Here is a 144,179-nt window from a genome sequence, read left to right on the forward strand (position 1 = left end):
TATTTTTGTAACTAAATTCCGAATTCTTGGAATTCTTCCAATTAAAATTAGAATATCAATTATTTTTTCATACCGGATGATGGCATCTTTTCCAGATAGGAGCCATACAGCAACAAAGCAAATAACATCATCATACCACCGGAAGATGACTTCCTTTTTTCCATAATTCCTGGAATCAATTACAATCAATTCTGAATCACGTTTTTCTTATCAAGTTCCAACAACCAAGCAACTTAAGCCCCCACCCCACCAATCAACTTAAGTTCCAATCACCCCCTATTTTCAACGCCCAAATTCAAACTCCAAGTGACTGCAGCGCCAATCATAACACCCTATCTCAACACTACAACAAAATTCATGATGTCATTTTAGCTGAGGTCACAACCAATATATCCAATATCAAATCTAGAAGCTTGGGCCAGGAGCGGCCTGACTATATTACTGCAAAAGAATTTCAACATTTTTTTTCTTGTATATTTGAAATTGATATCAAGGTATACTAATTATAGTCCCAAGTTTGTAATGCTTAGAAATATTAATGATACGAACAGTGGTGGATTTACACTAGGGGCAGTCGGGGCTAGTGCCCAGGGCGGCAAATTTTCTAGGGCGGCAAGATTTGGAAAGTGAAAAAATATTTTCAATACAATATATAATTAACTAATTCTTTTAAATAAACATTTTATTTTTCAAGAAATATAATTTATGCATTATGTATCAAATCAAAATTTTGTATATTATAATATAGGAAATTTAAGTGAAAACTATTAAAATAGTTTAATTAATTTATTTCCATAAAGGTTTGCAAAAATAAAATTTGATATTTTTATTTTCTGGAATTGATAAATTCCAGAAATATAGTTTTTTTGAAGAATTAAAAATATTTTCAAATTATCTATGTCTTTTTGATAACAGAAACTTTAATTGATCAATGAATTTTCCTAAAATTGGGGAATTATCCAATAACACTAATAAATTTAAATTTAAAAGAACAGTAATAAATAATATGTAATACATAATAAATTTTCTGCAATTAATTAGTTATTCTAATTCTTTTAAATAAGATATCAAAACTATTAAAATAAAATTTCAGTCATAGGGCGGCATTTTCTTCAGCGCCCCAGGGCGGCAGAAATTTAAATCCGGCCCTGGATACGAACATAATTTTGGTATATGTTTTCATAAAATCACCCATTTCCGGCTGTCCGCCCTTCCGTCTATCGACACAATAACTCAAAAACGAAAAGACATATCCAGCTGAAATAAAGCGTGATTGGGACGTAAAAAGTACCTTGGTTCAAATAACGAAGCCACAGTCATTTTATTGAAATCGTTTGTATATATTAAACAATAAAGTAAAAGCCTGCAATAGAAAAATAAAATCTAAAAATTATTTATGCAAATAAATTAGCATTTACAATGATATTTAATTTGTTTATATTCGAAATGTATAAAAATAAATAAAACAAAATATAATATAGCATTTTTCAAATGCAAAAAACAGGTAGCAGCTACTACTTATTCGTTGCGTTGGTTCGACTTCATTGACTTCATCACTTTTAAATTTAATGTTTATGGTCTCTATTAGTTTTTAATATACTGAGTGGGGCAGAGAAGTGTGAGATTTTTAAAACGTTGTAATTAAAAATCCATCAATCCAAATTATTTTTGTACTTTAAAAAAAATTAATACAAATAAGCATTACTTTTCTTCGATTAAATTCAATAATAACGTATTTTTAAGTAACATTTCCTCCGAAAGCTAACGATTTTCGAAAAAATGGTTTAGATAAACTTTCTAATGTAAAGTGTTATTCTATCTCTTGCCATTTAGGATCTAAATAGGCTATTAAAGAAAGCCGAAGAACTAGGTCCAATCTGATTTTAGAACATGATGTTCCCCATCTAACTCTGCAACTTTTGTTCAAGTTACTTTGGATTGATTAACTACAAAACGAACTAATAGACATTATAGATTAAAATGACCCATCCCGTGTACAAATCCACATTCTCTATTATGTCTTGTCATTTTGTTTGGAAATATCTATGCAACGATTTTGAAATCGCACACCTCGCTGCCACACCCTGTACATTTGTTCATTTATTTATTTATTTTTTATATTTTTACATATACAATACATGCATGTGTATACTTTGTCGGCCTTTAAATATATTAACTACATGTCTTTACGCTTATACGCTACGTGTCATTACTAAGCATTTACAATTAATGCTATTTTGACCGGTTGATATAGACGCTATCCTCCAGAAAAGAATCGAGAAAAGAAAAAGTGTTTAATCTTCGTTTATTCATTTTGCGAATTAAAGAACGTAGAATTTGAAAACGTAAAGAATATAGATATAATGTTCTTAGTTTCTTATTTTACAGACTTCTACATAAAGTGTATCTCAGATTTTGTTGAAATTTGGCAAATAGCTTTATATTAATTTGTCGTATTGGATATCGTATTGGTACCAACGCGAAGCCCAGAACAAATCTTTATTCGCCTAGTCTCTTACATTTTACAAGAAAATTCATTGGAAAATATAACTTTTTAACATTTTGGTGGATTTAGGAGAAATTTGAATCTTTTAATGGTTTCAAGTCGATTTTTTTATAATTACAATATGATTCTTGAAATGTTTTGAAGCTTGTCTTCACAAGTAAAATTTTTATAAATTTCTCTGGGGAAAAAATTGGGTTAGTGTATCCAGTCCTGTGACAAAGTTGCCAGATTGAAAAATTGTTGTTTTTGATTTTTTAATTACAATATTATCCACAGTTGTCCTAAAATAATTTTGAAACGACAATGCCCAGGTGACTTGACGTCGAATGAGATTTTGTCTATAGAATGGGAACTTTTGATTTGTTGTATTTCTTTAAATATAATTTATAAATCCATTAAAGTTGTGAGAATCAACATAATTCCTTCCAAAGAAAAGATCTATTTAACCCTGGAACGCTAAACATATTTTGTCTATATGGAATACTGATGCTTTTAGCTTCTCTATCTGTCTAAAATCAGGATTCTTACATTATATATCACATAATTTTTATTTAGTAATATTTTTTAGATTAGCATTTTTGAATAGTCCAGATATCAACTTTTACAGTATCTTATAATTTTTTTTTAAACCCGAATAATATTTTTAATACCCGCTCAGATTTTATGTAGTCTTTAAGTGTCATTAATTCGGTTTTAGAACAGTTATCGGTTGGTTGAATTTTCGTGTCTAAATGTTTATAAACACCGTATTATTCTATTAAGGATTATTTTTATGAAAAATTATTCCTTCGTACCTACTGAAAGCTGTATTACTTCCAAAATTTTATATTTGGGGCCGTAAATAACACCATACACTAAAAGATGTGGAGGAGGTCAACGAAATGTGAAAAAAAATGTACGAGAAGGAGGTTCAATCGCTTTGGGACGTTACATGTTAAAACCTAAACCTTTACGACTCAATGATAATACAAAAAATTTGTAAATTAAAAAAAGTTTGAAACTCTTGTTTTAATTTAATTATTTCTAAACATAAACTAGAAAAATATATGAATTCACGCCAGTGGGGAGTGGGTTTTAGAAATGTGACCATCTCAATAATAATAATTTTGGTATGACGTAATTTATTAATTTATGTATAGCTCTCATTCTGCAATCTAAGTTTGGTTTACCATAAATTCCACTTAGATACTCAGCCACGGACCTGTCATATTTGACGCGAACAATCGAAAAAGGGATACTCCATGCATCCATCCATAATCATACGTACTCTGAAGTAAGTTGAGCTAGCTTTGCTTGAATTTATTTTGATATATCACATTTTGAGTGAACTATATACAGTGTGTCTTGTTTCGAGTGAAATTATCCTCGAATTTAGTTAGGTTAGTCTTTATACTACTTAAATAGTATTCAATCATATCTTAAAAAATTATTTAAGAACCGTTTTTTTCATGAAGACTGACTTTTTCTTCGTTTCCCCTCTTGTATGACCATTTTGTCAAAAACATTTTTGATCAAAAGTTATTTTGTCGATTTAACTTAAACACACTGTATTTTAATAGCATTTACAATAAACAGTTCACATGAATTTACGATTAAAGAGATAAAGCTAAATCACATTTTAGAATGAAGAAGAAGGTTATGGGGAGTCATTGTGCCTTTTATACCTTTCAATATACAAAGTAAGCAAAGCAAATGGCACTTTGTGAAGTGAATGTTATTTTTATATTGATCTTTCTACGTTACTTGAATAAATTATATGAACTCTCTATATTTGTTTCAATCCATAAAATAAATCTAAGCCTATTTTACTAAAATATACCACCCGCAAGTTGTAAGAATGCATGTATGGGAAATTAAAAATCTTATAGCTTCGAGGAAATTTAAGAATACTCTATAACTGTATAATTGTAAAAGAAAACTTCAGCATGAAAAGAAATCTTATCTTAATTTAACTACTGCACTATTATACTATCTACTTTTAAATAATTAGTTCCTAGATATTAAAGATTTATATTTTTTAATAATTCTGCTTTAAAATAAATTTATTTTCAAAAATCACTACTCCAAACATGACAGGAGAAGTCTCTGAGAGTAGAATTATAGATCTTTAAAAGTAGAAATATTTAAAAGTATAAATCTTTGAGAACAGAGTGGAAAAATATTAGAGCATGTTTTTTGTTAAGTACTATATAACTTAGGAATATATTGTAATTAAAGTACAATTCCCAAAAAAGTAGAAATAAATTAAAATAGGAATGCTTTATCGTACAAATATTTTAAAGTTTCATTTATGAAGAAAAATTTTTCATTAGAAATATTTACATAGGAAAAATAAAAAGTAAAATTCTTACTTTTCTACTAAAATACTAACTTTCTTGACAAATTGTTATTTAATTTCCAAGATTGTATTTACATTGCTAAAAAGGGAAAGATAATTTTACATGGAGTCTAAAAATGAATTCAGAAATTCTATAAAAAAAAGTCAGCTACTATATTTTTTAAATAGGAATTTGAATATTTTAGAATAAAACTTTAGTACCTTTAATTTAAGTTTAATTTAGCACCTAGGTTAAAGTTTATTTCACACTTTATTCTCGGCGGACATAAATATTTTTGTTAGCTTTGTTAGTTTTAAAGGAAAAATGTGATCTGTACAACACATCACCTACTTGTGCCTTTATAAATTGGTTAAAATAATTTCAAGGATAATCAAAAAGGGTATTTCTTGAAATTAAAAATATTCTGAATAGTTTCGTGTAAGGAAATTTAAAAGGGAAGTAGTCCTAAATCTATAATTTTTTGATTCATAGCTAATAATTTTTATGCTCTGTGAGATTTAAAATTCGATTGAGGTAAAAAAATTTCCTAAAACACCAGATTTCATTTTTTTCATTACTGTTTTGACGATTTTTAGTCAGATTTTGCTAGTAATATAACGCCTGGAACTCTATTTATGAATTTTTGACTGTATAACTGTTTTTTACCACCTCGTTTAAGCACTTCTAGCAGCCATTTTTAGTATAAATAAGCGGGAAGGTTTTACGCGTCTCTACAGCCCCACCAAATTTATTTAAAGGGTTGAAATATGTTGAAAACTTATTGTGTCTTTAAGTGCCTTTTGGGATGCCAACTTTTTAGCCTTCTTGCCTTGTTTTATGCCGTAATATTATTTTTTTCGCAGATTTTAAAGTTTTGTACCTATATCTCCATAATCCCACCAAATTAGGTTAAAGGTTAAAAATTTTGCGTGTGAAGTGAGTAAATGTTAAGTAAGTGCCTTTTGGAAGTATTTCTTCGGCCTCCTTTTCTGGCTTATGTAAATATTTCAAGTGGATTGATTTTCGGAATTACTGAATCACATTATTCATTTTAACATATTAATAATTGATGGAATCTAAACCATAGACCTAAACATATTACAGGTACAACCATATCATCAAATATTTTAACAATAAACAAATGAACGGATATGTTTTTAAGGAATTACAAGGAACAACAAAGGGCCACTAAATATATTGTCGGGATTATTTCAAATAACTATTGTCTTTGTCTAATAAAATAAATAAAAATAATAATAATACACTATTATCAGATTTTATCTTTTATTATTATTAATTTTTTTATGATTTTATGTGATAAGCATTTTTTTAAAAATATTATCAATGTTATTTATTTTCATTTCCACAAAATATTTTATTTCTATATATTATTTGATCGTTTACCGAAAATAACATGAACGTTTATGGCATAGATTTCTTTACATAATATACCGCTTACCACTTTTATACTTAAATAGTGTGTCGTATAGGATTTCCGGTTTTTAATGAAAGATGAAGCGTGAGCCATTCAAATTGTAGAAATTTAAACTTCAAAACACCGTATAAACATAAACCATGTTCTAAATATTTGATGGGTTATTGTTCAAACGAAAGACGAAACTGAATCTGATTTAAGCCCGAAATTTTTTTACATACGTTTATGGCCACCTAAGAGGAATCAAGCGGCTGAAAAGTAATTGTATCTGCCCACATGAACTTCAGAATTGAGTCCAGGAAGAAATGAAGTATTCTATGCTAATCCAGACTATAAACTATAGATGTGCCTAGTTCCTTTCCAATTCAACATGTCAAATAAACCAAATTTTAATATAGACTTTGTTCAGCTAAATGCAAAATGTATATAAGCGCGTATGATCAAGTAATTTTAGGTAGCCAAATAAAAAAATAATATATTTTCAATTTTGATAGTGAATTATGTTATAACTTGACGATATAAGATAAAATTTTTCGATATCGGATATTTACAAAATATTGAAAATTTAAGTCAGATAATAAAATTAAGAAGTTATAATGAAATTCAACATCAATGTTAAATCTACCCTGCTGGTACATTCCATATATCGATGGAGACCCATGGTTTTTTCCTTTCTATAACATTGCTAATATGTTTACTATCTATTGAAAAGTTTTTTTTTTTTTTTTTTAATTTGTTTTAATTTGTTCCAATGAAAATTATCAAAAACTTTCAAAATATTTGAGATTTCTCCATAAGAGCGAGTAATGCAATTTATATCGATTTTCAATGATTTTTTTCTTGAAAGTTTGCATAGATACCAAAGATGAAATTTTAACCGCATATTATTTGAGTAAAAGTCTTCTTTTAAACAATTTTAAGCCTTGAAATCAAACATTGTTGCCAATTCTCATACATTCTTAAACTGCTATTTATTATTATTATAGAATGTTATCTGCGCTTCCACCATCAAATTTTTTTTAGTTAATCGTTAATTCCACAGATCTTAATCAGGATAATCGAACAAACTTTTAAAATTATTATATTGTTATCGGTCCTTGATAAGTGTGCCAAGTTTCAATTCAATCCGCCGTTTAGGAGTGGGTGAAAATCACGTTTGAAGAATCCGTTTCAAGCAGATATAATAATAACAAGCCTTGATCCCAGTAAATGGGCAACGGCCTCTCCTTTCACAAATGTGAATGTAATCACAATAAGGATAGAATGTCTAATGCGTTTCTCCACGTTTCTGAACTCATAAGAGACATACAAGTTAATGAAAACGTGTTAAAAAGAGAGACTGATGTGCTACCTAGGATGCTTCAGGAGTCTCTAAATCCACATATGTTTTAATTTCAAATTTTTTTGTTCTTTAACAAAGTAAGCCCTGTTTGCAATTGAATCCTGTTTTTGGTTTACTCCTCGAATAATTGTTGTATTATAAAATTGCCAAAAAAAATTAAAACATGACAGATTTTTCAAAAATTAAATTAAATAATAAAGAGTGATTGATAATGCGACATTTATAAATATCATAATTTATGTTTGATAAACATAAAAAATGAAACCAAAATAAATAACATCACATTTCTTTTTCTTTTTTTTTAAGATATAGATGATATATTCTTATATAGCAGGACGTTTATAAAATAGCTTTGAAGGAATCATATTTATTTATATAATTTATATAAAATGGTTGGGTGGAATTATATGTAAAGAAAAAACATATACAAATAATATATATTCACGTAGAAGATTTAAGAAGATGAAAAAGAATAAGAAGACGTGATGGATGCCCTGTCTAAGAGATCATCAAACTGTTGCACCAGCGTATTATATAAGTTTTATTTTTATTATTTGTAATTTATTTTTTTGAATTTATATATAACTTTTATAATATATATCACTCTCATCTAATTTATAATCTATTCAATTTAATTTATTTTTAGAATGTCAACAAAAAATAATTTTGAATATATTAATAAGTTGTCTTTGACATTCATATCTTTTATTAAATTACCTATTTAAAAATATTTGGTAAAGACTTGGTGTAAGTTTACTCGTGACAAAACAGAATTATCTTTCTAATCTATTTAAAATAATTTATTTAAAATGTGCGTTTACAATAAAGAAAAGAATCCATGAAAGATCTCAAAACAATTAAAAATAATAAAGATGTATCCCTGCAAGTATTGTGAATTTTTTACGAAACAAATAGCGAATAGCTAGGAAAGTATTGATTTTTCGAAGTATACTTTTACGACATTTTAGGGTGGCTAGAAGGGGTGGTTTTTACTCCTTGGGAGAAAAAGCACCACTAAGCATCATATAACTTTGGGTTTGGAGGGTGAGCAAACCTTAATTCCAAATTTTCAGGCCAATCGGTGCTATAATAAATAATTTAGAGGTTTAATAAGTTTCGCTAACTGAAGTATGTAAATAAGGTAACATCAACATCTAGATTGTTCCAAAATTTTGAGGACCACATCCCGATTTCATAATCAAGATTGACATTTTCTTTTTTTTTTGTGATATTTGGGGTTTAAAAAAATTAATATTTTCAAATGATCAGCACCATTAGTTTTCGATTAACAATAATTCACGACATATTAATCTAAGCTATAATAAAGTAAATAAAGCAAGTGAAAACAACAATTGACTGGATTAATTTTTGAAATACTATGTATAGACAATGTTGATTACACTGTTGTATTATTCGCTCCGAGCGTGAATTTCGTTTCCATGACAACGATACACTACTTTAATTATAGAATTAATGGATGCATATATAATTGTGTGGATTGCATTGAAAACTTACATTTAAAATTTAATATTCTTGTTTCACAAATTTAAATAAATAATTACGATAATTAACATTTGAAAAATAATATTTGTACAATTTGATTTCTTATTTTCACAATTTTTAATGCATTAAGTTTAATTAATTAGTGTTTTTCAATCATTTTAATTTGACAGTTTCTATATCATTAACATGTAAAGAATTGCAAATTAGTCATAACAGCCCACTTTATCTCCAAAATTTTTCACTTAAAGCGCTGGCATCGATTTTATTATCCCTACCATGACTACGCACACAACGAATACATACATACAAGTCACATATACATAACCGATATTCTCATATAATACCTACATATTATATAATTTGCGTCTAATTTGCGCCCTCACAGTTACATAGTGATGTTTACGAAAAAATGATTCAAACAAAAGTTGTTTATTTTATAATAAGGAACTTTTTATATTTGAACTTTTGTTCTATCTCTAACGGTTTACAAGATGGGCCTACGGACCCAAGACTCAATTGACTTATGTTCCTCATTTACGAACTCTTTACGCTCTGAGCACTCTATAAAAATTTCAGCTTGATATTTTCTTTCGTTTTTGAGTTATCGTGTTCACAGACATTCGGACGGACAGACAACCGGGAATGGACTAATTAGATGATTTTATGAACACCTATACCAAAAATTTGGTTGGTAGCATCAATAATTAATATCTGGATGACCGAGCTCCGAGCTTTGCTCGGTATTCTTAAAAAGACACAAATTTTATCACTAATAGAAGACCGTTTTAAATGTCTCCACACAAAGACCAATTTGAATGTCCCGGTAATGTATTTTATACACCAATAGATGTCAGGAAGAGTTATAATTAGCATTGTATTTCATTAACTACGATATACACCAATAGATGTCAGAAAGAGTCATATTTTGCGATGTATGTTTCAGTTTTTCATGAAAAAACGAATAAAACGACGTTTTTTTAAAATGAAACCTTGTTAGATCGACTTATCGCCCCAAAAAACCCGACATACTCATTTTCATGAAAATCGTTGGAGCCATTTCCAAGATCGTTGATATATATATATATATATATATATATATATATATACAAGAATTGCTCGTTTAAATATATAAGATAAGCGTTACAAACTTAGGACAAAACTTAGTATACCTTGACATATATTACATATATACATGGTATAAAAAGTAATGCATAAATATGTATACAATATTAATGAATATTGTAATAATATGTAAGTACATTTACAAGGTACTTACATTATATTTAAATGCACATTGCACATTTTACATTTTATATTTACAACAATAGTGAATAACAAACAATTGAATGCATAACGGCATTACAAATTCATTATTTATTTATATAATTTGTAAATAAATAATTATCGCATTAATTATTTATTATCTAGTACAATTATTTTGGATTTTCAACTTTAACTTTTAGCAATAAATATAAACTTTATCATCTTACTTTTTGCAAACAACTTAAAATTCTGATTGAATTGAACCAAATTTTTTTTGACAAAAATGGAAAGATCATATGTAAGTTTTATTAACTGTTATGTTTATGCAATAGACAAGCTGTATAGAAATTTTCAGCTTTAATAAATTCATTTAAATACCATGGAAATCATAAAGGAATATGATGTATTTATTGTTTATAAATAAGGACTGACTGACCAGCCCTGTTCGAGCACTTAACTGACTGACTGACAATTATAACTGTTATTTATATGCAATATACAATCTGTAAAACTTAACCATTTCGATAGCATATATCTGACTCCTGTTCAATCGTTCGCTTGACTGACTGCAGTATGTGTGTACACAACTACTATAACCAATCCTCAAATTATCAGCTTTAGTAAATTCAACGAATTTTTTTTGGCCTGGCTCTTAATGCATTAAATGCCAATGTACACATTCAAGATAAATACAATGGTTTTACTTATCATCAACTATTGTGCCATTCATTATTCATTTCAAATTTTTTATAAAAACTAAACTAATTTGCTTACTTCATGCATTGAATTAAAGATATTCAATCTAACACTATGCGACTTTAAAATTTCCTTCTGCAGAGTTCATGCGAGTGCACAGAAAGTGGCGTTTCGATTTTTTTTGTACAAAACTTCACCAACTGTTAAGGACTTCCCCAAAAAACTGAGTGTATGAAAATATTTGAGACTTAAGTTTCAAATTTTCATTGTGGATTCTGTTAAAACTTGGGATAATTAGACGAAAATTAAGAGTAAAATTTTCCGATATATACCATAGTTTTTGAAATATAGTTGCCTAAAAATTTAGAGAAAATCACCTATATAGAAGAAATAATACCCAAATGCATCCAATTTCATCACTTTAAATGTATTTTATGGAAAAACGATTGACGCTTGTTATAATTTTCTTTACAGGATATTATTATTCATGCTTTTCCAAATTAATCATAAGAAAATTGGCCTAATTGTGTACATAATAAAACATACTTTTAAAAACACTTCAATATACGATTTATATATGTTAAAAACGCTAAGTTTAACAGCTCAAATCTATAAATTTAACACTGTAAGAGGTATTAAAACATTTACCTACTTATAAAGGGCATTAATGGGAATGCATATACATATACGATTTAAAGCAGATCCTAAGAAAACGTGATTTGTTGGGATCCATAAAAGAAAAGAAACACAGAAAGCTTCGAAGGTTTTTAGTGTATATGCCTCTTAATTACTCTAAAGAAAAGCGTTGCAGTCACCACTTATTACAGCCACGACATTTTTCTCTACACCTCTTCTTAGTCTATTACTCCTCGAACATTCATATATAATATTTATTGTATTTACATAATACATTAGTCAAGTTACTTATATCCAAAAAGAATAAACGTATATTTATTTATTTAAATAAAATATTAACACATTTAAATTCAATATTCGTTTCAATTTGTTGCACTTTGTAAGTAAATATTTATATTTATTGTTATTATTTTTATTATTATTTATAAATTTTGGTTTATTATTAAATTAAACTAAAATAATTAATACTAAACCAACGTGGTCGAAAATAATTTTTAAAATATTTCTTTTTTTATATTAATTTTTTAACACCCGAACTTAAAAAATGGTGTGTTATAAGTTTGACCGCTATGTGTGTGTGTCTGTGTGTCTGCCTGTATGTGGCATCATAGCGCTTAAACGAGTGAACCGCTTTTAATTTTTTTGGTATCATTTGAAAGGTAATTTAACGCAGAGTGTTTCAAGTGCGAGCTTAGGGTTTCTTACCCGAAAAACTAAAACATTGGCGATGGTCTTCAAAATCGGTTCAGTTTGGAAAAGGCATGACATATAATTTTAACATATAAATAATTACTATGGAAATGAATGGTCAAATAAATCTGGCTTAATTCATTTCGAAAAGTGAAATGGTAAAGTTATTAAGTAATTCAAAAAAATGATTCAAAAGAACAAAGGCAACTCAAATATTTCAATTTCAATTAAAATATTTCCAAAAATTTGTCCCAAAAAATGATAGCTCTCTAAGTATCCTTTTCATTTCATCTGATGTCCTTGACCATCACTTTGATATTGGTTTAAGTTTAAAGTGTTCTCTGTGTGTCTCTCAGTGGCATCATAGCCCCTTAACGGTTGAACCGATTTTATTGAGAATATTTTATAGCTAAGTTTCCAATAATCGATTTACGATTTACAAGGAATAAATTGCATTTACCGGGGGTTTTTTTAAATTTTGTAAATTTCATATGTTGTACTACACATTTAACAATTTTTCAAAAACTATTCATTGAAAGTGAATGGAAATTTGTAGACAGCTTCAGAATTAATAATGATAAAAGAGTTTTCTGAATAATGATGACTTACTTAAATTATAAAAGATTAAATTAAAGAACCTTAAATTATCTACATCCAAAGAAAATATGTCGAATTTTTGACAGTAATCGAGTGTAGAAATAGAATCAAAAAGTTGCTAAAATTGTATATTGATACGAATTATGACACAAAATTTTAAAGTCTGAACTGATACATATAAAATGCTCTATCCTGAACTATTGACTGATTGACTGACTGACTGACAGATAAACGCCTTTAACGATGACCGTAGAGACCTGAAACTTAGAGGATGTGTTTTTTCTATGACGTAGGCCTCCGATAAAAAAGAATTTTCCAAAATTCTACCCCTAATGGGGTGAAAAATTTAGGAAATGTTTTCGGGTCTCTGCTAGTAGTAAATCTTTGTGGAATCCATTGCAGAACTTTTTTTTACAATACAAATTAAATAAAATTCAAATTATGTGTTGTCTGTCTATACGTACAACGCAACCTATGTACAAATTATTCTTGTATTGTATTCAATTAAGAGTTGTGTCTGGCACGACATGTTTATAATAAATTATATTATAAAATTTTATATGCGTAAGTTTTAATTTATTTTGGTATTAGCTGTGCTTGCAGCTTCGTTTTAGTATTCCCTATCCCATATTATGATAAGAAATCAACAAGACTTCTCCCGTTACCTTCCCTTTCCGATCCCTTCACCCAAGATTCTACTAGCTAGGAATAGTTATGAATTTTACTACAACAGTCTCTTAAAACAAATACACACATAGTGGCTGAGCTGATTTTCGTGGCCGATTGACTTAGTGGTTCTTTCGAAATATGGTGTAGTGGTTTTATAGGCAATTTAATTTAATTATTTATAAAGCTACCAAGCGTGCTAGGAAATGATTTTTAACTGTAAAAACGGATTATTATTCTCTAAAATTAACCCCTTGAAAGAATTTTTCAAAAATATTAATTAGAATACAAATTATTCAAAAATTTCCGGGGAAAACCGGGAAAATATACGTTTTTTAGTCATTTTCGCTTATATCTCGGGTTCTATTGAAGCTAAGAAACTCTACATTATCTCATTTTCAAACTAAGGATCTAAACATTGAATTTTGAAGTATCATGCAATAACCAAATTTTGTTAAAAAGGAAATCACGAATGATATAGAATTTTTAATGGTGGAGGTGCAAGGAAAATATATATTTGGCTAAAGCAAGATGGTAGCCGGTGGTCGTTAGTCTAAAATTTTAAATGTTGAGCGTCATTTAAACGATTTATACCATTAATGTGTTGTTAAAAGCTAACATTTTACGTTTGAAACAAGCGATAGTATCTCAATTTTCTAATTTACAGAGTTGCAAACATGTGAAATGGAAATTGGATCATCCTCTAGATATGTTATTTAAACAAAATAGATAAAAAATGACCGAAAAAGGTTTGATATGAACGCCACACTACTTCTATATACAGCGATTAATAGCTCGTTTTGAAGTTAACCAATCAAAAATAACTTAAACAAAAGTTTCAGAGTTTGATGTGGCACATCATGTTTTGACATCAGATTTGACCCAGTTTTTTTTTTAAAACAAGTTCTTAATTAGTTCGTATATAGAGGTATAATCTAAGAAACGCAGGTTTTATTGTTCAACCAATATACTTGAATATCGAACATAAATCTTTTTCATGCAAGACATATCTTAAATTAAAAAAATATACGTACTTATAAGAGTCTTAAGAGTTCTATATTTAGTCTCCTGTTCCTTTTAAGAGGATTTATTAAGTATTTTGTATTAAGTACTTAGTCAGAGTGGACCACTAAATATAAACACCTATAATATTACGGAAAAGGCTACTATATAGGAGAGTGGTGGAATTACGAACATCTAACACCCTTGTCTGTATTATAGCAAATGAAAATAAAATATTCTAATAGAAGTTTTTTCTCTGTTTTATTATTTGTACCGAATTAAAATTCGAAACATTTTCTATGGACTGAATTTTTGAAGACCACATTGTATAACTAAATTTTATACTTAAAATATTTTATTAATTTTATACTTAAAATATTTAGACGAATAAATAAATTGAAGTATTATGGAAGAGTTAAAAAAAGGTTGTGTGAAATGTTCAAGTGATTTCTACTCAGTAAGATCAAACTAAGACTATGGGACTTATATATAAGACAAACAAATAATTCAAAGATCTCTGATTTACGAGAATTTATTCAATTCAACGCTATGATGTACTTAACTATCTATATTCCGAAGCAAGGAATTCAAATTTATTACCTAATCAATCGTTATGTATTTGTATAAAGACAAATCGTGGCATATTTCGCAAAAGTGCCTAAATTATAAAATACTTTGTTTCAATTTCAAAAATTAAATAAAAAATGCACAAAATTAATTATTTTTTAAGCATAAGGTACATAATTTTTTAATAATTAATATTTTGTTAAAATAAAATTTTGAATTATACGGCGAGCATATGAGAGTGTATAAAAATATCGAATAGTATTATATTCGGTCATATAAGTTAAGATTATTTTCACTATTTCCCGACTTTCTGATTTATCTTTCAGAATTTTGAGGTGGCTGCCCTAGTAAATATTATACATTTACATACAATATACATTATAATTTTATATCTTCTATAAATTTATTCACTATTATCAATAATATAAAAATGAATCACTGAATGTGTTGCTGAGCGCAAATCTCGAAAGCAGCTGAACCGATAACGCTAATTCTTTTTTTATAATATTCCTTGAAGTACGAGGATGGTTCTTTAAGACAACACTTTTCTATATGCCCATACAGAAGATTCGTAATAATTCAATCAATTCAATCAGAGTCAATTTGGACTTTAATACCATACCATCATAAGTTTAAGTGTTAGTAGAGAGGTCCTGGAAGGGATTCAAAATATTCGGCTATTTAAAAAGATTCCGGTCGAAATTAAAAGAACTTACCGTCATGTATATTAACTTACCACCTCTTTAGTCAAATTTATATTATGTATTTTAATCGAAGATAAATGATTTTGTCATAAAAAATGAATCTTTTTACAGTAACGGGAAGAGAGAGATTAAAGCTCAGAATTTCTAATATAATAAAAAAAGAAATTTTGTTTAAAATTTTGTATCTAAAATAATATTAAAGATTTTCTAATTGATAGAAGGATTATTCATGCAGGCTTAAATTATTACATTTCAATAATTTTTATTCTTATTAAATTTTAATTTTAATAAAAATTGATTAAACTCTTTCTGGGAATGTATATATTATTAATTTTTTATCAATCAAAGGTCAAAGTTGCATTGATATTATTAAAATGTTATTACACGCATAGTTAGGTGATCTATCTATAAACCATATTTTTAAACGCAAACAAAAAATATTCTGAAAAATTATAAAATGTATTTATTTATATCATACATAAAATATATCATAATTGAACAATTTTTTGCTACACCATTTTTTTACTTGGATAGTATTAATGTTTCAAAAATAGATATTCCTTAGTCCGTACAAGCTTATCACCAACAGTAAATTATATGTCCGCAACGTAAACTCAAAAATTATTTTATAAAGCACTTAACGTACCTAAGGAGGTTGTATTTCAAAAAAACTAAGCCTGTTCTAAGCCTGAGCTAGGCCTAAACTATGTGACTCGCAATTTCCATGACTCTTTTTGTTTTTCATGTTCTTAGTGTACTCATTAAATGGAATCTAACAATTAGAATATTTGAACTGATGCGTTTTTCTCAACGCAAAGAATTTCAATATTTTAACTTAATTATAGTCATTTTAAAAAAAAGGGATATAAAACACAAAAGGAAATAAGTAAATAATAAAAATAGTATCATAGGTAGCGGCTTATTAATCCTTTATGTACATAAAATATCGTGAAACACTTTCCAAAATCAAGAATATTCTTGGACTTCTAACTATTTAAAAAAAAAAGAAAAGAAAATCGTCTCTTTCAAATCATATATGCATTAAAAGAACCAGCCAAAGGTTTGAAAGAGTCCAGTTCTTATTACAAGACTATAATCGTAAATTAACAAAAATACTTTTATATTAAATGTTTTATTAAGCAAAAACTCTGGATAAAGTAATTACTTAAATCTAAGAAACTTTCACAAAATTAGAAAAGCTTTAATGAAACATTCATCGTTCATTCATTTAGAAATATTTGGCAATCCAAGATCAGTTAACTCCTGGCTAACATCATGTCTTTATAATTTACCTGTGGGGAAACAAAAGTTGGCGATAAAAAACCACAAGCAGCATTAATGAAAAATAAAGTGGTCGATTTCTTTCGATTCTTTTTGCTCTTGAATTTAGGGGAATTAGTAACAGTACTACAGTCTGTGTCATCATAAATCTTGTATCTTGAATAAAAATCAGTAAGTTTTTCAAAGAACTTGTTTAAGGTCTTCTTATTGAAGGTTGTTGCTCTAGAAATTGAAGTAATTTCTGGATTCCTTAGGGGGCGTCCATAAATTACGTGAGATAATTAAGGGGGGGAGGGGGTCGAGTCAAATATCATCTAATCTCACGTTGGGGAGAGGGGGGGTCTCGACAAATATCACGCAATTTTTTTTTCTGATTGAAACAAAAAAATATTATACTATTTTGTTGAATTTAATCCAAATTGTATGTACATGTTTAAAATTTAATCTTTAGCGTTAACGTAATATGATTACGATTATTCACTAATTCGTTCGGAAAAAAATTATTTCATTCATACTTCGACGTTATATATCTACTGAATGTCGAACCACCATATTTATTTTATACTAAATAGCTCAATTTAGTCTGAATTCACGGTACAGTGTAGCCTGTCCTTTGTTTTCGCGCCACTATCAGCCGAACTTGCGACTCGATGAACGAGAGCGTACGAGCTGAGTGGCAGCGACACACGGACAGGCGTTTACGTAATAAACCCACATTCTGAAAAATCTCACGTGAGATTGGGGGACGGGGGAGGGGGTTGACTAAAACCTCACGACATCTCACCAAGGGGAGAGGGAGGGACAGAAAATTTAAAAAAACACCTCACGTAATTTATGGACGCCCCCTTACTGCTAATTCTTTTCATTTATTTGGACAAATGTAATTCTCTTCTGTATAGTAATTAAATGCAAGATTTTTGGGTTTGCTTTCTTGTAAGCACATTGAATATTTTTGACACAGTTTTCAAATAATCTGCTAGCAAACCCATCTTGTTCTATAGTAAAAAAATGCGCCTAATTTATGATTATGTTTGAAGGATAGATCATCAGACGATTTTACTTTTCTGATTGACCTAGGTAGGTAACTTCTGGAAATATAAAAGGGAAGGGTTTATAGACTGTTCTTTGTCGATAACTTCAGCTTCCTCTTTGTAGATGCTGGGCCGGGAATTTTGTTTTCTTTGATTTTTATACCATGTATATATGAAATATACATAGTATATTAAGTTTAGTCCCAAGTTTGTAACGCTTAAAAATAATGATGCTAGGAAAAAAATTTTGTCATAGGTGTTCGTCCGGCCGTCCGTCTGTGGACACGATAACTCAAAAACGAAAAAAGATATCGAGCTGAAATTGTTACAGCGTACTCAGGACGTAAAAAGTGAGGTCAAGTTCGTAAATGAGCATCATAGGTCAATTGGTTCTTGGGTCCGTAGGACCCATCTTGTAAACCGTTAGAGATAGAACAAAAGTTTAAATGTAAAAAATGTTTCTTATCAAAAATTAAACAACTTTTGTTTGAAACATTTTTTCGTAAACTTCACTGTTTACCCGTGAGGGCGCCAATTAGGCGGAAATTTTATAATATGTACTATAATTAATTATCAGTTATGTATGTGTCACATGTTTGTATGTGTAATGTGATAAAGAAATCAACACTGACTATGCATGGTATTTAAACAATTAACTCAGTCAATTGTTTGTTTTCACTTGTTTTGTTTTAGCTTCCATGATTATCTTAAGTAACTTTAATTTGAATTATTCAAATAAAAAACATGATATTTTTTAAAAATCTGGACATCACTATGAAATGCAAATCTTTACCTATTAGCTATTCAATAAGCGGATAAAAGTGAATATCGATAAATAATAAGCTATTCTTATTAGAAGTTGACGTATATGTGGCTTTAATAGCTTATTAAGACGGATAACATATATATTAATGGCGCATCCATATTAATACCACACAAGGACAAAGCTGCTTAGTAATTAACATAAGTACCTATACATTGGATGGTATATTTGATTATTTGCTTATTTTATATTAATCAATAGCACAATATCACATTTCTAAATAATTATGATAATTTTCTTAGTTGAATAAACTGTTTAAAAAATTATGTACGTTCCATAAATGAAAAAACAAATTATGAATTGAAATTTTATTAAAAGATAATAACATATACTTATCTTAGAATGAATCTCTAATTAATTATAATAATGTTAATAATAAAATTATAATTTGCCAAGACAAGAATGTACACAACAAAGGTACCCGTTCATATGAAAAACTAAAAAGGGTATGGAAAACGTTATGGTATATCACGTGCTGCATTATCAGTAAAATTGGGCAAGTTTTTCACATTAATAACTTCTGAAATCGAATATTCTTAAATATTTTGGAACATCTTAAAGCAATCTCAAACATTATACACTATTCTGGGAAAATCTGGCATCTTTATGAAATTTCAAGAGTATTTTGGATAATTCTCGAACAGTTCAAATTATTCTTTAAAAATCTGGACCGTTTTCGAATATACCAAAATATTTATCGAAAATTTATTAAACCAAATTAAGGGTAACAGAAAAGAACATCAAAAACCGACAATTTTCACCTAGATCACCTAGGAAACTAAAACTTTTTCAATAATCGATTCAACTTGCCATGAATTTTGAGAATATGTAAAAATACCATTAAAATTTGTCAATTTTGGTCAAAATTTTGTGTTTTTTCTTTAAAAAAAATGAGTTGTGAAAGGGAGTTATCAAAAGTTAAAGATAATAGAGAGAATTTAAAGTAAGTTAAATTTTATGTAATAATAAATATCCTGATCAAACCAAATATAAATAATAGTACCAAAAAAAATAGAATATATGTTGGCGTTCATAAAAAGATATGATTATCCAGTTTCCACAAAGCACGATAACTGAACTGAAAAAAGAGCAGGTTGATGACTTAAATTTTCAATAGAAGTAGAGCTAAAAAGTGATTTCCAGTCCTTGTATTAGTAAAAATATTTTTATCCAAAAAATAGAATCGACTCCAAAAACTCCAAAAAATACACAAACAAGTTTTAAAAGGCTTCAATCAATAATTTCCTTGTGAGCAATTACGCTTTTAAGTCGACGCTGACTTATTTTTTACTTTTCTGTGCATTTTTTTGTAGTTGGTTCCATTTTTTTTGCATTTTTACTAAGTGTAGGTCAACCTCTATGCGTAATAAACAAAGGCGCATATTACTCCATATATTAAAAACTATTGAAGTGATTTTGATGAAACAATTACATTAACCTTTTAAAAAAAAAATGTATACAGTCGAGCATAGAACCTCCTTCTTTTTTGCAGTCGATTAAGAAACAAAATCGATAACAAAAATCAATCTTATGAACAGTAATAGCAGAGAAAATGTTTGAAACTATTTTTTTGAACTCATTAAATTTTAATATTCAGAATATTAAAACTATTAACTGCGTTAATGATTATATTCTTGTTTCATACTGTGTGAGATAAATCAAATAATTATTAATTTCTCGCTTGTTTCAAACAATTTTTATTTCATTTCTATATATAAATTAGAATATGAAAGAGTTGTATCATTCATGTGAATTCAAAACAATAAAAAAAAATTTTAATTGAAATGTTCCACATGCATAGCGACACATTCATTTACAAACCAATCATTGTGAAGGTCATTTTAAAATAAAGACACAAATATAAACATAGTTTTATTTTGAATTCAATGATCGAAACATATTTTATTTTATTACTTTCAGAGTGTTTATATCAAAATCAATTTGATTTTAACATGGCTTACACACACGTTATTGAAAGATCAGTTTTTTTCAATAGGGTATTCCACTATTTTTGAAAAATACTTCAAAATGTTGATTTTGCTAATAAAAAGCCACCAAAAATTTATTTGAGAAAAATATACACGCTTTCTTGCCGAAAACTTAAATTAAATTTTAAACCTTTTTTAAACTGTCAAAAACGCGGACATCCAATTTGATGACGTAATATGGGTATCATCATACGAAATAACACAAATAAGTTTGACAGATATATTCATAGACATCTGATTATAACAAATATAAATACCTATTATCTATGTATACATTATACCCAGCTGTCTACACTGAACTAATTGACGGTCTATGACTCATACCGCTATGACATCACAGTAGAGCTTACCCCCGTTTTAAGTAACGTGATATACAGTTTAAAAATTACGATTTTTAATTTTAATAAAAGAAAAATGTGCTTCTATGACTCGAAATCAGAATATTTAAGTATATTTTTACATAAATTTTAACTTTTTAAAAATTTCATTATTTATTTTTGACTAACGATAATACCCTATTGAAATGAAAATTTATTCAAATAAGATAGACCTCTCCCTTCTGCCTTCATAAAATTAATTATATGGTGTACAAATTATGCAAAAATACATGTTTAGTGCAACCTCGATATAAAAAAATCGAAAGGGAACAAGTAAATATTCGTTATATCTAGTAATGCGTTAAACTGAGTTTTTTTATGATAAGTTAGGTTGGTCTAAAATTTGTTATAAAGAGGCAATTAATGATGTTTCGCTTTTCTGTGACTGATAAGGAACACCTTTTACGTTTCTGAGTCATTAACAATACTGACGAGCAGCAGTGTTTACATTACTTTTCATCAAACAACAATTATTGTTTTACGACAAAACTCGGACTCTGTCGCGACATGAATCACATACTATAAAATTAAGGATCACATATTGATGGGAGCGCTATCTAAGATTTTGGGTGGATAAAATTCGTTAATTAGAGGTATTTACAATTTTTTTTATAGTTGAAAATTTGTTATAAAGCGGCAAAAAATTGTTCGCAATGTAAAGATATTTTTACCTTGAATCATATGGACAATTCAAGGAGATAACGAAGAATTTGTTAAATCGAGAAAGTTGTTATATTGAGGTTCGTTATATTAAGGTTACAATGCTTTAATTTGCCAGCATAAGAAGTTGTTATAATGGAACAGATTTTCGAAATCGAAATTTTCAACATTTCTATACGGGGTCAATTGAAGCGATTAACGACAATATGATCCGAAAACTATATATCTGATGTTATGACTATTATACTGAGAAGTTATTCGTGTGGACCTCAAGGGTTCCACCAGACCTACCCCGGGGCTTGTTTTTCAAGTAATTGTTGAAAAAGTTCGCAGAAATACTTTATAAATCTATATTAGGGCGTTTTCCTTAAAAAAAAAAAGCGGTAACAGTCGTCAAATCAAATGAATATAAATATTATTTACTATTATCTTAAAATTTAAAATATATAAAATAATAATGAATAAATGTTATGTGAGAAGTATATTAAAAGTGAGAAAACAAAATCAATGCAGCATGAAATAAATTACATAAAAAAAATAAAAAATAAAAAATAAAATAAAAAAGTTATGGATAAAGTAAAATAAATTGTTTTTGACGGTTGTATATCTGTCATGTTCACATAAGTACAGGGTCAGATTTGATATTTGACAGTAATTTCTTTGCGCACATACAGCTGGATATTTCCTTGTAATGATGAGCTGAATCTTGGCCTGACACATAATTTGTTGGTTTTAAATTACCCCACATGCGAAAAAATGAAGCGAGCACAGGGTATATAACAAATTCTCTACCGGATCTGCTCTAACTACGGGGTGAGTGAGTGTGTTTTTTTTTAAAGTTTACGTAATTTTACTTGAGGGCTCCCAACGGTTGAACTCTTCGGCAAAATTTTGTCTTCTGCCTTCCACTTTGCTCAAATTTACTGCCCAGGCTACATGGCTAATCCCTCACTGAGATATTCAACTATGAAACTTTTCGTAGAGGAAAAGGGCAAAAACTTGTTAGACACAAATTTGCCTCCAAATCCCGCCATTCTGAAATGACTGTCAAATTACTTCGCATGGCTGTAGATCTAATTGCTATCCCTATTCCTATATATTATAAATGTGAAAGTAAGGATAATTGTTTGTTTGTTTGTGTCGCTCTTATGCAAAAACTACTAAAACATGAGTTTTTTAAATTTAGTCAGAAATTTCATTCCGCCATCTATAAGCGTAATTTTGAACCATAAAGATTTCTGGAAAAAATGGTAAACGTTAAAATGGTAAAAACCCAATTCATGGCCATTTGTTCTGATATACTCAATGAATTATGTAAAAAAAATTGAAAACTGTTGATATATTTTCTTGTGTAAGACAATTCATATCCCGATTTCGATTGTTATGGTAATAACACAGTGGTATTTACCACTCTTTACTTTTAAAGCGAAGCAAGCGAGTATCAAGCTAGTATTGTAATAAAAAAACCACAACACAAAAAAATTATTTATCAGTATCATAAAAATAAATAATCTATGAATATATGTAAAAAAAGAAAAAAAAAAAAAAAATTAACTAAAAACACAACTTTTGAGGTGTGTGGTGGATACATGTTGTTTTGTGTTTTTTGTTTAGAATACCATAAGTTTCTTTTTAAGGGTTTTTTGTTTTCAAAAATGACACAATTTAAAATAAATATTTATTGTCAAATATTTATTTTGCTCCATTGTGTAGACCATAAACTAAAACATCGTATTAAAATATTTGAATATGAAATACTATTATAGTACCAATAGGGTACTTTCGGTAGTGAAAAATAAATTATGAAATTTGAAAAAAGTTATAATTTATGTAAAAATATACTTAAATATTCTGATTTCGAACCATAAAAGCACATTTTTCTTTTATAATATTAAAATTAAAAATCGTAATTTTTAAACTGTATATCACGTGACCTAAAACGCGGGCAAACCCTGCTGTGATGTCATAGTGGTATGAGTCATAGACCATCAGTTAGTTCAGTGTAGACAGCTGGGTATAATATATGCTTAGATAATAAATATTTATATTTATTATAATAAGTTGTCTATGAATATATCTGTCAAACTTATCTTTGATATTTCGTATAATAATACCGATATTACGTCACCAAATTGAATGCCCGCGTTTTTGACAGTTTAAAAAAGGTTTAAAATTTAATTAAGTTCATGGGCAAGAAAGCGTGTGTATTTTTACGAAATAAATCTTGGTGGCTTTTTATTAGCAAAATCAACATTTTGAAGTACTTTTTTAAAAACAGTGGAATACCCTATTAGATTGCTTTGAGCCTCCACCATTTTTTCATGAACATATCTGTAGGGTAAGATATAGTGCTTGTAGTAAATTTATTTTGAATCATTGATCCTGTATCTGTAATTTATCGGCAGATATTGCAACTTACTGAACAGCATTATTCTGATTAAAACAGTTATCAGACATAAAGACTGCAGGAAATTGCAGCAAACTTACTTTTCTTTTAGTCGGAGACAACGCCTGTATTGTGTCAGGAGCTAAAATTAATATTTGCATTTAATTTGCATATTTGTTTAAAATATATTTATAATTGTTTATATCATTTATATTTTGTAATTAAAATGTGTATAATATATGTCTACTAACTTCGCCATAATATTTGTATACCCTGTATATATGTAATATATATCAAGGTATACTAAGTTTAGACCCAAGTTTGTAACGCTTAAAACTATTAATGCTACGAACAAAATTTTTGTATATGTATTCATAAAATCAAATAATTAGTCCATTTCCGGTTGTCCGTCCGTTGTCGGTCTGTCTGTGGACACGATTACTCAAAAACGAAATGAAATATCAAGCTTAAATTTTTAAAACGAGCTCAGAATGTAAAAAGTGAGGCTAAGTTCGCAAATGATCAACATAGGTCAAATGGATCTTGGATCCGTATAGGATATCTTCTAAACCGTTAGATATAGAACAAAAGTTTACATGTAAAAAATGTTTCTTATAAATAAATAATCAACTTATGTTTGACACAAATTTTCGTAAACGTCACTGTCTATCCGTAAGGGCTTAAATTATATGTAAAACTTGGTGTCCATTTTCTCCAAAACTATAAAAGACAGTTGAAAGAGAGAGAAAAAAGTTGAAAATTTGCAGTTTGTTTCAACTAATAGTCTTGTAAAACATTCCCGAAAAAAAAAAATTCTAGAAAATATTTACGAAAATTTTCGTTTTTTAAATTCTTCTAATTTATAAAAAAATAATGCAAGACTGATATCCAACACTTTCTACACATAATATTTCAAGTATTAACTCAGTCAATTGTTTGTTTTCACTTGTTTAATGCATACTTTTATACTAATTATATGTTAACAATTTATTAGCAACTTAAAGTCAGTGGCAGTGGCTAAGTAAAGTGACTGAGACACTTAATTATATAAACATTTGCATGCATTTAATAATTATTTAGTAAAATCATATTATATGCATATTAAAAATATATGAGAAAAAAAATTAATAGATGGAAATTTTTAAATAATGATTAATTATTTGCATGAACAGATTTTGGCTACTTCCACCATTAATAATTAATGTAAATAAAGTGTGTGAGAAATTTCGAACTTTTAGGTAATGAAAATTTGTCCAGCTAATTTACGCAGAAAAAATGGTTTACTTGGATCAAGAATATTTAAAGAAAAACGAAAATTTTCTTGAGACAGCTTCTTGTCACAAGTAAATTTCTTCTTGATCCAATAATTTTATTGACTTTCTCTTAAATTCTTAAATCTAAAGAAAATTTCTTTAGTTTAGAAATCCTTTTTTATGTAGGTATTGCAATTACATTTTTACCCATTTTTTTCGAAAAATTACTTAGAAAAATTAAAAAAAAAAATTTTTTAATTGATTTTTCATGTAAATTTACAATTGAAAATGGTTTTTCAACACCTAGGTTTCGTAACGCCAACACACGGAGAAATGATGAAATAACAAGAATAATAATGAATGGTTTGTCTTTCAGCGGGCTTCCACTATATTATGACGTAAATTTCCATAGAAACCAGTTGGCTCACCGTCTCAACGGAGGTTAGTATGTCACTACCGTTTTATTTATTTAAAAATTTAACTATTTTTATTAATAACTAACTGACCCGGCGAACTTCGTACCGCCTAACAGTCGATTCTTTATTTTTTATTTTTTAATACTTTTCAGATTTCTTATCTGTAAAGGGAAAAAGTATATGGGCTATAATAACTATGATTAATAAACATACAACTGCAAATACTATTACAAACCTTAAAAGTGGCATGAAATTTTCCCGAACTACTTTTGTTGCTCCAAACGAAGTCATTTGAAAGCAATCGTTGTATTATTTTGCTTTCCTGGAATCTCTCTACAAACACTTAAACTTTATGGTATGGTAAATTAAAGTTCAAATGGACTTTTAATTATTATGCGAATATAGAAAAGTGTTGTTTTTAGTCTTTTTCAGGAAATTTTTTTAATTTTTCTCTCAGTAAGAACCATCTTCGTACTTTTAAGGAATATTATAAAAAAAGAATTAGCAAAATCGGTTCAGCTGCTCTTAAGATTTGCGCTTAGAAACAAAGCGATTCATTTTTATATGATATTTAATAAAATTATGGATTTAATTTAAAAATAAATTACTTAAATATACTTTATTCTTTCATTTATTTATGAATTTGTGGCAAAAAAAAAAATTAATGCAACTTCTCTTTTGGAATTTATGGAAGTCTAATGACCATATAATTCGAATATGACGTGTTTGCATCAAGCATATTTATTTAAAATTTTCAACTTATTTTTTTTGTTCAATATTTATTTATTTACCAACTGACTGACCTTGGTAACAATTAAATTTTAATGAAGAAAAATTGCAGTTATAACAAAACACTAGGCAGTAACACAGTTTAATAGCCAGATTATTTATTTAGTTAGAGGTATCATAAAAACCACATTAATTTTTTTATTTTTTATTTTATATGTTTTATAAATGCATCCACTCAAATTTAAACTATGAAGTCATAGTTGTTTAATTTTTTACAATAATTTAACCTTGAATTATTATAATCATTAAATAGCCCAGACAATAATTTCATTTGCATAAAATTATTATCACATATTACCACAGAAAAATACATATCTACTTAATATTTATACCGGTTCGTTTTGGCAAATATTAAGAACACAATTTTCTGAATTTCTACACGTCAAAAAGCACCTGCACGCTGCTCTCTTAGGTACAGCTCCGAAATTTTTAACATAATTCGATATGATCAAATTTTTTTTCGATGGTAACGGATATTTGGTTCCTTTTTTACAAAATAGCTTCAAACAACGTTAATCCATAACAAAATTTATAAACAATAGAAATTAAACATTAATTGACTGTCGAAATATCATGACCGTATATTTTGATCACGTGTAGAGTCGAATAAAACCTTCCTCTGCTCGATCCTTTGCCAACTTGGGTATGGGAGCCCCATTTTTTTACAATGTGTCCTGCAGGCCCAGCTATAGCTCGAATTGAGTAAGTTTTATTCCGAAATACAAGCTCATGTCTCAATAGATGTATTTATTTTTTAAAATAAATCAATATTTTCAAAAAAAAGTCACCATACTTAGCTAAAGGGCCAATCGGAGGAGACTATATAGCCATTTCTACTGAAAACAGTTTGGTATCAAAAAACGTACAAAATCGCAAAACTATTTCTAAAAGTAAGAAGCATTTTGAAATCCTTTTTTTACTTATTTCTAATGAATATAATTTTTTTTTTAAATTTGGGTGAACAGACCCATTAACTAAATGCAACAATACATTTAAATTTTCATTAACCTATTTGATGTTATTCCATTTTGTTTGCCGGCCAGTGTAATTAATGTATATTATTCTTAATGCATTTGGTAACGGTTAATGGTCACTGAACATATATACAATTATGAATATAATAGAAAAGAAGTGAAAACAAACAATTGACTGAGTTAATTGTTGAAATATCCTGTATAGAAAGTGTTGAATTTCAGTGCAAGCATTATTACCTTTCTTCATTTTTCGAGATTTTTTCACAGTATCACTAGTTGAAGCTACCTCCTTATCTTTCATAGTTTTGGATAAAATGGACACCAAATCTTTGCTCTTATTTGCGTCCTCTCGGACAAACCATGATGCTTACGAAAAAATGTTCCAAGCAAAAATTGAAAATTTTTTTATAAGAAATATTTTTATTAAACTTTTGTTCTCTCTCTAATGGTTTACAAGATAGGTTCTACGGATTCAAGATCCAATTGACCCAAGTTGCTTATTTACGAACTCAAACTCACTTTTGGACGGACGGACGCTCAGATGGAAAAGCAAGCGGAAATAAACGAATTAGGTGATTTTATGAACAACTATATCAAAATTTTTTTGTATTATCAATATTATAGGGTATTCTACTAAATTTGAAAGAGTATACTTTAAAATGTTGATTTTGCTAATAAAAAGTCACCAAAAATTTATTTCGGAAAAATACACACCCTCTCTTGCCAAAAACTTAAATTAAATTTTAAACCTTTTTTAAACTGTCAAAAACACGGGCATCCAATTTGATGACGTAATATGGGTATCACTATACGAAATATCACAGATAAGTTTGACAGATATATTCATAGACAACTAATTATAATAAATATAAATATTTATTATTTATGGATATATTATACCCAGCTGTCTACACTGAACCAACTGATGGTCTATGGTTCGATATGACATCACATCAGGGCTTGTCCGAGTTTTAGGTCACATGATACACAGTTTAAAAATTATGATTTTTAATTTTAATATTATAAAAGAAAAATGTGCTTTTATGACTCGAAATCAGAATATTTAAGTATATTTTTACATAAATTTTAACTTTTTTTAAATTACATAATTTATTTTTCACTACCGAAAGTACCCTATTCAAAGCATTACAATTATGGGACTAAAATTAGTGTACCTTGATTTATATTTCTATATACATGGTATAAAAAGATAGAAATGAATAAATATAAAATCCAACATAATTCAATGACAATATAAATTGACAGCAATTGTTGTTAGTTGCTCTGTATTGTGATCGTGTCATTTGCATAACAATGTTTTTCATCATCGTCATGATAAAGTAAACTCCATTTGTATAAATAACTTAGAAATGCATTTGACTGATTTTGTTATATTATGGTATACTTGTAAACTTTTAAGTTCAATATGAGTTTGCAGATTTTATATGTAAAGTTTAATTTACAAAAATTGAACCAATCTAGGTTAGGCTAGGTTTAATTGGCTGTGTACGAAGGACACCTTTTCGTTTACCACCTTTTCGCTAATAATTTCATTAATCAGCTCCTCAATTTCAGAGGCTGAGTGCACCTCCTTCATGCATATACCATTTACTACACCAGCCCATCACAACTATTAATTAAATTCATTTTGTTGCGACGCCTTAACCAACTGAGCTAATAGGGCGACCAATCTAATAGTAACCGATTTTGAGAACACATATTTTATTCGACTATGTTTGAAAAAATGCTTCAAAATGTTAATGTTCCTAATAAAAATTCACAACAAAAATATAGTTCATAAAAATAAAATTAAAATTAAATTAAATTTTAGATCTTTTTTATTATCGCAAATACGCTGTCAGCTATTTTGGTGACGTAATATTGGTAAAAACAACAGTCGTGTATGTAATTATTATATGTATAAATAAAGTTGATATGGTAGCATAATTTACAATAACTATGAAAGCCATCAACAAATTAGTAATTATTGCATATTATTTTTACCTATATGATGTCACATCATGGTGGATTGTGTTTTGGGTCACGTGATATTTTGGTTAAAAATTACGATTTATTTCTAATATAATAAAACAATAAAATTAATGACTCAAAATCGTACTATTTTAGTATATTTCTACATAAATTTTAATTTTTGTCAAATTTCATAATTTATTTTACCTACAGAAAGTACCCCATTCTATCAATTATTCCAAATTATTCCTTCAGTCTCTTAAAACGCTGCTTTAAAAAAGTAAGTAAAGTTGTGACTGTACTGCGACATTTCCATTCAAGTCTTGCCTATATTTGTTGCTTTTTAAACACGCTTTTTTAGCTTCATATATGTTTGTTGATATACATGATTTTGACCCCCTACAAAACGTCGTATTTATTCGAAATTTGGCATACTTATCAAGGACCATTGACAATACAATAATTTAATAAGTTTAATTGATTATCAAGATTTTCAGGATTAACGATTTTCATATCTGAAAATTTATACATTTATTTGCGCTCCCACCATATTTATACTGAATTTTTGATAAATAAATAATAGTCTTAAAAACTAAAAACTATTATTAATTTTTATGTTTGCTTTCGTGTCTGACCGCAGCTTTACACTATAAATATTTGAATGGTGTAAAAATTCAATTATACTTGACAAAGTCTATTAAAAAAAGAAAACATTCACAATAGTACGTTAATTGACGAGTGCATTTTATGCTCGGTTTAATTTAAACCTGTGTAACTGTCTTCGTGAGAAACAAAAATAACAAAAAATGATTTGTTTTAAAATGATTATTGTGAATATTGTTTGTATTGTTGTGTATTTATTCTAAACACGATCAACTAATAATTTTCATGTTTGACTTTTTGACAGTTTTATTTTATTTAATTAAATTTTAATTTTTTTATTTGTTTGCTTGAGTTGTATTCATTTTGTCAGTTAAAATGTTTAATTTAATTTAACTACTCACTTGCTATCAAATGAAAGAAACTGATTATTATTATTATATTCAATTATTTATAATAAATTTTATACCATGTAATATATAGATCAGGGGTGGCCAAGACGTCGACCCCAGTCGCAAGCGGGCTGTCTATTACTTTAAGCATTCAAAGATTGTTCTCCCATCTCCCTTTCGCAAAACAAATTTTTATATGTATTTTTATACGTATATCTTTGGTGATATCGGACAATGACGGCACTAACCTGTATTATCTTCCTCTTTGTTTAATTAGGAATTTTAAACAATCATATTTTTCGTACTTCTAAAGATTTTCAAAAGCCAACTTTTCTGTCCGTGAGAACAATTCAGAATTCAGAATCACCTGAATTGATAAAAAAAATTTCTGCAGCAAGCCTATTTAATATTTGTTCCGGGGCATATATTCTAGGATATGGCACGTAAAAATATCCATAAACCCTAACTTTCTGTCGCGCTACCTAAATAAGCTCTTGAGTCGATGTGGAGCATATTCTCTCATAGGACATATATATGGTAAAAGTAAAAAGTAAAAATTGAAAAAAGTTTCTACTCCTTGCCAAGTTTCAAGTTTTATATGATATTTTATATCATTTTTTCAAGTTTTAATTTTGTAATTATTTAAGTATGCAGAGGAAGGTGGTCTAAAATGATCCTCCTAAGAAAAAATGTAATTTATAGCCAAACTATCGACATATGTACAACGTCGAAATATTTTCGAGTTCTTTATTCAAATGTTACAATATTGGTATACAAATTTCTTTTGATCTGTTCAAATTTTTAGAACTATTCAATATTTCTCAAAAGGGATCGTTTTGAACGAATTTGTAAGAACTGTAGGTAAAATCCCGTTGCATTTTTTATCAAACAGTTCACAAAAAATATTATCCATCCTTTTACATTGCTTCAACGATTAGTATAAAAACATAAATGACTGGTAAATTTATCTAAATCAACACATTTAAGACCCGTTACATGATGGGGGATCATTTTATCTATTATTTTTTTACACACAAAATTGGGCATTTTAGCCTATATAAAGGGGACCAATTTACTCCCAAAGAAACATTTGAATTGCGTCCTAAAAACTGGCCTTAAAATTTATTATACGCCTATGAAAATGTTTTTTAATATTATTAAAAGTCAATAAAAGCCAAGAGCAAAAACAGCCAGTCGGCAAAAGCTAATACAAAAAAAGAAATTTCACAATGAAATTTGCCTTACCATAAATCATGAGCAGTAAACTACAAGTCTTTGTTGCATAACTATAAGTCTTTGTTGAATGATTAATTTGGTCACGCAGAACCCATCTATCGATAAATATACTAGAAGGCTTTAATAGTTTACTTAAAACAACGAGGGATCATTTTACCCGGAGGGATCATTATAGACAATTTTCCCCTAATATATTTAACTTATATGAAACTTGAATGATTTGGGGATTTCTCTTTTTGTTTTTTGCATTCATTAATAAAACTGATACCATATAAATAAAATTGATTTATGATTGAGAAAAAGAATTAAAAAATGATAAGGTTAATGCTTGATTTACTCCTGGTATTATTAAAATATCGTTTCTATGTTTTTACCTGCTGATTTTATGTCAGATTCTTACACTCGATTTGACCCTCATAAAAGAATTATTTGATTTTATAATTGGCATGTAAAGTATTATACTCTATTGAAAGCTTTAATTTATAATGTCATAGATTATTTCATTATTTTGATAATTGATAATGCATAAAATATAATATGCATATTTTCAATACATTATTTATCTTCTATTACAATCAATATAATAATATTAAAGGTGGAGTACTTTTAAAATGATGTTACTTCCGTTTTTGATTTGGTTTTAGAAAGAAATTCTTCTATCACAAGGCTTCTCTTTATTTTTTGAATTATTATTCGTCTGATATAACCCTATAATCCTCTTTCTAGTACATAAACCGTATTTTATCCGTAAATTTGTATACCCAGTATTCATGAAATATATATCAAGGAATACTAATTTTAGTCCCAAATTTGCACGCGCTTAGAAATAATGGTGATATGATCAAAGTTTTGGTAAAGATGTTCATAAAATCACTTAATCGTTTTTTCCGTTCGCCTGTCCATCTGCCTGTCTGTCTGTCCATACACTAAATCCAAAACGAAAAAATATTTCAAGATTAAATTTTTATAGCGTCCTCAAGACGTAAAATGTGAGTTTAAAACGTAAATAAGCAACATTGATAAATCGCTCGCTCATGTACTGTAGTCGCTCATGGAAACTATAGTCGCTCGCTCATGTACTTTATGAGTTTCCTTCCGTACCATCAAATTTTTCTAAATGTTCGCACAGTCTCAGCAAAAAGACAGTCACCTTGGAAGTAAGCGTTCAATATGCCCCAGGTCTGATTTTTTCGAGTAAAATCGTCTTAAATCAATTCGATAGAGCATAAGGACTTAGCGCTCAGTTGTAAACAATTTTATCCCAACTATAACTTTACTAATTTCAATTCATACAAGCAATCTTTCAAGCATTTAAGTTCATCTGCTAATGCCATACTTTTCTGTTCATTTTTGCAGGGTCTCGGTAAGAAATTTTTTGTGAATATCACTATGTCAGTATCGGTGTGAACGCCATATTGTGAACTGTATTGAGGGAATAGTAGCATTAGCAATACTTGTGACGGGCGAGTCAATGCAGACTGGTTGGCGATACTCACAATACTTCAGATGAATAGCCCTATTTAGTACTGTAATATTACTTATGCGAACAAAGATACAATATTAAATGTCTCTATACCATACCAGCATTTTAGTAAACGCCATACATTTTCTACCGTGTTCTATCCCCTGTTAATTTTTCCGATTGAAACCTCAGACACCTTATTTAACAAACACACCAAATAATGGAAGTAAAGTTTTATTAAAATAAAACAATATTTAATTCAAAACAATTTGAAAAGTAAATATCAAAAAGTCAGTGTCAAAATAGGTATCGTACCTACATATAACAAGTATGTACATACAGTCATATTGTCTAAGTATTTATTATAAATATTATCATTGTCTGACATCAATAATTCTATTATTATTATGATTTTTTTTCTAAAAAATTGTTTTGTGTGTTATATTTAAGCAATCAGTCAGTTATAGTTATGAAAGATATGTTTCTTGCAAAATTAAACTGATATTAATCACAAATTATAATTTGCATATAAGATTCTTAATGAGACTGAATAAACACTGCATAATAAAATAAATAAAAGGAATTTTTTTTTATATACGTTATGAGCAAATCGGCTGTGAACAAAACCCTTAGAGATCAGATCAATCACTTTCTTCGGTAAATTATTGTATTCCTCCAGAAACTATTCAAATATCAAATTTCTATTGTCTCAATAATATAAATAATCATAATAACTCACCCTGTGGACCCTGTTAATCTGATTGCTCTTTTTGTAATTAGAGTTTTATAAGGGACATCATGTTCTAACATCAAATTGGACCTAGTTCCCCAGGTTGCTTTAATAGTCAATTAAGATTCTTTAAGGGTAAAAGATAGAATAACAGTTTAAATTAGAAAGTTGATCCTCGTAAAAAAACATTTTTATTTAAAACACTTTTTCGAAAATCGTTAGTTTTTGGAGGAAATATTACATAATAACATGTCATTATTGCATTTAATCGAACGAAAATACGCTCAAACTCTGCAACTTTTGTTTGGGTAATTTTTTTTTGATTGGTTAACTACAAAACGAGTTATTAGCCATAATAAATTAAAATGGTCCACGTTGTATATGTATGAAAATGTGTTATAATATTATTAAAAGTCAATATAAGAGAAAAATAACCCGAGGAAAATTTAAAAAACCCCCGACAAATGCGATTTATTCCTTGTAAAACGATTTTAGGAACCTTAGCTATAAAATGTTCTCAATCAAGTCGGTTCGACCGTTTAGGGGCTATGATTCCATTGAGAAATACACAAACGCACAGATAAACACTTTAAACTTATAACGCTCCTTCTTAAATCAATATCAAAGGGATGGTTAAGGACATCAGATGATATGAAAAGGACACTTAGAGATCTATCATTTTTTGGGACAAATTTTTGGAAATATTTTTATTGAAATTGAAATATTTGAATTGCCTTTTGAATTACCTAATTATTTTACCATTTCACTTTTCGAAATGAATAAATAAATTTTTCTCTGCTTATAACATGAATCAGCAAAATTATAAAAGCAAAAGTCACCGGCATTCCCTATTGTAGATACATATAGATATAATAAAGTTTGTGTGCCGTTTTCGGGGTAAAAGCAAAACCTTTCTATCAAAAAGTTAAAAATTATAATATAGGGTAGATTTTTATAATATTTAAAAGTTATGCTTTGATGAATATCTAAGATAAGAGATGTATTTACACATTGTTAACATTAATAACGGTCGTTTAATGATGTCCAAAACTCAAGTATAATTATTGTACCCGGGTGTATCTATAAGACCCCCGTAGTTTTTGTAGAAAGATTCGTTTTTTTTTTTAAATAATTAACTCATCAAGAAAACGGTTTGATTTTCACACGAATATGTTCAAGGATATTTTAAAATCTTTGATGTGAAACAGTGAAACTGAAATTATTTCCGATTCTCACGTCATGTCGTACAACTTTTTAATAATTTCGTGTTTCATTTGATAATTGTTAATTATCATTCTTACCTTTGCGATATAAATTTGATATGTTTGTAAAGAAAGTATATTTTTCGTATTTGTTTCATTTTTCATTCTTATTCTATAAAAGATTATTTAAGCACAAAATTATGTACGAAGATTTCTTTATAATGTAAAAAGCCTTTTTCTTTCAACGTAAAATAGTTTTGATTAAATTTTATAACATAATTAATATTGGCGAGTGATTTAACTTAATGTGTTTCGAAACCAAAACGAAATTGTTTAAAAAAAAACTGAAATTTTTTATGTCAATTAATGAGTATTTACTTAATACACCTTCTGTATAAACTTCAAGGCGATTCTTTGTACGTTTTACGAGAAATTAATTATTAAAAACTTATCTACTTTTATACATAGTGGTATATGAAGAAGTCGTAATAAACGATGGTTTTTTAGTCAATAAATGCTTTTAAAAATGTTACCATTTACACACAAAAAATTTTATCAATATTCATCAAGTTTTAAGCTTTAAACACATATTATATTAATACATATTAATATTAAAACACAAATTGTTTTAATATTAATATTCGACTTAATTATTGCAGGCTTCCTTATCCAACTCTTTAATTTAAAAAGGCCTAAAATGTATCTTCAGAATACAAACCTATACTAAACACTTCCTAACCGTATTGACTTTCTATTCCGAAGATTCAAGTATATAATCGTAGAGTTATTTACAAATTAGATAAATAATTTAGTAAACTCTTTTACTAAGTTGTGATAGCTTTATTATTTATTAATAAATAGTAAATTTACAAAGCTCATTAGTTTTTACCTACCAAAAGCATTTTTTTTTAATCCTTTAATCCACCATTTTTTAATCCTTTTGCACATTTTGAAACTTCTTTGCAATGTTTTTCAGGTATTGCGTTGCTTTCTTTTAACATGTATAGTATACAAAAAAAAAATCTCCGAAAACATGAAAATCAGACAACTCGATTTGCACAAATTCGACATTCGAATCACAACACTTACATTTACCAATTATCAAAAAGGCAGACAAAAAGAATAACCAAAATTTTGGCTTCATAAGTTAAATAAAAACGTGTAAAAACCATATTTCAAAGATTCTGTTGTATTTTGTTCGGATTATTAACACAGATAGATAGATATCTTCTACTAATTTCGAATATGGTTGTAATTGTAAATCAAGTTTCTTCTGTGAACAGTGATTTGTTCAGACTTCCTTTCATGTTGTTGATGAAGCGTGTATTTTATTTTTAGAAAGGACATAAAAACAGAATAATGTTAATTATTTCTGAAGTTAAAAAAATGTGTTTCCTTTTTGCAAATAAGTATACATAATGTATATAATAGGGGAGAGTTTTGTACCTTCAAAATTTACATTTATGTGTCATTTTCGGACAACCACAACTGGTGTCTTTAAATAGAATTACGATAAATTGCTTAAACTAGGTTTCAGCAACCATTGAAGAAGTAGTTTCTTCTACTATAGTAACTTACTAGAATACTGTTCAAGGAACTGTCTAAAACCCCCCACTCTTTTCTTGGTCTAGTCATGCATAGCCAATTGCTATTGCACTAGTGATTTTACAATGGCACCATTATTCCTATGAACTATATATTTTTTGAGAATTTTGATATTACATAGTTCACTGTATTTTTATATTTTATTAAAATACGATTCATGGTACAAGACCATAATATACCGTGAAACACAGCCTTATATGCTTTGGAATACCCCAAAGATTGTTCCTGAAGTTGCTAGCTCATTTTAACGTGTAGTTTTATAACTCACTCTATGGAACAGGATCAGAAACCTTACGTGACTTTCAAATTCTTAAAGTTTCTTGTAAATAGGCATTCCCTTCTCTGATCGTTTACAAACAGCTTAAACTGTTATTTTTATTTACTCCGGATAAATAGTGTTTTTTCCACTTGTACTACGCAAGTGACAGTAGGTATTGGACATAGCGTTGATACGTAATATGGTTTTGCTCCAAGGTACACGATGGAGTGTGCTTTCAAAATTTACTACCTCAACTTTTTATTTAAAATTGAAATTTTAAAGTTTCACTGATTTATATAAAATTTAATTTAAATTACAAGCAGGAGTAAACTAAATAAATAAATAGTAAAACAAAATTTGTTACCTTTTGTACCTAAAATCTTTATTTTAATTTGTCTCATTTGTTTGCATTCTGATAAGTAATCTACGCTTTCACGTGGATGTAGTGATATAAATGACCATTCCTGGCTTCGAAGAAATTGAACAGTGATTCATGGTACATTGTCTACAAGGTATAACACTGTATCTTCTGTATGTCTGTATTTCTGTAAGTATGTGTAAAGTCTAATAAATTGCTTTAGATTTATTTCCAACTGTATAATTACATTAAATCATACCTCGGTGTATGTACGGATGTATCATTTTTTTTTCATACCAGATAATTATTAATTTACAAATATAAAACTTGAAACTAGTTTTGTTATCAAGAGAGACGCCAGATATTTGCGTTGTTATAAATACACATCCTTAATTGTCGAGTGATTTCAGTAAGTGAGGATAATAGAGGTTGAATTGGAATTTTAAATACATATCAAATTTCTCGAGTTCGTCATTCCAAACTCGGCTCTGCTTATTTGCTAAAATCATTTGACAAAGAGGATGTGTATTTATACTACATAAAAACACACTGAGTCACGTTAACGAACAGAAAACTACGCAGAGCCCAAACTTCATATTGAAACTTCAGATAAATTTGAAAATTTCTTGAGATAATCGACATTGTACCTATAAAAACAATGTAGTTTCTGCTTAATTTGAACACTAAACGCTCGGTATTACGCAAGCTCTATGCAAGAAGGTGTTACTCACGCTTCGATTTAGCGATTTTCACCGCAACTGTTATCTGAAATAACTATCATTATTTTGTCCTAGAAATTTTGTCATTTTAGGCCAATTTTGATAGAAAAGTGTGTCAAATTTTATCACTTCCGTTGTACCTAATATTTAAAATAACTAGGTTACATAGTAAAATTCTTAAAACAAGTAATTGATAATAAATAATTTATTAAAAATATTTAAACTAATTAGCATTTGAAGCCTATGCAAAATTCGTAAAATAATTCTAAAAGTACTTTACTTTTAAAGGTACTTTCTAATATAAATTTTTTTCTAATATAAAAATTTCTTCAAATTCTAATTTGAGTAAATTAAGGATGTATTTTACGAGTATTTAAATAAATAAATGACTTCAAAAGTAGGCATATTTAACATTGGTTTTATAGGAAAACGGTAGATGGATAATATGTTTTCATACATTTCTCCAAAACTAATCGGTGGAAATTAAAAAAGAAATTTTAATTAAATTTAAAACCTTAATAAATTATTGAAAACAAAAGAAAATCATTGTGCGCGACTAATTAAAAGCGATGCGTTGAGTACATATATTATGGTAATCTTCCAGAGACAATTAACGTCTTGAAAGACGTAGTCAAAGTAATAAAATGAAGCTCAAACTTATTAAAAGATCAACTTTTAAAAATTTACTAAAAATTGGGTTATTAGAATGAACTACCACATTTCCAGGCAATCATTAGGATGAAATATTATTCCATTCTTAACCAAAAAGCTTGCTCTGGAAAGTAAATTACTAATCATTGGGGATTATTTGTTGCACTTGTACATGCTAAAAACAGAATAAAAAAGACGCTTTTATAATTATTATAATTAACAAAATAGTTCGTTAATGATTAAGTAAAATGTCTTCGATTTTGCTCGTTATAAAAATTTCAGTTTAAAATGTAAGTAGTAAAATCGAGAAATTTCAAAAGTTAGTTTTTCTGCTCTGTTCACCCCATTTTATATTCGCGCCAATTTTGGCCGTGAACGAACTTAGTTGTTTCTTAACTATAAATTTAAATCCCTTGAATGATGAAATGATTACAAAGTATTTTAAATGATACGCATTTAAAGTGATAAAAGTAAACACTTTATACATCCAGGTGGCTAAATAAAAAAATTATAGTCAAAGATTTGGTTATAAAAGAACATAAAATTATCTTTTTAAATTTCTACTCAAAAAGTTACTATTATATCCAAATTGATGTTAAGAAGACTTCATTCACCTATCTCGGAGAGCAGGTAAATAACGAAGGAAAAACTAGCACAGCGAAAAAAAAAAGACTCCAGAGAGGCAATCGAGCATACTTTGCAAGCGTGAAGCTCTTGAAAAGCAAGCTGATTACAAGAAGGACAAAGTTGAAAATATACAATTTGGTTCGACCAGTAATAACCTATGGGAGTGAAAACTGGACACTCACGGTAGAAGATTAGGAGAAGATAAGAAGGTTCGAACGGAAAATAATCAGAAGAATCTATGGAGCGGTACAAATCAATGAGACAGAATGGCGTATCCGGAACAACAGGGAGATATTAGAAATCCTGGACGGTGAAGATATTGTTCATCAAATCCCAAACACTCCGTTGGTTTGGGCACGTCCAGAGAATGGAAGACGCCAGGATCTATGCTACCAGGAAGACAGGAAGACCAAGGCTCAGGTGGATTTATCAGGTGCTTATGATTTGAGGACAATGCGAGTCACTGGATGGGGAACCAAGACCCAGGACGGCAACGTCTGGAGGCGCATTGTGGAGGAGGCCAAGGCCCACGTCGGGCTGTAGTGTAAAAATGGCTAGTTTACTTCCAGTTAGTGTATAATTAAAGTCCAGCCAGTAAAAGGATTACCTTAAATCAACTATAATTGCCAAAATCATTTCAGCGCTCTTGTTTAGTGTTGTTCGACCATCTTAGAACTGCATTAACACAAATTTTTGACTTAATAAATAATTTCGAAATTACGCTGGCTTTATACCTTAATATTAAATGATACAATTACGCAAAAGGTAAATTACGCGGGAAAATTTATTTAACAATAATTCTTTTCATTTTATATGAATCTTTGATATACACTATTTTTTTCTTAATAAAAAAAGAGCCAGGTGTGACCTACACGAGTTTCTTCAAGGACATATAATAATATTGTAACAGTTTATTAAAACTGCGGGTATTTGTGTAAATAGAAATTATAAATTCATATTCCTTTCCGGTCTGTTTAATAAGTATTAATAGAATAACAAACAACAGGTGAAAGAATTGATCAAATATTACTGATCTGTGTCAAAGGAAGTCAAAGTATTGATTTATAAATTGTTTTTTTATAGTCCAAGTATTTTTAACCCTTCACAAAAATAAGAGAGGCTATGTATAAGTCTAAAGACTATCTGTTGTGGTTTTAGTCCGTGGAATTTTTTTTTTCGAAAACTGATTTAATTTGTTAAGCCTTTGCGTGTTAACTATCTTCAATGAAAATCTGTTAAGCAACTAAGAAAAAATCCATTTTATCGTTAAAAATCGTGGGATGCTAGATAGGGCGCTTGACATGAATTAAAGAAGTCCGGGTTCGAGTCCTGATTCAAGTGTATTTTTTCAATTCTCTTTAATTAAAATGACTAGACAAGATATTTGTCCGAGGTCGAGTTCGTAAATGAGCAACAATTGGGTCTTGGATCCGTAGGACTCATCTTGTAAACCGTTAGAGATAGAACAAAAGTTTAAATATAAAAAATGTTCCTTATAAAAAAATAAACAACTTTTGTTTGAAACATTTTTTTGGAAACATCACTGTTTATCCGTGAGAGCGAAAATTATGCGCAAATTGTATAGTATGTATTATATGAGAATATCAGTTATGTATGTGTGTCATGTTTGTATGTGTAATGTAATAGAGTAATCAACACTGTCTATGGATGGTATTTCAACAATTAACTCAGTCAGTTGTTTGTTTTTACTTGTTTATTGTCTTTTCTCTGTGGCAGAGATATTTTTAAACATTTTTAGATCAAAATGTATATGTTTGATAGATTGAATTTTAACGATATTTATGCTTCCATTATCCCCTGTTCCATTGAAGGATTCTCAATATTTTCGAATTATATATAAATTACAGATTGTATATGCAAATTTTTTTGTTTCAAAATAAAATTTATTATTTGTATTTCATTCGTTTTGTGTCATATTGATGCGGGCTATTATATCACATATATATTAAAAAACCAGGTGTATTCATATATACCTACTTTTTTCACATTTCTCTTTCAAGTATACTTCTAAGTATACCTAGGCTATTTATAAATTATAATCAACAAATATAATATAATAAGCAGTTTGTATCTATATACATGTATAATACTTATGAATAAAAGGGCATATGTCAAACAATTAAACTTATTTGTTATAAATTTACATAATTGTTATGTATAAATGAAATTCAATTATTTAAACGTTTTCAAAAAAACAAAATTGGTGCAGGTAGGGCCATTACTACATATTGTACATTTCTTGTTTGTTCAAAGGTGTGAGGTACCGTGCTGAGTTCTGTTTCGTACGGACAAAGCGGCATTACATAATGAGTTTTTATTCTGAATAAATAAATTATTCACAAATAGTTTTTTTTACGATTTCTTTAACCTTCAGTAGCGTTTAATACTAAGAAAAACATGATACAACTAGGTAAATTATTTTGTGTCACTTTTAAGGAAATATACGAGCGCCAGGACAATTTTGGATAAAAGGCTTGATTTTTTTATATGAAGTTGGGCTAAATCTAAATTAATTCCGACAATTTTAGCTTTACTGCCCTATTATTTAAATAAATAAATGACTTCAAATGTGAAATATTTAAAATTGATCTTATGGGAAAACGGTAGATGGATGATATGTTTTCATAGATTTCTCCAAAACTGGTCGGTGAAAATAAAAAAAACTATTTAAATTCAAGTTAATCAGCTTAACAAATTATTGAAAACAAAAATAACCCGTTTTTCCGACTTATTAAGGATGTATAAGCACGATTGTGGAGACCCAAATTAAAAAAAAAAATACCTATATTTTATAATTTTGATGGTGAATTATGTTATAACTTGGCAATATAAGAATGTAAGAATACAATTTTTCGATATCTGGAGTAATTTGCAAAATATGAAAAGTTGAAAATTTTGTTTAATTATTTTTCATCTACATTCATGAAGTTATAACAAAATTCATCCTCAAAGTTGAGAATAAAGTACAAATATTTTCCACCCTAAATCTAAAATTTCCTTGGTGCTTGTACTATCTTAAGAAAACGACCTTTTCTGTTTCGTTTTCACTACCTCTTTGAAATTTAGGACGTGTTTTGTCTTATATATGTAATACAATTTTCGAAAACCAAGACTTTTTGGACGGAGTTACGGTGTATCACAGGTAAAATCTAAAAGGAAAATGGAAGAAAATATTAAGGTCAAGATTAAAAACATTAAGACCAAAAATTATTGAATAAAGCTCATATTTTTCGAAAAATTTCGTGAAAATTTAAAGAAAAATTCATTTGAAAATTTTAGGAGAAAACGCGACCTCATTCTAAATTAGAGACTTCAAGTATAAAAGTGCAAGTTTGGAAATACCATAAGTTTTCGCGAATAATTATTTGAAATTGAGCACTTTAATTTTGGCATGTTAACCGAGTATACCGTGTATATTAACCGAGGACCTATACGTTAACAAGTTAACCGAATATATTATTGACACACAATTAGATTTGATTTGAGTTTTTGATTTAGGTACAGTATTAAAAATACGCCGATAAAAACTACCGTACACTATATATAAGGGAAAGCAAATATTAGTATAAAAATCGATTTAGTATGTGAAAAATCCATTGTAAGATTTGAAGAAATAATAAAATATATACAGAATTAAAAACAAAGCGTTTTAAAAAAAATTGTTATCATTTTGAAAAAAAAAAAATACTTGTATTTGTACTATACAATTATTTTGTACTTCACGTAAAAAAAAAGTATATAATTATGTAAATTCATAACAAATAAGTTTAATTATGTGTGTGCCACAGGTAAAAAATTTAAAAAACATTAAATATAACTTGTTTTACATACACACGAATTTTTCTACTTTTTTTTTTGTTTTTAACTTTCTGATAGAAAGGTATTGTTGTCACCTCGAAAAATTAACCCCAAATGAGAAAAAAAACATTTAAAACAAATGAAAACAAACAATTGATTGAGTTAATTTTTGAAATACCATGTATAGACAGTGTTAATTATGGAACCGTTTGTTTTTTTCACGCCATGTAAGTAAAGAGAGATAGCCAGCTATACATACATGTCACACACACATGACTGATATTTCCATATAAAACATACCATAGGGATATCGAAAAGATTCAAAAAGTATTTTAAACGAAAAGAGAAGAAAAAGAATGGCTTCCAATTTCAATAGGAGAAAATAATTACATAGTGGTGTTACGGAATTTCGAATCTAATCGAAAAACGGAATTTTCCCTTTTTTAGGTAAAAATATTTCAAAAATCTCTTGTATTAGAAAAATTCTGAAGCCGAATTCGAATTTAGCAGCCCAAAAACTATACAAAATAATCTATCAGCATCATATGGTATAAAAAAATTAAATTTTGTAGAACCTATGTAATTTTTTCTATAATTGGCAAGTAAAAATAAAAAAAAGTAAATTGCATCCAAAATAAATTTTGAAACGTACAGTAGGGTATGTATATTTTAAAATAATGTCACTCACAAGAAGACTTTTTTTAACTATACGGCAAACTATACGGAAAAAAATTCAAAATTGGAAAATTTGAAGAAAAAAAAAGTCAAATGATCAAATCTCTAAAGAGTATACAATACTAATTTACAGAATCTGAAAGATATTGATGAGGTACCCAAAGACTAACGACTTTTTTTTTATATAATCTCAATTTTCAGTCTTTATGTAATATTTAATGAAATAAATTTAATTATATGTTCAATAACTTAGTTACAGTTTACAGTGCAGCCTCTTTAAAACAGCTTAAAATCTTTGTAGTCAAGGTTGAATAACTGATGTTGGGACAGCCAATAACAGTTATTCAGGTAATCTTTCTTTAAGAAATACCTCTAATGAATTTCTAACAAATATATGTATTTAATTAAAGCGTTATTTTCTTAGCGCTTTCACCAAATTTATATTTATATGGTACTCCTATGGATCTTTAAAAACAAAGACTACTGCGTTAAAGCCTTCATGCCCTCACTTATGCCCCCTTTTGTTCTCAATTTCATAGGTCTTAATTATTGATGTGAAACCCTTATTAAAAAATAAATAAAATAAAACTTATGTTATTCGTTGATAATGTAGCTTTATATTAGTAAAAGAATTCTTAAAATCGGTCCAGTGGTATTAGAGTGTATTCATTTCAAACATAAAACAAGGCGTGGGTCTGGTGCGATTCCTGAGATATAAAAAAATCTCGACGGGCTCGAAAAGACTCAAATCAAATTTTACGAAAATTATTTACGGATCATATTGCCATTAATACACTTCGATAAACACCTCAACGATGTTAATACCATTTTTTGTTCGATTTGAGAAAAATGACCCCGAACTTACGTATACTCAATGTCACAAAAAATGCTCGTTTTAAAACATTCTAAGTGTTACTATTATAAAATAACATATGATGAGTACGCTTAGAATGTTTTAACTGCGGCACTTTTTTTGACAGTGAGTGTACATATATAGGCACACACACACACACATAATTATTTTCAAAATTAATGTTAATGCCTTGTTCGAACCACGAAAAGTATACATATATTGAAAATTTCTATTTCCAAAATCGGATCCATTACCATAATTTCCTATCCTGGTAAGCTAAAAAAAAAACTTTACTCTTTATAATACATATTAGTGTAGTCTTAAGTACGACTTTAATACGGCTGAATTTCGAATGTTTTTTTTTTTCTTTATTGATCTTGATAAGTTCTATTGATCCTGATTGTTCTTAATTAGCTAAGAAAGCCAATTAATTTCTGGCTGGGTAATAAAAATTAAATTTTTTAATTATAAAACTAAACCATATAATAATTAAAGCGTCACTAAAATTAAAAACTATTTTTTAATTAACATTTAGCGCGGTGTTTGCAATACCAAAACTGTCTGGCAATTATAATTTATTTTGTAAAAAGGACATTAAAAATAATTTAAATAAAAGTTGTCTTGAAATGATAATAAATAAATTAGAGTTTCAACTAATAATCTACTCGATTTTATTTGTATAAAGCGATGCATGCTATAACCATTGTGTAAAATGAAGAAAAAACATCAAACGGTCATTGATTGCCAAGAATATTCACTTACCTCCTTTTTTACCCCAACGAAAGTAATAATATTTGATAATAATCATAAAGAAAATTATTTAAACACCATTGGTTATGACCATCGTATTATTTGACCGAACGAATCTTGGTATAAATTATTAAGATAACATCAAATTGTCATTGGTTACCGAAAAAATTGATTCATCCTCTTATTTTACTTAAACAATAGTCATTTGGTGTTCATCAGAAGGAAAACATCCAATCACAATTGCCGTGAAAATTTGAATCAATCTATTTACACTGTAAATTTACGTTTGACTGTGCGCAATTCTACATTAATATGGGCGTATAAAAGTGCATGCGCCGTAGTAAGAAAATGAGTATATGAAATACCGCATTTTCGAGAGCTTTCGTCAGTAAATAATGAATGTTTCAAGTACGTCCTATAGTATACGAATTTTAAATGTAATTAAGAGATGTGGTAATTAATGAAAACTTTCAGTGATATGTACTAGGTGTTTCCATAACATTTTCGTATTGTTTCCTATTCATTTTCCAATTTATGTTTAAAATCCAGGTTTTTAACCCTCTATTAACATATCAATTTGTTGCAGGTTGGAAAATATTCATTGCATTATTATATTATATTGGCTTAATACCCACACGCTTCACTGGGCTTAAAAGTAAAGACCACCACCTCTCTTTCTCCCCCTTCCATAACACTTGAAATAGAGGCAGAGATTGTTTTACACAGGTACAGTTTTCTATTTTTTTAAATGTAAAATGGTCATAATTCATTGAGTATATCAGAAAAGATGGCCATGAAATGTTTTACATTGACTATATCTTCAAAAATCTTTAATTTATGGGAATGTCAGATTAAATTTAATTTTTTTAAATGTATCTTTATAAATTATAGCTCAGGTGTTATTCTGAAGTATGAGCTATATTATTGTTAAAATTCATTCAAATCTGTTCATTAGTTTTTGCGTGAAAGCGTAACAAACAATCAAATAAACAAACAAACATAATTACTTTCACATTTATAATATATAGGGATTACTTTCAGTTACTACTTCCAAAAGGTCGACAAGATTTGAACCTGTAAATTCTAATTGTCATATGTCTGTCAAAAATCTGTAAATAAGTTAAATTTACAAATTTAAAAACCCCCCACAAATGCGGTTTTTTCCTTTAAAGCTCTCTACAAACTGAACTCAGCTAAGCTAAGAATGGTAATACAAATTTTAAATGCTATTTATCAATTAATCATCCTTTTATACGTCTTTTGTGGAAAATTCATATCGATTTTCAGTACGGTTTTTGAGAAATGTGCCATTTTTTTTTGTAAAAAAACTGACTATGATAGTTAATTTCTCCTAGACCGTACAGAGAATCGATATGAATTTTTCACAAAAGACGTATAAAAGGATGATTAATTGATAAATAAAATTTTTTGGATCATTTTCATTGTTTCGGAATCGAAATACTTTAAGTTTCTACGAAGCACTTTACTTTACTCCTGTAGGCTAGAATATGACTTAAAGAATAATTTTTTACATATTATTTTAAAACGTTATTACTTTAAATACCTGTTTAATTTTAAAACAGGATACAGACATTCAGACTCTTGATTACTCTTCGAAGAAGAATATAAAAATAATATACGATGATGCGTTACTTGTTCGTTGCATGTATGATGCTTGCATGTTTTTATGGTTGATTCCACGATCTGTGATTTTAAAATAAAACCGATCATCAGTTGTAACTGGTTTGAATTAGGTCAAGTATTTATTGCAAATTAAAATGTGATGTGTGTATTTTTACAAATGCATAATATTAAACTTCCTGTAAGCCCCTATCACACTGTACATAAAAACAGTTTATCTTAATTATCTGTTTCCGTTGAAGAAGTAATCAAGATTAGAAAAAAACGTAAAGGTAAATGAATATATTTCAGACTAATAATGCATAAAAATTTTTATCACCTTATGTAGGGAGGAAATATTAAATTTTTTTTTTTTAAAATGCAATATTAAAGTCTGAGGATAAATTTATTTGTCCACGATGACCACGATACGGGCTCAATAATATTATTTTTCCAACAAATTTAGTATGTTATCTTCGCCTAAGATAGCCCTACCCCTAGGATGGTCCACTTAAAATCTAATATTTGTAATCGTTCGAATAAATTTAAATTTCGTGCTCATGTTCGCTTCATGTTTTAAGAATTTTTCAGTTACGTTGCACATTGCCAACAATTTTATAAGCTCAAATGTTTTAGCATTTCATTAGAAAAACAAACTCTTAGCGTGTTTTCATACCATGTATAAATGAAATATATTAAGGTATACTAAGTTTAATCCCAAATTTGTAACGCTTAAAAGTGAGGTCAATTGGATCTTGGGGTCCGTAAGACCCAACTTGAAAACCATTAATTATAGAACAAAAGTTTAAGCGTAAAAAATATTCCTTATAACAAAATAACCAACTTTTGTTTGAAACATTTTTTCGTAAACATCACTGTTTACCTGTGAGGACGCAAACAAAATACGTTAAATTTATGAGTTACATATATTATGTATGTGTTTGTTTGTTATAGCTTATAACAGGCAGGGTGTCTTTTTTACTTTCTTTACAGGCAGGGTATCTTAAATAGTAGTTTCAAAGGCACGCATCTTATGCGATTATTGAATTCAATCTTAGTTTTCCAGTTCAATTAAAACCTCGCTCTAATTTCATAACTTACAAACATTAGACGAACACTTTTTGCTTGAAGCATTTTTATCGATAAAACTTATTTATCGAGTTTCAAGTAATCGACTTTGTGTGTAAGAGTGGCTATCTTTCTAATAGTGACTATCTTCACTGGTCTTTTATAAATACATTAATACTTATAACTTACTTAGGATTCAAAGGCAGTCTTATCAATTCCAACCCTTAGGCCCGTAAATATTTGTGTTTAAAATCATGAAAAAACAAAAGTTTTAATTTTTTTTTGCGGGGAAAAAATGACCTTAGTATTGGAATACTGCTGCTCATGAGTTTTTTTTTATTTTACTTTGAAATGCCTCTCTAGTAAAATATTATTTTATATTCGTTAAGAAATCACAAAAAGAATTAAATTACGAAGAAAATATTTTTGTAATTTCTATAAACTTTAAACACAATAAGAAATTAGTAAAGTCATTAAGTCTATTATATTTTAGTGACCACAAAAACCCTTCTAAAGGTCAAAAAGTGTTGAAAAAAAATTATTCCATGTGAACATTTTAAGGGATTGGATGCAAGTGTGATCAAAAATACATTAAATTTTATATTATGTATATAAAGAACATTTTAATAAATAATTTAATTATAATAACATCATCATTTTAACCTGGAGGAAGATTTCATAACATGAATTACTACATGAGAAATTGTGTCTTGATGCATGTAAAAAATTATGAATTTAATTCCCCTTATCTACAATAATTTCAATTTTATTGATGGCATATATTATATTGTTATCTTCTCGGAAATTTCAATAAATTGTTATCGTAAAGCACCTTTCCATAGCACAAAATAAGTGAGATCTCTACCTCTATATGTAAATTTTAGATATATATATCTATGTCTCAAATACGAGTTCAAAAAAAATATTATTTTTTGGGACCATCTAAATGACGCAATAAAAAAGTTAATATTTCTCAAAAATATTTGTTCACCATTTTTAACGATAGTTGTATTCGATTCCAGCGTTCTGAACTAATTCAATTCTAGCAAAATCAATTACGTTGGTGAAAAAATTTTGCCCTCAACTTCGCAGACCTCAATTGGAAATTCACGAGAAAGAAAGGCGTAATATCTTGAGATACGTCCAAGTGAATGGGATTTTTGCTATTTTGTGTAAAAATTAACTGCGAATGTGAATTTCATTGAAAATGGGAGTAGAAACTTTATTCTATCTTTTTGGTTTTTTCTTCTGATCGTTCAAGACACTAATTCAATCCCAATAAAATATCGGAGAAAATCTATCCGACGTAGGTATTATTCTCAAGATATTAACTACAAAGACGTCAATTTGAAACACCAGAGAATTAAAGGTGTAATATTAAGAAAATAAACTTCTTTGTAATAGGGAGTAAAAAAAATTCATTATTAGTCATCTTTCTAAAGGGATCAAGATCTGCCGGGTCCTGGATGAAAGTGAGATAGGACTCCCATGTGATATGTTATATGAAACTTAAAATATTAATTTCTACAAAACAAGAAACCAGGAATGCGGGACCAATCAAATTGCGTTGTAGATACAGCTTAGATCGATTTTACACCAATAATTTTCATTTGATAGATTGAAATATCACGGATTTGGAAACGCTTACATGGGCCTTAAATTCTAGATCGTAGCTAAAGATGGCAAACTTTTACCTTCACCTTATGTATCTGTATGAGCAAAGTCTGAGGTGCGTGTGGCTAAAGTGCAAACAAATTAAGGCTCTTAGATCAAGTTTTGCTAATTTTCTATATTGTAATGCTATTCCTACAAAATGTTGTATAATTTTTACATTGAAATTAATTTATGAAATGTAAGTGGAATGATTCTTTCTTTTTTACAGTTCGTTAAAAAAAAAAGAATTAAATACTATAATAATATAAATACAGATATTTTGATTTGTTGAAAGGCTATTAAATTTTTTTCTCTATTATAAAAACAAAAAACCATAAACCACAAAAATGCATATGAAATGCATTCATTAATTTTTTTTTTTGTGTATGTACAAATTTAAAATAATAACCCTCCATGATTTTATGTCACTTTTGGAGGTATTAAACTTTTCAAAAAACATACAGAGTGGTTACAATTAATGGTACCATCGAAAAGTTTTGTAAATCGCAGACCATTTTAGTGATGAAAATTGTCTAAATCCCAGCTGTAACTTATAACATTATTATTCAGAAAAATTCATCACGTATTGTTTTCTTTTACAACTGACGGAAGTTTTTAAGTAAGCGCTAAGTTAACGAAAATTCGTTCTATCGTGATAGACCAGTACCTACATAAACCAGTATTTTATCTAACATAAGCGTTAACCAGAAAATTTCAATTTTTATATTTTTTAAACCCTGTTGTACTGAATCTATGTATGAGCGTTATTTTTTGATATAATGTGGGTAGCAAGACCTTTCCTGCTTACGAAATTGTTTTTTAAACATTGGTTGATCCGTATTCGTATCGGATCTCGCATATTCCCCTTGAACTTCCCTCTTTTCGATCCACTTATCCCCCCATGTATAACCCCTCGAAATATACGTTACTTTTTATTATAAAATCAAATTATTTTGCTTTTAAAATTGAAATTGTTCAGCGAAATTTACGGGTAACTGATAGCGTGTCATGTTATATGGCCTTCCTACATAAACATTAATTTACTGTCATAGTACGACTACTAAGCAAGCGTTCATGGAAAATTTTTTTTTTTTGCTACCTCCTATTTAGCGAAAAACAAAACCATATAAATTTCAATTGGATCTTTACATGATAACCCTATTTGCAAATATCAATCTATAAATCTTGAGTTTTGAATTAATTTTTCCATGATTCCGTGACATTCTCTTTTATTTCTGACTGCATATTATAGCCATTTTGTGTTCGATAGACCTACCACTAAAGTAGAAGTTTGTTTATTTTGCATGAAATCTGAAGTGATGTATTTTTCTGATCCAATCTGTATACAAGTAAAAAAAACGACCCCTTGTAATAATTATATGCAGTGGGGAGGTATTTCTTTTGACCATTTATTTATTTTTGTTTGATAATTTTTATATTATGAATCGTTTGCTACTGGTATTGTTCATTGTTAATTTTGTGGTTTTTTTCAGAATATATTCATATTTATATTTATTAGTAATTTTTAGAAAAAAAAAAACAAACAAACAGGCGCATGTTTAGGTAGTTATTTATGGAATAGGTACCGAAATATTTAATGTACCTATCTTTATAAAAAAAAAAAAAACCGTATAGACACGACTTCTAAATACCGGAGTGGCGACTAAGGGGTAATTTAACGTGAATCATCATATTTTATATTCAAGGGTTGAGCCATACTTTTTAATGTTCGAAATTACGCCGTTGGACAGCATGAATTTTTGATAATTACGATTGACGTGAATCCCGTAACATAAAAACTTGTTGAAATATGGCTTTCAGCATGTTTTGTAAATGGATCATGTACATTTTAGGAAATTTTTTCAAGCATGAATTTTCATATCTAAGAAGGTGTACCTCAAAGGAAATTAATAAAATATGTACTTATTACTTATTTAATTAATCTAAGTCTCCAAATTCATAAATACTGGTTTAAAACCTAAAAATTGATTTCAATTTTTGATGCATAATCCTTAATTTTTTGAAAATAAAATTCAGCCCAAATTAATTGGTGATAATGAAGCATTCTATAGGTGAAAGAATTTTTAAAATCGGTTAAGTAGTAAACTCAACCGATAAGGTTTCATTTTTTAATGGATTTTTACTTTTATTGCGGAACCTTAATTTTTTTTTAAAATTACATATAGCCAATGTTATTTGCTGATAATATAGCATTTCCACAGGTGAAAGGACTTTTCTAATCGGTTAAGTAGTGAACTCAAAAATGATGGTTTATATATATTTTCATACAAACTTCTCCTATTTCACTCTTTTAGGGGATGGATTTCGAAAAATCCTTTCTTATGTGTGACACCTACAGTATAAAATCAATATCTTCTCGAAATTCAAAACAATTCTATCATTAGCGATTCAGGCTGCGCGTCAATATATCAGTCGCGACATTGCTTATTCCTCTCCAGATTATTTCCTCCATCTGAAATGTTTCTGATTTTAAAGAATATACAAAAAGAATCAGATTAAAAAATAAATCATCAAAATCGGAGCTGTTATTGAGGACTCCCTAACAATGGCTATTTTATGTATTCCTTTATCCCACTATTAGTAAAAAAAGCAAAAATCATTTGAATATAAATTTCCAACATAAAACCTATTATGTAGATAGATATCAACATAAAATATTGAGAGTCTGCAAATGCAGTTGTTCTTGTTTCGGATCGATAACAAGAACTTCCCGATACTGGGAAGCTGACATGCATAGTGAAATTAATAACGTTACTTGTAAAAATAGTCCCAAAATTTTAAAAGAGGACAATATTCCAAATCGGGAGTTTATTTCTAAACAAAACTGGGCTTGATTAGAAATAAATAATTACCAAGCTTCAATAAATAATCTACTACATATTACAAGTAAAACTCAAATTAAAATCAAATTTATTTGGGTCAAGCGTAACAAATCAATTTTTGAGGGTCCAAAAATAAACTTTTAAATTATAAAGGATTTAATTTTCAATGGAATGTAAACCCTTTTTATATATTTTGAAATTAATCATAAAAATAGTTTGATACAATAGAATTATTACATTATAAAGTCGTTAATTTTATATTTCGATAGTAAAAATGTATGTAACAAAATTAATCTTTTATTAATTCGTTACGAAAATAGTCAACATACAAAAAAAAGTGATAATTAACCATAAATTGAAGTAAAAAAAAAAAAACTAGATCTTAAGGTCAAATTTCTGAATTAGTTTTAATTTTCAATAGTGGACGAAAACGTTTTTATAATAGAAAGAATATCAAATTAATTGTTATGTGTTGACAAATAGAAAAATAGAAATGTAATAAAATTTTGTTATTTAATTAAAATATTGTGTAAATCGTAAAAATGCAGTTACTATATTAAAATGCTTAAAATACTAGGGGTTTCATTATATAATCCAATCATTATGCCGAGAATCAACTGACACTCAAAAACGAATAACAATTTTTAATAGTAATAATTTTAATAGTAGTAATTTGTAGAGAATTTTGTATTCTACAATATTGATAATAAATACAAATAGCAAAAAACCCATAGGAAATGAGATATTTGCAAAAAACCGATTTTTGTGACCTTTGACCTTGAAATTTAAGAGTTGCTTACACCCTACCATATGTGGGTTTTGAGACAACTTTTAGGGTGTCAATATACAACTATTTACAGACTTACAGCTGGGTATCTCAAATTCCGAGGTGAATTTACTATAATGACTGGTCTATAGGTTTTCGAGGAGCAGTTAACATGAAATTGCTTCAGAATATCATTCTTCGTTAATGATTTTAGTAGCCGACCGTTTCAGAAATTTCATGCTCAACCTTCAAATAGACCTGATTTTTTGCACTTTGACGTCAAAAGTACGTTGGAATGATTTTCATCCAGATAGAAGACAAACATGACACACACGACATACATTTCACCTCCAAATGAGAAGACTTTTCAAGAATCTGTAGCTTTTGAACTAGCCCCTTATTGGCTGGATCATCAACTGGTTTATGGACGCTCTTTAAGAAGCGTATCGATTTTTTCGAAAATGTAAAAGATTGGGAGCAATCAAAATATACAGATCGGCTAGAAATTTTATGCTTAAAAATTTTATTCAAAACTTTTTCCTCTGCATCAACCAGAGTGTATGGAAACTGAGCTTTATGCCATAAAAATAGTCCCTTCAGTTCCCAGTTATCCAGGTTCCACTGTATAAGTATCAAAATTCAAAAGATTAAGATACAACAAAAATATGGCGTCGATTAAAAGTTTTTTGATTAACAAGTTGACTGGGGTATCAGCGAAGAAATTTCTCCGAGATATAGTTCCCCGTATCTGTAGTTATTTTAGTCGATATGTCAGAAACTTTTCACCCAATTTTCAAAATACCCCATTTATGTACTTTTGGGACAAATTACTCTAGAAAAGATGTAACAATTTTTGAAAAGATTTATTGAAAAGATGTAACAATTTTTTCTTTACTTTCTGGAAGGTACAATTTCCCATTTCTGAATTGCCCTTCTCTGGTTTATCCAGTTTATCTTATTTAAATAAAAAACCCCCGGTGTCTCGAGCACCCTCAATAATTTAATTCTGACGACTTCTTTCCCATTTCTTTCAAAAATTTAAATTCAAAATACTATCTAACTGCATCCTTTAGTCTTACTTCTAATAAAAATCATTCCTAACTTAAGTTTTTCAAATTTCAAAAAATAGGAAGGGATTAATTTTTCCATTCACTATTTTCCTCTTTGACACCTTGAATTGATTAAGTTCCTTTGCTGGCCTGGCTATAATGATAAAATATTGACGTAACGGATTATCGATGTATTTAAATGATATTTATTCGTACCTACTCATTTTAAGTACAACTTTCTGATATATCAATTTCACTTATCTTTTATCTGTCAGTTTGAAAATGAATTCATAATTCGAAACATGCCACATATTACAAATGTAACGGAAAAAACAAATAAAAAGAATTCTTGAAGTTCAAGTTTTATTTTATTTTATCTTCATAAAAATAATTACTTACCTCATTCAAAGAATGAAAATAAGCCAATACGAACCTTTACTTTTTTTAGCAGCATCTCAAATGTAGCTAACTTTTTTTACGAACGATAAAAGTATAATCTGAAATATTTTGTGTCAAATAAATGACTAAACATAGGAGTAGAAAATAAAACACATTTTTAACTAACAAACGAAGCATTTATTGATTTTCCAAAAAAGTTTTTTTTTTTATAGAAAAATTATTGGAGCGCTTCTCATATACTTAATATTAATTATATTACTTTAAATGTAGATATTATTTTTAAACAAATTTACAAATTATTTTTAGTTAATTTACTTTTTAATTTTTTACTTTCATCAGTTATAACTAATTTTATTTTATTATTATTTTCATTTTTTTTTTTTTTTAAAAAAACGTAGCTATATTAAAAACTAAGGTAAAAATAATTTTTTTTATTATAATTGTTTAAACAAACTACGATTTTTATTTTAGCATTTTTTGTTTCAACAGATTATTTTTAAATATTTGTATTCTTTCACGCACGTAAAATGGACAGCAAATATTTAAAAATGGTACTGAACTTTTTTTTAAAAATATATAAAATGATTTTTTGTACAAATCATTTTTTTTGAGATCAATATTTTTTTATATTTAATACATCACAGGTGTTGGAAAATTAAAAAAAAAAGTTTATATAATTTTCTTTTAAATTTTGAAACTTTTTATTATGCATTATGGAGGATTTATATATTTATTTATTTTATTTCCTTGTAAGTTTTATGAAATTTTTAAAAAACGATTTTTGAATATCTATGTTTCACAGGGTGGAGTAAAAACAAAATTAGTCCGACAATAATCGAATTATTCAATTTTTAAAATATATGTTAAAAATACTGCAACATTTCAAATTATAATGATCAGAATAGTCAATACGAAAATGTATATTATCATTATTAAACAAATGAAGTTACTGCAACACGGCGACTTACATACCATAAACATCATTATGATGAATAAGAGGAAAATACACATTTATATTTTTTTAAATTTTCTTGAATTTATTTTAATAAATTACTAATCTTTACTGAAGTTTTAGTGAATTTTGTTTAGTTTTTTCTTGTATTTGTGTTAATTTTTTGAGTACTGATGACGATTGTGCTGCAATCGAAATATATCTGTCAGAATTGTTTAATTTGAATATTATAGAATAAGTGGTAGGTATTATTTGAATTACCGTCTCAAATCGAAGTCAACAAAAAATTTAATTTATTTTTTTAAGATTATGTTAAATATTTATTTACCATTCAATCACCATAATTTTGTCACAAATTTCTTATCTAAAATTTTTCATAAAAATACAAGGAAAAAAATATTTTGTAAAAATTTAAAATCCCCTTAAATTTGTTTATTTTATGTGAAGTGAAAAAAAACCTAAACACTAAAAATATACGGAAATTGTTAAAATATTTTTTTATTACAGGGTATTGTTATTTTTTTGAGTTTAAAAGAATGTCGGTATTGTGAAGATGATATTGACATTTAAATATTTGTTATCTGTTTAAAAATATAACAAAAGGACACTTTGAAACATTTGATAATTTTATTTACATTCATTCCCTTTTGTGACATAAATACGACAAATAACACACCATCTTCTAAACAACCAAACCCTTTTTTTTTCTTTTTTGAATATCAATTTTTGTTTTTTAATAACCACTTGTGTAAATATTGTAACTATTAGTAGGGAAGAAATTTCGTGTGAATTATGAGTCCATAAATTTTTAGTATTTTTGTTTTTTTGTGTTTTCTAATATTTATAACACTGAAATAATATATCACTTTCGTCATATATGTAATACTCCAACATAGCCAGGTCTTACAAGTGGAAGATATCCCGATAAAGTGAGACAAATAGTTCTCGTGCTTTCTATCCTCCGAGTGACAAACCATGTTCTGCGCATCTGCTACTGTTATTTTAGAGAACTGTCAAGTTGACAAGCATGCGCATCGTGGTCAAAGTCTCGTGGAGGATAGAGAGAATAATATGTTGCCATGTCAATCCCTATCCCTATCCCTATATATTATAAATGTGAAAGTAAGGATGTTTGTTTATTACGCTTTCACGCAAAAACTAGCCAATGGTTTTTAATGAAAAAGTACAGCAATATAGCTCATAAATCAGAATAACACATGAGCTTTAATTTGTAAAGATATATTAAAAAAAAACAAAACAAAACAAAACAAAACAAAAAACAATTAAAAAAATTAAATTTAATCTGACGTTTACTATTTTAAATTTTTACAGAAATCTTCAATTTATGGTTCAAAATGATGGTCATTATTTTGAACCATAGAAGATTTCCGAAAAAATTTAAATAAAAAAGTAAATTTCAAACAATTCAAGGCCATCTTTTCTAATATGCTCAATGAATTGTGACTATTTTACAATTAAAAAATTGAAAACTGTGAATATCTTTTAGCTGAGTAAAACAATCCCTTCAAGTTTTATTTTCAGGGGATAAGTGAGATCAAGAGAGGTGGAGGCTATAAAGAGGTGGTTATTACTTTTAAGCCCAGTGAAGTAGGCGGGTATCAAGCTAGTTGACTATAAAGGAGTATTACATATATGAGTTTCGTTGTGTAATTTGGCTCGATCAGTGCATCGTGGTAGGTAATCTTGCGCAGAATTAAAGGATGTACGAAAGGCCAGGGGAATTCTGGATAAAAGGCTTGATTTTTTTTTATATGAAGGTGGACTAAGTCTAAACCAATTCCGGAAATTTAGGTCATTTGCTGTTAATGCACTCAAACAACACATCGAAACGAAATTAAAATTTGGAAAAATTTGATTTAGAGAAAAATTAAAAGAAACTATTTAAAAAAAATTTTTTTTTTTGTACTTTAAAATACTTTTTCTTTGGATTTTATGTACACAGTGATTTGTTACAATTTTTTGAAAAGTATATTTATTGGTGTATTTTTTCTATTTATTCCTTATAAAATATGTTTGCTCTGTCTAGAAGTTAAAAATTACTATATTTATGTATTGTAAATGAAAATGTTCTAAAAAAAATTGAAATATTAAACTTGTACGATTCACCACAAAAAAAGAAAAGAAAAAAACACCCAACTTAAAATTAATTGTGAAAATTTTTATATTATTAAAATAATATCATAAAAATTGATGTAAATTTAAGAAATATCTAATGGTTTATCCTTGAAAGAGAAAAACTCATTGCACATGCCTTTAATATTATTTTTACATTAGATATTTCGTTTTGTTCTCCCTGCAGGAAATAATGCATTCACAAAATCCACTTTTCCCAAAGTGGATTTTACTTGAGTATTTTCATCAATTAAAAAAAATATTTATACATATTAATCTTTTTTTCTGTTTACCATCTTTATTTTCAAAGATTAGTGGACTTATTTTATTGGAAAAATCCTTATAGTACAAGATCCGAATTAAGGTCGACCTTCACCCATCTGTTTACCGAATGAAAGTTATTTTTTATGAAATGTAAAATATTTACAAATATCCCTGTTGTGGGTTGCCCTAAAAAATATGGTCCAGACAACTTTTAATAAAATATCAAAACTTGGAAAGCTTGTAAATTTTATTTTTTGACTGATATTTTGTGGACAATCATACACCACCGTATTTGCAATAAAATTATCTTTATTTATATATGTGAGGCAATGAATTAACAGATGAACGTAATTACTATTCACAACTTGTATAAATGCGAAAATAGTGAACGAAAAGAGGCAGACAGCATAGCTGCTGCATATTCTTTATGGCTTTTACTTTCGAGTAGATCAAAATTCGTTAGATATGAAAGTCAGTGAAAAATTTCTAAAAATTTTACTCTTGATATTTTCACTAAAAGTAGTCTGGACCACATTTTTTAAGGCAACCCATTGCAGGGATATTTGTTAACATTTTATATTTCATAAAAAATAACTTTCATCCGGTAAACAGATGGGTGAAGGTCGATCCTAATTGGGATCTTAGACTATTAGGTGTTCAAATTAATGGGGTCTTGGTAATACAGGGTGTCCCAAATGTATAGAAACCCCTGAAGATTTTGAAGAGTCAGTGGGAAAAAAAGATTGTTAGGATTGTCCCTCTTGCGTTACGAGTTTCCTAAATTTTTGACCTTTGAAGTCATGGTCAAAGACATATTTGGACGTTCCCATTTGAAAAGGGAGGCAGGATTGACTTCTTGTTGTGCTCTAAGTGACTTTTAGCAAAATAAATATGTTTCGAAGTGAGATAATATCATTGAGAGTACCTGCTTCTACCTTGAGAGTAACCTGATTCCGCTATCTGAACTTGATATCTGTTATTATTTCATTATGAGAATCAATAGAATTAAAAGCTGTGAAGGTTGAAATTATCAAATTGCATACGATTATCACACTTCTAATGCGGTCTACCAAAAAACTAACCCGTACTACTTGAATGTACTGCGTTGACTCCTTAAGGCTTTTAAGCTGGTTATTTACACCTATCGTCCAGCAAAATATTTTGTGAGCAATTTTTTGGGATGTAATTTGTATTGATATACCTTTAAAGGAATTATACTACTTTACCAAAATATAAATCCGAAAATATTAGTCCACCATCCTCCTGATAAAAGATCAATATGAACTTATTAAAAATAATTCTCAATAGAGAAATTCGGCGGGAAATAGATATTAAAATTGAATGCTTTGTTTCCAATTTTTTTCCTTATCTATACGTATGATGTTATTTCTTAAATTTCTATCCCTTATCACGAAAAAAAAAACTTACGTCAAAAATGAATGTCTTACACAAAAAAAATTTGAATCGAAAATATATGTACAACAAAAAAATTTATTCATCTTTTTTTTTACACAAATTGAGACAAATATTTGTTTTTAATTTTACTCTTTTGCATTTATACATTCAAAAAATATATATTTTACAGATAAAACTTTTTAATTTGTACATAATACAGGGTTGTTCAGTAAGAGGTTACAACTTATGTATATTTTACTATCTTTGTTTAACACAATGATGTCAATCTCTATCTCTATATATTATAAATGCGAAAGTAATAGTGCTTGTTTGTTTGTTTGTTTGTTACGCTTTCACGCTAAAACTAACGAATGGTTTTTAATGAAACTGTACAGCAATATAGCTCATACTTCAAAATAACACATGAGCTATAATTTATAAAGATATATTTAAAAAAAATTTAATATGGCATTACTATTTTATATTTTTACAGAAATCTGTAATTTATGGTTCAAAATGATGATTATAGATCTACTTCATCTATGATCATCATTTTGAACCATAAATTTAAGTATTCTGTAAAAATTTAAAATAGTAAATGTCAAACCATTCATGGCCAACTTTTTTGATATACTCAATGAATTATGACTATTTTACATTTAGCAAAATAACTGTGCACATAAAGAGAGGTGGAGGCTATAAAAATACATTAAAGTTGTAATATCTCACTGTACGCCCCTGTTAATGAAAATACCCAGATAGAAATACATGGTTTTTATTCTATGGCCTTGAATCGTGCCAGCATCAATTTTTTATTAATCCAGATCAAATAATATTTGTCTGAATTAATAAAAAATATATATCAAAAATTAAGAAGTTGTATCGCTTTGTAGGAAAAAATATATTTTTTAATAATATTAATATATCAATAAATTAAAAAAATATATATAAATCAAACAAAAATGTCGTTAAAACAAACTTTACAAAGGAGATCAAGACGAAAGTAATTCTAGAAACTAGAAAAAAATTTTAAAAATAAATATATATATATGTATATATGTACGTATAAATTTGTATACATAATTGTTTTAAAAAATAATTTGAAAGAAAAATTTTGTATGGTCCGAAAAATTAAAAAAAAAAAAAATTGCGTTATATATTTTTCTGAAATTTAATTAATCATACTTGACTAATAAAAAATTTCAATGAATTGTGCCTTTTAAAAAGTTGTCAATTACACGAATTTATCCGAGAATCCAGTCGGTTTTACTCGTATAACTTCGGAATCAATCGATTTACAATTCTTTTTTCATTAAAGAAAATATTCACAAAATATATTATACAATATAATTTCTATTTAACAAAAAAAAAAGGTCCTAAATCAAAATCCTAAAAATAATTGTTTTTTAATATGTTACAAAAATTTTATTTATATTAATATTTGTTTTTATTTTACTAATAAAATGTATTTTTATTTATTTAAAGAGATCGTTTTCATTTGTATATTAAGGTTTTTGTTTTTTTTTGTTTAAATTACGCACAGATTAAATGTAATATTAAATCATTTCAAAATTTTAAAATGGAGACAAAATAACAGTTTTGGTATAGGTATACTCTGTACCATTTAAAATGCATCAATTGAAATATTTTAAGTGTAACTGTAACATTATATGTGATGAGTACGCTTAGAATGTTTTAAGCGGTGCAAATATATTAGAATTGAGTATACAAGATGGAAAAGTTAGATTATTTATTAGTGATGGCCGAACAATGATCATTTAGATAAAAAAGAAGAACTTATGAAGGAGGATGCAGTTATGACAGTAGCTCCTTCATAAGTTCTTCACGAAAAACACTATTTAATGTGATATTATATCGATTTTTAAAAGATCAGGAATGAATAAGTATTCCAGGTCTCTTAGAAAAAGGCGGTTTGAAACATTCGGTGGTTATAAATATTATAGAAGATATAAATTTATATTTTTGCCTTCTTAGATCAGTTTTGTGTATTTTATAAATACGTATTTCGACTACCAAGTATCATCAGTATGAATTAGCTAATCGTAATTACTCTTTTTATGTATGTTACTCGTTGCTAATTTGTTGGCGGACTGCACAATGATATTTGACTACAGATACTTTGAACAGTATAAATTGTAGGTACACGAAAATATCAATGTGCAGTCCGCCACCAAATTAGCAACGAATAACATACATAATAAGAGTAATTACGATTAGCTAATTCATACTGATGATGACAAAAAACTGATCTAGGAAATTAGGGCAAAAATCGAAATTTCATTCGGTGGTTAGCTTAACAAAAAGATATTTTTTAATAATAACACATTCTTGAATGCAATAAAAGTGAATCACTAAGCAGATGGCTATGTCGGTTCAGACACATTATGTCATGCAATTTCTCTTTCTAGAAAAACTTGAATTGATTCTACAAAATTTTCCTGCTTTTTTTAAAGTGGTCCTAAACCGGCATAGCCTTACTACTCTACCAACTGGATTGGTTCATATTTATATTGCATTCAAGTATTAGTTTCATCGAATAAAATTATTCGTAGTGATCCAATAAATGAAACATCTTCAACTGACATTGTTTTTAATTTCTCCTCATTTTAAATCAAAGGTTTGATTTAAAAAATTGATTGTAGCTTAGACTTAGGTCACATGAGGGTCTTTAAATTAACGTTTCACAAATGTGTAGTTTTGACACACTCATGTGTCTGAAGATCTAAGACAACAATTTAATTTTCAAAAGTCACATTTGACCTGTGCGCCAGTATTTCTTTTTTTTTTATTCATCCATTTTAATAAATGTTTTTAATTAACAAAATAAATATTTTTAATAAATTCTTTTTTGTACAAATCGTGCGAAATACACAATCTTTGTTTTTTTTTGTTTGTAAAATACAAATTGGTTTTTTTAAAAAAACAAAAAATGGGAGTAAAATAGGGGGGAATTTTTCTTATTTATATTATATTATATTTTATATAAAAATATATAATTCGATTTATTATTTTATTTTTTTGAATTTTTTATTTTTTATTTTTTTGGGATTTTATATTTATATTGTTAACAAAAACAAAATTATATATTAAATTTTCTCTTTATGTTTTGTTAAGTTAATTATTGATTTTAACTTAAATGTATTCGACGTGCAATTTTCATTGGTGATGGTGATTCCAATGTCGGGGATGATGTACTTGCATCCAGTAATTTTTTGGATACAGATGGTGGGGTGGATATTGATGAAGATGGACGTTTACGACTTTTCATGAAATCTGAAACAAAAAAGAATAAAAAAATTAATATATTTGTAAAAATTTTTTTTAAATTTAATTGAGAAATAATAACCGCTAATTATAATTCACGCGTGCAAAAGTATTTTAATAAAAAAAAATAATTGTTTGGTAACAGAATTTGATACGTATAGTATGAAATAACCTGATTAGTTACGGATAGAATAAATTAAAGAAATAAAAATTGATTGAACGAAATGTTACTAAAAAATTTTTCACGCATACACAATTTTATAATTTCTTGATTAAGATATTATGTTTATTTATTTTTATGGAGCTCAATCGAGTTTTATGTTATTAAAAATACACGGTAATTATAATGAAAAGTGTGATAGATTATTCTTTGCCAGCCAACAAAAAAAGTAGTGACAAATTTAAATTGGAAAACAACATGACTTGAACAAATTCTTCTACATTCGAGTCGCTGGGTAATGTCAAACTTGCCTGATAAAATTTGTTAGATTGTAAATCATTCAATTGATTTTGGCAAATAGTGGAGTTATTTATACATATACAACTGTTATTTTTACTAATATTACGTCACCAAAATGGATGACAGCGTTTTCAAGAGAATAAAAAAGGTTTAAAATTTTATTTTATGGCAAAAAAGCGTATCTATTTTGCCGAAATCCTTATTTTTAAAGTACTTTTTCAAACATAGTAGATTATCCTATTCTTTACGAAGATTTTTAAACATAAAATTATTCATATCAGAATTGTAAACGCTTAGAATTTAGATTTCAAGATTAAATTATTCAAGTAATAAAAAATCTATTACATGAACAAATTATTTCACGCGCATTAATCATATTGAATGGAAATTGAAATGTATAATAAAAAAAAATTTACATATAAATAGTAGATTATCTACATTTGTAATTCACACTCCCATACCTCAAGCATAATAACAATAACTTTTAAAATAAAATTTAAAATTGTAATAATAAAGTAGATACCTATACGCACTTTAATCACAACTTAAAAATAAAAAAGGTTATAGACATGGATGGGTGGTGGATTCAGATAGACAAGTTTTTATCATATTTACACCATGAAAATTATGGAACATGTTAAATTATATCACGTCGGAAGTACGCTAGTTGTACAAGCGCCAAGATAAGTTCAGACCTGTGGTTGAAACTATTTGTACCTTATTTTCAACTTTCACGGTAAATCTAACTTCATGAATGTAGACGAAAAATAGGAATACAATTTTTCGATATCTCCCTTGATTTTCGAAATATCGAAAATTACTCCAGATATCGAAAAATTTTATTCTTACTTTTTGGCTTATATTGTCAAATTATAACATAATTCACCATCAAAATTGAAAAAATATATTCTTTTTAGATTTGTGTCCCCACTACCGTGCTTATACATCCCTAATTAGTCGGGCACAACGGTTGTTGTTGTTTTTTGTTTTTTTTTTTTTCAATGGTTTATTCAAGTTTTAACTTTAATTTAAATAGTTTTTTTTTTAATTTCTACCGAATATTTTTGGAGAAATCTATGAAAACATATCATCCATCTACCGTTTTTCTAGTCATTTATTTATTTAAATAATCGGGCAACCCCCCTAAAATTTTCAGAATTGATATTGACCCAGGCCAACTTTATACACAAAAAAAAAAAACAAAAACTTCCAGCGTGTCGGGAATCGAATATGATACCACTCTGATGCAAGTAGGCAAATGATATAAGTGCTCTCTAAGAGTCTGTTTATGTTTATAGTATCACTAGGCCAGCATTTTAACATCGAATGGCAGACACTTGTAAAATCACGGTCGAACTGAAAATCATACATGTCTATCTGGACACTGAAGTATTACATATATTTTATTTCATGGTATTAATTATTATAATTAAATAAAGAAATTATAAAAATTTTTATTTCTACAGAAATAATTATAGTTGATTTGAAGATCAAAAACCAGTTCCCGACACATCACTATTCACTGCCATTACATTACATGCGTATAATAAATACTACACAAAACTATTATCTAGATTATTTTATCTAGGAATAAATAAATGGTAATTATCTTCAATTACTAACTAACGACTGTTATTTTATACATTTTTCTTTAAATACAATATATTTTATTATTATATATATTATTGTGGAATTAAATATTATAAATAATTCAATAGTATGTTGTATATTTTTAATGGAAGGAAAAATAACGATGAAATCTTTAGAGTTAATTGAACTCTTTTTCACAAGAAAAAATTCATTTAAATTACTCACACGACCTCTATATAAAATTTTGAGAACAGAGGCTATGCTTTCAGAGTTTGAAGAAATAAAACTTATATTGGACATCATCGACATTACATTTTTAAAATTTTGAAGATGTGTTTTTAAAAACTTTGGTAATTTAAAAACTGGCAACAATAGTTTCCATTCAAACAAACGATTGTTCGAACGGTCAAGTTTGGCATGGTGCTGGCTTCCTTATTCATTTTTAAAGGGATAAAAAGCTGAGAATATAAGTTCAGTAAAATGTGATCCATTTCAATTTCCTAAGTTTGCAACTCTGTAAATTGAGTGTTGCGAATACTTTCTTTGGTTTTTTTCAAACGTCATATGTCAGTTTGAAACATTCGATTTACGATATAATTCGTATAACTAAACTCCAAGAACTTTCAACTCTCGAATTGTTCGCTTGTTCTATACAATCTAGCAATTCGAGCGTTGCAGTCAAGTTATAGCAGAAATAATGCCTCCGAAACTTGCGAAAAGTCATAAAAAATTACCTCAAACGAATAATCTGCTGCAGACAGTCCAGAGGCTGACATTTGGCTGACATCATTTTTAATATTAAATGGAGTATACTCGATATTCGATTAATAAAAATATAACTAAGAAAATATAACATTTTGTATGTTTTAAAGTTAGGAAACTCATTTTGGATTACCTTTCTTTCTTCTTTCTCAAAAACTCAATTTGGATTACCTTTCTTTGTCTTTTGTTTGACAGTCTTTATTCTATCATGAAAAAAGTTTTTCTTAAAAGATTTCGCATAAAACTAAAATAAAAAATAGACTTCATTTTTTACACCCTACGTTATAATCTCACTACACAATCCGTAGATGAAGGTGTTTTTATCCAAAAAGATTATATCAATTAAATATGAGATGCTGCACTTTGTCCAAAAAAATATTAACATTTAGATGATGGTCGAGGCGTGTATTTTATGAACATTACGTGTTACATCTGATTGAACAATCCTGTATTAAGTTCCAGTTATCGGTATTACACTTTGGTATATTAATATTTAGAATCTTAGTAAAACGAAACAGACAGCAAATCTCGTTTTCCTTATTATGCTTAGTCAAATAAATTTAACTCCTGGTCTTAATAATTGGGATAATTTTAAACAAATATTCTCATCGAAACTTTCAATCCGTGTGAAATAAAAATTATTCTAAAGTTCAAATTCGATAAAATTAAATCTAATTTTTTTAAAAAATTGTTTAAATTTAAATTCGAATCCCATACATTTTAAATTACTTATAATTGAACCCAAATAATAATAAAAAATATTGTGATATACTTTAAAATAGGACAAGAGTATAAGTATTATATATAAAAAACATTTATTATTATTGGTTTAAATCGAAATAAATAATGGTAGGTTTTTATCATCAACATAATTTTTTTTAAAGTTTTTAAATGACGTGAGATACTCTCTTCGTTTTAAATTTATTAAAAAACAAAAAATAAAATAAATACTGCGTGCACTACACACATAATATAATATACAATAATAATAGGAAGAGGAATCTTGTTTAGATGCGAAGAATAAAACAACATCTAAAAAAAAAACTGTATATATATTTTTCTGAGAGAGGTCATAACCTCTGTATAATATACTCATTCTCTATCAGTGTTTGTATTCATCTCCGATTATTATGGGTTTGTTTTTACTTACATCTCATTAATGCGATTCCATCATATTGTATAGCTTCAACAATAGGGTATTCCACTATTTTTGAAAAAGTACTTCAAAATATTGATTTTGCTAATAAAAGCCACCAAAAATTTATTTCGGAAAAATACACACGTTTTCTTGCCAAAAACTTAAATTTTAAACCTTTTTTAAACTGTCAAAAACGCGGGCATCCAATTTGATGACGTAATATGGATATCACTATACGACATAACACAAATAAGTTTGAAAGTTATATTCATAGACATCTGATTATAGTAAATATAAATATTTATTTATGTATATATTATACCCAACTGTCTACACTGAACTAACTGATGGTCTATGACTCATACCGCTATGACATCACAGCAGGGCTTACCCGCGTTTTAGGTCACGTGATATACAGTTTAAAAATTACGATTTTTAATTTGACTATTTTAAAAGAAAAAAGTGCTTTTATGACTCGAAATCAGAATATTTAAGTATATTGTCTCTTGCCGTTCTTGAATAGTTTGAAAGCTCAACTGCAAAACCCATCCAATGCAGCCCAACGCAATGTATCATTCGATTATTTGGAAAATTCCTAATGACATCTAGAAGTATAGTCACATGCAGGTTTAGAACTACAATGCAATTTTTATGTTATGTCATAATAAATATCCTAATCAAACCAAACGTAATGCACTCACATATTGGGTTGAGTACTTAAGTGAAAACAAACCCATATATGTATTTATGAATACACATGAACGCATAAAATATATTATATAACAAGAATTATCCACGGACGATGCGTGTATTATGTTTTTTTTTTTTTTTTTTTTTTGGAACAACAAAAGGCTTAGTTATAGGTCTTCTTTTAATGCTCCAACAAAAGATCATTAATTTTCTCTTATGTTTTACAGATTACACATAAACTATAATCCCTATTGTCTAATTTCATTTCAGAGAGATGATCATGGTTACGTTATTAGAAAAATGCGTACAAGTTCAGAATTATTAGTGACGGTGGGATGGGAGGCTAAGAGGGACTTAAATACATCATCATCAGTAGAACATAAAAAAAATTTAATGACAAAAGGTCTTTAATACTATTTCTTTTACGTGTAGTTATATAAATTGTTTTAATGTATTGATATAGACAACTTCGTAAAAACGACGTGTGTGGTCTCTGGAGTCTTTAATATCTAATTTTATGATTCCTTTTAGGTTATGTAACAAGGTGTGAATAAATTATTTTTAATATTTTTAAACTTTGGATAATAATACTGTCCAGTGATTTTTCTTTAAATCTTTTCTAAACTCGAGTATTATGTAAGGACGACCACTCCTCATATTCCCTTGCGTAGGGGTTACAGTTTTATAGTGTACATCGATTATTCATATCCACTTTCTCGCTCCACCTTTCCACCTCCCGAAGGTTAAAAATGTATAAAAACAATCCTTGCATGCTTACATAGGGATTATTGACAGACAGGCAGAAGCGACTTTGTTTTATACAATATATTGATATTTCTACGTTACGAAAATAGTACACTATGCCGAAATAACGTTTAAAATCTGCGAATTCTTGTTTATATTTTGATTATATTAAATAACTTTAAAAAAAGTTTTCTTGGGGAAGTTCAATCAATTCGTGGTTAAGCTCTTTCTGATTATCGGTATCATAATTTGCATAAATTGTTGCTAAATAATAGTTGTTTCAAATATTTGTAACACAGGACACAAATAGACGTCAGAAATCGATCCTATTAAGTAATTCCTTCTTACGTAATAAATTTCATTAGTAAAAACATTTTTACAGTTGTATTTATGTCTAATCGATCGTTCGTTCACTATCAATTTGATTATAATTAATGAAGACTATATCACTTTGCGTTTTAATTACTATGATACATTAGATATTAATAAATATTACCATAATTATTTATAAAAACACACCTTTGTTTATTTTATTTATAATTACTTAATTAACTATGTTCAAATAAGTTTGTTGATAAATTAATTTTAATGGCAATTGGATAGTTTAGTTTTAAATTCAGTTAACGTTCTTAATTGCACATAGCAACACTTCAATTACAGTCAAACCTGGATAAGCGAGAGTTCAAGGGAGCATAATCACATTCTCTCTTATAGTTTGCTCACTAACCCGAGTTTCTCACAAATGCAGGTACATGGGTAGCGTTTCTCTTATAGAGGTACGCAGCAATAACAAGTCACAGCAAGTACGAATGTAGTAAATATTCCTCCTAAATAATATAAATAAATAAACCTCGGCTGTCGCTTATAAAGGTATAGATAAGTAGCAGTCTCACTTACGTAGGTCCATGAGGGGAAAACGACTCTCTCTTACAGAGGTTTCTGTTTCTCGCTAATAGAGGTTTTAGGAGCTGAAAATGACGGGTCCTGGCTATTACTCTCACTCATAGAGTTTTCTCACTTATCCAGTTCTCACTTACCCAGGTTTGACTGTATTTCTTATTTAAATGAAGCTTTTTTATTATACAGTTTTTAAGTACTGTATCTTAACTGTGTGAAGTTAGCACGTTCAAATAGTAGGAAAAATCAATTTATTTTATAGATTTTAAAATGTCTAAATAGTTAGAAGGTGCAGTATCGTGGTTCTATGCCTACGAAATTCATAAAAACTTTCTATTGTCTCATTAATCATTTTTAAATTTTTTATACTTTTTATAATATATCTTTATAAATTATATCTCATGTTTTATTCTGAAGTATGAGCTGTACTGCTGTACAGTTTCATTAAAAACCATTCGCTAGTTTTAGCGTGAAAGCGTAACATTCAAACAAACATGCTTACTTTCGCAATTATAATACATAGAGATTACTATCTTTATTTATAAAATTTTTCGAATACCTTAAAAAGCTGTCGATTTAGCTTGGACAATAGACACATCAAATAGAAGAATACAGAATTAATCTCATGTTTTTCTCCTTTTCTTTTTTTGATAGTGTGAACTCAACTTTACAATATAGAATAATTGTTTTATAATATTAAAATTACTAATCAGTACATTAACAAGTTAAATGTTTTATTTATATTTTAAAAATAATAATAATTAATGAAGAGTGTACTTGTAATTAAGATAAAAAAGAAGTCATAATTTTAATCAACTTGACTTGGTAAAAAGTGCATTTTTATTCATTTTCATATCAATATCATTTTTTTAATAATATTTTTAAAAAAATATTTTTCAATTTTTTTAAAAGACTCAACATTTCTTTGATTAGATAATAAACATTATTGGTTATAAATGCAGCATTTTATAATCCTTTTATTTATAAAATTTAAGATATGATTAATTTAAAAAAAAAAATATTTATCCGATATAAATATGCATGTTCATTATTTTGAAAATTTTTATCCAAATTCAATTTTAATATTAACATTTTCAGCGCTGTGACACACTTAATAATTGGAGGTGTTTTTAAAATTTTATACTTCTACAGATTTGAAATGAATTTCTTGTATTTGAAGAATTTTCAGAATCGAAATGGGATATGCAGATTCAGTATCAATCAAGCATCGTGAAGTGTGGAAATTGATTAATTTATCACCAAGAAGGCGAGCAGGAAGAAAAGTAACAGGAAAAAATTTCAATGAGAATTTTATGAGAATCTGAGAAAGTCATCAAAAAATTTCAATACGTTGTTAACTCCCGTGGTTTAGTGATATTTTTTTAAATACTAATACAAACCGATGTAGGACTGCCTAGGTGTAGTATTTTTAACTCTAAGATAAGTTTCATAGCCGGATATGTCTTTTTCGGAGGACCTGAAAATGATGGAAAATAATTGCGTGGAAAACTCAAAATTGATTATTATTCATTGAGAGAGGAGTCAAGTAAGAAGATAGATAAATAACCACAATAATAATTTTTTCGGGCACTCAAAAAAAAGCAAAGAGCTTCTAATCTGGCTTCTAAAAAAATTACGAAATATTAATTTGCTAGCTAGGTAACTCTACCTAGCTTCGGCTTTTTTTTTAAATTTCTCTGTCAAAGTTCACTGAAAATTTGTAGTTGCTGCCAGTGTAACCATAGAAAGGAGAGCGCAGAAAAAAATTTTTCCAGCATCATAAGATCTACTACAATCTTTGAGTGATGAATTAAATTAGTCGGAGAAACGAAGCAATGAAATTCGACAAATTAAATCGAATTTGAATGCGATTTTCGGCATTCGATTCATTAGATCGTCAGGAAATTTTGCGACCTAAATTTATAACTCAAAATTCATCCCCCAGATACCTTTTGCCCAGGGTAAACGGTATCCCCGTCGTCTTCTAGAGTTTTCAGAAAAAAATTCATTATACAATCGGTTCAAAAAGTTTACTCGGGAGTTTTTGAGGTTACTGAACAGGAATATCGCGGCAGATTGGGTACCAAGTATCCAGAGTCCGGAGTATCCAGTGTACCTCGGAGATAATTCCTGTCGCGCTATTTGTGTTAAGCCACCTCAAAACGAGTTTGGACCGATTATATAGCAAATTTCCCTAAAACTCCAGGAGACGACGGGAATACCGTTTAACTTGGGCATCAGGTACCTAGGAGACCATTTCTTACACGATATTCGGGTTCAGTTCAAATTACATATTTTTAATTTCTTATAAATCAATTTAGGCCACCAAATTTCCTGTCGCTCGCTAACGAATCGAATGCAGAAAACCGCATTCAAATCCGACTTACTGTTCAAATTTTTCGAACCTGGGCAGTTTTTTAGTGTTTTGTTTCTGCAGCTAAATGTAATTTATAATAAAATATTATTTTTTAACTTGAATAAAAAGGAATTGAAGAATTTCTGTACACAAACAGCAGAAGAAAAAAGCATATTAGTAGATACAAAACATACAAATAACAACTGACCCAAGTTACACTGATGATGATGTCCGCATGCATGCATCGTATCGTATATACAATTCAACTTCTTGGTTGTTTGACTACTGTGTGTAAGTCAGTTTTTATACCATGCATATATGTAATATGCAAGGTATACTAAGTTTAGTCCCAAGTGTTTATACCATGCATATATGTAATATGCAAGGTATACTAAGTTTAGTCCCAAGTTTGTAACGCTTAAAAATATTGATGCTAAGCAAAAAATTTTGGTATAGGTGTTCATAAAATCATCTAATTTGTCCGTCTGTCATCAAGATTACTCAAAAACAAAAAATAATATCAAGCTGAAATTTTTATAGCGTGCTTAGGACGTAAAAAGTGAGGTCGAGTTCGTAAATGAGATAGAACCGTTAGAGATAGTAAACATCATCTTGTAAACCGTTAGAGAACAAAAGTTTAAATGTAAAATGTGTTTTCCTTATAAAAAAATAACCAACTTTTGTTTGAAACATTTTTTCGTAAATATCACTGTTTACCCGTGAGGGTGCAAATTAGGCGTAAATTGTATAGTATGTAATTATGGGAATATCAGTTATGTATGTGTGTGTAAAATGATAGAATCATCAAAACTGTCTATGCATGGTATTTCAACAATTAACTCAGTCAATTGTTTATTTTCACTTGTTTTATTTATTTTATTTTTGTGCTCTTTCGTATCATCATCACTATTTAATTCACTTGTTGTTGCATTTATTATATTAATACGCAACAGTGCACAACTTCTGTATGCTATTACAATATCCCCCCCCTTACCCCTTCCTTTACTAAAATTTAATCATGATGACGCTGCTACACCATGGATGACTTTTTTATGTGATGATGGTTGGTTATAGTGGCTTTGATTATTGTGTGACGTGAGAAATTTTATATGATTCCCACGATTTGATAGTGTGAACTCAATTTAAATGATGCATCCTAAAAATATCAAGTTTTTATTTTTGTTCTTGTGGTAGTGGTAGCTCTCTGTTTCTGTAAACTAGTTTTATTAGGAAAATATGTATTTCCTTTTAACTTGCTTTGGTTACAAATCATGTATTTTTTCAGGAAGTGGTCGCCTGAAGAGAATTAAGTCATATTTAATTAAGTATCTCTGTGCGAAAGTATTATATTAATGCTGAGATAAGGGAGTCTCATTAGTGTATTTAAGTCAAGTACACAAGTGGAGTAAACTTTTTTTACGGCAGAAATTTAAAGTGATCAGTTACTATTTACTACTTTTGTAACTTCCCACTCCGAATGAGCATAAATATTAATAAGAACTAGAAACTGTATAAGGTCTTGCTAAATAAAAATTTATTTTTCGCCATACTCCCATCGCTCGGAAAATAAGTGGCTAGTAAATAAATTGAATATCTTGACTCAGAAAAATCGAATCAAGATGAAACGTATGGTACGAATGTTTTCTTTCTGTCTAAGTTGATCTCAATTCTATAAGCAGAACCGAAGTTGTCAACCACTTTGAGTTTGCCTTTTTATATTTCTAACGAAAATCTATATAATTTTGACATCAACAGGACTCGGCTAAAGCAAGTGTACTCACCCTCTCAAAATATACGTGCCTCAGCGAATAAGTGAGAACAGCCGAATCAACCATTCAGTCAACCAACAATCTTCGGAAAACGGTAAGAATAAGAATTTGAAATGACAAAACGGTTAAAATAAGGACGTGATATTGCAATTTTCTTCTCTTTTCTCCTTTCTGCCAAACTAAAATATGAAAGTTAATATCGAAAGTAGCCCATAATATTTTTATAAGATTTGTAAATAATTTCCATTCATAGATTTAAGGCATACATTTTTATATTCGCGATTTAGCGAAACTAAGGAAACGAAAATGTCAATGTTTACTTGCAACATCACCAGAAAGTTTTGAATGCCGTCATATTTATTGAACAACTCAAGACAAAAACAGGATAATCAAAATAGTACAATATTAAACAGTTCAATGGAATTACTCCTCACTAACTTCTTTTTTTAAATGAGTACATATTCATAAATTTTGATTTATTTTCATGACACAGCTCCAAAAAAAATATATTGTTTTTTTAAAAAGAACACTATTACAAGGATTTTTAAATAGTTTAAATAAAAATGTAACCCTATTATTATTAAATTTAAAAATTAAGGTTCAACTGCCATAACTCATACATCATTTGTCTCATATAATTTTTTATTTTTTTTCAAAAACAAAAACAAAGTTTTGACAGTAACATATATTTATAGGATGTATTTAAACTGTGTGTGTGTGTAAGTAAAGCCCTATTATTCATTTAGCTTACAAACAAAACACACTTCTGTTATTTTTATTTGATTATAATTTAGTGGCTTTGCTTTGTTTTTAAATTGAATGTCATGGCTATTTTATTATTTACAAAATATAAATAATAGTTGTTCTTGTTCTCTTATGTCTGTTATAAATGTTGATATTAGTAGGTACTTGTAATATAAAAAATACACAGATGTAGTTATTGTTTGGAAAAAACTAATACAATTAAGAATGTAATACAGTACAAACAAGTGACAACAAACAATCGACTGAGTTAATTGTTGAAATACTATGTAAAGACATCCACAGAAAGATACCCACTCTTAGATAGCCACATATTCATAACTGATATTACCATATAAAACATATAAACTATAAAATTTGCAACAAAGCGCCCTCGCGTCTAACAAGTGAGTTTTACAAAAAAATATTTCAAAAAAGTTGTTTATTTTTTTATAAGCTTTTGTTCTATCTCTAACGGTTTACAAGACCCATTTACGAATTTGATTTCACTTTTTATGTCCTGAACACACTATAAAAATTTCAGCTTGATGTCTTTTTTCGTTTTTGAGTTATCGTGTACACAGACGAATGGACAGACAACCGGAAATGACTAATTAGGTGATTTTATGAACACTTATACCAAAATTTTGTTCGTAGTAGGTATCAATATTTTTAAGCGTTACAAATTTGGGACTAAACTTAATATACCATGATATATTTCATATATACATGGTATAAAAATCGTATGGTTACACTATTAAGAGTCGCCAAATACGTATGTGTCGCTTTCGGAACCCGCCCAGCCACCTAATATGTAAAGTCAAGGTTCGGATAGGGCTAATGTTATGGGGTAAGCCACATAACCATGAAATCCGTTGTGATATCGAAAAAAAATCTTTATAAAAAATACTTTTTAAGGGACAAGCTTTTGTTGTATTAAAAAGTAGAAAATGAACTCCATGAACCATCAATTTTCGATATTTGGAAATTACTCCAGGTTTTATTCTTACTTTTCGTCTTATATTGTCACGTTATAACATAATTCACCATCAAAATTGGAAAATATATTTGTTTAAATTTGTGTCCCCACTTCCGTGCTCATACAACCTTAATTAGTCGGACACAACGGGTTTTTTTTTGTTTTTAATAGTTTATTAATGTTTTTACTTTAATTTAAAGTTTTTTTTTTTTTTTAAATTTCCACCGACTACTTGGAAAAATCTATGAAAAAATATCATCCATCTACCGTATTACCATAAAACTATTTTTAAATATGCCTACTTTAATAGTCATTTATTTATTTAAAGAATCAGTCCACCTTCATATAAAAAAAAATCACGCGTTTAACCTAAAATTGTACTAGCGTTCGTACTTCCTTAAGTATAATATTTATGGAATAAAAATAATACGAGTAATTAAAAAAACTACAAATGTGTCTTCCCATTTGTAGTAATAATATTTGTGATGACCCCATTTCCTTATAGCACACAGAACACAAATAATTAAATGTTTTTATTACGATTTAAATAGAATTAAACATTAACTATTGTTTGATGTTTTGTAAAAACATATGTTATAAAGTTTATAAACATATTTTTAATTAATTTTTATTTAATTATAAAAACAGATATTCATTCTTCTATTTTATGGGAAGAGCATTTATTAATTGATGAGCATTTGTTAATATTTAGGGTATTTTTATGTTTCAGCTGTTATTGTTTTCTTATTTTCGATGTTCTCTTAAATCGAGTGTTATTCTTCTAACAATCCAACGCCTATAATTTTAATATTTTGTCATAAAGAACAAATTTGAATGTTCGCACAAAGATTATTATCATTTGAGAAAGTGGAAGGAAGTTAACACCCAAGTAATGGTATAAAAAAGTCAAGCAGCTGATTCAACAATTATCAAACATTCATTCTTTGATTGTTCAGATGTTTACAGATGCACACTGTTGGTGCACAAAAAGTGTACCATTTCGTTTTTGGATACAAAAAGGATGCAATATAAATATTTAAAAAAAAAAAAAAAAAAAAAAAAAAAAAAAAAAAAAAAAACTTAATAACATTTTCTTGCAGAAGTGAACAACATAGATGCAATCTTTTCGCATTCTAGATCCCAATCTGTATATTTTAACTTAAGCTTGAGATATTTTTAATAAGTTATCCTAACTAATTATATAAAGCTGAAAAGTTTGTTTGGTTGAACGCGCTAATCTCAGGAACTACTGATTCGAACCAAAAAATTCTTTTAGTGTTGGATAGCCCATTAATCGAAAAAGGCTATAGCTTATATAAGCAGTTATTCACCCGCTTTGCTGGACGATTTCGAAAACTACTTATTGAATTTTAATGAAACTTTACAATACTTAATATACCTGATACATAGAATAACACAAAATCATCCACTTCTCTGGGTGATTTTAATTAAAAAAAAAAAAAGAAGAATAATTTAGTTTCGTAAGAAAAAGTATATTTCGAGTAATATACGAGTAAGGTAGGTGAGGGCTATAACACAGTGGTCTTTACTTTTAAAATGAAAATTACCGAGCAAATCGGGCGGGTAACTACTAATTCAAAAATAAAAAACAAAAGAAAACTAAACGTATTATGAACAATGGGAAAGGACTATTTGGTGAACTTCTAAGAAAAAAATTCGTACCCAAGATATAAAAAAACAGACAAAAAAAAAAGATAGGATAAGTTCTATCAATGTAGGCTATACTGGTACTCTACTGGCGCCAGCATTAAAATGGAGGAAATAAAATTTAAAATGATTTATAGACGTTTTTACGTAGAAAGCCGTTTTTTAATGAAAAATTAATAATTATGCGTATAAAAAAACTTGTTTTCAACTAACAGTACAAATCAAAACAATTGGTATTAGAATTAGGCATTTAAAAATCGTTATTTAAATTTTTAAAAGGCGATTGGTAATAAAACATGTATGAACAAGTCATAACAAGATTATACACAAACAAAAAATTTCCCGCCAAATTCATGAATTTGTTCTTCTTAGATCTAAGATGAAAAAAAAAACATTTTGGACGTTAAAATCAATAAATTATTATAAACATATTATACAAATAAAATTAACCCCTTCCGTCTCACTTCGCTTACAGTGTGTAGGCAATAAGCAAAAAAATTAAAAAAATAACACGCACTTATTATTATTAAACAAGAATTTAACAAAAAAAAAATTACATAAAATTCCACGAATTAATTATAGCCAATAAAAAACATTAAATAAATATTTCCGTGAAATATTATAAATTATCATTTGTTCAAGATAAAAGAGAGAGTGAATTCGTTACTACATGTGTAATAGAAAAGGAGAGCATATTTCGGTCAAATATGCGTGAGTTAATCTATACAGGGTTTCGTTTATACATTTTGGTCTATTAATTACCGATGACATTCTCTCTTACTCTTACCGATGACAGAATTCTTAAAGCTCATTCTGGCGAGGCGAAATTTCTCGCGATCCATCACTGGAAGATTTCTAATTTATGGTTTTTCTCTGCTGCTATTTTGTACCTCAAATTTTAATAGTTAGAGCCGTTGGAGAAACCTTGCAAGCTGTTTTCAAGATATTCATACGAGTATTCTTACTTGAAAATGACTTTTTCCAAAATAAAATTACAGCTGATCCTATGTTTTTGTACTCAAAATTCAGCGAGTAGGTATTTTTTGGGTTTTAAAAAATATCGAAATTCTAATCCTCTTCACCAGTCGGCACTCGCATTATGGGCAATTTGCTGCTCATACTTAAAATTTAAATGGATTTTAAACATAAATAACTTTTATTTTTTTTAAATGGTCATATGTGGTTGAAACTTTTTCTATCTTCATATTCAGAAATTGTGAGTAATTCTCTCATCACGAGAGTAAAGGTTTAGCCAAAAAACAAATTTCGGTCGAGCTCGTGTACTTTGGTTAGTTTAATATAAGTCGTACTCAGCAAATTAAATAAATTTGTGTTAGAAATATGGTGAAATTGGTTAAAATGAATTCAATTATTTAGATTATTTCTCTGCTCTTATATTTGTCCTCTCAAACATCATTCAATAATCACGTAATCAAACTATTTTTAATTAGCTAGTGCTATTTAAAATAATGTAACAAAGTCAAAGAATATTTAACGCTCGAAATATTTGACGCATGTACAGAAATCGTGAGCTAAACTCTCATCACATGACTAGAAGTAGACGCGAGTGCTGATGGGTTAAAAAGGCAAGATTTTCCTTACTCAAGTTACTTAGTAATCACAATTGAATGAAACTGAATCCTAAAATTACATATAGTTTTCGCGCCTTTTGCACCCACTCAACACACATGAACAAAAAATTTTTGTCACACATAAATAAATTAATATACGTTCTCCACGTTCTCCGAGTGTTGTTTACAATCAGAGACGATGACGATGAGATGTCCTTGCTTAATTATGTACATGCGATGCGGCATCCGTATACTACATTCTCAAGAGTGAGAAGGAATTTTATAAAAATTTCATATGAATCATTCATTTTTGGCGGATAAATTGAAATCGTACGACGTCATTATTAAAAACGGATATTTTGTTTTGTAAAATCAGAGAATACAATAAACAAGCAACATAGATTTCAACTACCTAGTCTACTATGCAAAATAGGGTATTCTACTATTTTCGAAAAAGTACTTCAAAATGTTGATTTTGCTAATAAATAGCCACCAAAAATTTATTTCGGAAAATACATACGCTTTCTTGCCAAAAACTTAAATTAAACTTGCATCCAATTTGATGACGTAATATCGGTATCATTACACGAAATAACATAAATAAGTTTGACAGATATATTCATAGACATCTGATTATAATAAAGAAAAATACTTATTATCTATGGATATATTATACCCAGCTGTCTACACTGAACTAATTGATGGTCTATGACTCATACCGCTATGACATCACAGCAAGGCTTCTCCGCGTTTTAGATTTTTTATTTAAAATTGTTTTGGTGCTCGTACAGCCTTAAAAATATTCTAGTAAGATAATTCTAATTCGTCCCAAAATAGTTCAAAATCTCCAAATACAGGAACTCCAAAGTCAGAAACAGCTTCTTAATGAAATTGAATATCAATAAATTGGTACGTTTTCATATTCTACCCCATCGATAGTGGTTCAAATAAAAATACCATATCTCCAACCAAAGAAGAAAACTGGCTCACGAAATTTTGTATGTTTAACTCCGATTAGTGCAACTTTTTTTTTAGGCCGTGTAGTTGTAAAATGTCCTATATTTTTTTATATCAAAATTGTATTGTAAAGTCAAAACAATACACAAGCGAACACACCCAAAATATTATTTTATTTTATTATGCATATCTTGTCTTCTAGCATTTATGGGATTGTCACATACTTTTACAGTTTTTAAAAGCATTCATCAACTCTGCGCTGAAAATTGTATATTGCCCTACGAAACCTCTACATTTCCTAGAAGAGTCAAATCCAATCTAAATAATGAGTTTCTTTGGAAATACGAGGGGTCATTTTATTTAAGGTAATTATTTGGTATTTGTTGGTGGTAAAACCAACTTTTAGACAGAATTCAACGAATTTTTTTTCACAGGCTAAAAATAGGGCATACTATGAAGTCCGTTTCAGAAATTAACAATTATTAACAATTTACGTCAAAATTAATAGCTCGAAAGCAAAACGGCGTGGTGTTATTTTTTTTATTTATTAGAAAAACATTCCTTTTAACTCTCCTACTTTTTTGCCTTCAATTATGAAGAGAGAATTTTTTAATATCGTAAAAAATAGCTGGAAAGACAGTGAGTTTTACATGCTTTGACCCTCGAAATCGCGAGGGTCACTTTGAAGTTGATTATCTCGCGATCTAAACGACCAAAAATTCTGCAATCTCACAGCTAACATTATTCTGAGCCTGTGAAAAAAAAAGGCCGAATCTCGTCGACAAGTGCTTTCATTCTAGAAAAACCTTAAATCAGCCAAAAAAAAAATTTCCAAACTAAAAATTTTTTGTACAGATTAGTCCAAGTTATAATCATGACAATTTGTCTTTTCACTTATAGCCCGAAAATCGTCTTTTTCTAAATATAGAATGTTGAAATTTTGGATGAAAAGGAATATTTTGCGATTAATGCCAAAAGAGAATGACCTAAGGATTTAAGAGAATGACCTAAGGATTCTTCATGATTTGAAGCAAATAATGGCTATTTGGGCTCCATAAATTACGAAAACCAGCGGCAGAAATATGAGTGTACCATCACCCCATTTCGAGAAAAATCTTTGACTTTATTGCAAATACAATAACGTTATACAATCCTATGCCTAGGGCATTGTCTGTCAAATTTTTATTTTTTTTTTTTCAGCCATTTTTGCAATAGTTACAGTAATATCAACACTCAAGAAAAGTATGTTTTCCCAGCTACATGTTTCAATTTTCATTATTTTTACTTTATCTACCATTAATTTGAAAACACTCCAAGGATCTTTGTATGATTGGCCTAAATTTATTTCTACTTCATCATTGAAAGGTTGCTGACCCATGTCCTAGTGAATGAGTAGTAATTGTAAATTCGGAAGTTTATCAAAGCTATCTACAAAGCAGGGGAGATAAAGAATATAAAAATTACAAAATAAAGTAAGTTATCTTCTTTAACCAGATACCAAACAAATAGAGGTGGAATATAATCCAAATATAATTGAATAAGTAGTAGATTACAATCTTACTACAAAAATCGAAGTAAAAATACTACAATGTATAGTGTTTTTACTATACAATTGAGTCAACGAGGGAATTTGTTTTGAAATAAAAATAATTGTAAACAAGTTAGCCAATGTATTTTTTTTTTGTCAACAAAAACATACAATAGTAATGTAGTAAAAGAGTGACGACTATACCTACTCTTCTTCGCGAATTGTATATTCAGTACCGTGTCACGACCGCGATCATGTTGATGAGATGGATAGTAAGTAGCTCTATGTGTGTGTAATATAATCGCGCGCACACAAAAAAAACTCTAAAACACATACAAATAATCGTAATTTTATTCTAAGATTTGCGCGTATAGTAGGTAAACAGCAGCTTCTTCTTAAGGATGTACGAGCACCAAGGCAATTTTGAATTAAAGGCTTGTCTAAATTAAAGTCTAAATCAATTCTGAAAATTTTAGGGTGGGTTGCCCGATTATTTAAATAAATAAATGACTTCAAAAATAGGCACATTTAACATTGGTCTTGTGGGAACGGTAGATGGATGATATGTTTTAATAAATTATTGAAAACAAAAAAAAAACCCGTTGTGACCGACTAATTAAGGATGCATGAGCACAGTTGTGGAGACACAAATTTAAAAAAATATATTTTTTCAATTTTGATGGTGATATCTGGAGCAATTATCAAAATATCGAAAATTGAAAAGAAAATTTTGGTTAATTATTTAGCTTTCGATATTTCGAAAACCAAGACAAATATCGAAAAATAGATACAATTATGAAGTTGTAACAAAATTCATCATCAAAGTTAAGGTACAAATAATTTCAACTACAAGTCTAAACTTGCCTTGACGCTTGTACTACCTTAACAAAGAGAAGTACATAATAAGTTTCTTCTTCTATGTTGCGCTGTTGCTTGTGTACAACATTCACACACCATAAACTTACGGTAAAAAATAAACCGGTCCACGGAAATAAATCACGAACTTACATACTCACAATGTATTTGAGTCCTCATAACACACAGATTTGATTTTTTTTGTTATAATATCGTCCTGTCTATCTTCGTTGTAATTCTATTCAATGGGTTTTTCCCATTATTTCGAAGAATTCGTGATTCAAATTTATTGTTTTTAAATAACACAAAGAATCTGGGTAAAATGTTTATAAGAAATGTTAGACCATTGAATATTAAGCTGGATTTCTTGCATTAATTTGTTTGTTTTCGGTTTAGAAGTTTATGACAACAATGTTTGATTTGAAAGCTCAAACTTTATGTATTGGTAGACTTATACTCAAAGAATGTAGTTAAAATTTCATCTCAGTTATCCATGAAAATTTTTAAGAAAAAAATCATTGAAAAATTGATATAAAATACATTGCTCTAATAGAAAAATCTCAAAAAAACAAAATATTTTGAAAGTTTTTGATATTTTTCATTTGGAATGAATGAAAACAAATTAAAAAATAACTTTTTAATAGAAAGTAAACATATTATCAATGGCAGAAGAAAAAACCAAGTGTCTCCATCCATATGAAGGCTGTACGAGCAGGGTTAATTTAGGGTTGAAATTATTTTTATCTTATTTTCATCTTTGATGATGAATTTTATAATAACATAATGAAAGAAATTTTATACTTCATGATCATACTTTTAGTCCAAATTCGGCTTAGTCGTGTAAGCCCTCTTGAGTACCTATCATGACCGCGATTTAGATTAATCAGACTCATATTTTGAGTCAAAATTCGGCTTAGACGTGTAAAACTTAATATAATTGTTATAATACTAGAAGCCAGATGAATTTCTACTATTAAGACTTCTCTCAAACAGAACGCGATCTGCCCTCAGTTTATGTCTCAGTTTATCAGTATTTAAAATTATGAGAAAAAGGGTTATTATAATCAACCAAATTGTTGAAATACGTAAAAAAAAAAAACTATAATTCCAGATTTCTTCAAATCATCAAAATAAAATATTATCATCAATAATAATAAAAAATAATAAAAGAATCTTTAAAAAAGTTGTTTTCGAACAAAAAAAAAAATTTTAAATTAAGAAAACGTAAAAAAATAAAATAAAACCACATATCAAAAAATTGTTTTTTTTTCATCTTTCTTATCCAATACTGCCTTTTTTCAGTGGTGTTGTTAATCTTAGTCCCAAGAGGAATACAAAAAAAACAACAAAATTAATATACACAATGTAAAAAGGTATATATTATTATTAAATCAGTATGGTATCACCGAAATCCGAAATCAGTTCGAAGTCCATGTATGGATTAACAATTATAATTAAGATAATTCACTCGTTATATTCAAGTCCATAAAAATATGATATTATATTCGTGCACTATTTGTGACAACAGTGTACAATACTAAGAAATTGTATTAAATACTGTTTAATTAAGTGTAAAAAAATATTTAAAATAGAGAATAATTTTGACATGTTTAAACGAACTACTTTTGAAGCTCTCTTTTGATGACGTATTAATATGTAGCTGTCATTTGGTGACAGTTCAATGTACTGTTTACTACAGGTGTAATACCAACGTATGTAGTAATTATAGTATATATCCATGAAAATAAAAAACAAAATATAAGTAATTGATACCATACAGTATGTCAACAAGCCACATACTCTGACGTCACGTCCGTTTTAAAATTGTATTTATTCCCATTACATTTGTACTTTTTTTAATTAATTTTAAGTAATTAAAAAGATATTAATTACTAAAATAATGGTTTAGTTCAAATGTCCAGCCAATAAAGTTACGGGGGAAAAATATTTGAACCAAATTTAAATTTCATGAATATTCCCTATTTTTGATTTCAACCAAAGGATATCGTATTTTAAAAAAATTTTAAGTTCCAGCTTCTCTCCAATATCTAGATCATCATGTGTATAGATTAGGTAATCGAAATTTTTCTCCAAACAGATATTAGATTATTTATAATAGTAATTTTTGGACCATTCTAGTTTTGATACATTTAATAAAAATTTTACCGAATTCGTTTTCTAACTATATCGTATACAACAAACACAACAAGTTCGTGAAGTTATATTTATTGCCACGGGTAACGTAGTAGCAGCAGTCAAGTCAATGTTTTTTTATTTTTATTTTTATTTTTTAATTTTATTTCTTTTTATTATTCCTTTCTGTGGTACAACATAGAAAACAAGTTTTCAATTTCTTGCATCTTCGTCTTTCTTAAGAGACTTTATTTTTTTTTTAAATAAATTATTATAAAAGTTTTATATTCTTCTCGTTGAATAGGTTTTGTGAGTTTATTGTAGATGATGATACACGACGATCATGATGCACCACAAATACGACGATGCGATGTCTTAATGCAACGAACCAAAACAGAATATCATCGATGATGCACGGTTCGAAGAATTATTTTAAATAACTATTATTAATATTATATATTGTTTTGGCTCAATTTTTCATGGGATTTAATTTAATAATATTATTTATTTAAACAAGATCTTTTTTCTACTAATTTTTTGGAGTATTCTGGTTTTGTTATCTCTCAGAGTACCCGTCATTGTATGGTATTTTAAGATATAGATTTTTTGGGCTTTTGAAATTTTCTTAGTCCAAGAAAACGTCTTGGGGAGGGAAAGATTGAGTCGATATATATTATTAGCCCTCATACATACATATAATTATTGATTGGGTGATTTTCCTAAAAGAGTTACCAGAGTTACTGGTAGGTGGGCTTTTTTCCAAATAATTATCAGTTTATCCAAAGTTTAGAACATATTTTAATTAACCTCTAAGCTCTTAGAGAATATAAGATGTATCCTCTTAGCTTCACAGTAATCGATTTCGATAGGTCCAAATTTCCAAATAACAAGAGGTTCAAATTTCCAAAAACATACCTTGATCCATACTTATTAAAGCCCGAATCAAAAAGCTATCTTATAAGTTTAACCGCTATGTGTTTGCCTGTCTGTAGAATCAGCGCCTAAACGTATAAACCGATTTGGATCTGTTTTTGTTTCGTTTGAAAGGTGATTTAATGTAGAGTGTTCTTAGCTATATTTCAAGTGGGAGTTAAGGGTTCCGTAGCCGAAAATTTTAGTTTTTTTTTTTTTAATTTTGTAAATTTCACTTGTAAAAAGCACAGATATAAATAGCTAATTATCAGGGAAACCAGTCTTAAATATTCGAAATTAGAAATTTTAATGCAGTTTCAAAGCTTGTTGTATACACATTCGCAAATTTAGACCTTAGTATTTTTCAACTTACTGCCCCAAGTTGTAATTTTTAACATATTTATACAGGATAACCACAATTTTTTCCAAATACAAACCTGAAACAAACAAGAAAAATCGTTAATTTAAATCCAACAATTTTTATAAAATTAAAATAATTCAACAAGAAGGACCTGCGTAAATTTAGTAAATTTCCTAGGAAACCCTGGATTTTTAATCGTTGTATTTGTTTTAGTTCGGAATATAAAAGAAATCAAAAGAGGGATACATACATTGATTTCGAAAATAAATTGCATTAGAGCAATTAAACATATTTAGTTTCGTTCTGCGAATAGTTTAATAGTTGTTTTTTTTTTCAAGTTCGATAAAGAATGAAAGTTGTTACTAAAAGTTCCTATCTCTTTCCAACTCATAATAAAGAAATCGAACAATGTTGACAAAAACTAGTTTCCTAAAACATCCTTGTATACAATTTTAATTCAAGGTTCCCGTTCAAATTCCAATAACTATTCATTTATGGAATAAAAAAAAACAGTATATCCATAATAGTTGATTTAAAAAAAAATTCCCTCCAAATTTGCAAAATACCGCCCACAAACTGTTACAACTTACAACCTTTAAAGAAAGATATATATTCTGTCTTTTTTTTTATTGGAACACATGACATATTTCACACACCATTTGTGCATTATAGTCTAAGATCCCAATTAGGATCGACCTTCACCCATCTCTTTACCGAATGAAAGTTATTTTTTATGAAATATAAAATGTTAACAAATATCCCTGCAATGGGTTGCCTAAAAAAATGTGGTCAAGACTACTTTTAGTGAAAATATCAAGAGTAAAATTTTTTGAAATTTTTCACTGACTTACATATCTAACGAATATTGATCTACTCGAAAGTAAAAGCCATAAAGAATATGCAGCAGCTATGCTGTCTGCCTCTTTTCGTTCACTATTTTCGCATTTATACAAGTTGTGAATAGTAATTACGTTCATCTGTTAATTCATTTCCTCACATATATAAATAAAGATAATTTTATTGCAAATACGGTGGTGTATGATTGTCCACAAAATATCAGTCAAAAAATAAAGTTTACAAGCTTTCCAAGTTTTGATGTTTTTATTAAAAGTTGTCTGGACCATATTTTTTAGGGCAACCCACAACAGGGATATTTGTAAATATTTTACATTTCATAAAAAATAACTTTCATTCGGTAAACAGATGGGTGAAGGTCGACCTTAATTCGGATCTTGTACTATTATAATATCCGGTTTAGAACATTCCGTCACTACTGAAAAACTTATTGATTGTCTACTTAACCTTCAAAAGTCATTTGCGGTTTACATTTCTGTAATTATTTAATAAAAAAATAACAAATGCATTCATTCACTGTATCATCCACAATGCAAACCAAATTTTTAACCTTGGTAAAACACTACGTTAATTTTGAAAATATCAGAATTTGGAAGTTATAGTTTTTCCTATAGTAGTCAGAGCGCCAAGGCAACTTTAGATTTAGGAAATTTTAAATTATTTGTACCTTATTTTCAACTTTGATGATGAATTTTGTTATAACTTCATGAATTTAGACGAAAACTAAGAATAAAATTTTTCGATATCTGCCTTGGTTTCCGAAATATCGAAAGCTAAATAATTAAACAAAATTTTCAATTTCCAATATTTTGAAAATAACTCCAGATATCGAAGAATTTTATTCTTACTTTTCGTAATACATTGTCAAGTTATAACATAATTCACCAACAAAATTGACATTATATACATTTTTTAAAATTTGTGTCTCCACTACCGTGCTCATATTTCCTTATTTGTCCGGGCACAATGGATTTTTTGTTAGTTTTCAATAAATTATTAAGGTTTTAACTTTAATTCTAAATATTTTTTTTAATTTCCACCGACTAGCTTTGGAGAAATCTATGAAAACATATAATCCATTTATCGTTTTTCCATAAGACCAATGTTATAAATATGCTAACTTTTGAAGTTATTTACTTATTTAAATAATCGACACCCCCCCCCTCCTAAAATTTTCATAATTGATTACACTTAGCCCAAGCCGATCGTACATCCTTAATGCACACAAACTTTCAGTTGTAGCGAGTCTTTCATACAATTAAACTCCTTTCTCTGCTTAAATTTGCTCATTTTCGCAGATAATATGAAAGGTGTACTAAGTAATAAATAATTTAATTCTTGTTAATTTGTTTAAACTTGCTGTATACATACCCATACTTGGTTGAGTACATTGTCATAAATTTATATAACGGTTCTTTTAAAAAATTTTAAGTTCATAGTAAAAAAAATTATTATAACAAATTAAAAATGTTGTTAAAATTTTTATATTTTTGAATAATTTATTTTTTATGAAAGGAAATGTAAAATGTTATAGTTTTTTATTAAAGTGAAACTTTTTATGGGACACTAGCGTTTTGTCATGAGAGTTAACTCGTCGAGCTAACAAAACTGTTAAACTCCTTGTCTCTTTCTTATTACCATTTACTCTAGCAGAGTGAGAGAGGCGGAAAATCAATATATGTTCTGTATATGAGTCAAGCAGTATTGATGTTATTTATTTATATAAAATTTAGGACTAGTTTAGACTTGTACAATCTTACGTACGTAGAAGAGCAAGTAAGTCTCAGTTCATCAGAGAAAGTCGTTGTAACTAGTGTTGCTTTATTTATGGAATTACGAAAGAAGAATGTTTATGTATATGTAATATATATATATATATATATATATATATATATGTATATGTCTATTAAATTATTTCATATTAAAAATTTTTTAATATTGTTTTTATTCTCAGTTATTGTCAATGAAGATACAAAAAATGTATGCGTCAGTCCAAAACTAACAGCGTCAAAAGTGAAACTTTTTATGTAATTCAAAAACTGTCAATGCGTGTACAAAAAAATACATTGCAGCAAAGAAAAATTGACTGGAAATTATAATAAAAATGATTTATAATAAAAATCAAGAAAAATCTACAGACTATCCCGAATTAATTACTACGGAAGTTTCACTCGTACGTACTATTATTTACATATACATAAAACTATATACATATACGTACAAGTGAAACTTCCGTAGTAATTAATTCGGGATAGTCTGTAGATTTTTCTTGATTTTTATTATAAATCATTTTTATTATAATTTCCAGTCAATTTTTCTTTGCTGCAATGTATTTTTTGTACACTCATTGACAGTTTTTGAATTACATAAAAAGTTTCACTTTTGACGCTGTTAGTTTTGGACTGACGCATACATTTTTTAAAGCAATGATAATTAATTATGCGTACCAATTCTTCCTACTCAAAAAATAAGTCTAGGCTCACAAAAATTTTTTGAGTTTAAATTGGAAAAGCAAATTTTTTGGCGGAAGAGAGAACATCAACAACTAGAATTTGTCATCGCTTCTTTTAAGTTAAAGAAGTTAACTTAAAGTCTTTTTTAAATTAAAAATGTTAAAAATTATTTTGAGGCTTCAAGCATTTTTTTTAAATCAATATCATATTATCTCTCACGAAGAAATTTTACCTTTTTACGGTACAAGAATATGAAATTGTTAGTTTTCATGACTACGTTATCAGCATTACTACATTTGGTTAAGTTTATGAAGACCTCAGTTAAAGTAAGAAAGTCGTTGTTTCTGAAATATTCATTGTTTTGGAAAAACAGCCCCAGAATCTATTATAAAATCTAAAACACAAAATTTTTAGACAAGTTAGGAAAATATGTCTTATCCGATGACAAGCAAAATCAGCGAGGTAGGAGAAAATTATATAGCAAATAAGAACTGCCCCTGAATGTTTTTAAAACGGGAAATTCGGTTCCTGTTAAAAACTTTTCCACTTCGCTATTGAATATTTGACTGATGTTATTTATTTTCAAGAAATGTGGTTTAGACAGATGCGACATAAATTAAAGATCTACACTCAAAAAAAAATTTTCCGCTAACTGTGTTCCAATGTACAAATAAGCAATTCAGAAGGAAGTACTGTGGTTTTCAACAACATTAAAAAAAACATATAATAATAAGTTACTAAATCGTCAACATACAAAGAAGGCAGGGTCTTTGACATTACTTTCAGAAAAAAAAAACTCATAATAAAACAAAACAAGAAAACTGAAATTATTATCTGCCATTACAATGCACAATTATGTAAGACAACCCCCTTTAAAATGCATCTCTCTACAATAAAGAAATCTTTTCAAAAAAAAGGCTACATAACTTCTTCAAGTATACATACCCCCTTCCACTCTCTCAATGCTCACGATGCTTTATTAGCTTTCTGAAAGTAAGTGATTTTTTTTATCCCGAAAGGAGATATTAAAAATTTTCGATTTCATTTGATTGGAAGTCAATAAATATCTACTGTAAATGTAATATTTATAAAATAATTACTTAAAAGCAAGAAAAGTTTTGGTTCAAAGTTTCACCGCTATCCCATATGTGTGTGTCTGTCTATGGCATCGTAGCATCTAAACGAATGAATCGATTTTCGTTTGAAAGGTAATTTGATGGAGAGAGTTTTTAGCTAAGTTTCAAATGCGAGTTTAGGGTTCCGTACCCAAAAGAACTAAAAAAAGGCGATGATCTTCAAAACCGATTCAGCTTGGTGAAGGCTTTTGTCGGGGGATTTTATAAATTTCACTTGTATCTTATAGTTATGGTATCAATTTCAAAAAATTATTTAGTCAAATCACTAAAGAATTGGATACTCCTGAACCAAAAATATTTAACTATTTGCAGCAATTTTTTATAGGTTATTAAATTAAAGAGGTCTAAATGACCATCGCTGTCCATGGGAAATATATTTAGAGGATAAGGCCCAACTGTGATACCATTATGTGTTTTACCACCTATCAGGGCTACAAATTTATAAATCATACGATGTAATTTAAAGATGGTGTCTAATTGAATTTTTGAGTTTGAGGACACGAATATCGCGATAGAATCGGGCGTCAGCTACATGGTGCCCAGGTATCTCAGAGATCAATTTTGTCTCGATATTAGTGCTCAGCTATCTCAAAAACTCCCGTGCAATAAGTTTGGAATCATTTTCACCACTATTAATCGAATTTTGAATTTAATATATTTACGCTTATTTAAAATTCAGGTCACAAGATTTTCTGACGCTCTAACGAATCTAATGTCGAAAACCACATTCAAATCTGACTTACTGTTCAAATTTTTCGAACTTTATTGCTTCGTTTCTAAGACTACAGATCTGGTCCACAAAAGCCATATTCACCACAAATTGTATGAATTGCTGCACTTATCTCTCCTCTGTACGCGAGTGAAGTAGAGCTAAACAATTATTATATGAACAATACCGTACCCAAGTCACCATATAAGTTTTTTTTTTAATATAAAAGTGCATTTACAATAATAATAATAGTAATAAGAAATTATATGAAGGCAATGACCTCTTCTTCTGCTGTTTCTTGAACGTGTACATAATATTATAAAAACACCAGGTGTGTATGAAAGAGGTACATCGCTTCTATTATTATTTTTATATAATATACCTTACTATTCCACGTGCTTATGACCTTCAGCTTTCCTCTATATACTGAATTTTTTTTTTTTACTATTTAATTGTGTTTATGACGACAATATTCATCATGTCGTCTTAGAGAGTGTATTGGTACTTAGAATATGGAGTACTTATTGTTATATTTCTCCAGGAGGTAGAAGCACTTGACGTTCACTATGACTAAACAAGTATCACTTTTTTTTAAACACATATGTTGCAAAAAAGTATTTAGAAACTGACTGAAACTTCAAAAAGACTTGATATACCAGTAAAAACAAAAATGTACGAAGGATTACTTTTGAAGTCCCTTATTTATTTAAATAACCGGGCAAATTCCCATTTTCAGAATCGATTTTGACTTAATCCAACTTCATATAAAAACAATTCAAGCCTTTTATCCAAAATTTCTTCTTTAACGCTTGTACATCTTTAAAAAGTTTTGAAGATAAAATAGTCTGATAATAAATTAGAATTTTAAGTCATAAACACAAATCGCTTCACTTCGTAGGTATATATGCTCTTTTTATTAACTAAAAGTTAAGTTTATGAATATAAATAAAATAGTTTTTTAAACGTGCTTTATATTTAAAACAATAATAAAACTTAAATAAAATAAAAAATAATAACAAACGCATTTAATAAAATAAGTGATATAATACCAACAGTATGTGTTAAATTTATGTACACAGTAAGGTCACGTAACGACCTTATATATATTTTATACTAAACAAACATTTTATTAGTTACATATCGTATTTATATAATAATTTATTATTGTTTTTATGTATGTAAAACTATATAAAATGTTTATTTATATTGTATAAAATACAGAAAGTCCTAAAACTGAATACCTTCCATGGAAAACTCAATAATGAAAATGCTTTTTACACTTTATAAACAATGATAAATATCTTATTAATTAATTTTCCAGTGAAAAATTTTGTCAATAAATTAGGCTGTTATGACTAATTTGCAATTCTTTACATGTTAACGATATAGAAAATGTCAAATTAAAATTATTGAAAAACACTAATTAATTAAACTTAATGCATTAAAAATTGTGAAAATAAGAAATCAAATTGCACAAATATTATTTTTTAAATGTAAATTATCATAATTATTTATTTAAATTTGTGAGAAAATAATATTAAATTTCCAATGTAAGTCATAAATGCAATCCATACAATTATATATGCATCTATACAATTCTCTAATTAAAGTAGTGTATCGTTACGATGGAAACGCCTCCAATAAAACTCACGGTGCGAATATATTATTTCATGCATGTCCTACAGATGGGTTCGGTCAGAGATGTCAAAAAACGAGCAATCGAATTAATTTTTTTTAACTTGAAGTAATTTTCAATATTTAAAATCAAAATGTAAGTTTATTTCGTATAATTTTTTCGTGAATCATATTTCTTACATTCTATTCAAAAAGCATTACTAGAGAAACTACAAAGTTACTGCATGCAAGTCGAATTATGATAAACAAGTTGTCTTTGAAAGGTCTCTCAATGCTCGATTAGAAAATTTCAATAAAAGAATAGTACAATTTTTAAATCTTTTTTTAAATTAATTTAAAAAAGAGAACGTCGTTTTACTCAATTTGGTATGGTGACACTGTTTTATCGGTCACACAAAACTAATATCTATTAACTATTTTAACTTGTATTGTAGTAAACGCCATGCATTTCGTACCGTGCGCTTACGTATGGAAGAAATGATTATAATTTCTGGTTACATTATATTGACAAGGACAATCTGTACCTGTATGTATTTACTATAATATATACCTACATAAAATTATAAATATATGCTAATAATTATTATTTTCTTTGTTTTTATAAGAATAATTTTTATTTTATTTCATATTGTACCATACTTTTGTTGATTTGTTTACTGTATTACGTGAAGCAAAGTAAACATTATAAAATACTGCAGTATTTTATTCGATATCGTAAAGTTTTATGGCTATGTAGGTATTAAACGTTTTTTTTAGCCCTAAAAAATATTACACTATCTTACTAAAACCATACATAAGATTTACTTGCTTTTCTGTCACATCGTTAGTTCCTTTATCAAATTCCATGATTTTAAAGGTTATATTCACCGTCAAAGAACGGGCTAAAGAATTAATATTAAAATTTGATTTTGTTCATTATGCAATTTATATATCATATCTGTAATAAAATTGCCAATAAATAAAAAGAGTGTACATTACTATTGATATTTTGTATCACTTATATATTATTTTAGGCATGAGTATCAAACTGCGGAATTCTTCACGGATCGAGCTAGTAATGGTTAAGTTAAGTTAAGGTTCTATTGGCTGTCCAAGAAAGACAAACTCGGGCCCATTCAAACATATTCATAACTTTGTTTAAAAAAATATGAAACATTGTATCTAGAATCACAATATTCCAGTTACAATGTTTCACTCTGTATATTTTCACCCATTATTTTTGAAATTATATGAATGCTGGAAATACATTCTCAACTATCTGATGATAATTCCCATTTTATGAATCCCATTTTGCTTACACGAAAAGTACTTCATCACAACATCATTTTTACGACTTATGAACATAAAAAAAAAAATAAAAACACTAAAAGTCATTGAACATACAGATATCTAGGAAGCCATAATCTAGTTTTAGTAATAACCATATTTAATAAAAAGGAAGAAATACATATCTCATAATTTCTACCCATAAAAAATTCAATATTTTTAATGGGTTTACCACAAACAAGAGTACAAGACCCAAGACGCAATACCATCACAAATATATCTATCTATCCATGAAATAAAATATTATTTTTCTCAAAATGTCGTAAAAGTCAAAGTTACATTTGAATATATATTTTTATATCTTCTTATTTTTAATTTTTAAGCTGAAAAGTTTTTTTTTTTTTTCTTTTGAATATTTAAATTTTATTTTATAAATCAAGCGTTAGATATGTTTGGGTTTATAATAAAAATATAAAAAAAGTTAACTTTGACTTTAATTGACTTTTTCTTTTTGTATTAATATTACAGTTAATGTTAATTCATTTTGCTACCAGTTTGTTAAAATTATTCAAAAGAAAGGTGTGATAGTTACTAAAGTGAAACCATTTCTTTTTTTATTAATCAATGATTCGATATTATAAAAAAAAAAGTTTTAGAAAATCAATTTTGTTTAAGAATTTTTTATCAGACGGCGTTTTTTGTAAATCTAATATTTACCGAAATATTTGAACTTTGGGGAAAATAATATCTTTAACACGGTATCATTAAATTAAAATTTTTTTTTATACCATGTATATGAAATATACCAAGGTATACTAAGTTAAGTCCCAAGTTTGTAACGCTTAAAAATATTGATAAAATCATCACGATGACACAAAAACGAAAAGAGATATCAAGCTGAAATTTTTCTAGCGTGCTTAAGACGTAAAAAGTGGGGTCAAGTTCGTAAATGAGCAACATAGGTCAATTGGGTCTTGGATGGGTCGTAGGACCCATCTTGTAAACCGTTAGAGATAGAACAAAAATTTCAATGTAAAAAATGTTTCTTATAAACAAATAAACAACTTTTGTTTGAAATATTTTTTCGTAAACATCATTGCTTACCCGTGTATTATATGGCTTACCGTATATTATATGGGAATATCAATTACATATGTGTGACATGTACGTGTAATGTGACAGAGTACATATACATGGTATTTCAATAATTAACTCAGCCAATTGTTTGTTTTAACTTTTTTTTCATGACTTTATGTCCCTTAGATGGCGCCATATTCAATTTAATGAGACATCACCTATCCTGTAGCCAGCGGGCGATCAAGACACTTTCAACGACATCTTATTTGTCAATCTTGGGGTAAAAAACAAGCTATGATTTCTTTATAAAGTTTATATTTTTTTCATATCGTGGCCGTGGTAGTGAAATCTGATAACATTTAGTATACCTAGTTTATTATGGTCATTAAAAGAACCTTTTTAACTATGCATTGGCCAATAAAGCATAAAAATAGTTCTTTTACAAAAAAAAGAGAAATATTAAAGAGTGTTAAGTCAGTTTAATAATATGGAACTAAACACAGCAGGAGAATTTTAATATAAATACTAACCAACAATATCTTACATTTATTATACGACAACAAATCAGAGGAGAGTAAAAAAATAAATATTCATTCGTTCGTTCGTTGGTTGCACTGGATGAATGCCAAAACACAGTACACAATTTCTACACATTTTATGTGTTTTTATTTTGTATTCTTTTCATTACGATCACAAAAAAAACGTTTTGTTTTTATTTTGATAAAATTTGATTGATGGCCTCCACTGTAGAATAAATTTATACTTTTTTTTACTTAGTTTGTCACTGATTTTATGAGAGTGAACAATTTAAACTATGTCAAATCAATTTACTCATCATGAATACATAGAGAAAAGACAAAAAATACTTGTTTAAATTGTTTTTCTTCTGTCTTTCTTTGATTCCTAGAATATTTTGTACCTTGTTATAATCATACTAAATTCCGCTCTGATAACAATAAATACAGAAAATCTAAAAAAAGGTATTAACCCATATGTAGTCAATACCTCTTGAAATGAGAGATTTGACGTCGATAAATTTCTGAATCGATTTCATTTAGACTTGTGACATAGATAGTTCGTTCTGTTCAATACCTGTATTATTCATTACCTTAGTATTGGCTTGACATTAGATAATTTCATCTCTATATATTATAAATGCGAAAGTAAGCATGTTTGTTTGTTTGTTACGCTTTCACGCTAAAACTAGAAAATGATTTTTAATGAAACTCTAGAGCAATATAGCTCATACTTCAGAATGAGATATAAGTTATAAAGATATATTAATTAAAAAATAATTAAAAATTAATTTAATTTGGCATTACCATAAATTACAGATTTCTGTAAAAGTAGTCAATTTAAAATATTTCACGGCCATCTTTCCTGATATACTCAATGAATAATTGCGACTATTATCAATTTAAAAAAATAGAAAACCATACATATATTTTACCTGTGTAAAACAATCCATACCATTATTTCGAGTGTTATAGAAAGAGTATAAGCGAGAGCATTCTTTATCAATCTTTAGTTTTAAATCCAGCAAAGCGGGTGGGTATCACTCTAGTTTAGGAATAACTTACACTTTGCGAAAGCTACTTTTGGATGTATATTGATGTCTAATAGCTTTTTGCCATTTCATGTGTTTTTCGACTTGGCAATTCCCTGAGAGCTCATTCAAAACAAATCGATAAAGCCTTGCCATCAAAGAGGATATTGTTGTTACTACACTGGATCTAACTACCTAGATGGAACTTTACTATTACTTTTTGAAGTAGAAAATGCACCAACTTCAGTCACAATAACGATGATAATTGTCATAGCAACGACACTTTTACCAAGCCCATCTATATTTAGTAGGCTAACAAGTGAAATTTACAAAATTTAAAAAGCCCCCGACAAATTTTTGGGGTACGGAACCCTAAACTCGCATTTGAAACATATCACAACACTCTCCATTAAATTACCTTTCAAACAAAGCAAAACAAATCAAAATCGGTTTATCCGTTTAGGCGCTACGATGCCACAGAAACATGCACACACATAGCGGTCAAACTTATAGCAACCTTTTCTGTTTCGGGGATTAAAAAGAAAATTTTTATCTAGAATTATTAATTTTGAGGGATATTAAACTAATTGAACCATTTCGTTCTTTTTATTCCATAAAATTGATTACCCAAAAAATTATTGAAAGAAAGTTTTGTCATTAATTACCAAAAACTTATTGGGAAATATTTTATTGGTAATCAATCAATTTATTATGTTGTAATATTATTTGTTGTAATAGTCTTTAAAACGGTCAGCAATTTTATGTCAAATTTTTAAGGATTCCGTAACAAAAAAAAAGTTTACCGTCTGTATATTGTACTATTCTCAATTAAAAAAAGGTTTCAAAATATTTCCGAAAATGTCAATTAAACGATATAATAATTATTTTCTCATAAATTTTTGGCTTGTCAATTAAATAGACTTATTTTAAAAAAACAAAAAAATTTGCAAATACCAATAACTCCAAATTACGAAATCTATTCATTTTAATACATTCATACATGAGTAATTTTAATAAAAAAATTTTCACAGTAAAAATGCAATTTTTATTTAATAATATATTCCGAAGTAAATTCCCAGGCGCATTAATTTCTTCCAGCTGCGTTCATATTAATCTAACAAAGTACAATATTTTGTTCTCATCATTATCAAATATTGCAATAATAATAAAAAAAAAAGAAACTAGTTTTCAAAAAAAAAAAAAAATTGCGTATGTAAAAAAAGACTTTAAAGTATAACACAACTTAGTGTGAATGATGATGCGCTGCGTTCAAGTTATCTTATCGAACAATACATTTTATGTAATTTATTTGCATAAATAATAAAGCTTTGTTTAACGTATATTTTTTATGTTAATACAACAAACGGTTATATTTAAATTATGTTTTTCATGGAACAGGTATTTTTATTACGCAAAATGCGTGTAATATATGTATGTAAGTTTTTAAGTGTTTTAACGTTTAGATTGAATTTAAAAAATATGTAATTTTTACTTTCGATAGTTATATTTATGGATGAATGATCGTCAGGGCAATTTTGGATAAAAGGTTTGATTTTATTTTTAACCGACTTCAACCCAAAAAGGAGGAGGTTATCAATACGACTGTATTTTTTTTTGTTTAATGTTTGTTACCTAAGAACTTTTGACTGGATGAATCGATTTTGATGATTCTTTATCAATTTGAAAGCTGGTGCTTCCCGTGTGGTCCTGTTTTATTTTGGTCCAGTTCTGACAACGGCATCCATGAGAAAACGATAAAAGTAATAAATTTGCATTAAGTATGCACGACAAGAGGACGAATAACTCAATATCACGCTAACAGATTTCTTTTTTTTGGGACAAATTAGTTAGTGTACTTCAGATTCACTAAAAATCACTAAATAAAAAAACTTTTAACAAAAAGAAAACCGACTTCAAAAGAAAAACTTTTCCAAAACAAATTAAAATGCACTAAAAAGTACAAAAATAACAATAATATAATGTAGTTAAAATTATTGTTATTTTTGAAGTCGGTTGAAATTTAAATTAAAAATTGGTTTTAAAAGTTAAAGAAACCAATTTCTTACAAATTCTTATTTAAAATAATATATGGGTTTCGATACTTAGTTCAAGTTTACTTCGATAGATTGATGCAGTTGTCAATATCAATATTGTAACATCAAGATACAGACAATATATCAAAAACACACTTTCAAATTTATTAATATTAATTAGAAGATTATATTGTTATTATTATTAAGAAATTTATTTATTCTTCTATTAAAGAATCATTTATAATAACAATAACACACACTTTGACATGATTCCATTTTATGTCCAAGGTTATATAATAATTCATCTTGTTTTATTCTATATAACAACTAAAATTAATTTATATTAAGGAATAATCAAGTCTGATGTACTATCATATACAAAAGAAATGAGCCATTAAGGATATTCGATAACCATATACGAAATAACACCAACAACCTCTTTAATATTTATAGGCGTTTAAAAAATAGAAAAGTACACAAAAACAAGCTTTCACTACTATTTAGGAACAATAATTAATTAGGTAAAATTATTTTTGTCAAATAGTAACTTCAAAATCGATTAAAAAATTTTAAAAAATGCGTATTGATACAATCGCTCATAGGTTAGGTTAGGTTATATTGGCTGTCCACAAAGGACACACTTAGGCTATAGAGCCCATCGTGATACCAAATATGTGTTTTACCACCTTTTCGCTGATAATTTCATTGATCAGGTCCTCAATTTCAGAGGCTGAGTACACCTCCTTCATGCATATACCATGCACTACACCAGCCCATTACAACTATTAATTAAATTAATTTTGTTGCGACGGCGGTAATCGAACCCGCTACCCTAAGCATACCGCGGACGGAATTGGTTACGCATTAACCAACTGAGCTAATAGGACGACCAAACACTCATAAGTTCATTCAAAAATAAATTTGTATAGAATTATGTAGAGGTTATGATTTGTAAAGTTACAGAATATTTAACCCGCAATGTTATAAGTTTAAAGTGTTTATCTGTGCGTCTTTGTTGAGAAACTGTGGCATCGCAGACCTTAAACGGTCGAACAGATTTGAATGAGAATATTTTATAGCTTCCAAAAATCGGTTTACAAGGAATAAATCGCATTTGTCATTAAACTCTCTTTTGGTTGTAGTAGTAAGAGAAAATTATTTTTGTGACACCAGTTGATCTAAAAACGTTAAGGCTTTTAAATTAATAAAGGAAAGAAAATTTTTTATTTGTAGATTATCTAATTTTGTCTTATTACAATGACATATTTTCTAATCGAATAACCTTAATAAAAAGACAGTTTTAAGTGAGTGACACAATCAACGAACCATATTGACACATCTATGATGTGTTGAACGAAACAAAATTGAATATATAAAAAACTGTATATAATAAAAAAATTTGACCTTTTAATTAAGGCTTATTCAATTCGAACAATTGGATAATAATGCCTTTTTAAAAACTCAATATAAAATATATATATAAAATATAATGTTTATTTTATTTTTTTAAAACTTTAATAATACTTAACGATATTTAAATTAAATATAACGATTTGAAGTAGTTTATTCGAGCAGAGCCTGAACTGGGTACTAATAGTAGTCGATTAATTAATTAATTGTATGATATGAGAGATACTATGAATTATTTTATTTATTATTATTGTTAACATTTATAAAATTTAAATGATGAGATTACATTTTATGAAATGTTTAACGGTTCAGATATTTGAAATATTTTTTGAATCAGATTTATTTTATCTGATTTAAGTGTTTTAATGCACGACCATATCTTTTTTTAAAAAGTACATTCTTTTGTTTTCTGTGCTTTCAGAAAACGAAGAAATTTAAACAAAAGATGAAACAAAAAAGCAAAAAATATAGAGGAAGGTCCACATTTCCATTAAACTTTCCAAAACCTTTTTAATAAGAGTTTTGATATTTCTTTAATCGATTAAGTGGTTTAAATATTCTGAATAAGCATCACGAAAGGTGGTCGTGTTAAATAAATATTGGTCATTGATCGATCGATCAGTACTCCCAAAGGATATGACAAATGGTTTAATTTATCATGAATAATACAGTGAATAAGCCGGAACAAAGTGTGTTTTAGGACCCCAAGGAATATTCAGCCAACTTAAACCAGTCTTGGGGAGGCATAAGACATCAGCGGATTGCATATAAAGACCAATTTTTTTTAGAAAAGCTTTTTCTTTCTAGAGACGATGTTTAAAAAAAAAAATTTAATTTTTAGTTCATGACAAAAATGCACAGTGGCAGAATCCATATAATCTGACAACGAATTTGTAATCAGTGACCACTAATACTTCCTAAAGCACAGTTTCGGCGATAGTTATTTAGTCGTTTTTAGGCCAAAAAATGTATTCTTGGCCATACATGGCACTTTTATTGGAAGATGTGACAGAATCCGTGTAATACGACATCGGATTCATATTCGCGATAAAAAATACCTACTAGATGACAATTTTATGCCAAAATAAGTATTTCAAATAAATTTTGCTCCACATATGCTCCTCGCTGATCTCTTATGCCCCCTATAATTGGCTTTAAATGGCTGAATGTTCCTCGGGGTCCTCTAAACACGTTACAAAAAGTCTCATTAAAATCAATGCGGTTTCTCAACTTTTCCGATGTGCATCCTAACTAATAGCGCTTAATAACTATACTAGAAAATACATTTATGGTGGTGAAAGCTGTACGAAGTTTAAACGTGTTACTGAGTAAGAGTGGAAGAACTGCACAATTAAATCTTTTATTATAATTGTAGGTTCTAACATTAATAAGTTTATTTTTGTAAGCTGTTTAATTGGAGGAATTAACTTGAAATATTGTGAATTGATAATGAACTTTAGTTTTATCAAAATTGGGCTCTGCCCCCCCCCTTTCCTCAATTTTATCTGTGCAAAATATGGAGCCTATCCGTTTTGACGTGAAAAAGGACAAACAAACCCAGAAACAAAAGTCTTTCGAATTCATAATATTAATAAATATTAATAATAGTAATATACAAATTCACTATCACTGAACGGAATATCTCGATTACATGAAAAAAAGTAAAATGAACTTTGCTCATTTTATTTTTTATCAAATAACAACAAACTCTACAAAAAAAACAGTTCATTAAAATCACATAATTAACATGTTTCAACTTGTTACAATGACTGACAACAACTGTATAGGATATTATATGTATTATGAAATGTGAATAATAAAAATTTTTATTTAAAAATAATGAATTAAATTTTCGCGGCTTTTTTAGTTGGCCAAGGTCACACATAATATTTCGGTGTTATTTTTAGATAAATTAATGTCTATTTATTAGTTTGTGTAAGTGTATTTGAATGTGTACAATAGATTAGAACTTTTTTTTCTTTTCAACTAACGCATTAAAATTTTGTTTAAGGTCATTTTATTTACACAATTAATACAAAATTTATTCATTCGTTTTTTTTTTTTTGCGTTTACTTTTTAAATATTCAAGAAAAATACCGCCAATTAAGTAAGTTAGTTCAGAGAAAAAATGTTTTCTTGGCTCTAGAAAATTAAAAGAAAAACGAAAATTTTCTTGACCGATAAAAAAATTTTCTTGCGAACACTAACTTTCATCTTGCTACATAAAAATTTCTAGAGACAAGAAATCCTTTTTTCCAGTGTACTTATTATTAAATATAAGAACTAATTTTTATACCATGCATATATGTAATGTGCAAGGTATACTAAGTTTAGTTCCAAGCTTGTAACGCTTAACAATATTGATGCTAAGCACAAAATTTTGGTATAGGTATTCATAAAATCACCTAATTAGTTCATTTTCGGTTGTCCGTCTGTCCGTCTGTCAACACGATAACTCAAAAACGAAAAAATATATGAAGCGGAAATTTTTAAAGCGTACTCAGGACGTAAAAAGTGAGGTCGAGTTCGTAAATGAGCAACATAGGTCAATTGAGTCCGTAGAATCCATCTTGTAAATCGTTAGAGATAGAACAAAAGCTTCTAAGAGTAAAAAATGTTCCTTATAAAAAACAAAACAACTTTTGTTTGATACATTTTTTCGTAAACATCACTGTTTACCCGCGAGGGCGCAAATTAGGCATAAATTTTATATAATGTATTATATGGGAACATCAGTTATATTAGTTATTTATGTGTGACACGTATCTATGTGTAATGTGATTAAGTAATCAATATACTGTCTATGCATGGTATTTCGACAATTAACTCAGTCAATTGTTTGTTTTCACTTGTTTAACCATTTTTGTCACCGTCTAATATTTACAAGTTTTTTTTCCTCCATAGTATGTATTTACTGCATTTCGAAAACCTTTGATTTCTCGGCAAATCAAGGCAATTAGGTTGCTTGAGGCTTGGACAAGAGTTGATTGATTAGAATTGTCAAAGGCTTGAGCAAAACTTGATCAAGCAATGCTTATTAAACTTGGTTAAGGGCAACGATAGAGCGGACAAATCTTGACTCATTAGTCCTATTGGAGGTCAGAGTCAGAGGAAAATCTGGCGAACCAAGACTTAATATAATAAATTAAATTCAGGATTGGTCAAGGACTGGAACAAAAGTTATAAAGTTTTAAAAGGTTCATTATTTTCTAGGGACTTTTAAACAGGTTGAATTGAGAAATAAACTATTGTCGAATCGTTTACACCGATTTGTTTCAAAAAAACTGTACATGTCATCAAAACAATAATATTTCAAATACAAAGAATTGCTTCTTCATCAAAAAATAAAATAATAATAGAATGGTATTTTTGCTGAATTTAATAAAAAATATTTACAAACATGATTAGTAAAATAAATATTGACCTAAAAAACTGAACACAAAAAAAAAATAACATAGATATTTAAAAAATGATTTTTGTTTCATAATAAACCGATACTTACTCATATTTTTTACTATCATATTATTATTTTCATTTTATCCCACTAGATGGCTACTTTATAATATGTGTGTATAGATGGTATGTAAGTATTTGTAAATAAATACATTTAAACAAAAAAAAAATGTTATCTCTCCCACGCGTATAATCATAATGGCTTCCATCATATGACGTCACATCAAATACTCATTTTATCAAGAGTGTGAGGTATAGGAGAAGTGAGGGATGGTTAGATATAATATGTTAAGTGAGTCGACGATCTTCACTTGTTTTTATTTCTATTATATAAAATGATTTATTTTCATTTTAATAAGCGCATAAAAACTTTTTATGTACATATAATTGACAAATTATTTTGATTTCTAAGAGAATTTTATACCGTTTATGTTACTAATAACAACTTTTGTTCGAAAAATCAATCTTTATTTCCAATAAGTGGTGATGGAGCTTAAAATAGATTTGCTGATGCCCAGGGTAAACGGTATCCCAGCTGTCTTCTGGAATTTTCACGCTCTATAACACTCGCAATGTAAACAATGTGAACTTTAAAGAAATCACATGCTATATTTCAATCCACTTACCCACGCTTAACCCGCTTCCTATACATCAACTTTACTTCCATCCTTTGAGTAAGGACCTTTAGTCTGACTTCGGGCTTCGGTCACGGAGTTTGCTTTATAATGAAGTATAACTCTGATAGTAAGTAATAAGTATAAATATTATCCCCGTTATATCTCCGACCACCGAAATTGTAGCAAAATAAATATGCCCTATTCGCACCGTGAGTGAGTTTTATTGGAGGCGTTTCCATCGTAACGATAAACTACTTAAATTATAGAATTGTATAGATGCATATATAATTGTATGGATTACATTTATGACTTACATTGAAAATTTAATATTATTGTCTCACAAATTTAAATAAATAATTATGATAATTTTTACATTTGAAAAATAATATTTGTGCAATTTAATTTCTTATTTTCACAATTTTTAATTCATTAAATATAATTAATTAATTAATGTTTTTCAATAATTTTAATTTGACATTTTCTATAAAATTCAAAATTTTTCACTGGAAGCGCCTAGCATCGATTTTATTGTCCCCGCCATGACTACGCACACAACGAATATGTTCTATTGTATAAGCTATAATACTGTGAACTTTTATCAAAATCCGTCCAGTAGTTTATGCATGAAAACGTAAAAATAATCCATACATACATACATCTTTACAAACTTTTTCGATTAATCAGTATATGAGATAAAATTATTTCTGGTATCTCTAATCCAATTTTTTAATAAAAATAATTTGCAATGCTTGACTGAACTTTATACAAAATTATCTTTACAGTTTGATGAAATAAACAACATCTGATACTGTGTTTGGTAAAACCGAATGCAAATGCTATAATAGGTCAAAAAATGATATAAGATCATGATTATAAAATATCAAAAATTTTTCAAACACACTAATTAGGTTAAAATAAAATAATAAGATTTCAATAAGTATAATTAAAATGAAATTATCAATATTCATTAAATTTTTTTACATCAGATATATAAATAAAAATTTTATAAATTTCAATGATTTTTATTATTCAAAATAAATATGTATAAATCATAATAATTATTTAATTGCGTATTATTTATTTGTGTACAAAAAATATTTGGATTAAATTAATACAATTATGTGTGTTTTATCATGAACCACCATTTTCGTTATCAAGTCTAGTCTTTTTCAAATATCAATTTTTTAAGATAAATAAAAATACAAATTAATTACTTTTGGTTTATGTGTGTGTGTGTGTATTGACAAATTAATATACGAGAGTTCACAGCTTCTCTCATTGGGAATTAGAAATATTATAGACCACGATTACACAATATCCTTTGCTCTAGCTAGATCGAGAATAGGGTATTCTACTATTTTCGAAAAAGTACTTCAAAATGTTGACATGATAATAAAAAGCCACCAAAAATTTATTTCGGAAAAATACACACGCTTTCTTGCCAAAACTTAAATTTTAAACCTTTTTTAAACTGTCAAAAACGCGGGCATCCAACTTGATGACGTAATATCGGTATAATTATACGAAAAAACACAAATAAGTTTGACAGATATATTCATAGACAACTGATTATAAAATCAGGAAGAAATAAAAGTGTTAAGGTCCTTTTTAACCTTCGAACCAAAAAAGTATTATAAGTTTTACCGCTATGAGTGTTTGCCTGTCTTTTGAGTCTGTCTGTGGCACCGTAGCGCCTTAACGGATGAACCGATTTGGATAATTTTTGTTTCATTTGAAAGGTAATTTAATATAGTGTTCTTAGCTATATTTCAAGTGCGAGTTTTAAATTTTGTAAATTTTACTTGTTTAAGTTCTTTTAATGTAAGTAACAATGTTTAACCAGATTAAATTTAGAATCAACTTAATGGATTATGATGAAACTTTTAAAAAATTTTCTAATATTAACCACCACTTATTTGTATTCCAATAAATCGCAGTGGTATAATAGTTTTTGCAAAATCGTATAGGAAACATCTATTCTACATTTGATTAATAATTATCTTTTGGGTTGTAAAGTAAAAGTATTCGGACACCATAACCTATGACAAGTGATTAATCAACAATGCTTCAATATAATCTGATTATATCTATATTGTTTCCAAAACAAATATTGATTGATTTAATTAACTTATATTTTTATTATTATTTTTTTAAATAAAACTTTATCTAAAAAATAAATATGATATTTTTATATTGATATGCAAAATATTAATAGAAAAGAATCAACACAATATATATGAGCCTATTATTATTGTTGAATAGTCTTGTTATAAACACAATAAAGCAGGCACCATATAGTCTGGATATATCTTCTAATGCTTATAGACCATTATATTTTATGAATAATATATATAAATTTCTTGGAACAATACTATTTTATTTTTTACTACTAGAAAAATATCATTTATGTAATATTGTAGTGTGTACTATTCTTTACAAAAAAAAAAAAAACATATTCCATCCCTTCACATGTAGTCAGATACAATGACATAATAATATACCCTCAGGGTAAATGTGTCTGACTGGTCGCTTGTTGCCAGCCTTAGTTCTAGCACAGTATGTTTCTTGTTTATTGTTTAACAATATATGTATACATACGCTATCGATATAAAATACAGGGTGTTTAAGGTAATTTTCATGGTACAACAATATCAAAAAGTTTTGGATTATGTGCGCGGTAAATCGATTAAATGCAATAATGAGGGATATTTTTAAATCGCATTTACTCCGGAAACTAACTTAGAAATTCTAAAAATTATTATTTTTTTAAGAGGATCAACTTTATAATTTAAAGTGTTCTTCTATCTCTTACCGTTTAGGGTCTAAATTGACTATTAAAGAAACTCAAAGAACTAGGTTCAATCTGATTTCAGAACATGATGTCCTCCCTCAAACTCTGCAACTTTTGTTACAGTTATTTTTTTATTGGTTAACTAAAAAACGAGCTATTAGCCATTATAGATTAAAATGGCCGACTGTAAAGGTACTTGAAATTCTGAAAGTTTGTTTCTAGTATTAAAATTTTGTTAAAAGCAAAACCTCTCCAATATTTTCCGTGTTAATGATTCAAACTTTAATTAAGTTAATCTCAAGTTAGAGACGGTCAATCGATTTCAAATTTTTGATGTTAATTGTATTAAAGTATCCTTAATTAGAATACAAAAATTTAGAAATTTCTGTCACTATGCCCATAGCACAAAAACTACCATAGGTATATACATTATAAATTAAACAAGCTGTTCATGCAAGTACGATTTTTATGGTCCAAACTATCAACTTCCCAGATGATGAAAATAACCTTACCCGCTTTAAGCATTACAATATTCATTGTTTTATCACAACAAAGCTTTATAACTTAGAAGCTATACACGCGTTTTCTATGGAAGAAATCCTAGGATCAAAACCCGACAGTCGCATAATTTTTTTTAAACTATACAAATTTTTAAAATTCAATAATCGTTAATATTATGCATACAACGGGGGCGAAAATCTAATATTGTTCGTCAAGCCGAAACTCAAACTAAGTACTTTTGACTTTACAAATATAAAAGTTAGAAAATGATTTGAAGCATAGGTACACTTTTTTGCTACCACTCGGTAGATGATGGTGGCAAAATTCGAGATGCTCGCGTGAGATATACAATCGGAAATAAAGTTCATTTTCTCCCTTTCGGGCGGAAAGTGTCAACTTTCGTCCCGCTGTGCTTGCTAGACGAAGTTGCCGCTTTCCACCTCTGCCGAGCAGAAAAATATTATACACACCACGGAAGCAAGTAAAGAACATCTCAGATCTCATGACCATTATCGCTCGAGACGAAGTCAAGAAACTATTTCTTACAATTAAATTTTTGAGTTAATCTGGGAGCCGTAATCGGTTTATAAAAAGTTAAATCTAAAACGGCTTACTTTGTATAACTCCATAATTTAGGATTTGAAGGAAAAACTTCCAATTTTCTTTGCTTAGTCGACTTTTATACCTTGAATGACGTTGAGATCACTTAAACCGTGAGGTATAGTCAACGAAAATACAAAATTCTTTGCAGAAATGAGTAAATTATTCGTGTTCATCCTGTATATGTATACACATATACTCTACACGTATAAATTCAAAACTTTACCTTTTTAACGGTCGTTTTTCATATAACACACACACACAGCTTGTATTGCACGCACCCCCATACAAAAAAAAAGTTTGAAAACAATACCCCATCCATATTATACGAGTAGAGTTATTGGATACAGTGGTCTCTGTCTAACTCACAATTAATATGCTCAAATTAAAATGGGATAAGAAGAGATATTTATGTTTGTAATTATCATATTTCACTTTCCCTTGTTAATATAAATAAAAAAAAAAAAACATAAAGACAAAAAAAAATGTTTCAAGATTATTTTATTGTTTTTTTTTTAAAGGCTTTTTTGTTTCAACTGACTTTTATTTATATTTTTACTTCCCCAAACATACTATGTAGTATAAGAACAATGAATGAAGTAAATTTTATATATTTTCGATTTAATTTCAAGATTTTTTATTCAAGAGGCCATCCATATTAGTCCATAAGAAAGTCTAGCCAAAATGGAAAAGACAATTTTTTAAAGAAAAATAAAAGTAGGCAACAAAAGATACATGAAGCATGGACGCTTACAAATAACGCTTGGACAATCTAATTTTCAAGTTCTTTAGAGGAAGAATTTATCTATTTACTTACAGTAAGTGTTCAACCGAAGGACGAGTTCTGGCTTAAGCCAAATTATTTTTGGATTAATCGGCTATCGCCAAAACCTCCGAGCAAAGTCGAAAACTTAAAAGCTTTAAGAAATTTTGTTCTAGATTGCCTAAAAGTTACAATTAATAATATAAATGATTTTAAAACTTTAATATTAAAGGTTTATATTGACAGTACAAAGGTAATTTAAATCATATCTAGAAATTGATCTAGAGATGATAAAAAATTAAAAAACAACTGAAATTTTTAAATTAATAGCTTAGGTGACCGAAGCCAAATTTTCGGTCGGACACTACTTACAGTTTGTACCCAAGATTTATTTCATATCATCCCACGAATAATTTGTATAGGTTAGCCTTTTATTAATAGCAAGTCGTTTAGTTGACTCTTGATCAATCGAAAGGTAATGTCAAAGGCAATGGTGACTGAGGACCAGCGCAGCAAAGTACTCTTGCGATTTTTTCTTTAGACGCTTACTTTTTGAAATAAAAATTATTGAAAAGTTAAGAATGCAATATTCCATGTTTTAAGAAAAAGTGTTTTTTTTTCCATCTCTGAGGAAATTTTCTTAGTTGACGCAGCACCTACGCTACGATTTTTTGTGTGGATTATTTAAGCAATTTTATAATAAAAATAAAGTGATAGAAAACGAAAATATTTATTAGAACTACAGACTCGGCATTCGATCCTGAAAGTTTTCGAAAAATTCTGTCCGAGAATACATGCATCATGTGTATTATAAATTGTTTTCACATTAAGCAAAACCAACTCCTTGTACACACTGACTTTTAACGACATTTGCGTAATACAACGCCATAGATTCTTCATTAATCACTTTAAACGTGGGTCGTCTAAAGCTGTGGATGCAAAATTTCCTAAATATAAAAATATCCAAAAAAAAACTGAAAGGTTAAAAATGAAACCTTTTCTAAAGCTGAAATTATTGAACCACCAAAAATTATTGTTTTAAATATTTAAATGAGGAAATATGCAGGCAATTCATAACGCACATTGCACAAATGCACACGCTTCGGTGCTTAGTATTTTTTTTTTTCTAATAAATATCTAATCAAGAAAAAATACGTTACAAAATATATATTAACCGTTTAATCATAATGGCCAAACAGAAAGAGGTAAAAGGGGAAATAAATTGTTATCAAAATATGTACATACGTTCGTTTAATTTTTGTAAATATCCACATCATGATGTGGGGGAGATTGGAATTAAATTGTTTAGCGGTGCTATATTAGTAACAATTCTCACATAAATTAATATTTGTATACCATTTGTTGTGCCACTGAGTATGTACTAAATTTTTTAGCATATGGTAGATAAGTTGTACAATCTTTTTCTCTTTCATTTATTAACCTTGGGTAAAATTCAATTTTTGTTCACCTTAAACTAAAAAATAGTTTTGAAGAAATATGCGTGAGGCTATGATCTTTTATTAATGAAAATATCGTTAGAACTTGATCAATTTAGGCGGAAATGAAGCCTAAAATTATTTAATAATCAGCTTGTGAAACCCCGAACCAAAAAAAAGGGTGATACAAGTTTGACTGCTATGTGTGTGTGTGTGTGTGTCTGCCTGTGGCATCGGAAATGGCCTATTATATCAAGAATCAAGTCTCAAAACGCAATGTCGAAGAGAATCAGTTTCGCAAGAATATTTTTCATTATCATCAATTTTAAAATTTTACCAAGAAAGACAATGCAAATTCAAGAGTTTCCTTATTAAACAATGTTTCTAGAAAAGACAGAGTATCGAGAACTCCTCAAACAAGTTTGCTATCAAACTGTGCACACCAAAACAGTTGAGAAATTATGTAATCATACTGCTACTAACAAATCACCCCCTTAGACACACTTAATAAAACTTAGAGCAACTTGATTGTATAAAGTACCTTAATAAATACAAATATTTGTGTGGCCAATCATTTTTAACCACATGGTCAGTGTACATAATAAATTAAAGTGCATTATTTAAATAGATATATTAATATTAATGATAATTGAGGAAATATTATTAACGCGAGAACTATATTTTTATTATTATTATTTAAATAAACTTATTAAAAAATTTAAATGGAACTGCCATATATAGATACTTTATTTTCCAATAAGTTGTAGGTAATTCAAGAAGTTTGGGAAGTAAATAATTCAATTTAAACAAGTGAAAACAAACAATTGACTGAATTAAATGTTGAAATACCATGCAATGACAGTGTTGATTACTCTATCACATAATACAAACTATATAATTTACGCCTAATTTGCGCCCTCACGGGTAAACAGTTTGCGAAAAAATGTTTCAAACAAAATGTTGTTTATTTTTTGATAAGGAAGATTTTGTACATTAAAACTTTTGTTCTATCTTTAACGGTTTACAAGATGGGTCCTACGGACCCATAGGTCAAGATCCAATTAGCCTATATTGCTCATTTACGAACTTGACCTCACTTTTTACGTCCTGAGTATGCTGTAAAAATTTCAGCTTGATATCTTTTTTCGTTTTTGAGTTATCGTGTTGGCAGACGGACAGACAACCGAAAATGGACTAACTAGGTGATTTCATAAACACCTATACCAAAATTTTGTTCATAGCATTAATATTTTTAAGCGTTGGGCTAAACTTAGTATACCTTGCATATTACATAAATGCATGGTATAAATATACAAACAAATTCTTAGTTGATTTTTTACTGTTAAGAAATAAAAAGATATTACATAAGATTTTGCAAAAAAAATATAAATTTTTTTGATAAGATTTTGCCTTGCGTGGCAGCATGTACGTTTATATATTATATAGTAGTATTTTATATATACTTACGCGACGACAAAAGGTATATGACCTATTATCGCAATCAAATATGATAAAATATAATTCTACAAAAATTTAATATTCTGTTTAAGAGAAAATAATAATCAACAATTGTTTTGATAAGTTTTTAAGGCATAAAAATTAGATACTGATTATGTTCATTGTTACAAAAAAAAAAAACTTTTGTCAAGGTTACTACGAATAGGGTATTATCGTTAGTCAAAAATATACTTTAATATTCTGATTTCGATTCATAAAAGCACATTTTTCTTTTATAATATTAAAATTAAAAATCGTAATTTTTAAACTGTATATCACGTGACCTAAAACGCGGGTAAGCGTGCTGTGATGGCATAGCGGTATGAGTCATAGACCATCAGTTAGTTCAGTGTAGACAGCTGGGTATAATATATCCATAGATAATAAGTATTTATATTTATTATAATCAGATGTTTATGAATATATCTGTCAAACTTATTTGTGTTATTTCATATAATGATACCCATATTACGTCATCAAATTGGATCCCGCTTTTATGACAGTTTAAAAAAGGTTTAAAATTTAATTTAAGTTTTGAGCAAGAAAACGTGTGTATTTTTCCGAAATAAATTTTTGGTGGCTTTTTATTAGCAATATCAACATTTTGAAGTACTTTTTTTAAAAATAGTGGAATGCCCTATTCATGGTAAATTTCTTTGCAATTAATTTAAACCATTTTTACGGGCGTTAAATCCGGTTTAATACCAAAAATAACTTAAACAAAAGTTGTAGAGTTTGATGGAATTAGATCTAATTCTTCGGGATTAATAGCTAATTTAAATCCTAAACGGTAAGAGAAAGAAGAACATTTTAAATTAGAAAGTTGATCCTCATAAAAAAACGCACAATTTTTGTTTAAAACATTTCTTCGAAAAAAGTTAGCTTTCGGACGAAAAACTTAAAAATATGCCATTATTGCATTTAATCGAAAGAAAATACGCTTAAAGTTTATCGATAATTATAGGTCAAAGTCATGGACACAGACGAATGTCCTCTATTGACCCTGACAATTTTTGGCTAAAGCATTTTTCCGTAGTTAGCATGTTTTCTTTCAGTTAAATGCAATAATAACATATCTTTAAGTCGCATTTCCTCCGAAAGCTAACGTTTTTCCAAAAAATGTTCGTTTTTTTATGAGGATCAACTTTCTAATTTAAGGTGCAATTCTATCTATTACCGTTTAGGATCTAGATTGGCTATTAAATAAAGTCGAAGAACTAGGTCCAATCTGATGCCAGAACATGATGCCCCCCATCAAACTCTGCAACTTTAGTTTCGGTTATTTTTTTATTGGTTAACTACAAAACGAGATATTTAGGTGTATAAATTAAAATGGATCACCCTGTATATATTTCTCTAGTGTGGGTCAACTAGTATCTTTTATTTACGTTCTAAATTTGAGCGGGAAAAATAAATCCAAAAAAATTAAGAATTACAAACACTTATATGCTCTAATAATTAAAGTGCTACCTGTGTTACTTTCTTAGAAAAAAACTGCCTTTTCTTCTTTTTGTTAATATAAATCTTTTAACCATTTTTTTTTTTTTGACAAAGAAATTGAACCTGTGTAAATATCTACAGTAGGTAGGTATATTGACTACTTCTTGTACACTATAACCTGACACTAAATGATAAATCATACAATCTAAATCTTAAGGCCTAGTTTTTAACAAGTTCTTAATAAATAATAATATTATACCCCTAAAAACTTATCGATTTAAAAGATCCGATTAGTATTATTTTTATTTTGGTACCCTGCTGTCTACAACTGTATATAATAGATTAGAAACAACAAAACGTATTCATAGACTCGGAGACCATACAAAATAATCAATACACACCCTCCTTGATCTACATAAAACACACCCTCCTAAAATTCAAAAGAATTGACAATTTATTGTGACTCATTTTTCAGGGGGTGAAATTTCTTTTTTTGTTTGGTATTATAATATTATATATAATAATATTATTTTGATTCAGTGATTTTTTTTTGGGGTAAACCCCAACATCATCAGCATAAGTCACATTGAAAACACTGAGATTTTAGTAAAATTCAATTACAGTGGAATCTCTATCTAAGTCGAAAAAACTGCCATTGTTTTCGGTAACTCGAATTATTTAAACTTTGTACCCCGAACAAAATGATGTCATTTCTTTGCGAGGAATTGATAGTACATATTTATACTCTGTAACTCGAATTTCAAAAAGCAGGCTCCGTATTCATTATTTTTAATATGGAATTGCTGTCAAGAATTACACTGTAGTGCCAAGCCGCAAAAAATGGTCAACTCGTGCTAGCTCTGGTTGATTTAGTTCAGGTTAGCTTGTTTTGTTAGCTCGCATTACTGCGTCCAACCGAAGACTGAATGAAAAGATAATACTGGCCCATCAAGGACCCTAAAAAAATAACGTATGCATATTTTTAGCGAGCGCTCGGTTATCAACTGAACGCTCACCTCAGCTAAACGCAGCCAATATTAATTCCTAAATGCGAAAGTGGTTTTATTTGGTTGTTACGCTTTCACGCAAAAAATTACTGAATGAATTTGAAACTTACAGGCTATAATTTATAAAGATAGCGGTTACCCACCCACTTTGATGTGGGTGATTTCAAAAACTACTTAATTGATTTTAATGAAACTTTACAATAATATAACTCATACTTAAGATACTGACAGTAACATTACGTAAAATTTGCCGTAAAATTTCTATTTTAAAAGCAAAGAATTAATAGATTGAATTTATAATAAAAATTCTACTCTTAAATCGATCTCATGAAATTGTAATGTCTCACAAAAAATATTCCACATTATTACGAATGCTAAGATTAGAATTATTTTTGAAAAAAAAAATTATTTATTTAGCCAAAAATTTGTTTTGTAAAATGGGTAGATATTGATTTTTTCCGGCATTACAGTTTGTCAGTTAAAGAAGAATTATTTTGAAGAATATTGGCTAATTACTCGGAATATAATCACTTTTTTGAAGATGATCGGAGAAAATACGGCATGTTTCAATCATAGCAGTTATTTAGGTATATTTGCTAGACAAATTTTCATTAAAGTTATGACAGCAGTAAAACTTTCACTCATAAACAAAGCCTCAATTACAGTTAACTAATCTCGAAATAAAAGTCAATTAAAATTACTTAATTCTAGATTGAAAGAAAATATTTGAAAACAAACCTGTGATTCTGGATTGAGTTTTAACTGTCGTTGCAACTGTTATTTTCGATGTTTGTTTTGTGGTGGTGACATGTGATTTCGAATTAACAACAGTCTCTGTTTGTTTGTCAACTTTTTGTTTTTCTGTTAAGGGAGTTGTTTCTGCTTCCACAATCATCTGATTATCCACATTATTTAGTATATCAGTAACTGTAAAAGCCGGTGAGGCACCAATATGTGAAAATAAATGCTCATTCGAAGACGTTCGATGAGTTATTGAGGGTGGTAAAAATGATACTGTCGATGATTTAACAGGAGTTTGTGGTATGGGACGATGTAAAACACGTGCCCGTGAACCAGTATACACATCAGGTACTTTATCAGATGAAATACGTTCCCAAGTATATTTACTATGTCCAATTTTTGGCATATCACGTAAAAAATCATAGCCCCAACGATCTGAATCACGAAATTGTTGTGATGCCAATTCTTGTTCAACAAATTTGCGTGTTTCTTCATGATCAACGGGTCCAAATAAATCACGACGTACCCGTGCTATTGCTGATATACTTGGTGAATGTGATGATTGTGTCATACGATCTATTGAACCCGATGAACGTAATCGTGTTAATTCAGTCATTATAACGGGATTAAAAACTCTTGCACTCATTTTGATTTATTGTTTGAAAACAAAAAAAAACCACGAAGAGAAAGTTTTTTTTTTATATAAAAATCACACTCAAACACATTCAGAATTGAACACTGGGTATAAATTTATATATATGTACACAGTGTTTTGATGACGCGCGTATGTCGTATCTATTTTGAAAAAAAATTAAATAAAAACAGTTGATTTTTTAAAACACATCAAAACTTTTTTTTAATTACACTAAATATTCAATTGTTTTGTATATCATACACAAATTTACACTGTTTTTTATAAAAAATTTATTATTAAAAACACTCCACAATCTCGAAAATTGGAAAAAAAATTTGAATAACACACTCCATACAATAACAGTGCTCTCTACCGACTAAATGCAGATTGAATGTTGTTTAGTGACGGCACGGCGTGGGCTAGCCCACTATAGAGGGGGTATCACTACACACACACACAACATACTCAGTCAGTTTATAGAGAACATATCAACATATCTCTCTCCATCTCTCTTTTTACTATACTTAAGTATAATCAGGATTACCAACCATACTTAAATAAAACATGTTTTATTTTCATATTATGCATTTTATGTTTATTGATATTGTTGAAAATCCTATCTATTTTTAATAATTCTCTTCTCTAGTCCAATTTAAATTTATAATAGAGAATGGTAGAATCAAGTAGAGTAAAAGAGATAAAGAAGGATGCATTTTAAAAAACCGTTCTTGATCTAGTAAATGTTGTTTACGTTTTTATATTTTTTAAATCTTTGTATATTATTTAAATAACATGTACAAAACTATTTTCTTTGTTGGTTATGAAAGTAATATAAAGAATTAATATGGAATTTTATTCTAAATATCCGTTTTTATTTGATATTTTTATCATAAAATTTTTATTTATAATCAAAATTATCAACATATTCAAAACACGCGTAACAATTCAAAATACGCGACCTACCGTAAAACTGACCAAAAAAATTCAATTGCACAAGGCCAATTTTTTAAGTTATCGCCTATTGAGTTATCCGTAGAACCCATTTTGTAAACCGTTAGAGATAGAACAAATGTTTAAGAGTAAAAAATATTCCTTATCAAAAAATAAACAACTTTTGTTTGAAATATTTTTTCGTAAACCTTACTGTTTACCCGTGAGGTTGCAAATTAGGCGCAACTAATATAGTATGTATTATATGGGAATATCAGTTATGTATGTGTGACATGTATGTATATGTAATATGACAGTGTAATCAACACAGTCTATACATGGTATTTGAACAATTAACTCAGTCAATTGTTTGTTTTCACTTGTTTTTAGTTTAAAAATAGAATAAATTACAATAAGATATGTAATTATAAGCTTTGGTTTTTTTTTTTTTTTTTTTTTAAATAAACAATATTATTGTTATTTTTATTTGTTATATATGTATTTATTTTATGTGTTATCAATAAATAAATATATAGATAATAATTAAAAATTTATTTCATATTCTTATTGATTATAAATAGTTAATTAATGGAATTATTTAAATATAATTTATTATTTATAAAATATTAAAATGCATTCACTATAATAAATAATTGTTATTATTGTTCATTAATTTTATTTTACTATCATTTTTTATTATTTTTAATAATAAATTTTATTTGTTACATGCATTTTTTGTCCTAGTTTAATAGAAAGTAAGTTTATAAGAATAAATAGTTAATAGGAATTTGTTTATAATGACTCTGTACTCCGTACTCGACGAAATCTTTCAGTGAATAAATACAATTAATAATTTTGTTTGAATTTGCACGACTTTTATGTACAGTCAAACCTGAGTAAGTGAGAACTGGATAAGTGAGAAAACTCTATAAGTGAGAGTATTAGCCAGGACCTGTCATTTTAGGCTCCCAAAACCTCTATTTGCGAGAAACAGAAACCTCTGTAAGAGAGAGTCGATTTTTCCTCGTGGACCTCCGTAAGTGACAATTCTACTTATCTATACCTCTATAAGCGACAGTCGAGCTTTATTTATTTATATTATTTAGGACGAACTATAGCTACAATTTACTACATTCGTACTTGCTGTGACTTGTTCTTGCTGCGTACCTCTAAAAGAGAGAAACGCTACCCATGTACCTGCATTAGCGAGAAACTCGGGTTAGTGAGAAACCGAGGTTAGCGAGAATGAGATTGTGCTTGCTTGAACTCTCACTTATCCAGGTTTGATTATATATACTTAAATAGACAGAATAGAAATAAAAACCAACTAGTTTTTCTAATTTTTATACCATTTAATGAAATATATCAAGGTATACTAAGTTTAGTCCCAAGTTTGTAACGCTTAAAAATATTGATGCTACCAACAAAATTTTGGTATAGGTGTTCATAAAATCACCTAATTAGGTGATTTCCGGTTGTCTGTCTGTCTCTCCGTCTGTCATCACGGTTACTAAAAAACGAAAGGAGATATCAAGCTAATTTTTATAGCGTGCTGAGGACGTAAAAAGTGAGGACGAGTTCGTAAATGAGCAACATAGGTCAATTGGATTTTGTAAACCGTTAGAGATAGAACAAAAATTTAAATGTAAAAATGTTCCCGATAAAAAAATGAACAACTTTTGTTTGAAACATTTTTTCTAAACATCACAGTTTACCCGTGAGAGCGCAAATTATGCGCAAATTGTATAGTATGTATTATATGGGTATATCAGTTATATATATCTGACATGTATGTATGTGTAATGTGACAGAGTAATCAACACAGTCTTTACAAGATATTTCAACAATTAACTCAGTCAATTGTTGTTTTCACTTGTTAATAGAAAACAATAAGCGGTTTAATGAAATGAACTAATCTTAAACAAGATTTGTGTCATGAAAAATTAAATTTATATATTTTTGTTTTATTGTAAATTTATTTATTTGTTATAAGGATAAAAGTTATTTATGCCCAAAATGAAAAATTAAAATAAAAAATATTTATAAATATACTAACTATAACTAATTTTGTATTGTAAATTTAACTGCTGAATAAGCTAGAGTAGTCTATGCTTTCGTTATATTATATAAGTAATGTAAGTTGCTAGCATACACAAAAAGTACTATTGTATTTACATATAAACTAAATGTTGTCTTTAATAAAAATTAGATTCTAGTGCTACGAAATACATCGAATTTGGGCAATACAGTGTTTCAGATTTATAGAAACTAAAATTCTAAGTAGAAAAGTTCTTAAAAAAGTATGATTGAATGTTTGAGATTGGTGTTTATATCAAATACAACATTAAGTCTTGGTTAATGTTATAATTCATTGAAGAATCTCGATTTTGGAAGAATTTTTCTTAAGTGTTATTTATTTTTGAACTTTGCCACTAAGAAAAATTTGATCTAAGTTGTTCATTTATGAACTCGACCTCACTTTTTATGTCCTGACAACCGAGAATGGGCGGGGGGATTTCCGGTGAGACGGACAACCGGACTAATAAATGGACTAATTAGGTGAATTTATTTTACCTATACCAAAATTTTCGTTGGTAGCATCAATATTTTTAAGCGTTACAAACTTGGGACTAAATTTTGTATACCTTGCTATATTTCATACATACATGTTATAAAAATTTAAAAAATAAATAAATTTCTTCGTTGCATACAAAGTTAGAAATAATGTAACAGATGTTAAGTGCTAAATTGTGTCTTTTACCGCTTGAATTATTTCTTAAAAATGAAAACCACAAGAAATTAACTTATATTATATACCTATAAGTATAGATATCGAATATTGAATATAATAAAAAATATGGCATTTTAGTACTTACAATTCATATGAACATGTCTAAATAAATTTAAAATATAAAATATAGCAATTATATACTTCATTGCATTTTTCTTTATAGATGCATTACAAAAAATTAAAAGAAGGGCATCATACCCTACAGGAAAATGAATAAATAATTAAGTTATATGACTTCATTTCTTAAAGATAGTAAAATACATGATGGTTCGTAAAAACATACAAAATGCTAATAGGAAATAGGTATAATACAAATGAATCCATCCTGTTTAGTATTGCAATTCATTAATTTTTGAAAATTCGAAAACTTTCTTCAATCTTAAGCTTTCGATATTTCGAAAATCAAGGCAAAAATCGTAATTTTATTCTTATCTCTTCTAGATTCATGAAGTTATAGCAAATTTCATCAACAAAACTAAAAATAGGGATAACAATAATTTCTACCCTAAATCTACCCTGCTTGTACTTACCTAATTTGGATGGAGACACTTGGTTTTTTCTTTTCTAAATCATTGCTAATATGTTTACTTTCTATTAAATTTTAAAAAAAATTTGTTTTCGTTTCAAGTGAAATTATCAAAAACTTTCAAAATATATCGTTTTCTGAGATTTCTCCATAAGAGATATGCATTCAAACTCAAACTTTAACGTTGAATAATTAATTTAAGGCCCAACCCGGTGATTCCCCTGAAATTTTGATAATTGGTTTATATGTATTTCAACTTTTTAGAAAAAAAGACCAAGTCTTAAGGTAGTACGAGCAACAAGTCAAGTTAATTAATTATTTTTACTTATTTTCAACTTTAATGATGAATTTTATTATAACTTCATGAATGTAGACGTAAAATAAGAAAAAAATTTTTCGATACCTGCCTTCGTTTTCGAAATATCAAAAGCTAAGTAACTAAACACAATTTTCAATTTTTGATATTGTGAAAATTACTCCAGATATCGAAAAATATTATTCTTATTTTGCCAAGTTATAACATAATTCACCATCAAAATTAAATATAAATAATTTTTTTTATTTTTATCCCCACTACCATGCTCATACATCCTTAATTAGTCTGGCACAACGGTTTTTTTTTTTTATTTTTTTTTTTAAATAATTTATTAAGGTTTTAACTTTAATTTAAATATTTTTTAATTTCCACTGGCTAGTACCGAAATCTATGAAAACATATCATCCATCTATCGTTTTTCCATAAGACCAATGTTAAATATCCCTATACTTTTGAAGTCATTTATTTATTAAAATAATAGGGCTAAAATATTCAGAATTGATTTCGATTTGGATCAACTTCATATAAAAATCTTGAACTTCATTCTTAATACTTATAACCAAAAAAATGCAAAGAGATTGGGTCACTTTTCTTGTCAATAGCGGCTGTAAAATTATAATAAGGGAATAACTTTATTTAAGTTTTAGTGATAGTCATTTTTGACATCTATCAGGTATGAAATAATGTTTACAACAACAAAAATTTGACTTTAGCAAATGGAGACATTTATATGATCCATGATGTCATATACAGGTCGCATATCCTGACCAGACAACATCCTTTTCCAATACTATTTATAAATAAGGCCGGAAGACGAAATATATACTCATTCAACTATATAATATGTATGGTATATATGATATATCCAGATTATTCCCCCTTAATGAATTTTATTTCACACATATGTAAACGTGGGTACTACATAGCTAAATGTCGAGTAACGTCTTATGTAATAAATAAATGGTGATTTACCCCTCATAGTTGGATGTAGATATGATGAACGGATATTCTTAAATTTAGAAAATGCCATATATTATACGTATATAGTATCCACGCGATGGGGGAGGATTTTTTTTTCTATAGTCATTAATTTTGCAATGTTTTATTTAAGAAATATTTTTGATGAACATTTTAGCTGGCACCAGTATTAACGATGTTTGTTTATTTAATTAAAAAACTTCGGTCTACGTTTGTTGAAAACCTGACTACCATTTTGTGCAAAATTTATTAGAAACTAGCTGTTACCCGCCCGCTTTGCGTGGCGTAAAATATACCCGCTTTGCTGGGCAACATCCCCACTTGCACCCCTCCCTCCACATTTCCTTGCGTTGGATAACAGTTTTGTAATGTACACGTCATGCTCTTTTATTTGATACCCCACTTAGGTATATTTGTAAATATTCGATATTTCCTTCCCACTTTCTCGCTACACCTTTCTACCTTCCGAAGGTTAAAAAAATTTCTAAATGTAATTTAAAACATTCTGACCAAGTTTTGAACTATTAAAAGCCATAATTGAAAAATATGAATTTTTTCATGAACACCCCCGCAACCCCCCTTGTGGGTGGAATTTCGTAAAATCCGTTCTTAGCTGACCTCTACTTGGCAAAAGGAATATTCCTGCCAAATTTCAAGTCTCTAGGTCTTATAGTTCCAGAGATATCGTGATGAGTGACTATCTATCTATCTATCTATATTTATAGAAAGTCTCCTATATATTTATAGATTTCTAAAATAAGCGAGATTGGGTAGGTATTGTTTATTTTATAGCAGCTGTTCAAAACCCTAATTTTTTCAAGATTATCACGGTTAATGAAATAATTGCAACCAGTTTTTCATTTAAAATGACAGAAACAAACTAAACAACTTCTGTATGAGATATCATGATATTTTTCGGCAACTTGTGTACATGACATTATAGAGTATTTTCTGGAAATTTGTGAGATATAGCAACCCTTAGATTTGCTTATGCAAAATATATAATTTTTCGATAATTCAGTCGCATAGATTCGGTTCGGTAAATAATTTGGCAGAGTTGTTCAACATTGCATATTACAATTAAATGATGATTTTTCCATTTTTAATTATATCGCGAATAAATTTAAAATATAATATCACGTGCGCAATTTGTTTTATTGAAGTTTAATGTTCTATCATTTTAAATAAAAAACCATTTACAAATAGTTCGTCGTTGAAAACGGTTCCGACTCATTAAATATCGAAAAAAAGTTTATGGTTAATTAGTTTTTTTTTTAAAATAAGAGTTAAATTCACTTATGCTGTGATATTAAACTACATTTCTACTTTTCTAGACAACTCATATTCGTAAACTCCAAAATTCACAAAACTGCTTTTTAAAAATATAACCACAGGATTTCAAAAGGATCATCGTCAATAATAACCGGAACAAAATATAGGTTTTACTGTTTATTCACGAGTCTAGCAACTTAAGTTATTTATTCGACGCGTATATTATTAAATAAATTTATCTATGTATATTCACGCAAAACTTTGTACAGAATAATCCGATTTTGATAATACTTTTGTTATTGGATATGGTACTTCGCGATTGGTCCCATATATACATTTAGCAAAAAACTTCCTACCCTAATGGTGGAAAATAAGGGTGATTTATTGTGCACTCACAGATTTTAATGCTGAGTTGTGTATTACAAAAACTCACTAAAAAGTAGAAAAGCAATAGAGGGCATCCATCTGTGTCCATGACTTTGACTTACTTGATAATTTTGAAGCGTATTTTCTTTCGATTAAATGCAATGATTGCATATTTTTAAGCCGTATTTCCACCGAAAACTAACGTTTTTCGAAAAACTATTTTTAAGAAAATTGTTAGTTTTTTCTTATGTGGATCAACTTTCCAATGTAAAGTATTCTTCTATCTCTTACCGTTTAGAATCTAAATTGGCTTTTAAAGAAACCCGAAGAACTAGGTCTAATCTGATGTCATAACCCGATACCCCTCATCAAACTCTTAAATTTTTGTTTAAGTTATTTAAATATTTCGATTGATTAACTGTAAAACGAGCTATTTGCATTCTAAAAATATTGTTTGTGAAATTTTCTTTTTAAAAAATTAAAAATTAGTCATTAAATCCCTTTTTAACGCCAAAATTACCCTTTGGAAACGCTGGCCTGGGTTTGATTGTCCCCTCCACCTGTTATTCTGCCTGTCAATATGATCTCTACTTGTTTCTATACGAATTCATCATGAATATTATTGACAATCCAGACCCAACATCCGTTTTGATCACTAAGTCTTATGTTGTCATTGATGCAAAACAATTTATGCAATTTGAATCAAATCAGTAAAATATATGTATACATATATTCATCACATTCTTATAAATGCTAAGTATTTCCGGCTACTAAACTTCCCTTGTACCTACTGAAAAAATAAATAAATAAAATATACGTTCTCATATATAATTTTTATTTAGTTCATTCATAATTTCGTATGCAATATATTTGCTTAAGGTGTTTTATATTTATGAATTAAAAACCATTGAAATGATTCATGAGAAATTTTAATGGTCGAAGCGCAGACTTAGCAAATCCTCCTTTATAACACTTAAATCGGATTTATTGTATTTTAGTTTTTATACCATGTATATGAAATATATACAAGGTATATTAATGGACTAAGAGCCAGCGCCTGCCAGACATACGTTAAAGTATAAAAGCTGAAATTTTTTTTGCGTATTCTCACTGGTGTAGGGAACAATCTTTGGAGGTTACAAACCTTGACTAACGGTGCCTTCGATAGGTATCAGGTAATCAGGACCGCAGTACCCGAGCTCTCTCACGTTAAGTATAAAAGCTGAAATTTACACAGAGTGTTCAAATAACCATTTTAAGGCAATTTTGAAAAAGACAGACCAATCCGAAGGGGCTAACACTCCCTCAGACGCGGTAGAAGGTCAAATGCACAATTACACAATCTACATTTTCTTCCATGATTATGAACTTATTTCACTGCAAGAGTTATTTTATTATTTAAATTGGTTCAGTATCACGTACTGAATGTAAATGCACAAAATCCTTACAAAAATAGGCGGGGGAAGTGCCTCCATTTTAAGGAAAACCGTTTTAGGCTACATGTATCTCCATAATCGTGCGCTTTAGACCAAAAATGGTAATAACTTTTATTGTAGATAATTAAATTACCTACCATTTTTGTAAACTAATTTTTTTTGTATCACTAACCGTTTATGCTTTATACAACTACGACGATTTACTTATTGACTATTTGACCGATATGTCTTCTAATGTTAGTTTAAACAAGAAATTGATAATAACTTAACTTTTAAATCTACAAATTTCCTAAAACATTTACTTTAATCTTTTTTTTTTTTTTAATTAATATTTATGAAGTTATAAGGCGTTTAATGTTGCAACCACTGGGTGCAAGATTCATAAAAAAGAAGTTTACATAGCGTTAATGATAAAAATTCAATAAATATGTAGAAAATGTTAACGTTAGTGACATAATTAGCAATAAATAGTTTGCCTTTTTACATGCAAAAGCAGCGACCACCCCTTGAAAGATAAAAAAAAAAGACTAAAAAGATCAAAACGCTATCTTTCTAATTTTTTCTTCTATCCGACCAAATTCTTTGCTTCTCGATAGTATGATTTAGCGATTTATAAGTCATTCATAGACAGATTTATAAGTCATTCATAGAAATTAAGTATGAAATATAAATCGTTTTGACAAAGAACTTTTAGGTAGGTACTCCAATAAATTTTGTAATTTACCTGTGTAAATATTTGTCAAGATTACATATGTAAGTGTCAAGTGAAGTAGGATGGGTGTGGTTTGTGACTGTTTTGTTACACTAAGGAAGTCAGTGTAATTTATATTATGAGAATATCAACCACAGTAAACATTTATTTTATATTATTAACCCTTAAACCCTACCCGGGGGTCCAGCAAACCCCAGAGGATGAATATTTCTAAATATTATTGCAATAATTGAACGCACTTTTATGTCACTCGAGTCTTATCTCTTGTGACGTCGGTGGCCATCTTGTCATTAGTCGAGCGTCAGCGCTTTCACTTTTTTGACGGATTTATTGCAATTTATGGGTTTGTCAGACCCCAGGGTAGTAATAACGCAATATAAAGTTTGCCTTTTCACAAGAACTTACGCTTTTGTCTTACTGTCCACCAAAATCCAAAAAGAAAAAAATTGTCACCATGTTGTCAACTATGCATCCAACAGCAGATCCTGATGCAACGATTCAATTACCAGAGATGATAGAGTATTATAATAAGACTAAGGCGGAGTTGATTTGATGGATCAGCTATGCCACAAGTACAGCGTGTCTAGGAGATCAAAAAGGTGGCCAATGGCTATTTTTTATGGCCTTCTGAATATAGTAGGTGTTAATTCATATGTCTTGCTAAAAATGGCCACGAAAAGAGCTACAAAAAGACGTCATTTCTTGAAAAAACTTGCCTTAGATCTGATCACCCCTCAAATGGAAGAACGCTTTACATGGCCCTCTTTGCCCATGAGTCTTCAAGTTCTCCTAGGTGGAATCTTGCAAAAGAAGCGGCCATTGCATGAACCAAGTTCTGCTCCCACTGCTAAGAAAAGATGTGCCATGTGCCCAAGGGGTAAGGACCGGAAAACCAAGGTCACCTGTGGCATGTGCCGAAAACCTCTTTGCGGTGAACATACTGAGGCTATGTGCCAAGAATGTGTTACCAAAAACAATTAATTTTTTTTTTGTATTGTTAAATAAGCGTTCATAATATTAAATAGTAATTGTAATTGAATTGTAGTTTTATTTTGTAAAAATAAATTTTAATGTATTGGGGTCCTTAAAACCCCTGGGTAGTAATAGTGTTTCTCCAGTAATGGGTAGGGTTTAAGGGTTAAAATAATATTTAAATAATACATATACTACTCCTTGTCAGTTCCGCCTTAACACACACTCACACATTTTTAAAACAAAATCACCCTAACGTTAAACCTGTCAAGTATGAAAAAATCTCATTAAAAATTCGATTCTTCAAATCGTTATTCGATTTTTGAATCTTTTATACAAGCATTAATTTATTTATTCTACGCTAAAACTGTTCGAAAATTGGGTATATATGTTAGTTATACTTTCCAAAATCAATCAATTTGCATAGGAAATATTGTATGTTCGTCGCAGATCACAATGACAATCAATTACGGGAAGATAATGATAGACAACAAGCCCATGCTGATATTTATCGGGTGAAATAACCCATCAGGAATCATGTTGAAAAAGATGCTCCTATATGTAAAAGTAACCATAAGCACCATGGCGTTAGTTTTACGCGGTACATGTAGAAAAAAAGGATGTCACAACCCTTGATAAGTTATCCTTGCACCGCCAAATATGTCCGGCGTTGTTGGATACTAACTCTGCATAGTAATTCAAAGCCAGTTATATAAATACCGTACAGTTGTATTACTATTGATCTCCCGTCGATTTCCGAAGCCCTACGTGTTTATTTCAGTACGGCATTTATGTTATTCGTTTCGAATACTTATGCAGAGTTAGTATTCAGCAACTCCGTACATATTTGGTGGTGCAGGGAGGAGATACCAAGGGGTGTGACATTCATATTTCTACCAGTATTCACCTGTACCGCGCAATACTGACGCCATGATGCTTAAACTTACTTTTTCATATATAAGAGCATCTTTCTCAACATGATTCCTAATGGGGCGTTACACCCGAAAAATCAGTTTTTCGATGAGCTTTTAGACTATGAATCCCATGACAGTAAAGTATTAATTTTTCCAAGAGACAACATCATAAAAAAAAACTTCGTGTAGTAAAAGCCTGCACAGGAATTAAAAGTTTTAAATACGAAACGCAGATAATAAAGATAAAGTGAGAATACTAAGTTGTTAAAACTTTCGAAAAAACAAAAGCAGTTGTTGATAATAAAATAGTGCGTAAAATAGAGATGAAAAATGAAAAAACCAATCTACTATGAATTTTTACTTTTTCCAAGGATCTACCGTTTGGTTTCTTTCTACTTCTTGATAATATTTTTATGACTACACCAGACACCTAGTTATAAATTTTCCGTTAATTTTCAATTTGTAACCAGCCTGCCACGGATTCATTTCTATAGAAATATTCTGCCAATGAAACAAATCGTTTTGATGCTTTTTAATCTGCATACCCAATTTCATTATTTTTTATCTTTACGTTAGTTTTTGCGTTTATCACAAATATTGACGACTATGGTATCTGACCCCACTTGTAATACTTATATTTGGCAAAATAAACCGGCGATCAGTTATAAAGCATATTTAAAGCTATCGGTATGGTTGGCCTCTACGTCTAGTATTTTGAAATTTTAATTCTTTATACGGCCTGCTTTTTTTACGTCGCATTCTGCCTGTTCTTTTTCGCAGTTTTTGATCACGATCATAAATTAATTTGTAAAAGAGAGAAGAGAGTGTACAATTTTCTAAAATTTTACAACACTTTTGGAAGATTCGTTACACTACGCAGTACTATTTAACATGGAAGCGCAAAGAAATAAAAATTTTATATAAATTAAAATTAAGTTTTTACTCTTCTTTGCGCTTCCACCATCGTTATTTAAATTAAATTAAAGAACACTAAATCGATCTAAATCTTTCTGAAAGAAATCCTCCAATCTTCAAGATGTTAAATATGTAATCATAAAAAAGAAATCTCTGCAATTTCCCTTTTTTTTTAATTATCAAACTTGTATTATCTTTTAAATACTTCTTTTAATGATAGAAAATGATTTTAACTCCTATATATAATAAGATCTAAACAGCAACTTGGATAAATAATCAAAAATTCCACAAATGAGAATAAATATTCGATTCCTACATAAAAATATAATGCCAATTTTTACATTACAAACAAGTATCATAGTGTGTTCGTAGATGTTCCTTAGTTTTAATCTAATTTTGATATATTCCAAGTTTTTGTTTTTTGTTTTAATTTTAACAGTATTTTTATTTTACAACGGATTCGTAAGGATAATTCTAGGGTAAAAAGAACGATTCCGTCTCTATCGTAGACTGTAAACACTTTTATATTCATTTCCTAAATTTATCAATCTTCGCTTTATTTTAATTCTTTTATTTGATAAATACGAAGATTTATTGGTGCGGAACATTAAAAAATTTACCCTCTAAAGATAAAAAAATAATGAAAATATGCAGCAGCGTAATAGCAACCAATTCAATACAAAGTTTTATTATTATTTTAATTTTAAAACATAATCTTCACTTCCTCTCCAGAATTTAAAATGATGTGAATTAAAAACCTGTGTAAGGTACACTCACTGTCAGAAAAATTGCCAACGTTAAAACATTCTAAGCGTACTCATTATATGTTATGTTATAATAGTAACACTTAGAATGTTTTAAAACGAGCATTTTTTGTGACATTGAGTATACATTCATGAAAACAAGTGAATTTATGCACCAATTTATGTACATTTTTGTTTTGAAAAGTGTTTTTTGTGTGTATAAAAAGCTATATATGTATATTTTATTAAGGGGTGTTGCGGAAACGGATGTTATATTTAGAAAACTTCATTGTATGGAAATTTAATATTAAAATGCACCGATTTTATTATTTTTATGAATGTAAGTAAAAAAATAAAAAATAAAATCTATACATGGTACAATAAAATTTTTAAATGCTTGTCATTATACGTTAATGGAGTACTTACTCTTTAACGAACCTGTTGCTTAAATGACCTGTGTTACTGGGCGTTAGATAATAAATCAATGTTGTACCTACTCGTTATGTGGCTATGAGATTTATGTATAAATATACTCTGTATATGGACAGATATATGAAAATAAATGTCATAATTTGAAAAATGATCTTGTTATACCTTGTATATGTGAAATATATATCAAGGTATAATGAGTTAAGTCCCAAGTTTGTAACGCTTTGTAATCACTTAATTAGCCCATTTTCGTTTTTTTCGTCCGTCCGTCTGTCCATCTGTCTGTCAACACGATTCAAAAACGAAAAGATATATCAAGCTGAAAATTTTAAAGCTTCCTCAGGACGTAAAAACTGAGTTTGAGTTCGTATTTACGAGGTAAATAAGAACTAAAAAAAAATGGTTTTCGTATTTACCAATGTTACTCATTTGATCAATATTGGTCAATCGAGTCTTGGATTCGTAGGACCCATCTTGTAAACCGTAAGAGATTCCATAAAAGAGAACGTATAGAAAATGTTCCTTATAAAAAAATAAACAACTTTTGCTTGAAATATACATACATAGTTATTTACCTGTGAGGACGCAAATTAGGGCAAAGCTTCGGTGTCCATTTTCTCCAAAACTAATGTATGGAGTTGAAAGAAGGTAGCTTCAGCTAATGGTCTTGTGATTGATTCTCCAAAAACGAAAAATAAAATATAGAAAATGATTTCAAAATAAAAGGAGGCCGAAAGGCCGCCATAATTGTGTTAGTTTTTTAATCTTTGCAACACTATCTATACAAGGCATTCAGCACTAAGGTATTAGATGTCTTTTTTTAGAAATTTCCACTATTTGGGAAAGATATTGGCAGATTGGAAGGATGGTTCAAAATTGTAATTGTAAAAAATAGAATATACAAAATTTTAAAATAAACAAATCGCTAAGGCAAAAAATGATGCGAATTTCACTTACACTCACTGCGGACAATCTAGTCTAGTGCAACAACAATATGATTTAATTTAAGGCCAAAAACTATCCCCATTCATTAAATTCGACTTCAATTAACCCCCTGGCAGAAGTGTATTGTGCCATTCTACATTGATTGCCATAAAATAGTGCTTGGAAGAAAGAAATTAAAAAGCTAATGTCATTAAATTTTTCATTTTAATTAAAACGAGTCAGAGAGGGGCAAAATGAAAGTTACAGAATACGAGTTATAAGAAAAAAGTCCCAAGAATTTTTGATTAGAAATATAGACAAAAAACGTGGAATTTGTTGCAATCTTTTTAATTAAGTGAAGTAAGTTAACTATCTTTGGTACTGTTTTCCGTGCGATAAATAACTAATCCACTGCAAGGCCATCGATGATGGTCTTTTTCCCCATATAAAAAATGTTAGAACAGTTGACAAACCTACGAGAGCAAGAGCTGACAAGACTCAGAGTTAATAGCTCCTACATTACGTAGGCTTGCGATTTTAGTTTCTATAATTCACAGGTGGATGGGTAGGTCTACTTGCCCTTCCCCTTGGCAACGACCCTGTATCTAATTCTAGTAATATCTGTAGAGGAAATTAATTAAATAAATTGGTCAGCCATCCCTGTTGTAATAGCAGTAAAACAAATCCATAAATAATTACAAGACTTACATGTAATCTTATTAAAATCGCTAAAAATATTTTTTTTTCTTCAAATTAACACCACACTCAAAAAATAAAAAATAATAAAAATAACCAAATACAGTAAGAGTATATATCAAAGTTTACCATTTTTGTAAGCTGTACACAGTTGTCGCAGCATATAATAAGAATAGATCTTCAGCACTTCTTAATAACACACGAAGAAGAAGAATTATTGTAAAATCATGCACAACATAGTCGTCATCGAGGTGTAGTATGGTGTATAAAAATATGAGCTTAGAGATGTAAGTTTAAAAAAAAAACTGTGCAGTCGTCGGTACCTTTTATCTTATACTTTGAGATTAACCAGAAGCCGCCATTATCATCTCACACAAGTTTAAGTATATAATTTTTTTTTTTTAAATTCTTTTTTAGTATTCAGAAACGGTTAATACTATACTTGCTTACATGTAATATGTTGTTGCCTACTTTAGAATATAAAAAAAAACCGAACTAGGATAATCAGTTTCTTTGTTCATTTCTTATGATATTAAGGTAGTATAGCATTGACAAGGTCCATAGTTAACTACTACTTTTAAGGCAGTATTCTGATCTAGAAATTTGAAGAAATCGATTATTTTTGCATATTTTTAAAGGATAGATTCTAAGAATATGTCATTAACCGAATTTTTCAAAAGCATTTTCTGATAACGAAGTTCGAATTGATCACTCTATACTGCGAGCTTCTGCTGCTTCAAAAGAAGGCAAAATAGCTCGGTTAGCAATTAGAATTATCTCTCTATCTATAAACGTGCTTTTTTGAAACTACATTTTTGGAGGTGATTGACATGATAAATCAAAATCTACTCGACTGATTTCTTTGAAATTTGGAGGGAATTCGACGCCATTTTGTGAATTTTTTTTCACATCTTGACGAACATCCTTACTAATTGAGAAATTTTCAAATTTTTTGGATTCAGATCAATACAAGGGCTGGAATTGTGTCAACCGGGGTACTGTGTTTTGTGTAGACCCCACTTCAACGGCCTGTCTTTTAAAGAATTTAAAATTTTTTTTTTTGTTTACAATTTTCATTTTGTATTTTTAAAATGTCAATAAAAATCATGGCTATTTAATGTTTTTATTTTCTTATAATCTTAGTTCTTTTTGTTGTTATCATGGTAGTTGCATCACTGGCCTAGCTAGGTGGACAAGGTCCCCGGCTCATAGAGAAAAAAGCTGGTCCCCTCCCCGCCTTTCTACATTCCAAACAACCATGCACATGACAATATAAAATATCACTCAAACCTTCACCCAAATTCAAGATGTTATAGCTTCTATAATATCTCAATAGGTCATATAATACGTGATTTGTCCAATCAAACTTGAGTTTAGAAAAACATTCTTTACCTTTCGATAAAGTTAAAGAGTAGAATTAACGGTAAAAAAAGCTCATGCTAATTAAAGACGATTGACCCATTACTAGTATCAAAAAACTCAAAAATGATTACTGATTGTACAAAAGTGTTTCCCGTGTCTCGCCAATGATATACTACCTTAATTATAATCAGTTTACTTGTATTTAATTCTATTTTTGGCTTAAATACTTATACAATAAGTATTGCATTGTAAATAAGTGCCCTATTTATATAAAAAATAAAAATTCTGGATAATTCATTAGAACCTTGGATATATCAACCCGATTATTAATTATGTCATTCCAAAGACAATTCGTCGTCATAAATTTATCGTACAGATGACAATTCTTTCGAAGAAATTAATTTTCGGGCCAAAAATTTTCTATACTTTTATTATTAATAACTTGACGTATTTAAGCTATAGAAACCGAGCAATAATCAACTCTAATTTATAGCTCAGCCGCATAAAATATGAAAAAATTTCCCCCCGAAAAATCCCCCAAAATTACGTTTTTCAGTTCTATACATGCTAGATAAAAGGGATATTTTTAAACGGCTGAGCTATAAATTAGATTTGTTTATTGCAAATACTTCAAAGTGATTAGTCATGTTTCCATAGAAAATTTTGATTCTACATTTTTTCTTTAAAAGCGTTTTTCTATATCGTCGAATGCTTTCGAGATATTTTCAAAAAGGAATTTTGGGGGTAGTTTTTGGTGTTTTTATACCTGCTAAATAGAATAAAATATGTTTTAACTATGTGTACTTCAAATTTATATCAAAACGAATTTATATTTAAAAATATTGGCTTCCGTTTTGATGGTAGTTTAAATCTTCATTTTATTTGACTAATATATAATTTAATGTTGGAGTTAAAAATCTAAATATTATTGACAAATCTGTAGATGACATTTGCATATCAAAGATTGCCGGATGCCTTTGTAAATTTATACTTATAAACAATACATTTTTTTAACAGTTAAACCTCTTAAAAAATATAGTATGCTGATTAATCAACATACATAGCAGAATAGCTTTGAAATTGAAAAGTAGAAATTTTTCTATTCGGCTTAGATAGTATATTGGCTTTAAGTTAGCTGTTTCATTAAATGGAAATTTATTCAACCGTTTACCGATTATTGTAAAGATCTTCATGTAGGTGGGAGCGCACGGTAATACATTAAACATATTGCTCTTCAAAAACAAAAAAATCAATATTGCCCAGTGCCACCACCAGAATTACGTAAACTATGTAAACTTCATTTATGTAATCACTTTTATAACTAAAAATTACCCTAATTTCAATGGAAATGGTGTACAATGGATAATAATATTTGCCGAAAAATCACAGAATAATTCAAGGGATATACATATTATATATATGCTTCTAGCAACAACATTTTACCTTGCTATTGAAGCATTTTGGAAATTACGGGTTTCTGGGTTTTAATTGAATTGGATTTGAAAATACAAAGAATAGTTAAAAACAGAGTAGTGCACTGTTGAGAAAGTAAAATTTTTTAAACTGAGGTCTCGGCAAGAAATAACTACACCAAGAGTTTAAAATTCATCAAGAATATTCCTTTATTTCGTATTTTAATAAGAAGAGATTTAAACAAACGTAAAAAACTATTTTGTCATGTCTGGATTATCGCATAGAAATTACAATTTTACCAACGATATTCTTGATAGTTTCAAAATATTATTCTCCTTAATGTTACGATGGTTTTTTTACTATATATAATAAAAAATATTTTTTATAAAATGATATTATTGTCATCCATTGACAATGTAAATATTTAAAAATAAAATATCTAAAAATATTAAAGTCTATTACTGCTATATATTATGTATTTCCAGCTGTGCACAACGCTGATTACATTAAGAAAATCTTTCAAAAGGAGGAATAATTATATTTATTATCTATTTACTGTATGTGTGCGTTTCACGTCGTTTTTATATAAATAAATAAAAAAACTGGTGAGTTGCAGAGATCCATCGTTAAAGTCATATTTCCCCCTCATTTAAGGATGTACGAGTACCAAGGCAATTTTAAATAAAAAGCTTGATTTTTTAATGTATGAAGTATGGCTAAGTGTAACTAAATCAATTCTGAAAATTTTAGGACGGAGTTACCCGATTATTTAAATAAAGAAACGACTTCAAAAGTAGGCATTGGTTTTATGCGCAAACGTTTCAAATTTATGAAATTTAACCTACCTCTAAAAATTGTGCAGTTATTAGGAGGTTGATACCGATATTTCGCTCAAAGGTAAATATAAGCCAAAATATTACATAAAAAATGAAAAGTTTGACGCAAAATGAGTGGGTTTTAAAATAATTCATTCAGATCGGAAAAAATTTGGGTGTATTATGAAAAAAGATGACTTTTTGAACTTTATGACGTCACCATAATCTAAAAAATTAAATTTGCTCTATCTCATTCAAATTATATCCAATTTTAATAAACTAAGGATTAAAATCTACTAAATTTGGGTCATACTTTTCAAATTTGTGGTCAAATTTAACCTACCTCTAAAAGTTGTGAAGTTAGTGTTAGCCTGATACCGATATTTTGCACAAAAGTGAATGTTAGCATAAGAATAACATCAAAATAGAAAAGTTTGACCCAAAATTAGTAGGTTTCAAAAAAAATTTCATTCAGATCGGAAAAAATTTGAGTGTATTATGAAAAAAATTGATATTTTGAACTTTATGACGTCATCAAAATCTAAAAAATTAAATTTGCTCTATCACATTCAAATTATATCCAATTTTAATAAACTATGGATGGAAATCTACTAAATTTGGGTCATACTTTTCAAATTTGTGTTCAAATTTGACCTACCTCTGAAAGTTGTGAAGGTAGTAGGATCCTGGTACCGATATTTCGCACAAAGGTGATTGTTAGCATAATTATAACATCAAAATAGAAAAGTTTGACAAAAAATTAGTAGGTTTCAAAAAAAATTTCATTCAGATCGATAAAATTTGAGTGTATTATGAAAAAAATTGATATTTTGAACTTTATGATGTCATCAAAACCCAAAAAATTTAATTTTGCTCTATCACATCCAGATTATACCCAATTTTAATAAACTTGGGAAGGAATTATACTAATTTTGGGTCATCCTTTTCAAATTTGTGTTGAAATTTGACCTACCTCTGAAAGTTGTGAAGGTAGTAGGAGCCTGGTACCGATATTTCGCCCAAATTATATATAAAAATTTGATCCAAAATTAGTGGGCCTTAAGAAAATTTTCATTCGGATCGCATAAAATTTGGGTGTACTTTTTTCTATTTTTTCAACACTTTTCTGCGAAATTTGTTGTGTGTTGTTTTTAGCCACGGATTACGGTAACTACACGAGTGATTCCTCATGCTGTTTACATCGACTACCCTAAAGATCTCCAAAACCCCTTAAATGTTTTCTAGGGATCAGAAAACGGATCTATAACAATCCCGCTCCCATTGACCATCGATACAATCAATGAGTCTATATTTTCGGAGAAAACATGACTTATAATTAAGTATGTTCTTTTAATGAACAAAAATTAACTCCAAGATTATATTAATTTTCTTATTTAAATTTAAATTTTTTGTATTTATTCAAATTGATTTTGACAAATCGTGTCCATAAATTGCTATGCTACGGAGTTAAAAAAATCAGAGGAAGTTTTAATTAGTTTAAGCAAGCCACAAAAGTCGTTCTTTCTGGAGTCAAATGCGGACAGAAATTATGTGTATAGGGGCTAGCTTTTGGCTCTTTCAGGTTTGCATTAATTAAAATGTGAGTGACACGAATTTAGCATATTAAGCCAAACTTTTGGTTTTCATTTTGAAGCTTATATACAGAGCCCAATCCAGCTATTTGGCCGCTGCGGGCAAAAACTTTCAAAAACTTTTTTAATCAATAACAACTTTCTAATTTAAAATGTTAATCTATCGATTACCAGTTATGAAGTAGAGTGATTTTTTCATTGAACTTTAAAACCTAGTTCAAGTTTAATGTTTCGTTTGAAGTATTTTTATCGATAAAAGTTATTTTTCGAATTTCAAGCATATGTCATCTTAAAAAACTACATAGACCCTGTACATATAATACATATACTCTGTATACAGAATATTCATTGGTGGACAAAAATATTTATAAAGAAAAGCAGTTTTCCAGATAAGAATGGTTAAAGATACAATTGAATTTCAAGCACTACGATTATACACTTTATTCTATCGATTTGAAATTTGGATATGTTATAGGTACTCATATTCTATCTGCCCTGGTTACTTTTATTTTTCCTATTAATTTTCCCAATTTTTATTGTTCACACTTAGGTACTTTTTCGTATTCCACTATATCTGAATGTGAACAATGAAAATTGAGAAAATTAACAGGAACATATCCAAATTTCAAATCGATAGAATAAAGGGTAACTTTAACCATTCTTATCTGGAAAACCGCTTTTCTTTATAAATCTTTTTTTTCCACCAATTAATATTTAAGAGGAGTCGTAAAAAAATTATAAAGTTTTACGCCAATTAAATAATGATTTCACGCCATTGAAAAATGTGTATTTAACCGTCAAAAATTTTAATGATTAAGATCTTCTCTATTGAAATCCGTCGAAAACACATTACCAAATATTTGAGTGTAAATTATTACCTTTGTAATACGCTGTATCTGAACAAACTTATTGCATATCTTCAATATGCACATTCATGCAGTTGTGATGCAGTTGTCGTTTATTCTCCCCTGAGATATGACTATTATTATTATTGCAATGCACTTTACCAACATCATATTTTGTATACCTATAAGACCAAGACTCTCTAAGACTTATAACGAACGACAGACAGATTTTCTATATATGGTAGTGTCCACGTGCACCAAGAATACATTTAACACTTGAATATATATTTTTTTTTATTATAAGTTTAACTTATATTATCCAAACGCACATCTGTGAGTATAACTAACGTAAAAGTGTTTCGTTGAACGATATGTAACAATATTCATTCTTATTAGTCGTTGTTCCAAGTACATGGTTGCCATATAATGATAATGTTTCGGTAATGTTAGTTTTCGAATTTTCCAATTTTTACGGTATTTTTTAATAAGCAAGATGTTTCTTGGGAGACTTATGTAAGAAATGAGAAGCCGTGTAAAAGAAGGCTGAAAGTGCCCTAATTGGTATGGAATCAGATGTATTACAATTTTTTATAATACTACAAGTTTAGACTACAAGCCCAAGCTAAAATTTTTCGAGTGAAATGATCCACTAGGAATCATGTTGAAAAAGATAGTCCTATGTGTAAAAGTAAGTTTAAGCACCATCAGTTTTGTGCAGTACAGGTAAGAATATGAATGTCACAGCCTTTGGTGTCTCGCCACTGAACCTAAAAATATGTACGGCGTTGCTGGATATTAACTCTGCATAAGTATTCGAAGCAAATTACATAAATGCCATGCAGAAATACATTCGGTAACTTCGGTAACGGAAGATAAAAATAATTTTTGATTTTCCGTCAATTTCCGAAGTTCTACATTATTTCTGCACACTTCGCTTATATATCCAGAACAAGTATCTAGCAACGCCGTACATATTTGCTGGTGCAGGGGTGAGACACCAAAGGGTGTGAAATTCATATTCTCACCTGTACTCACTTGTACCACGCAAAATGACGCCATGGTGCTTAAACTTACTTTTCAACAGCATCTTTTTCAACATGATTCCTGGTGGATCATTTCACCAGAAATTTTTTTGCATGGGCTTGTAATCTATTAGGGATGGAGGCTTCTCTATTATTGGAACGAAATTCTATCACAATGAAATCTATTATTACTAGAAAATTAGGATTGTTGAGTCTGAAACCACCCAAAGTGTACAAGTTACATACATTTTAATAGCCTCTTTTAGACTAACGATAACAGAGAAAAAAATTAATAGAAAAGATAAAGAAATACAATATCGGGCGCATTAATATGTTCAGTTAAATTTGTGCCATCTACTCGAGATCGTACTTTTCTTTCCAATAGCCCATATCGAAAGATTGTTCATGATAGCCTACGGTTTCATTTACAAATCAAAACCATAGCCCAACATCCAGACCATGACCATTGTTATCTTGGTCTTAAGGTGTTGTTGTTGATCTTGACGATTAAATCTTGGTATTGGTCTTGCATTATAAGTTTTAGTCTTGCTCTTGGTCTTACAGAGGCTTGGTCTTGGTCAATCGAGTCTTGTTTTTGATCTTGTGTCAACCATGCATTCAAATTTTATGTTTCGTTTGAGTCTTATTGTGTTATTTCTAAATTTTTGGAGTCTTACCTTTATCTTCTTAATTTATCTACATATTTATTCAAAGTCCGCCATTTAAACTGCGTTTTACCGAAAGTTAGTAGATTGGGTATTGTTTTTTCTTTATTTCTCTGGTTTTACTTAAAATACTGGTTTTACTTAAATTTTCAAGGGAGTTAATTAATTATTTTTGTTATGAGTCGTAGTCTTGCGCAAGTAGGTCTTGGTCTTGCAGAGTTGATCTTGATCTTAATTCATATAGATAGGGCCTTGGAATTTGGCTTGTTGAACTGGTACTATATTGATCTTGGTCTTAAAAAATTTGCAAGACCAAGATCAAGACTAATTTTGCTCATCCTAACTAAATTGAATTCAAAGTGACTATCTTGTAAAAAGGCAACCTTGTAATGAAGTGTGCAAGCGAACATTTTAATAACACTAACCTGTAAACAGTCAAAGTGAAGAAAATAATGCTTCGAGTACCGAGTAGTCTCCCTTTTATTTATAAGTGGCTAAAAATAGATCATGCCATCCATAAACTGTTTTTTTTTTCTTTTTAAATTGTCGTAAAAGATTTTACAATTTATATGCAAAAAAAAAATTCTTTGCATATGCGAGATTTTGCTTTATTTTTTATCTGCTTATTTTTATTTAAGTGCTTATAAATTTTATAGAAGCCTGCATAATAAAAATGGTTAATTGTTACAATATGATTTAAGGCGGTGTTCTTATGAACTTCAAAAAAGAACATTTGTCCCTCAGTTTCTGATTGCTAATAAATTATCTTCGCGAGTCATAGAGCTAGTACAGAAGACTTACCTTATTTAAAAATATTCACCTATGTTTTTCCACAATAAAACTTTTCGGAAGGTATCATAATATTATATTATCACCAAAATTACACAAAAGGACTCTGTATGATCATTATGAAAAATTTTTCGGGCAAACTTTTGCTTAAGAAGAAAATTAGAAAACTTTTATCATTGAAGACCAAAAAATTATTCTATAGATACAATCAAGATTCTATCAAGAGCACTCCTCTTCCTTCTTCTAAATACAAATCTGAATTTCTTGAATTTGTGCCTATAGCGGCATTTGTTCCAGTCATTGGCACAAATTAGGTCAAAAGTTTGGTGTTCAATTTTCTCCAATATCATAAAAGATAGGCAGTGAAAATTTGTTCTTAGATTCAATTATTGGTCTTCTGAAACAGTCTCGAAAAACGAAAAAAAATTCTAGAAAATACTTTTAGAAATTTTAGAAATTTTCGAAAACCAAATAAATGACGGTCCAAAAGCCGCCATAATTGTGTTTGGTTTTCTAATTTATATAAAAATAATGAAAGCACTGGCATTCAACACTTTTATACAGGATATTTCAATAATTAACCCAATTGTTTGTTTTCTTTTGTTTATACTATTTTCAGAGCCAAGCGCATTCTGAGGCCCAAGAAATATTTGACGGTGAAGGGAAAAATATATACGGAAGTAGGAAAATAGAAAGAGGGATTTAGATTAGGGGAAAAGGTAGAAGCCAAATTTATTTCTTCTATTTATTTTTTGTATCAATTAAAATTTTAGAAAAAGTTTGAACCGTTCATTAAGAAGACTAGGTATATTCTATAAGTAGAAAAATATCCTATAAGTATGTCCTACTGGATTCAAAAAATTAGTGAAAATTGATTTCGCCATGTAATTTCTCCCTATACAAAGTATTCAAAGTCCCAGAAAATCGCTATTCTATTATTTTTCGCACGAAATTATTTTCCATTTTTTGTTTTTATCGCTATTCTGTCAATATTTTTCCTGAATGATGATTTCAAAACACTCATCAAAGCAAAAATATCCCTGTTTGTAACGCAAATTGCAATAACAGCATTCAGCATATTATATTAATACGGCTCTTGAGGCTACATGTATACTAATTCTTAAAATTTTATGATTGGTATTGATGCAGAATTTCAAGCTCTATAACACATTTAAAGTCTCACAAAATCCCACAATTGGCTCTTTTATTTTCGAGCTTTTAATCTACAATGTCCAGAAAAATGTTGTATTAAAATGACTCCTTGCTTTTGTCATTAGTATGGTTCAAATTTTATTTATCAAAAGAAAATATCGCCGCTAGTCACGCATAAAGGATGAAAATCGCAAATGCAGCACCCAGGCAGTAAAATAGAATCAATCATAAAACTTCATGATTTAATTATTTGTAGACGTGTTACATTTACGAGTTTATCGACTATAAACTCAAATTTGGTCTTTATATTTGACTTTTAGTTATTTTTCTTGGTAAAAAATTTTGTTAATATTTTTACACGAAATCTGTAGACTAAACATAGAATATCCATTATCCATTTTAGCTAGTGCAACCTTGATGTTTTTTTTTTTCAAACATCAACACAACTTAAAAAAAATACATCTGGCATGATGTCTTTCAATCACACCGTTCACATAATTTTATTAATATTAATAACGTTTTAAATAACCATCTGCTTAATCATCCAATTATTTAACACATAACGTATTGATTGGTTATACATATTTGCTATGATCAATAATGTTCAATGGATACATATGAATAAATAAAAACAAAACAAAATATAGAAAGAACCACATATATTTTATGTCCAGGTGTTTCAAATAAACCATAAAACGTATATAATTCACGATTATAAAATAGAATTTCATTGGAAAACCACAAAATATAGCCTAGAACATAATAAATAATGATTTAAAGAAATGTAATAGATATGAAGTTGATTTATTTTAAACTAGACTTTACATGCAGCGGAATCATTCGCGTAAATAGTGGGGAAGTGTTGCCACAGGGTCATCCCTGCAGAAAGTTTAAGGTATGGCTTTTTACCTTCAAAAACAGAAAACCCTGATAACCATGTGCATTTATTGAAAAAACGTTTCAAACAAAAATAGCTGGAATACTTCTACATATTGTTTTTTTTTTTCTGTAATAAGTACGGATAGGCATCTTCTAGCGATCACACCGACTATCATCATGAAAGTTTTGTAAATAACGATCGTACAATTTTGTTTCAAACCAAAGTACTGTGCAAATTTATTCTATTTCAAAATGAGTGCTTAATTTATTGACCTCTCTACAAGGGTAGAGCAAGTGGAGCGGCCAAAAATGCCAAATACGAAAAACAATTTTTCATTTTGAGTGCTAATTATTGAAATACAAGTTAATTTTTGGAAAAAAAAGGCGAAGGACGATTACGCTCTACCTTGATTTGGGGATAGAGCCGGCCCTGAGTATAATATCAGGTTTTTATGCCATGTGTATATGTAATATATATCAAGGTATACTAAGTTTAGTCACAAGTTTGTAACGCTTAAAAATATTGATGCTACAAAGAAAATTTTGGTATAGATGTTCAAAAAATCACCTATTTAGTCCATTTTCGGTTGTCTGTCTGTCTGTCCGTCTGTCATCACGATAACTCAAAAACGAAAAGAGATATCAAGTTGAAGTTGTACTAAGCGTGCTTAGTACGTAATGTACGTAATGATTTATAAGATGGGTAGGACCCATCTTATAAACCATTAGAGATAGAACAAAAGTTTAAATGTAAAAAATGTTCCTTATAAAAAATAAACAACTCTAGTTTGAAACATTTTATCGTAAACATCACTGTTTACTCGTGAGGGCGCAGATTGTGTAGTATGTATTATATGGGAATATCAGTTATGTATATGTGTTACATGTGTGTATGTGTAATATGACAGTATAATCAACACTGTATATATATGGTATTTCAACAATTAACTCAGTCAATTGTTTGTTTTCACTTGTTTAAAGTAAATTGTAAATTGCTGCCCAAATCTGTTCAACCTAAACAAATTAATTTTAAAATAAATATCATATTTTTTCCAAATTTCATGCACAAGCCATTGACGATGAACGAAAAAATGTACGTAAACAAAAACAGTATACCGTTATCACATTAATGTTATTTATCATTAACATCTCCATACTCCATTGTTAATAAACAAATAAACAATCTTAAGTACAACGTTACATATTTTTATAAACAAAGCTAAATGGGATTTCATCAAATCTATAAATGACACACTTGAAGTAATTCATAATTATTTTGAATGGTATTATTATTTATATTAATATAAATTTGTCAACGAGAACGTAGCTGTCTTATTGTATTTATGTAAAATTTACAAAATATAAATAATGGAGAAATAAATAAATTTTAGTCACAACGAGAAAGAAACCTCGTTGGAAAATAAACAGTAGCCTTTGTTTCCGGTTCTGCCCAACTTTCTTCATTTTCATTGGTGAAAAACGATTCTTAAATAAATGTTAAATAAAAACAAATGTTTGAATTTTTCTTTAAATTATATTTTTGTGTTTGCACTACTTCTTTCGCTAAGAAAAAAGACTGTAACCTTTGAGCCGAAGCTCAATTATTTACACAAATTATTATCAATTTGTGTGACCTTATTTTTTTCACTGCTCATGGTAGTCAAATATATGTCTTCTCTGCACCTCCACCATGCAAATTTATATTTTGCCTATATACATCGGAGTTTTTTTTTACTTGAAATTTACAAAAAAATTAAAAAAGAATTCAAATATAAAAAATTTTTCCAATTAAAAGTTTGATTCGGTTGAAAGTCTCGATCAATTCCAAATGCATGTTTATTTTTAGGTGGATAAGTTTTAGTAGGTTCAATGTCAACTTTTCAAAGAATCCTATATTTTTTGTAGATAACTCGTATTTTATAAAGAAACCAAATTTTTTTCCAATTCATATTTTTGGTGACCTGAGCAAAAAATAACAGATATTTTCATGTTTTTTAAGAAAATTCTAAGAATGAAAATCATTGAGAATTGTTTCAAATTTCTGTCATAATTTTTTTTATATTTTAGGCAAATGTTAACATAAAATACACCTGATATATTCATGCAAAATTTCAGATCATTCAGACGTCTAAAAAAAGGCGAAAACTAAATTAGAAAATTCCATTACATGCATCCATACCTTTCGAAAAAAAATAATGTTAATAAAAAAAAGTGTGTTAATAAATCCTTCAAAACTTTGTCCTTACATGGATAATTATACCACAATTCATAAAAGTTTTTTAAATAATTAATAATTTCCTAGTAAATTTTTTTATAACAAATTCACTAAAATGAAGAAATCACCAGTCAAGCTTTTGATAGCTTTTTTGTGATAAGTTTTTCTGCCTTAAAAGAAAAAAAATTACTTTTTTCTTGTTTTTAATTTATTTAATTTTGGTATACAGAAAAAAAAAATTACTGGATTGAAGTAAAAACGTCCTTGACTGTTGAAGTTCTTATAATGAGTAAATATTTCTTGTGCCAACGATTCCAATACTTCATTCAACAAAATAAGTATTTGGCTGCTACTTTTTTTTTCTTGTAACGAGCATTGTAATTGGTTAGAAGAATTATTTTGGAACACCTTATTCAAAAAGAATTTACAGAAGAAATAATTTTCTAAATCGCAGCCAAATTTTGAATCATAAAAGGACCATTTTATAAGTCTGCTATTTTATCAATAAAAGTTATGAAAAATTGTGTAATTTACCACAATTTTAAATTTAATTGATATCATTATTTTTAAATTTAGTTAATAGAGAATAGTAATTAAATTAATTACCCTTTTCTTGTAGAAAATATGGTAGTAAAAAGTTTACACATTATTTTGAGATATTTAACTTTGTTTAAGTGTAAGTAGGCAGTGGACGTCGAATATCCTATATTGCAAATAGTGTTGAAATTCCATCTTGATTATGTCAATCATTCGAAATGTGTTTTGTGAAAGGTATGTGTTAATATAATATTTATAAATTCTTTAAATAATTATGTATTAAATCATATTTTGGATAATAATGCAAAACAATCCAGAAGTTTTTAAATAACTATTAAATTTAAACATCCTACCACCCACGAGACGTAAGACAAAAAATAAGAAAAAGGAATTTTTGTAGAACAGTAAATAAGAGTGAGTCAAAGAAGGATAAGTATTTCGAGAGACTTTTTAAAGTGTCATTTAAATACGGCACAAAATAATGGTACAGAGCTGGGTTTTATCGAAAATTCAACCACGTCCACTTTAAAACTTGAATTTCTTGCTTAAATCTAAAATAGCAAAACATCGTACTTTTTGGGTTCTATCAAATGGGTGCTGTCTTGAACATGAATAGGCAAGTACCCGACGTACGGAGTATTCTTTTTCCTGACCAGGTGATTCTGAATGAATCTATCACGGAAGTAAAGATCATCGACACTTGCTTTCTATTTGAAGGTATTCCGGATGCTCCGGTTGCTCGGTAGTAAAAGCTCGAAAAATATAACCAACTTGCTTTGGAGTTAACCATGAAAGGCTACAGAGTCTCATTGTAATAATGCATTTTTCGTTGTTCCTTGGGGACTTGGCTAGCTCAAAACTATGAGATTGCAAAATCTTACGCAGACCATGGCTCGATTGATGGTGTCGGACACGATTCGCTGGTTGCTTGACTGAGTCTGTGAAAAAAAATAGACCAAATTTGCCGACAAGTGCATTCACGCTGGAAATATCTAACGAAAAAAAAAAACATTGTAAATATTA

The 144,179-nt window shown here is 28.5% G+C and overlaps 1 protein-coding gene across 1 annotated transcript; it reads right to left on the minus strand.

Moving 5' to 3' along the window:
* Positions 1 to 63,020: 63,020 nt before the first annotated feature.
* Positions 63,021 to 115,122, minus strand: LOC123298094. The gene is made up of 2 exons (XM_044879999.1): positions 114,314 to 115,122; positions 63,021 to 63,248 (listed from the first exon to the last, which is right to left on the minus strand). The coding sequence occupies exons 1-2, from the start codon at positions 114,960 to 114,962 to the stop codon at positions 63,103 to 63,105; spliced, it is 795 nt and encodes a 264-aa protein (XP_044735934.1). The 5' UTR covers positions 114,963 to 115,122; the 3' UTR covers positions 63,021 to 63,102.
* Positions 115,123 to 144,179: the final 29,057 nt, after the last annotated feature.

The sequence above is a fragment of the Chrysoperla carnea genome, chromosome 4 (genome assembly GCF_905475395.1).
Source record: "Chrysoperla carnea chromosome 4, inChrCarn1.1, whole genome shotgun sequence".
NCBI lineage: Eukaryota > Metazoa > Arthropoda > Insecta > Neuroptera > Chrysopidae > Chrysoperla > Chrysoperla carnea.

What these genes read in the sequence shown, in the direction of transcription:
- LOC123298094 (XM_044879999.1), bottom strand. Translation starts at nt 114,962, where the DNA reads ATGAGTGCAAGAGTTTTTAATCCCGTTATAATGACTGAATTAACACGA. An exon ending in AACTCAATCCAGAATCACAG is followed by an intron (nt 63,249 to 114,313) that starts GTTTGTTTTCAA and finishes TTTTTGTTTCAG; the next exon opens with ATTTCATGAAAAGTCGTAAA.